The sequence below is a fragment of the Lolium perenne genome, chromosome 7, assembly GCF_019359855.2.
Source record: "Lolium perenne isolate Kyuss_39 chromosome 7, Kyuss_2.0, whole genome shotgun sequence".
NCBI classification, from domain to species: Eukaryota; Viridiplantae; Streptophyta; class Magnoliopsida; order Poales; family Poaceae; genus Lolium; species Lolium perenne.
This window is the reverse complement of record NC_067250.2, coordinates 27240302-27362519: the sequence shown is the minus strand read 5'-3', so window position 1 is coordinate 27362519 and position 122218 is coordinate 27240302. Positions and strand designations below refer to the sequence as shown.

At 44.1% G+C, this 122218-nt stretch overlaps 4 protein-coding genes and 2 long non-coding RNA genes across 7 annotated transcripts; 5 read left to right on the top strand and 1 right to left on the bottom strand.

Annotated features, from left to right (window-relative positions):
* Nucleotides 1–7116: 7116 nt before the first annotated feature.
* LOC127318008 (uncharacterized) lies at nt 7117–11438 on the top strand. The gene is made up of 3 exons (XM_051348617.2): nt 7117–7729; nt 8223–8392; nt 10646–11438. Exons 1-3 carry the CDS (start codon nt 7288–7290, stop codon nt 11162–11164), a joined length of 1131 nt encoding a protein of 376 aa, XP_051204577.1. The 5' UTR covers nt 7117–7287; the 3' UTR covers nt 11165–11438.
* A 5496-nt stretch (nt 11439–16934) lies between these two features.
* Nucleotides 16935–92015, top strand: LOC139833161 (uncharacterized). Of its 2 annotated transcripts, XR_011748359.1 has the most exons (4): nt 16935–17270; nt 18664–18744; nt 90923–91044; nt 91365–92015. XR_011748359.1 is itself a non-coding variant. In XM_071823344.1 (3 exons), exons 1-3 carry the CDS (start codon nt 17060–17062, stop codon nt 90943–90945), a joined length of 315 nt encoding a protein of 104 aa, XP_071679445.1. In that variant the 5' UTR covers nt 16935–17059; the 3' UTR covers nt 90946–92015. The 2 variants fall into 2 exon arrangements, 1 of the variants encoding a protein (XP_071679445.1); XM_071823344.1 differs by having other exon boundaries at nt 90923–92015.
* LOC139833062 (uncharacterized) lies at nt 51314–54578 on the top strand. The gene is made up of 6 exons (XM_071823213.1): nt 51314–51322; nt 51685–52060; nt 52150–52380; nt 52474–52557; nt 53040–53125; nt 54342–54578. Exons 1-6 carry the CDS (start codon nt 51314–51316, stop codon nt 54510–54512), a joined length of 957 nt encoding a protein of 318 aa, XP_071679314.1. The 3' UTR covers nt 54513–54578.
* LOC139833298 (uncharacterized) lies at nt 55692–56668 on the top strand. The gene is made up of 3 exons (XR_011748754.1): nt 55692–56073; nt 56163–56393; nt 56487–56668. It is a non-coding gene; the product is annotated as an uncharacterized lncRNA (long non-coding RNA).
* On the top strand, nt 56732–59021 carry LOC127316166 (uncharacterized). The gene is made up of 3 exons (XR_011748753.1): nt 56732–56831; nt 57314–57399; nt 58616–59021. It is a non-coding gene; the product is annotated as an uncharacterized lncRNA (long non-coding RNA).
* A 3015-nt stretch (nt 92016–95030) lies between the features above and the next one.
* Nucleotides 95031–96785, bottom strand: LOC127313560 (UDP-glucose flavonoid 3-O-glucosyltransferase 7). Its single transcript, XM_051344043.1, has one exon. It carries the CDS (start codon nt 96754–96756, stop codon nt 95293–95295), a length of 1464 nt encoding a protein of 487 aa, XP_051200003.1. The 5' UTR covers nt 96757–96785; the 3' UTR covers nt 95031–95292.
* Nucleotides 96786–122218: the final 25433 nt, after the last annotated feature.

Here is a 122218-nt window from a genome sequence, read left to right as displayed (position 1 = left end):
ATCTAGAAATTTCAAATTTTAGTAGTGGCGCACCTTGTTTCTGTCCAGTGGCGCACCTCAGACATTTAGGAGTGGCGCACCATGAAGCTAGTAGTGGCGCACTACCTGGTGCGCCACTGCTAAGCCAAATAGCAATGGCGCACCACTAGTGCGCCACTACTAAAAGTCAGCAGTGGCGTGATAGTAGGGCGCACCAGCAGTGCGCCACTGGTGGGGAATAGTGGTGCGCCACTGAATAGCCATTTTCTAGTAGTGGCATGTAAGTGATCTGCTCCTTCTCCTCCTCTTCTCCATGCATGTGCGCCTCCTAAGCTACTGTGCTTCTTCTTCCTCCTGTTCTACTGCTCTCTGGCGATCCTGTGATCACACAGAGCCTTGCCATAGCTGCCTAAGTTGCCTGTGCTTCCATTTTCTGCAAGCTATGGCCAATCTACCAATTTCTGGTACTGGCCAGTGCTGCCTTGCTTGCTGTACATGCCATGTGTTGATTATCTATTGCTCCTATCATGTTCTGATCTTGCTATGCTATGATGTGCTTGCTTACAAGCTTATATACCATGTTGTTTATGCTTATGGGCTTGCTATGCTTACTGGCAATCTACACTTGCTTGTCTAGGTGTACTGCTGTGCATTTGTGACACTTGTGAATTCCAGTGATGTGAGTGAGGTGCTTCTGTGCCTCCTGTGTAAGCCAATGATCCATTGGATCAACCATTTCTTGTTGGCTAGCTTATCTGTGTGGCTTGACTTGATTCAATTGATCCATTTGATTAATTAAATGTCAATGATTGGTTGCTGATTAATTCGGTGGCTAAGTGAATCATTTTCCTTGTTGATGCTGATGTTCAAGCATCACTATGCTACTGTATACATGTGCTGTTGCTTATTCTAGCTCACTGGACTTGATCCAGTGGCTCTGATGCAGTGACTGGTGCTGTGTTGCCTTACAGTGTGCTACTGTCAGTAAATAGCATGGACCTGTGATATATTCATGCTTGAATAAATTAATTCATGATGAACTGCTTATGCAGTGATGATTTAAATTACTTGCTTGCATATGAATTTGCTGTTCATAATGATTTAACAAGCAAATGAATATGAATCCAACTCTGGATGATGATGTTCTATATTTGGCTTTACTTTAAATGATGCTAAATGTGATGTGACCTCAGTAGCCTTGCTACTGATTGGTTGCTCACCTGTTTGGTTGGATCTTGTGGGCTACTCATCTTTGCTTGCATATTTGGGGATCATACTAACTATGAATGCCAATATGCATGCCTGTGATGAAATCTAGGGTTTACTGATGGTTATGTGCCTAGGATTTTCTGTGTAGTCTTTACTAGCTGCTAATTATTGTAATACATCTACTGGTGCGATCTGTGCATAAGATCTTGCTTCTGTGCACAAGATCTGTATCTGGATGGTTTCTATTTTGGTGGCTTTTAGACTAGCAGTGATCCTTGGTGAAAACCAAGTGATGATTCACCCTGTTGAGCATCTGCTCAATCCCATGACTGTGTCATGCATGATTTATGGATTAGATCCATTGGATCTTTTCCAGGAACTTGGTATACCTTGTTCCAGCTCCTAGAATGAGATTTTGTGTTGATGCAGACTTGTGGTTTGTTCACAGCCCTTCACCTCCAGTCCTGGTTGATCTTCTAGGTCACCATGATTTCTGTGGGTTAAGTGGTTGTTTGGGTTGGTTCTGTTCTTGAGCAAGAACTGGATGAACTCTGTGTTGCTCTAGCTTCACCCTTACCTGGTGAATTTCTTATCTGGTCGACTGCTATAGTTTCTAGGGTTTGTGCTGCTTTTATATGAGCCCTACTTCTTCCCTGACCTTGACACACAAGCATGGCTTGCTTTGTGACTAAGCTGATGCATGGCCTTGCTGTGGCTTGCCCAGCTCAAGCTCTCATATGCTGAAACTTGAGCCCTCTGTGGTGCTCAGTCTTGGTCTGCTTGATCCTATCTTGTGCTGTCCAGGCTTTGGACAAGCACAAGTGTGCAGTGACAGTGTACTCTGTCCAAACTGAATTTCTGTTATGTCTTTACTCTGTCCAAACTGAATTTCTAACACTTAACATTATGGCTAGCACTTGTGATTCTGTTTTGCAGGTTTTGAAGTTGAATATGACCAGAAGACATTCTTCAAGACATTTAGTCTAGGTTTTAGTTTAGGACAATCTTGTAATTTTCCTTTTTCATTTCTGTTTATTATTCATCAATTCTTGTATCAAGAATATTGTAAAGACAATGTATTCTGTGTTGATTATCAATAAAGCTCAAGTTTTTGTTTATGAGCTTTTGATTTATGTAATGTTTATATTATGAATTAAATATTGTATTTCATATTCAATTTGAAATTCAAATTCATTTGAATTCATATGTTGTATTTGAATTGTGAATTCAATTTGCTTAGTGCTTATTGTTTATTGTTCAATATATTAACACTTGTCAAATGAAATCATTTCCCCAAATCAATAAGGTACAAAAGAGATCATGTCGAAATTTCCCTAACTCACATTGCCTAACCCTAAGTGCAAAATGAGAGAGAACCTCGATCCCTCTTAGGTTTAGTTGCAATAAGGCGCGAAAATTTCCCCCGTTTTGCGATGAAATGCACATCCCATTTCTAAATCTACCCTTCGTTGTTCCTATGTTCTGGGTTATTACATTATTGCATTCCGTTTGAATTATTCCCCACTTCTTTTGGAGGGAACACTCGTTGCGGTCGCTGTCAAATCGCTCCTCCCCGTACCGGCGATGCTCATGGAAGTAGTCATGGATTCGGCGCCAGAATGCAACTCCCTTCTGCTCGGAACCTGTCAGTGGATCTTGCCCAATGGCCAACCATCCCTCGACGATCATTTGTCCTCCAGCTCGTAGTTGCTGGTTCTTTTGCTAACCCGACGACCTCGACCTTGTGCTTGCGGCTTGTATGAGCTTGTCAACGAACAACGGCTCCTCGTTGATGTTTATGGTGCCGACATGGCTAGTGTTGTCCTCCTCTATTGTAATGGGAGGTGGGGGAGCCTGCTCAGTCGACGGATGTTGCATGGTGGTCAACATCGTCGGCGGGTAAGACGGAGGGGCCTACATCGTGGCCGCTGCCTGCATAGATGGCGGCACGCACTCAGCCGACAAATCGTCGAACATGGTGCGAGCACCGGCCATCGCTCCTACGGGCAGCTGCCTGGGGGCCTTGGAGTGCGCCGCTGGCGCATGGTTGAGGTCAATGGACGAAGGCGACAACCTCGTTATGGACTCGCCCACTTCCAGTGACCCATCCTGTGGCGGGTACAAGAACTGCCCAGCCGATGCCATCATTTCGTACGCGCAGGGCGATACCCAAACAGAGCAGTTGACGGGGCTGTTGACCGGGGAGGCCGGGTCACGGACGAGGCGATGCTTCCCACTGAGGCTATGCCGACGCATGTTGTTAACACCACGCTCTTCTCACAGATCAATTACTCAACAAGTAGGTTTACAGCCATGGATTCTTCAGGTTCAAGCTATTACAGAGGAGAGATGAACTAGAGAGAAAGGAGAAAGCCAAAGCAGAGGAGGCCGAAGCCGTCCGTTCCAAGCCTGTCTGTATGCGTCCCTGTTCCCTGGTATATGTAGTGGCAGGTTTTGGTGTCTTCAGACAGGCCAAAGCCCAAGGTGTCAGCCCATAGCCCAGCCCAATAGAAGAGGTCGCTAACAATCCCCCCTTCCTTAAGATTCGGCTTGACCCCAAGCCGATGCCATGCAAAACCGCCAGGGTCCCATTGTAGTTGCCGTTCATGGTTACTGTTGTAGCCCTTGTTGACGGAAGCTTGAGCGAGGTTGAAGATACTAAGGAAGCAGCCGAGGTAGTCGAGGAAGGTGTCACAGTAGTAGTCAGCACGGACACTGTCGAAGTAGCAAGCATAGTCGAGGTAGTAGCTGCTGGCAATGTGGACTTGGACGATACCTTGATATGTAGTTTTGGAATTTCTCCCGTCCTTAACTTGGATTTGTTTGCATCTCCTGTGGTCGATCTTGATAAGTGTTCGTACGCCAGGATCCCATGAGAATGGTGGCAAAACTGCCCTTCTCGTCTCAAGATAACCTGCAGATCGCACTGCTTTTGAAAGGATTGACTGGCCAGACTTGCTGCTACTAGCATAATACTCCTGAAAGGCAAGTGATGTACAAGTACTAGGGCTGGTATATCCTTGTACTGCACCAGTTAGTTCCCCAAACCATTGTATAAAGAGAAAAGGGGTCCAACAGATTAGCAGCAAAATGGAACTCCACCCATTCCAGCAAGAAGGATTCTGTAGTTTAATACTGTTTGGCAAATTTCGGCTGCAGGTATCTACGCTCGTAATTTGCTTAGCATTTCTCAATGTTGAACAGAGCCAGCCCTTGCACAGAATATGTACCATGTAGCAAAATTATTCAGATTCAACTTAACGGTAATGCCAATGACGAGTAAAGGTTGAAACAGCCAACACATTGCTCCCAAACTCACTAGTGAAACCGATCAGAGTCAGATGTGACCATGGAGGCTTCGGTTGCAATTGTAGCCAACACGTCTGGGTCTTTCCAATATCAGACTTCACACGTTCCATGCACCATGGTGAATAAAGAGCGGTCTGCAGATTAGCAAAAGCTATTGATTCTTGCTCAGATATATCAACAGAAGAACTATTTTTGTGGCTCGTAATTGCTTCTAGTTCTGTAAATGCCAACTTGACAAGATTAAGCCGCACGGGTCCCATAAGTGCTCAAGGGAAAAACCTTCATTCAGATCATTGAGCATCATTGTCCAAAGATGATTTATTGGTTCAAGTTCTTCCTTGATCTGCTTGACTTCCACCGAAATTTCTTCAATTAGCCACCTGTTTTCTTCCTATATACCGCAACTGATCGTCTGCTCCCATACATCCATTGGCAGGTTCACATTCATACCCAGAGGAGTTGTCCAGTGCACAAATGCAACACGTATGCAATCTTAAAATTCCAGTGGAAGGTTGATAGCTCGAGAGGACATTGGAGTGGTAGGGAACATGTCCTCGGTGTCAAGGAACACCTTGTTAGCAGAGGTGTCATTGGCGTCGAGGGTGGCACCACATCCCGAGACGCCGGACTGATCCGGTGCCAAAAATAGCGAAGCCGTGTGCGGTCCGGAGGGACATGTCATTTGGCATCATCGACACCTTCGTTGTGGCGGATATGGCGCAGCACGCATTGAGCTCAACCCCATTTCGACTTGTTCGCCTCGAGAGGCCTCGGTACAGGGATGGTGACCACATAACTCATCGCAAAGATCGGTGAAGGACATTCGCCGCAAAGGATGCCGCCACGGTTTCGGTGCGGTGGATACACCAATGAGAAGGTGGTGCTAGGTACAAGAATCGCATTTGTCGGTGGTAGGAAATCGTCACCCGCCGGCATCTCGATGTGGGAGACGCCATCGTGTATCACACAAGCGATCGAGGCGGTGGTAGATGTGGCTCCTGTTGATGTCGCCATGGATGCCAACTCGTATGGTAAAGCAAACTTAACGTCAAGGTAGCAACACCCGTCAAAGAGGCACTTGCCCTGCAAGGATACACGAGCCTCATCCGCATCATCCCTTGATCTCAACTCCACAATGGCCTTCACATAGTGAGACCCGTTGCTCTTGGTGACCCTCGGATTCACAACCAGCTGTTGCACACCATATGGAGCAAGTATTGGCCGTAGCATATCCTCATTAACTGGGTAGAGTGCACGACATACCACTATGCTCAGAGTATGATCTGACGACCACTTGGGGCGATGCGGCACTCTGTCGAACAACTTGTAGGCGCTGTCGGAATTTGCCGTGGAGGTAGAACCGCCAGTACTGGAATTGGAGATGGCCGCTGTGGACATGGCACGTAAGATCTCCAGAGCGCGGGTCGCGGTTGAAGTAGCCGGCGCTCGCTCGTGGAAGTCACCAAAGACGGACGCCCTTTGCTCGGAACACGCGGGGACACGGCCGAGGTTGGTGATGCGGAGTCGCCGACGATGAGGTCGTCGAGACGCCGTGCCCCTGGGCTCAGGTCGTCCACGGGGGTGTCGCGCTTGAAGCTGGGGTCGGTGGTGGGGGCGGCGCTTCTCAAGACGCCCTGAGATGCGGTCGAGCGCGCCGTCGATGAAGCCGGCGACACCACTGCAGGGTCGCGCCAGGGGTTGATGAAGCCCGCGAGATCGGGAGCGAGTGCTTCGTCCTCAGCCCACTTCCGGACACAGTCGTGTGGGCTCGCCGATGCGAAGTTGCTCAACTCCGTCGTCATAGCTCGGGCCGAAGTAATGGCGGTGGTGGGGAGAAAAATTGAGGTGGAATTTGGGAAGATTTGTACTCAAAATCGTAGGCTCTGATACCAGATTGTTAACACCACGCTCTTCTCACAGATCAATTACTCAACAAGTAGGTTTACAGCCATGGATTCTTCAGGTTCAAGCTATTACAGAGGAGAGATGAACTAGAGAGAAAGGAGAAAGCCAAAGCAGAGGAGGCCGAAGCCGTCCGTTCCAAGCCTGTCTGTATGCGTCCCTGTTCCCTGGTATATGTAGTGGCAGGTTTTGGTGTCTTCAGACAGGCCAAAGCCCAAGGTGTCAGCCCATAGCCCAGCCCAATAGAAGAGGTCGCTAACACATGTCATGACCCGTTGCGCGAGCGTGATGTGGCCGTAAATAAGCATGGCATGCTCTTACATGGTCTTCACCTCCGTTTGGAGGAGTTGGAACTGGTCAACCGCCCTCTGCCGCTCCTTCGCGGCGGCGCCATCCCTCTTCCGTGGAGATGGCCTAAGGTCTAGTGGAGATGTAAACCCCAGATGCTCTAAACTCATTATAAGCATGGGAACAACTTTTACCTGATACCAGATAGTGAAACCAGCGTTCGCCGAGCAGCCGCGACCCCAGCCGTGTGCCCCCAAGCCGCGCCGGCGCATCGCAATTCGCAACACGACAGGAACCCACCGCTCATCGTTTCCGCGGAGGGAGACGTGGGCGACCCGGACCCGATAGAGAGAGAGCACGAGAAACGGGCGGAAACCTTGTGCCGTACCCGAATGGAATCCCGTCCCTCTCCCAAAGTCCCAATCATTGTCTTCCCCCCTTCCCCCACCCGACCCAAGCAAGCAACCCCGCAACTAAAAGCACCGAAATCCCCTCGCCGCCGCCACGCCCGTCGCCCTCACGCCGGCCCGCTCGCTCGGAACACCAGCACCAAACCCTAAGCCGAGCACCGGCTCACCCGCCGATCGCCGGCCGGCCGGGATGGCGGCGCGCGGCCTGCGCGGCGTCCGCGACGACCTCTCGGAGCTGGGCCGCCACCTGCTCGATATCGCCTGCTTCCTCCACCCGCTCCTCAACCCGGCCCACACCGACTCGCCGCCATCCACCCCCACCCGCGCGCGCCGCCGTGCCCGCTCCCCGTCCCCGCGCCCCGCAACCCCGCCCTCGCCGTCCCCCTCCATCCTCGCGGGCATCCTCGCCGACCTCGCCGAGATCGGCGGCTCCTTCCGCGTCGGCTTCTCCGGCCGGGCCCTCCCCGACCGCCAGCCGCCGCCAGCCCGCTCCCTCCCCGTCCCGGACTCCCCGCCCCACGCCGCTGCCGCTGCTGCTTCTGGCGTCGCCGATGGTGTCCTCGGAGCGGCCCGCGCGCTCGCCGCCAGGCCCGAGGCCTGGATTGACTTCCCCGTGCTCGCGCTCGACGAGAGTAATTCCCCCTCTCAACTCTAATCTGACGCGTTCCCACCACCAATTTTGCTGTCTGATCACCCATGATGATGGTGTCTGTCGTGGAGCGGTTTTTCTGCACATATGTGGAAGTTAGTTAAGAGGAGATAGTAGATATAAACGTTGCTGATTTAGAGCTGCGTACTAATGAATTTGGGAACTAACTTACAAATTAAAACTGTACCAGGAAGGTCAGAGTTTAATGTCCTACAGTTACGGTATCTAGCTAACTTGATGATTTTTATCCACACCTATTCCGTTTTGATGCGATTGCCGCTACTACCACCCCTCAGGATCACTTAAGACTGCCATGATCACCACCATGGCATAGCTTTTCAAACGTTGCCATGACTTGTTTTACTTAGCTCCCCATTGAATGAAACCTTCTGGTCGGGTGGTGTTGCTTTGCTGTGCTATGAAACTATTCTCCGCGTTTTAGATGCATCATGTTTGTGTCCTCTATTACTTTGCAGATGCTACAATCTCTGACATCGAGAGAGATCACATGGAAGTCATCGAGAAACTTGTCCCCGATTTAGCATCTCTCAGGGCTAGGCTCTGCCCTTCCTACATGGATCAAGATGTATTCTGGAAGATATACTTCAGGCTGCTTGAGTCAACCCTTAGCGAGCATAGTTCAGAGGTGCGTTAGGACATATGGTTTTTATGCATTCTTAATTAACTAACTTACTACTTTCCATGGTAACCCCATCTGGATGCAATGCTCAGTTCAAACAATTTCTGTTATCAACTAAGAACATGTTGCCCCTGCATGGCCTGCAAGCACACAGAGCTGGAAGCATGTTTAAACCAGTTATCTTTTTATTTCTTAGTTAACATATTTTTATTTCTATTTTTGCTATTGTTGTGCATTACATCTATCTGTATTCTATGCATTTTTAAGTTTACGTAAACAAGACTGGACAAATTGATGAAACTGAATGCTTCATTGCATCACAGTTGGAGAAAACACAGCAAAGTCCAGTTTATCTTTAGATAAACTCTACGACCTAGTAAGCAAATAAAAATAGGCCATGGAATACTGACTATAAAAGCTGCTCCATAAATAACTTGTATGGTGTAGGTGCTAGCAGGATGGGTAATGTGTACTGAGGTTGGGAATTGTATATCCACTTGATCAATGCAATAGTGATGCTTATTAATCAATATATGTACATTTTATTCTTTTTTATGATGCATGGGTCGTTCTAAAGCTAGCTATTTATTTATTTTACATAAGTAGGTGACTACTCCCTCCGTCCTAAAATACGTGACTCTGTTATTGTGCTGCTAGAGGGATGGCGCGACAAGGCCGGCCGGGGCCTTTTGCCCACGGCCGGGCAAGAGGGAAGGGATTTACTTCTTAATTCTTGCTTGATTAGATTGATACATCTCTCCATATATAGAGAGGTTTACTTGAGTCCCAAGCAAGGCTTACTTGACCCCTAAGCAAACCATAAGACTAACGGGTCCAGGCCCATGACGTACTCTAACACTACACCCCACCTGGACATGCAGCTCGAGCTGCAACCTAAACAAACCATGACTCGACGCAACACAACCCTAACACCTAAAAACGAGCCTTTTACATCTCGGCTTGTTTTATTACTCTCAACCTGAAATAGACTGGGACGCTTTATTGTTGACCCCTGAAAATAAAGTGGACACCATCCGCCCGTCGGACGTGCACCTCAGCCACATGGATCCCATGGAAACCAGCGGGACAAAAGGAGCCCGCGCGGCGGTCGGCGACGGAATGCAGTGGTGCTACGCGGTGCGCTCCTGTCGGTGACACCATGCCTTCTCCCCGCCTGATGACTGTCGATGGTGCAGACTTTGAGGTTGCTGCCCGCGGGAAAAACAGCATGTCCGCCGCTCGTGGGGGAAACCGCACGCCCAAGATCCCCGACGCAGCGGACGAGATCGAGGTCCGTTGCGCAACGAAGCGGCCCTCAAGTGTTATGGGGCTGCTAGGGTTTGGGAGGACCGACTCCTCAAGGAGTCGGCAGTAATGATCTATAAGATCAGTTTATTGCCTGGTTTCTCACGTACGTTTTACAGCAGTATAAATAAGCTAATGAAAAGGATAAATGGGCTAAGCCCCTAATTTAGGCCCACTAATGGGCTTCCTCCTGCTACAGGCCAAACCGGTCATAACAGACTCAACTTTTTCTAGATACGTAGGTATCTATAACCAAAATATATCTAAATACATCCGCATCTAGACAAAGTTGATTCACTTATTTATGGACAGAAGGAGCACAACAGTTCACCAAAATCATTTGCATAAATTGATAACAATTATAATAAATCAGAAAAAGAGAAAATAAACTTGTAGTAGTGCACCCCCAATTCTAGTTTTCACCATCTGGAACTTGTGTTCTCTGCTGGTAGGCCAAGATTCCTCTCTTAAATGGCTTGTTTTTAGCCAGCACATAATGTTGACTTCAGTAGCGTTGTGTCAGTTTCGTCTGCACTAGTATTACAGAAACTCCTGAATGAGTTATCACCTGGTGGGATTCTTCTCTCTACTGTTGCATTATTTATCAGTATAATCAAATTGTACTTTCAGGAAGATAACCAGAATGGGCAAGGTTCTGTGCAATGTCATACTAGTATTAAATTTAGAAGGAGAACTTTTTGTAGCAGTACATGCCCAATTCTAGTTTTCACCAGTAACTAGAACTTGTGTTTTCTGCCGGTAGGCCTACATAGCTCACTTGATTGACATCTTTTTGGGCAGCACATCATGTTTATGTTTTCAGTAGCAGCGTGCCGTCTGCACTAGTATTATAGGATCTCTTGAATGATTGAGTGTTATGTTATTATTTTATCCACTGATGGCATTCTTCTCTTTGTTGCATTACTTACCGGCCTTATCAAATTGTACTTTCAGGAAGACAACCAGAATGTTCAAAGTTCTGTGCATCACGTAAATGAGATAGAGTCTCCACCTCATGTCTGTGAGATAGAAAGCGAGAAAAGCATTCATGAGGGTTATCAATCTTCAGAAAGTCAGGCATTGACCAAAACACGATCTGAGCAAAGCATTGACCAATGGGTGTTTGCAAAGTCAAAATCAGAGACGAGCATGGATCAGTGGTCTGAAGTACCTTCAGATGTCGAGTCTTTTAGAGAAGGTAAAAAATACCTCAGTAGTGAGGCCGAGGACATGAGTGACGTTGACAACTCCAATGTTGTTGTCATGGACAAATACATGGATTCGCTCCTACCATTTCGGAGGAACCTCCCATACGCCAGTTCCTCTGTGCGAAGGGATTCGGTAAGAAGAAAGCCTGCTTCCTCCCCTGACTATACCCACCGACCTCCGCAACCCACCCCGCCTGCATCGCTGTCGAAGAAGGAATCTTGGGATCTCATTCAGGATTCAGAGTTCGACATACTTGACAGTTAGCAATGGAGATCGCTGTGATCTCAATGCCTTCAATTTTTTCTTCATTTCTCTATCCTTCACCTGGTTTGTAAATGGCGGCCTTCAGGTGGTGCCAGTGGTTGGGAAACATCTTGACAGTAATAATATAGTGTGCATAAATATCTCTCTATGCGTCTAGAGTATATATCCTCTCAGCCCCACATGCTGTAACATGATAAATCTGACATGGATCTGTCGAGAGTGAGGCTTTGGATATTGGCCTCCCTGATATAGACAATTTGTGTTGCATGCTGTATATGCGTGTGTTTATATGCGTGTGTTAGCGTATGGTCGGTTTTTGACAATTCTGCAATATTCAGTGCAGAATAGGTCGAAAGTTTGTGGCATTCCATTCCGTTTGTAAATATATATATTATATTGTATAGTATATGAAGGGAAAGTTACACCAGTTTTTGCGCAGATTAGCTGTAACTAATTGACGTGTGAAAATAGAGGAGTTTGAATGAGTTAAGACAATGGAATCAAATCCCTATACCTTATATTTCAGTTTTTTCTTAAAATGGTATCAAGTAACTGAGAGAGTAGATCACTTTCCGGACGAATAAGTCTTTTTACAGTATTTTGAATGAGACTAATATTATTTTTGAAAAATCAAACCATGTAAAGTTTGACCTAATTTTTACAAAAGATCATCAACACGTAAAATACAAAGATAATATCATCAGATACATTATGAAATAGACACATCGTGAAATATATTTTCATATGATATCTATAGAATATTATATTTGTTGATAGATATTTCTAAAATTTGAGTAAACTATACTTAGTTTGATTTTTTTAAAAACTACGACTGTTCATTGGAATCGGCGAGAGTGATTTAGAAACAGGTTCAAACCACACACTGATAAATAGTAAGCTGACATATATTCCCGACTCCTGAGGGCAAGCTAGGACTTCACATACTTGAAAGGCCAACTGCATAAGTACTGCCTCCATACCAAATTAATGGGCAATTATGCACTTCGAGAAAGTTTAACTACAAATTTAGTAAACAAAATATGAGATATATGCCACAAAAATTATATCATTGGATTCGTATTTAAAAAAAATTAATAATATAATTTTTGTGATATATATCTTATATTTTATTGATCAAATTAGTAGTCAAACGTATTTCTGGAAATGCATATTTACCCAATAATCCGGTATGGAGGGAGTAAGTTGTTTTATATCTCTGGACACTAATGCCCTGTCCCATAACTTCATTCTCACACATATCAACAGAACTTCCTCGTATGCTGGGAGAGGTATCACAGTTCATTCTCACACATATCAAAAGACGCCCCCGCATATTATTCCCAATTTGGTGAAAGCAGCCTGGGCTTTGACGTGCGAGGCATATGTGGGCTGAGGTATACACTTCACTTGTTTTTGTTTTCACTTATGCTTGTTGGGCCCTCTCATTTCACAGGCTCTTTTATATTTTCTTTTTCTGGGATGGATTCTCCCCTTTTCTTTATCTCTCCTAGCTACAGTAGCTGAGAGCTCCCTCGAGAGAGCCGGGCTGACCCGAGGCCGATCTCACCGGCGACGCCAGTCGAGATGGGCGGAGGGGAGGCGCCAGAGTAGATAGAGTAGATAGGTTTAGTGGCAGTTTGACGGTAGGGTGCTCGATGCCCGGTAGCGGGAGCGGAGGAAGGGATCTGGCCACCTGGATCCCAGCCGTTTTAGGGTCTCTCCTTCTTGCACTTCTCCGGTGGTCGGAGGGGAGAGTGGAGAAGAGGACTAACGCTCCCTTCAATAAAGGAGTGGCGGTGTTCCACCTGCTGCATTACGACCGCGGCGGGCGGCGACTTTTCCTGGCCGGCCTTGGAGGCGAGGGGGAAAGCGCGCGCACGCCGGTGAGCAACGTCATGGAGGAGCTCCTGGCCGGCAGTGGAGGAGTGCAGCTGCGTCGGTACGAACTCGTTTGCTTCCTGGTGGTCTTATCCTTGCTGCTTCTGGTGTAGAGGTAGCACACCGAAGTTGTTCCTCTTGGCCGGCCGTGGTGGCGAGGGTGAGGACAGCAACGGTGTTGCTGCTGCTCTGCACTGGATGCGGTGCCACAAGTGCTTTGGAGCTGCGCCTGCTTCATCAACGCCGCCATCGATGCGGCGTTCTTCCTGGGAAGCTCTTCAGCAGGGGACCCTTGCCGGCATCATCGCCCTGCCCCTGCATCCTATGGACGAAAGGCGGCCCTTCTCCAGGAGTCGTAGCTCCACAGGGAGGCTTTTATCCGGCTCGTCGTCGACAGTTCTTGCTGACCACGCCCCAAGTGGCTTGTTCCCCGGCGGCGTGGAAGGCAGTCGATGGCGGAGTCCATTCTCCGGCGGGGACCAGGGACTTGATCGCGTTTTCAGTTTATTTTCCAGGGTCCTAAATGAAACATCTAAGGGTTGATCTGTTATTTTGTGTTCTTTGGAGGCCCTTCCTGTAATTTGTTCTGTAACCGCTCTCGGTCCTTCGGGGCCTTTCCTGTTCAATTTTTTTTTATTTTTCTTGTCTTCATTCGGATATAGTGCCCATTTTACCATTTTTTCTTCTTCTAAACACAGGCCAACAAATGACATTATGGAACGAGGAATAATTATAGCTAGCTGAGAACTAAATTAATGTTCAACCAAGTTCTACACCATTCGATTGCATTGGGATCTATGCATATGGGTTGTAACTAAGTATTTTCAACTACAAATGGAGTTGCAATTGAGATTTTTTTTATTGCAAATGGAGATGCAACTAACAAAAATGCTCCAGACCGTTAGATTTGCGTCATAATTCATGCTATTTATGAGCAGTAACATGGGTTGTAACTGAGATATAATGACATCATCCGACTGACAACTAAGTCATACTATAAGAATTAGTCACACCGTAATTCTAAAATACGTAGAGTGCAAGATACACGTTTAATTTATGTCACTCTCTCATGGGGTCAATATCTCAAAAATAAATCAATCTTCGTTGCAGGAAGGTTGTAACTGAGATTTTTTTGGTGCACATGCCTCATAATTGTGATTGCTTAGCTACAAGTGATTTACAAGTTACAACTAAGGAGTGAGTTGCAGCTGAAATTTTTCTAGTTGCAAGTGAAATTGTAATTGATATTTTCTACAGTCATAACTTAGCTTTTTTTCAAGTTGCAACTCAGGTTGCAACCGATTTTAGTTGCAAGTGTGGTTAGAGCTGAGATACTTTAGTTGCAAGTGAAGTTGTGGCTCCGATTTTGTTATTTATAAATGGGGTTATAACTAAGTATTTTTTTTTCCTTTGCAAATGTAGTTGCAACTTAGCTGTTTTCCAGTTGCTAAAGGGATTGCAGTTGATATTTTTTTCCTAATTGTATGTTAGTTGCCGCTAATTTTCTTCCTTGTAACATGTGGGTTAAAACCGTGATAGTTTTATTTACGCATGGGTTGGATAGGTTAATTTACCAATTACGTATGGATATGGATTGCATGTGAGATTCGTCTCGTGACATGGGTTGCAGCTGATTTTTCATTAGAAGTGGGTTGCAACCGAGAATTTTGCACAGTTACTACTTACAGTTTTATGTAATAGAAAATAAAGAAAATTGTCCATAGAAATATACAACTGCTTAAGATCCACACAAATAAAAACGTTTTTTAATGGGATACACATTCCAAACTACAGGAAGGTCAGCTTAAGATCCACACAAATAAAAACATTTTTTTTTTGCCATAGTGGTTAATACCATATACTAGTAACTTTTGTATGATATTATTATCTATGTAATGCATGGTATCATGTATTAGTATCGTAGTCTTATTGTATTTATAAAATCTTAATGCAAAATTATGTACACGATCTATTTAATACTATTTTTTCGATATTCATCTATGTTACTCTAGTCATCTCCTTAGCTGGTAGTACATCATCGTTTTCTAGTGCTAGGGTGCATGCTACCGGCAAAAATACTACTGCCACTATGGTTAGGCTAGGCAAACTCGAGTCACTACAGGATAGAAAAAAAGGAAAAGGCCTAGAGCTAGGGCGTAACACGAGCCCAACAAAACAAAAAGGCAGCGCTAATAACAACAGCTCATCCTTGCGTGCAAGTCGGTTTTCAATTTCAGTTTCACATTTTTTTTTGTCTGCTAGTGAAATCATTGAAATTCAGTAAATTTCAGTTATTTCGGTAATTATTTTGGCAAAGGGGCTGAATTTTCCTTGTAAAATTCATTTGCATATTAAAATCTGAAGCATATTTTTTTAAAAAGGTGTAGTACTTGAGTTTGTGAAATATTTTGAGCGAAAGGTAATTCTTTAGACCAAAATCACTGAAATTTGATAAATTTTGATGAAATCTCACTGAAAATAATTTCAATGCACGCCACTCACCTAGTCCATGGTGTTTTCACATCCCTGGCCAAGCATAATACTCCCTCCGGCCAATAAAAATGATTTTGCTAAAAATCAGGCGTCTGATTTCTAATATGTATCGTTTCTAGTAACCGTCCAATTTGTCTTTGCTGTTATATTCCCTTGGTTAGCTTCTCTTGTATCTCTCTTTGCCTCTGGCAAGGCAGCCACACTTTGTTTTGGCCCAGGCGTTCCCCGTGGACTCCACTGTGATCCCTACTCGCCCATGAGCAACCTGGGATTTTGGCCTTTTCGTTTTTTCATTTCTTCTTTTTGGTCTGACATGCATGAAAATTGTTGACCTTTGCAAACTGAAGTGTAAAACGGAGACACGTTTTAAACTCATTTTTGCCTACAAATTGCATTTCGCCTGACGTAAAATGATTTTGCTATTTGTTACGTAACTGGTATTTAAGATAGAACTCGTTCAACTGGTAGATCATTTGATTGTGGCGAGATTTGTACTTTCACATTAATTGCAACCGAGGTTTCTCAGTTACAAAGTTGTAACTGAGATTTTTTTTTAGTTACACATGGATTGCAACTGAAATTTCTCGAGTTATGCATGGGTTGCAACTAAGGTTTCTCAGTTACACAAAGGTTCCGACTAAGATTTTTCAGTTAATCTCAATTACACGTGAGTTGCAGCTGAGATATTCTCAGTTGTAACTGAGATTTCACAATTACACGTGACTTGCAAATGAGATTTTCCTAGTTACATATGGGTTGCAACTGAGATTTTGCTAATTGCACATGGGTTGCAAAGTAGATTATATTGTTTTACATAGACTTCGCGTGATCTTTTATCTCTTACTTATGTTTTGGTATTTTTAAGATCCACAACAGCACCGTGTACCACGAGTTATAGTCTTAGGAAACCGAAACACGTTGAGTTATTGTTGATTGTCATTGTCTATGGCCGGGCCAGATGTATAGTTAGAAGCATTAGTTAGCCAACTCTAGAGAGCAGCCTGGGATCAAAGCAGGAAGACATGCAAACGGCCATCTCCAGCTTAGGAAACTCACTCAAACGGGAACACACGCACAAAATGGCCGGAACCCAGGACAAAACAACAAAGAAAAACACGTCGCTCGGTGGATTAGTTGTTACTGTCAAGGTGACTGAAGTTTAATTAAATATCAGTCGCCTGAGATCTAGTCTCGCCCCTATAAAAATTATCACTTTTGCTAATTTTCAGCTAGCTGAAATCTTATTTGGCCATAAGTCAGATCAGTGCCCGTTCGTTTTTAGATGGCGACGCGAATCTCCGCGCCTTTCATGTCTGCAGGTTTCTGGATCCCGCGTCTGTCTGGTTTTTTTTCTTTATTCCGGTTCCCGGATTTTTCAGTCGGCGAGGTTTGTTTTTTTTCCTTTTCGATTTTTCGGGACGGTGCCGCTTCGTCTCTTTCCTCTTCATTTTCCCCTTCACCATTCCGCTGCCAGTGCGAGGGGGAGGCACCGCATGGCGTCGAGGCGGACCCTCGTTCTGCCCCATGGCGGAGGATCTACCACCTGTGGAGGTCACGGGCCGGAGGAGGGGCGGTGGTTTTGGTGTGGATTCCGTACACTTCCACGAGTTCTCTTGTTCTGAGAGTGAGGGAGTAGGCGAGGAGTTGGAGAGGTGGACTCTTCCATGGCGTAGCTGCCTGTGGAGAGACCACCGTATCGAGGAGGCGGTAGGAGCTAGTGCCTCCGGCCGGCCGGGTACGTATCATTTTGATTCGTCTCCTACTTTTTATTTGGTATGTTAGATATCTAAATAGTAGATCTGCTCATTTTGGTGCGGTTCTGGTTCATTCTGGGCTTAGTTCGGTGATACTGCAATCCATGGTGACCAATTCTGTTTCGAGTAGACTAATTTTGGCATGGATGCTCCGTTTGTTCCCACAATTTTCTAGGGTTTTAGTAGATCGTAGCCTATTTCTTCTATTCTGCAGTTGCTCTAGTTCATTCACTGAATGGTGGCATAGTTTGATGGAGTAGTTTTCTTTAGGCTGAGATCTTTTGGCTACACGCAAATTCAGTAAGCCTAGGATTGTTTTGCTTGGCTGTCTCATTGTTCAGTTTGAATGGAATGGTGATATCTTCCAGTAGATGTTTTATTGTTCAGTTTGGTGCCTGGACAACTAATTTCGAGCACTGATTTGTTTCCTTACCAAGCTTGATGTTTGCCCTTAGTAGCCATTCTGGCATCTAGTCAATTGAGGCCATGAACTGAATCATATATCCATTTGACTTGCGTACAAGCAAAGGTTTTTTTTTTGTGAAGAATACTCGACATTTTATTACTCTACCACAGAATTACAATCATTATTTAGTCTTAATATTGGTCTTCATTTTTCAATCAGCACATTTCATTCTTTATCTTCCTCAGTTTCCCATTTCCTCAGTGTTTCTTCAGTTTCTCATTAGTCTTTATTGACCACGCCACCTGGTCGCACTCATTTTTTCATTCTTAATATATTTTCATTTTTCCAATAATTTTTTCCATAATTTATTCACTCAGTTATCTCAATATTTCTTCAGTCTTTTTTTCTTTCAATTTTCTTTGTTCAGTTAGTTATTTAGTCTCTCAGTATATTTTTCTCGTATTTGCCCAGTCACATTTTTCTCTCAGTATTTTATCTGTCCTTCTTTCTCTTATTTCCTCATTCTGCTCTATTTCTTCAGTCTCACTGTTTTGTAGCTCTTATTTGTTCAGTCTTATCATCTCTCTTTCCAGTAGCTCAGTCTTTTAGTTTATCTCAGTTTCAGTGTTATCTGCTCTCTTCTCTCAATATTATTATTCCCGGTTTCTAAGTTTAGCAAATATTTGTTCAGTCGTAGTTCTTCGGTTTATCTCATATTTGCAGTCTTATTTGCTTATTTCCTCAGTTATTCTTCTCTCAGTCTTATCTTCAGTGTTGAGTATTTGTCAGTTCTCAGTCTTCCTCTAAGTTCTCATTTTCTATATAATGACCTTAGTCTTCATCATTTCCAGTCTCTCGGTTTCTTAATGTCTCAACCTGTTATTCTCATTTGTCATTTCTTCTCAATGCATTTATAAGAGCTGGTCAGGTTTTGTGCATTTAAATTTGACACGCTCTATTTTCTACAGGATTTCTGCAGCCTCCATTCCAGAAGCTGATCGCTAGGGACCTGCCTAATAATGAATGGAGATTTCTCCACATATTCCGTGGTATGTACTGAAACTATGCGTAAAACATGCTGTAAGGGTACATTGCCCCTATGTGTGGTTTTGGTAATTAATGACAACCCCTATGGACTAATGTTTTCATTGAGTTTATATGAAGGAATATTCCATAGGTACTACTTGCTCTCCATGTGTTGGATTCAAGTATGGTTGCCATGAAGATAAAGGTATATCTTGTGTATTGGCATCAAGATCATCTATACAAGGTTGAGTTGGGCAAGTTCAAGATGAGCGTCTCAAGTGAATCACATACTTGAAGCTTGCCGTCCATTTGATGATAATGGACTTGTGAAGATGTGCATCAATGGAGCTTTCCCATCATAGTGTATGGGGGAGCATTTGTGAGTCTTCACGAAGCAACATTGGTCAAGAGAGGCATTCCGGCTTGAGTGAAGCTTGAAGAGTTATCATCAAGATCAAGCGGGATGCGCAAGGCAAAGGTATGGCCTTGCTAGGTTTTCCTTTTATCGGTCTCAAGGTGGATGTTGGGAGACCGGATTATAGGATAGATAGCCGCACTATTAAGAGGGGCTTTCGGTTGAGTAACTTGATCACATCGTCTTAGGGAGCTCAACCCCTTGCATACTTTGCATATCCTTATTGCTTCTTGGTGTTTCTCTATGTGAGGTTCTTGAGCTTGTTGCTAGCTTTACAACAAGCCCAAGTTCATCGAAAACGGAGTTCGCATGCATCTTCTATTGCGTTTTCGAGGTTGGGTGATTTTACCGGTTATTCATGATATTAGGTTCTACCCTTTTATATTCATGATAAAATCCCCTCCTACAATTTCTTGAGTTTGCACTTTCTATTGGATGGCATTTGTTATTATCTTTCCAACGGAATTTGTTTCATGTCAATCGGAGTTCGGGAGCAATAGTTATTAAAGAAAAGGTAAAAGAAGAAAAAGAAAAAGAAAAGAAAAAAAGGGGGAAGGCCCCGGTTGCCGCCCGGCCTGCCGGCCCGCACGCCGGCCCACCCGGTCGACCGGGCGGCCACCGGCCCACGCGCCAGCCTGGCCCAGCTCCCCTCGGCCAGACCGGACTTTAGCCGGGCCACCGCCTCCCCCGGCCCACGAGCCGGTTCTCCTACGGGCCGCCCGGCCGGCACCCCCGGCCCAGCTCGGATTTCGGACCGGACCGCGCGCCCACAGCCTTATCCGCCGCCCACGCGCGCTGCGTGCCTCGCCCAGCTGCTGGTCCGGCTGGGCCGGACCCCAGACCGGCCTGGCCAGCCACAGCTCCGGTCAACCGGCTGGGCCGCCGGCTGGGGCACGTTTTTGGGCCGTTTTTTGTGCGATTTTCACTCGGTTTTTCCCCCAACGGTTATTTTTCTTCTTGGACTATAAATAGGCCTTCTTCCACCTTTAGACCCTAGTTCTTCCCATTCTCTCACCTCCATTGTTGCTATTTGAAGAACTTGCTCTCCCCCTTGATTCCTCCAACCATTCTTGCTCATATTTGAGGATTTGAGAGAGGAGATCTAGATCTACACTTCCACCAAACCATTTCTTCTCTAAGTGAGGGAATCTCTTGGGATCTAGATCTTGGAGTCTTTGGTTGACTTTCCCCCTTGTTCTTCCTCTCCAATCTCATCCTAGCATTCGTTGCTTTGGTGGGATTTGAGTGTGAAGGACTTGAACACCTCCGGTGTTCTTGCTTTGCATCATTGCATAGTGTTGAGCTCTCCACCACGATTTGTTCGAGTGAGAGACCGTGAGCTTGTTACTCTTGGAGGGTGACCTCCTAGTTGGCTTGGTGATTGGTGCTCCGGTGATCTCTTCAAGAAGATTGTGAAGAGGCCCGGGCTTCTCCTTCGTGGAGCTTGTGAAGTGGTTGTGGAGCTTGCCATCTCCGAAGCGGAGGAAAAGCTAACCATAAGGAAAGGGCCACGATCCTTCATGGGTGTGGTTCGGAGAATAGGGTGAGCCTTCGTGGCGCGGGGAATCCTTCGTGGGACCTCCACTCCTCCAAATGTGACGTACCTTGTTGCAAAGCAAGGGAACACGGGAATACATCCTCGTCTCCGCGTGCCTCGGTTATTTCTATACCCGAGCTCTCTTTCCTTGTGATAGCCATCGTGCTTGAAGTACATATATCTTGCTATCACTTGTGCTACATATATCTTGTGCCTATCTAGCTTAGCTCTAGTTGCTATTGTTACACTTAGTTGAGCTTAGCATATTTAGGGTTTGTGCTTGTAAACTAAACGATAGTTTAATTCCGCATTCTTACAAGACAAATCCGCAAGAGTTTGTAATTGCCTATTCACCCCCCCCCCCTCTAGGCGACATCTCGATATTTCAATTGGTATCAGAGCAAGGTCTCTCCTTGTTTAAGGCTTCACCGCCTTGAGAGTAAAGATGTCGGCTAGTATAGTGCACAATGACACAATTGTGTTTAATGGCACAAATTATCTTTTGTGGAGAAATTGCTTGCTTTGTAAGCTTCGGACCTTGTGTCCACATATAGAGCAATTTCTAGATGTCGGTTTTTCTCCTCCGATGGATTCTCAAAATCTATCTTTAGAGGATGAGAAAAACTTACATCTTGAAGCTCAAGTATCTAATGAGCTTTTATTCTCTTTGAGACCCGATTTTCGTAGGTTCTTGATATATATAAAGCGAAAATCGTCTCATGAGATGTGGATCAAGCTTAAGGAAATGTTTGGTGGATCCACTTCTCAATTGGTCGGTGGTGACTCCGAGGAGCTCTCTTCCCCTTCACATCATGAAGAGCTCCAAGTTGCTTCCACCTCCGGTCGTGATGAGTTATCATCTTCTTTCACTTCACCAACGTGTAGCAAGACACGAGGTAATGATATGGTGAGTGGTGAGGAAAATTGCAATGTTGATATTGTGCTCAATAGTGATGATTCTTCATCTCTATCCCATTGTAATGCTTCCTCTTTGGACTTAAACACATCTAGCATTGAAAATGACCTACATGCTTGTGTTGATAGTCCTTGCATATCATGTGTAAATTGCTTACATAGATCTCATGAAGATATGCTTACCCTGTCTTGCTCCCATAATCAAAATGCTTATATTTCCTCTAGTTGTTTGTTGACTAACAATGTAGAGGAAACCGAACACTCTATGGATCAAGACATGTTTTCAAATGAGGATTCAAGAATATCTTCATCTTCATTCTCCGGTATGCACATGTGCCTTATGGCAAATGGGTCAAAGGTATCTCCTACTTTGACTCCTAACACTTCCTCTAATGATGAGAGTGATGATGATGATAATGATGAAGAATATAATACCTTGGTGCATAATATGGCAACGATATATGCTTCTCTTCATGGTAATAAAGAAGCTTGTGCTAATCTCGAACACTCTATGGATATCTTGAATAAATATAGGGAAACCATAGTGAAGTTGGAGTCCCATGTTGAAAATGAGGAAATGAGATTCACTCTCCTCAAGCATGAGCTAAAAGATGAGAAGCATACTAATTTTATGCTTACACAAAAAATTGAATCCTATATGCATGAAAATGAGAAAACTATTGTTGATGCTTGTGCTACTAACTCTAATTCTTGTGAAGCATCTACCTTAGAGGAGAATGTTGAGCTAAGGGCTCAACTTGAGTTGCTAACTAGCAATTATAGGGAATTGGAAGAAAGTCATAAAAAGCTCTCAAGCTCTCATGATGATCTTCTAATTTCCTATGATGGGCTAAAGTTAGCTCATGAGGCAAGTATCACTAAGGTAACATCTTGTGAGCCTCATATGGATGTCAGCACAATCTCTACTACAAATGTTATATTGCCATGTGCTAGTCCTTGTAATCCATCTAGTCAAACTAGTGATACACCTTGTGTTGGATTACTCACTTTGCCTTGTTGCTCTAACAATGAAGCTTCTACTTCCTCTAGTATTGTATTTCTACTAAGCATGTAGAGGAAATCAAAGAGCTCGAGGCCCAAGTCCTTTCTTTGAAGAAAGACTTGGAAAAGCGTCATGAAGGGAAATCCGCACTTGACAAGATGCTAAGTATGCAACAATCCCCCAATGACAAGAGTGGACTTGGATTCAACTCCAATAACAAGAACAAGTCCAAGAGCAAGAGCAACAAGAAGAAGGGCTAAGATAAAATCGATAATCCGGCCAAGTTAGTTTGCTTCAAGTGCAAGGTTGAAGGGCATCATGTTAGATCATACCCATTAAAGAAAAAGAAGAAGCACTTGAGTGAGAAACAACAAGGGAAACGGCCACAAGGTAAAGGTCAAGCTCATGCTCGACCTCAAGTTGAAGATAGGCCACTTCCCAAGAAGAATCAAGATATCGTTCCCCAAGAGAAGAAATCAATAAAGAAGAGAAAGGGGAACACTTGCTACTTATGCCGTGAGAAGGGGCACTTTGCTTCTTCTTGCTTAGGTGGTACCTTATCTAACCCTATAATTGTTGATGATGATTATTCTCTAGGGAAGGATAAGGATGGCAATGTGTTTGCCAAGTATGTTGGAACTCAAAGTGGTTTCAAGAAAAGAACCATTTGGGTTGCCAAGCCTATTGTGACTAACCTCTTAGGACCCAACTTGGTTGGGGACCAACAATCTCAAACTTGATCAATAGGTACAAGTGGAGGTCATTGGAGACTTGGCTACTTCATGAAGAATTAAGGGATCTTTATATATTATATTTTTACCAAGCCAAGTCGTATGGATTATCATCTATATCTTATATCCAATGTTCCTCTTTGCGGTAACTTATACTTCAACTCATCATATTTATTGTAAGTTACTTGCCCCTTTGCATGTTTGGTTTTGTACCAAATATGTGTATGTATGTGTTGTGTCTTACTTACCTATCTTGCGTATTCAAGTATGTTTGTTTGACTCATCATATACTTGTGTATTATTTTGAGCCTAATGCATCGTGATGATATCTTATTTGGCTCTCTTTGAAGTGATTAATGGAACATCCCATTTTGGGGGAGTGATATGCTTTGTGCATCTCTCTTTCTTTAAAATGTGTGTACATGGGTACCACCACTTAGTATTGATATTGCAAGATTATCTAGTCACTATGTGGTGTGTCATACTCATGAGAAATTCAAATTCTAAATAACCATTAATCATCTCTAGTTGAATTTTAGTTGCCTCTTATTTAGAAGATATGTTTTATCACATTATGGGGGAGTAATATGTTTTGTACATATCACAAGCCTAGAAAATGTGAACATATGAGGTTATGCCACTTAGAGTTGATGCTCTTAATTATCTTGTTCCTAGGTGGCATGTTTGCTCAAACAAGCTCCATTCCTAATAAAAATATTTTATTACTCATCTTGTGGGCTCTTGTTTGAATATGAAATTCTTGGTGCGGTTTTTCCTCAAATACATATCTCTATATCTTATTTGGGACACCGTTTGCTTCAAGTTATTCTAATCATTGCCGTGCGTGATTGTGTGACTAGTTGAAGTTATCAAGAATCTTCATCCGTGCATAGTGCTTAATTCTATATACTTATCCTATGCCTTTTATTGTGAAGTTGATCCTTACTATCTTTGTCAATTCACCACCGGAAATTATTTCCAATATACTCATTGTCTTTGACAATTGATAACCTTATATGTGGTTGAATTTATGGATCACCTTCACCTTGGATTGCTTCTTATTGCCTTATTTTATTTCCAACAAATCCTTGTAGCTCCCATATGTCTTCCTAGTCCCTTTGAAAAATCTTTTGATAAATCCTCTTGATTCATATCAAGTGTTTGTTTTGGAATACATACCTTTTCTTTACGGTACATTGTGCCATTGTGAAAAGTGAGGGTTTGGTTTATTTGTTCGAACCTTGCTCTTTTGGGGAGTTTTGCTATCTCATTCCTTCTTCTATGCTTTATATGTTGAATGAGATAAGATCTTTGAGCGTGTTTGCTTTATTTCATCCTTTATGCTCAATGGTCTCTTCTTAGTTCATTTGTTGAACTTTGTTGAACAAATCTTTTGTGATTTGCTTCTTAGATATAATTTGGACAACAAATTTGTTTTGTGAGACCTCTATGCCTTATTTAATTCCTTTGGTGTTTTGTCCAAAGTATATCTTTCTTGGATCTTTAAAAGTTTTGGTGCATGCTTATATGTAATTTGTTTATACTTGCAGCATGCTTGCTTTCTTTCGATCCATTATGTAGGATATACTCCATCAAATCCTAAATGGCTAAGATGTGCATGAAATTCAAACTTCATCTAAATATGCACATGTTTATATGGAGTGTGTCCTATATATTGTGGTTAGTCTAACCATGTTGGACCCAATAAGTTTGGGGACCAAGATGTACTTGAATAATGTTTTAGGTACATTGGAGATGCAATGGAGGCTTGTCTCATCTATAAGGAAGGTGTTATCACCATATGAGAATTGGAGTCAAGCTAGGATGATCAATGAACTCTTATCTACTACATCAAGTCATTGCTATCTCGGTAACAAGTATCTTATTCATGCACTCTCATATAGCATACAACCTCTTGTAGGTTGTATCTTGGCATGAAATTATTTATTTCGAAAATATTGCGGTTCTTGAAAAAAAAAACCCTTTTAAAGTAAAACTTCTTATTGAACATTTGAGTAATTTGAGAAGATGCATATGATAGGTTATATATATATATATCATATTTTATGATTCACCTATCCCAAATATGCCCTCTAGCAATTTATTGCATATCAATTCCTCAAAGAGCTCTTGTGTGCAATATTGATGAATTTGTGAAATAAATCCGTATTTGTGATACTTGTTGCCTTTCTCAAAACACTCCAACTAGCTCTATTTCCCTTATTGTTAGTTGTGTTGTTTTTGAGGTTTAACTTGGTTGAAGTTCATTCATATACCATAAGTGAAAATTGGAGCCATAGGCTATATATGCTTCTTAAGCAAACATCTTTTGGTATATTTTATGACTTCATCTTGGATATCTCGTCTTATCTATTTTGTTAACCTCTTGTGTGTGCATGTTTCTTTATGGATCACTTTGTCCACTTTAGAAACTCATATACATAAGAGCGTTAATCCATCACCTTGATATCCTTGTTCTTTGCCAACTATCTTCTTATCCTCTTGATTTTAGTGTTATTGGTAAAGAAGATTTATGAGTGCTTGGTTTATTTGTTTCTCTTCATGCACTCATATCTCGTAATTGTTGGACTCAAATTGTTCTTGATAAGCATATTCTCTTTATCTTTGTTGTGTTCTAAATGGTATATGGGGAGTAAGGATTCCATGTTTGTGCATATTGTATTCAAATGCAAACATTATAAATTGTGCACGAACCTTGGGGAGCTTTCTTATTTTTAGAGCACTATATCTTTCTTATCATGATATCTTTGTTTGTCCAATAGGATCTTTGATTGCTTGCTTTATTTGTTGAAGCTCACTTCACCATGTTATCTTTATGCAATCTTTGATCCTCAATATAGTTTGACTTCCTTCAAGTATTCATCATTGGATATGTGCACTTGATTCCACTCAAATTATGAGAAGTGCTCACTTTGGGGAGGAACTCACATTATATTGGCCTTCTAAATTTTTCACCCATTTTGACAATCGATGCCAATGGGGGAGAAGTTTAGAGGGTTTAAGGGAATGGTTTTATTCTTAAGTTTGGTTTGTGCTTAAGTGTTTTGCCTCTCATGCATTCCATATTTATATGTTTTGCATGGTTGTATATATATAGTGGAAACTATCCCAAAGGTTAATCTTGACAATGTATGCAATGAATTCATGTTCATCACACGTGCATACATTGTGGGGGAGTTTTCTCTATATATATTGGTTCTACTCACATCTATTGCATTTGTTGTAGTTGTGAGAGTAGAGCTGGTTTTGATATGGGATAGTAGCTTTGTGTTACTTGACCATATCAAATACAACCTCTTGTATACAACTTATTCTCGGATAAGTTGCGTACTTGTCACTAATATTCATTATATAAACCCTCTTATTGTGGTTGTCATCAATTACCAAAATGGGGGAGATTGTAAGGGTACATTGCCCCTATGTGTGGTTTTGGTAATTAATGACAACCCCTATGGACTAATGTTTTCATTGAGTTTGTATGAAGGAATATTCCATAGGTACTACTTGCTCTCCATGTGTTGGATTCAAGTATGGTTGCCATGAAGATAAAGGTATATCTTGTGTATTGGCATCAAGATCATCGATACAAGGTTGAGTTGGGCAAGTTCAAGATGAGCGTCTCAAGTGAATCACATACTTGAAGCTTACCGTCCATTTGATGATAATGGACTTGTGAAGATGTGCATCAATGGAGCTTTCCCATCATAGTGTATGGGGGAGCATTTGTGAGTCTTCACGAAGCAACATTGGTCAAGAGAGGCATTCCGGCTTGAGTGAAGCTTGAAGAGTTATCATCAAGATCAAGCGGGATGCGCAAGGCAAAGGTATGGCCTTGCTAGGTTTTCCTTTTACCGGTCTCAAGGTGGATGTTGGGAGACCGGATTATAGGATAGATAGCCGCACTATTAAGAGGGGCTTTCGGTTGAGTAACTTGATCACATCGTCTTAGGGAGCTCAACCCCTTGCATACTTTGCATATCCTTATTGCTTCTTGGTGTTTCTCTATGTGAGGTTCTTGAGCTTGTTGCTAGCTTTACAACAAGCCCAAGTTCATCGAAAACGGAGTTCGCATGCATCTTCTATTGCGTTTTCGAGGTTGGGTGATTTTACCGGTTATTCATGATATTAGGTTCTACCCTTTTATATTCATGATAAAATCCCCTCCTACAATTTCTTGAGTTTGCACTTTCTATTGGATGGCATTTGTTATTATCTTTCCAACGGAATTTGTTTCATGTCAATCGGAGTTCGGGAGCAATAGTTATTAAAGAAAAGGTAAAAGAAGAAAAAGAAAAAGAAAAGAAAAAAAGGGGAAGGCGGTTGCCGCCGGCTTGCCGGGCCCGCACGCTGGCCCACCGGTCGGCCGGGCGGCCACCGGCCCACGCGCCAGCCTGGCCCAGCTCCCCTCCGGTCAGACCGGACTTTAACCGGGCCGCCGCCTCCCCGGCCCACGGCCGGTTCTCCTCTCGGCCGCGCCGGCGCACCCCGACCCGGCGGATTCGGACCGGACCGCGCGCCCACAGCCTTATCCGCCGCCCACGCGCGGCTGCGTGCTCTCGCCAGTGCTGGTCCGGCTGGGCCGGACCCAGACCGGCACAGCCGGCCACGGCTTCCGGTCAACCGGTTGGCCGTGCAGGCACGTTTTTGGGCCGTTTTTTGTGCGATTTTCACTCGGTTTTTGCCCCAACGGTTATTTTTCTTCTTGGACTATAAATAGGCCTTCTTCCACCTTTAGACCCTAGTTCTTCCCATTCTCTCACCTCCATTGTTGCTATTTGAAGAACTTGCACTACAAGAAAAGTTCTGATAGACAACGTCTCAAAATCGTCCGCTAAGGGGTATTTTTCGTCGCCTATGGGCCTAACCCGACGATATGGGTTCTGTTGTGGAAACAGCGTCAGGCAAAGTCCTACGACGATTTTTTCGGTCCGTCGCGCTTGGGCGCCCTTCCGCCACGGAAAATCGGACCGTTGCCCAAGTGTTTCCGGGAGCCCGTTGACTGCTGACGTCATGCAAACTGACACGTGGCAGACGCCGTTAACTGGCAGTTAACGGCGTTAACCGGCTGAAACCCCGTGGTAGATGGTAGGCCCACACGAGGCCTGCCACGTCTTAAGCGGGCCGTCCCATTAAGTTTGCGGGCCGGGCCAGCTGACTTAGTTTGACCGGTCAACTATATAGCTGGGCTGGTCAATTAGTTACGTGGGCCGGGCCTAACCTCTAAGGTTGACTGGTCAAAACTTTAATGGGCCAGCCCACTAAGTATGTGGGCCGGGCCGAATGCACTCGTTTGACCGGTCAACAGGCAAAAGGGCCGGCCCACAAGACATGTGGGACCCACTTTCCTGGTAACGGGCCGGCCCATTTACAAAGTGGGGTCCACATTAAAGCAACTGGACCGGCCTAAGAAGTTATTGGGCCGGCCCAATTAGCATGTGGGTCCCACTTTCCTGCTATCGGGCCGGCCCATTTAGTACGTGGGGTCCACATTTGATCAAATGGGCTGGCCCAACAAGCCAGTGGGCCGGGCCAAAAGCACCGGTGGGTCCCACTTTCCTGTTAAAGGGCCAGCCCATTTAGTATGTGGGGTCCACCATATAGCAAGTGGGCCGGCCCAACAAGATCGTGGGCCGGGCCAAAAACACCGGTGGGTCCCACTTTCCAGTTAAAGGCTGGCCCATTTAGTATGTGGGGTCCACCATATAGCAAGTGGGCCGGCCCAACAAGATAGTGGGCCGGGCCAAAACACTGGTGGGTCCCACTTTCCTGTTAAAGGGCCGGTCCATTTAGTATGTGGGGTCCACCATATAGCAAGTGGGCCGGCCCAACACGCTAGTGGGCCGGGCCAAAAACACAGGTGGGTCCCACTTTCCAGTTAAAGGGCCGGCCCATTTAGTATGTGGGGTCCACCATGTAGCAAGTGGGCCGGCCCAACAAGATAGTGGGCCGGGCCAAAAACACAGGTGGGTCCCACTTTCGTCTTAAAGGGCCAGCCCATTTAGTATGTGGGGGCCACCACAAAAGCAATTGGGCTGGCCCAATTAGTTAGTGGGCCGGCCCAGTAGTGGGTGGGGTCCACCTTAAAGCAAGTGGGCCGGCCCAATAAAAGTGTGGGGTCCACAGTAAATCAAGTGGGCTGGCCCAATAAGTAAGTGGGCCGGCCGTTTAGTTAGCCGTTTATATGCCTGCGTAATAGGCGCTTTAGGATTTTGCGAGCTAGGCACATATGTGATTTCGCTTAATTGGGCCGTTTAAGGGATGGGAATTCGTGATTTAGATACTGAGAATATTTACGCAGCATTGATTTCTGTCGGATAGCCTCACTTACCACAAGCACCAAAGAAAAAATACGCGAAAGAACTATAAAAACTAACTAAATATTACATCAGCTACAAGGCATTGAAAAAATATTACAGAACCGAGAGAAATTGAATGGTAATTAAACCTAGCAATACAATGAAGGGATCCGGCAATCTTTTAAGTTGTCCATGCAGCACCTATATCCGAAACAAAGAAATTACAAGTTAAGACAGCAACAATGGAAAGGCAAAGACACTACAATATTGTTTGCCAAAGAATTTGGAACTCATCATTTCATCGTTATAACAAGATCATTGTAATGCGCACAATAAGCAAACAAAGAGTGCATGCCGCATACCAACAACCAATATAACGAGCATGTTAGAATGAAACAAAGAGACTTACTATTTGTCAAGTCCCATGCAAACCAACATGTTCAGGGAGTACAAAATTGGCATGAACAACATAGTAGCAGGCTATAAATTTTGTAACAACGACTGAGCAAGATGAAGTTATGATGGCTACATCTACAGAGCAGGGAATGTAAACCAAAAATAGAAGTTACGATGGCAAAAGCTAAAGAGGAGGGAATGTGAACCAACATGTGCCAAGTGCAATTACTTCATTTTGGCCGTGAACTAAATAATACTCCTGAACTTATAGTGAAGGGGATGCAAATCAAGATGTTTCGGGATATAAACTTGTAATGAGCAACACATAGAGGATAGTTAATGCTGGAGCTTAGGATGGACCAGATACAGAATATAGTGGGATCACCTGTGAACTTGTATAAGAGGGAATGCAAACCAATATGTTCAGCTTTCCATATGTGAGCGTCATGCCAAGTCAGAGAAACAAGTCAATAATGCAGCTTTTGAAGAACAAGATGGCACGCAAAATTATTATCTAGTAGTATGACAAGTTTATTTGTACTACAGGCTAGATAGTAGAGTGATAGCATGCCAAACTAAGTCCTTACTTTGTTAGCTTACAATGAACTAGATACAAAAAATGGCATCACCTGTAGTACAGGGAATGCAAGCCAACGTGTTCATGGAGTAAAAAATTGGCACAAACAACATAGTAGCAGGCCATAATTTTTGTAACAACGACTGAGCAAGATAAAGTTATGATGGCTAGATCTACAGAGCAGGGAATGTAAACCAAATATAGAAGTTACGATGCCAAAAGCTATAGAGCAGGGAATGCGAACCAACATGTGCAATTACTTAAAATTGGCCATGAACTAAGTAATAGCAGGATGTTACTATAATACCTATAATTTTTGTAACAACGACTGAGCAAGATAGAAGTTATGATGGCTATATCTATAGAGCAGGGAATGCAAACCAAAATGTTCAATCGCTTAAAGTTAGCAATGAAGTAGAAAATAGCAACGTGTTACGGTCATAGCTAGGAATGAACTAAAAGAGCTTCAGACAAACAAGCATCTGAACCCAGAACATGGCGCTAAAACAAGGGACTTACATTAGGAGAAGCACTCTGTGGGAGTCACAGCAGATCTTCCTGGGGTTGATAGATCCGGTGATGAAGTACGCTACATGTGCTACTTGGGGTTGGAGAGACGGCCATTACACTTCATGGTTACTCATCTCATCTGCAAAAACGTAACGGCGCATCGTTAGCACAAACAGGTTCCCCCAAGATTAAACAAGAACTTGCAGGCAAGCAATAGAAAAGCGACAGTAGAAGAGTTTAGATCATGCACGGCGCCGGTGAAGCAGATCCGGTTCATGCACAGCGGTGTCGGTGAGCAAGATACGATGCGGTGGACGACGGATCCGGAAGCGGCGCTCCGGTGGGGTGGACGATACCGCAGCTGAAGCGACTGCGGTAGACTGCTGGATGAGCATATGGTTTCGAGGTTAGGCGGGGATGATCCGGTCCGGTTGATGACGGCGTCGATGAAGCGGCTCCGGCAATCAGCCGGATGACGAGGATCGCGAGGGCTCGGGTAGGCCAGGGAAGTCCGGCGGGGATGTTCCGGTGCAGTGGTCGTGGAGGTGGGAGAGAGGGACTTGGGAAGTTCCGGTGGGTGGTCTGAAGGAAATGTATTTTTTTTGGGAGGGTTTCCTGGGCTAGGGAGGTGGTGATCCAAAAAATGACGGGCAGACCCCCCCACCAACCGACTTTGCTGCCATCTCCACAGGGGTAGAATAGGAATTTGGAAGCGTGTGAAATTTTTGTATTTTGTGGGCGGCAAGTTTTGCCGCTATGAGATTTTGAATTTGGCCACCGTCCAAGTATAATGATAAAAAATTGTGACACCGTACTAGTACCTCTGTTCAAGACCGAGTGCAAAATCAAATCATCATCACGTTGAATATAGGTCACTACCATGATCATGATCTATCTTCTGGACAGAGATCCGGCCCCCACGTTCACGTGGCACAACGTGACCTGAGGCTTCCCATCCACCATTCGTTTCAATCCAACGGCAAGGAAAGCAACAGCGTGACCCGATTAATTTCTGCTGAGCTGAAGAGCTGCTGTGTTCTCTCGAACCTGAAGAAATAGAGAAGGGAACATAAGATGATTTCGGTTCCGAGCGCATCTGTCCGGGCCAAAAATGTATCTGGTACAAACTCCAGCGGGACGACGCATAGTGACTGGGCCGTTCGCTGCGACGCAAACATGCCCAAATATGTGTCTCGGATCCGTCGCGCGGACGCTGCGTGGACGCGTAAAGTGTCCGCTCGCGTCTGGCGAACGTTTCGTCGGGCCCGCTTTGCAGTGACCCAGCGTCGATGCGTCTTCTCAGCGGCGCCGCTTCGGCAGTCTGCGGTCGCGTAAAATGGCGATGCCTCGGGTGGCACGCGTCGTCACCTACCTCTGCGAATGGCGATGCCACGCGTGCAGCGGCCGTCGCGTGCCTCCGACCTATATAAACAGGAGCGTACGCATATCATCTCCTCCCACACTAAACCCTAGCCGCTGCCGCTCAACCTCCTACTGGGTTTTGTATAGAACTAGAACGCATAATTTAATCTCAAGTTTGATGTGCCCTGTGAACGTGGGGGCACTGGATCTATGTCCCTATCTTCTTAATCCCAATCAAAAATGCGTTTGAAATATTTCAGGATTGGTGGGAGATTTTGCCGCCAGCGAGATTAAATTAAACCACGCGTTCGACAATTCAAACTTGAGACCAAGGCTATGATACCATTTAAGTTCGAACTGATTGAAAAAGGCTATGCAATTAATTTGTATAACATCCACAGGAACAACTACCAAGTTGATCCCAACTGCAGATAAATGCATCCACCAACAAAAGTAGGAACGGTGCCTTATTCTAAGGAAACATTTCACAAGACCAATGTACTCACTATGTAGTGTTCATCTCCAATTATCTATGGCATTTTCTAAGTCTTTGGGAGATTATAACGAACTTGATTGGCCTCGTGCAATAGGGCATCACATGCTTCTAATCTCGATCTCAACATGTTAACTTTTGTTCTTAGCATAGCTGTTGCAACTCGTTCTACTTGGAGTTGTTCCTCCAAAACTTGAGCAGAGAAAGACTTGGACTTGGGCTTCAAAACCCAGCATTTCGCAGGAAAGAGATATCTTTATCTTTCCCATGTTTTGCCATCTCGAATTTCATATTAGCATGACAAGTTTTGAGTTGTGTAAAAAGAAAAGTTATTACAAAGAAAAATGCAGATGGTAGATTTAATGTGTACGAACTACTTTTAATCATACAAGTTGGCATGCCTGACTATAATAAGGACCGTCTATCTTGCTAGCAGGCATAATTATTAAGGTATTATTAATGGGCTACCATGTTCATAGCCTTCGAAGAAACAGCCTTTATTGCATTACGAGCAGAAAACAGTTCACACGTGCGCTCAGATTCAAATTTTCAGCATGCAGCCGATTTATGGTTTAATTGAAGTACACATCATTATATTATTTCACACAAAATACAGCAGCCACATGGAACATATCTAATTTTAGTACAACAACAAAATTTGCAATTATTACAGACCAGGAAATTTTGAACGAAATTTTGAGCAGTAATTAATTACAGCATTGGCATCAGCAGATCCACTTGGTGAACAACGGAATCAAAGTTTATTTAGACACCTTCAATTCCCAGACACATCACAACTGGCTTACCATGACAAGTGCATAGGAGATTCTTTAGAACATTTTCTGTCAAAGTTTGCCTATTTTTCAATTCATGTATCTCTTGGCGTGTGTTGGCAATTATTTCATCAGCATCTTTGTTTTCCCGCCCAAATATATCAACTGCCTCTTGGAGTGCATCCCCCAAATCTCTTTGTGCCGGATTAAGTTGAGCAATAGATACCATGGGCCTATGCGAGCAATATGCACTCTCACTGCTGCTTTGTGAAACATCAATACTTGAGGCATTGGCCCTTGCTTCTGGCTTTGTAGCTTTATTTGAAGCCTGAAATTTAGATAAAACAAGTTACAACATCATATGATGCAATAAAAGACCTCCAATTTCAAGAGCATCATTGAGCTGATATAACATAGCAAGCAATCCAAAATAGAGCCTCGTACATCTATTTCTTACGGAACGGTTGGTGTCTTTGGACTCGAGTGGACCAATGAGAGCACGTGCATCGTCATCGTTGCTCTGTGAAATGACCGCAACACTTGATAAATGGGTTGTCCCTACTGACATTACAGCTTTGTTTGCAGGCTGAAACTAAGACAAAACAAGTTAAAATGCAATACAATACACGGCAAACAAACAGCACTGTTGACATAATTTTGAAAGAACCATGGGCAGATATAACAAAGAAACCAGTTAAGCCACATGCCTCTTAGAACAAACCAAACTACTCCCTCCGGTCTCTTTTAATTGACTCGGATTTAGTACAACTTTGTACTAAATTCGAGTCAATTAAAAAGGACCGGAGGGAGTAGATCATGGCGATGATGTATACAATGAACCAAGCAACTAGACATCATGTGCCCAATAACGAAGCCAGGTCACTGCACAGAAGAAATCTAGCAAATAGCCAAATACAGTCAAAACATGTGCATGTTGGATTGGATACAATTAGGAAAATAATGTATGATTGATTTAAGCATGCTCAGATAGTGCCTTCGACAACGTAGAAGGTCAATGCAACAATTAATTGTATGGCTTGTATGAAGTGCCATAACATTTAAATTAAGCATAACGAGGCATTGCTTAATCTGAGAACTGAGTGCTAGCTCAGTGGCAAGGCTTGCGAGTGCACAGCCAGCCCACCCGGGTTCGAGTACCAACGGGACCGAATTAAACAAGAATGAAGTGAGATGTCAGTACAAGTAGTGGCAATAGAAATGCAAAATCCATAATAGGGCCAATGACAACATTCACTTGCCAACAAAATCTAAGGATTTAGGGTCTGTTTGTTTGGGCTGCATCTTTTGAGAAGCAGCTGTAGCTGGTGGGCTGTGAAAAAGCAGCTGTGAGAAGCAGTTGTTGGAAGCAGAGATTTGATGTCTGGTTGAAGTGCTTTTTATGGCTGCTGCTGTTGGTTTAGGAGTGAAATGTCTGAAATGCCCTGAGTGCTGAAGATGTTGAATATATGCAGATTTGAAACAAATTTGCTATTTATAATAGTTTCATTACATAATTATCATGTTTAATAACCCCAAAATACTTCAATTTATCTTTCTTTTTTGCTAAAATAATTTTGAACACTTTTTGTATCGGAATATTTTGGAGTGTTGTTTAGAATTAAATATAGCTTTTGGCTTCTAAGTTAAAGTTTTTACGGCTTTAAAAAAAGTGTAAACAATATCACAAGACATCTCACTAACCGTTAATTGATCGATCACCTTAATTTTAGGAATTAATCAGTCGATTGTTAATCAGCGAGGTTGCTTTAAATGGGCAGGCTCTAAGCTCTAAAATATGCTACTGTATATTGAAAAGTAAGATTTGCAAAATAGCGCACAAAAGGATTTTTGCAGAAGTATTGCCTTGATTGCTTGAAGTAAACGATGACATCCAAAATAAAATATATATGAATAGGATTGTCAAATCCTTCTCATCTTCACCGTCATGTGAAACTGGTAGCTACCATATACAGTACAGGAGAGGAAAATAAAATTGCATCGCATGAACACCGTGCTCTGTACCAAACTACCAATTACTCTGTACATCAATACTTCAATACTGTGGATTGGACGGAACTGTGGAGGAAGAATTTCCTGCAGCAGCCGAGCGGGTAGTGAAGAGCCTCGCGCCGGAGTGAAGATGGACCAACCGATGGAAGAGCAGCTCCAGGGCGGTGCTGAATGAGAAATTGCGACCCCGCGATGCCTCGAGCACCTCCTGTCGCCGGCGGCCGTGCTCGATTCCACCTCCTAGGTCGCGCCTCCTGCTCGGCGTCCTCCTCCTAGGCCGCGCTTCTCGCTTGTCCGCCTACGCGCGAGAGGAGGCGGTCGACCTGGCCCTCGGCCTCGAGGCCGACCATGGGGCCACGCATGCTATCGCGGCGGAGGCGCGCCCTGCTGCGGGAGCTCCTACACCATGCTCTCCGGCGTTCCCGACGAGCTTGCAAGTGGGGACGGACTACCGGGACGGCGGCGGCGGATATCGGGCGACGATGCCGGCCGGAACGACGACGGCGGCCGGGCAGAAACCCTAACCCTATCCTTTCATTGAGCAGGGACGGGAAGAAGGGGAAAATGGGCACTGGGCTCTCGGGCGGGGAACGATTGGAAGGGGCGGGCCGAGTTGTACGTGAGGGCAGTTTTTCGTTGTTAGCAGCAAGTGTTAGGGGCATTTTGGTCCACCGCCGCTCGGGAGCAGAAGAAGCTCGGGAAGCAGGTCTCGCCCAACTTCCGGATTGCTAGTTCATTTAGGCACAGCGCTTCTTCAAAGCGCTTTTCTAATTGTTGGTGTTTGTTTGGGCTGCTACTTTTGGACCTCAAAAGCTCTAAAAGCGACGAAGCCCAAACAAACAGGGCCTTAGCTTTCATATACCCTCAAAATTTAAAATAGTGTAATCCCCCGAAAGGGTATCATGGTATCATTTAATCTCAGATATCTCACCCCTAATACCAAACATGTATCATTTAATCTCAGCCGTTCTTTTGTTTTACTCAAGAAAACATTTTTATTTTGGGAGTTTATAGAAGCACAAGCCATCGTCTACATTGGCACTGTGTTATGAAAAATATCATCTTCATCGTACATGGTTATGTGAAGATATTGATATATAATTCTGTGCTAGGAAAACAAATAGCAATTACTATGTTTCAAGAACCATCTTCAAGCTCGAAGATACGAAGTTCATTGGTCCACCAACCAAGGCTGATAAAATATTATATATTAATTTAGTACTAATATTTCGTATTTACTCATATTAAGGTCTAACTTTTTTCCCCATGACAACCCAGTTTTGATATAAAATCTAACGGTGGCCATGTGTGGGTCACATAAAAAGTATTGAGGTAGTAAATTTATACATAGATATTGGATAATGTATTTTAAATTTCAAAAAATATGGTAGAAATATATAAATTAGATAGTCTTGCCGTGCAATATGCATGCCGCAAAAGGTAAGATAGATCCTTAAAAATTCTCGACTCTAATCACAAAAATATACATAATCCTAATGGGGTGTCCATGAAAAAGTTTTGTCACTTTCGTATTAGGGTATACTTCTATTTCATACTGACTAAAAAACTTAGGTGTAATGAACTCACATATTACTCCTTCCATTACTTCTTTTAGGGTGTATTAGTTTTTCAAAAGCCAAACTTTAGGCTTTGTGACTAATTTTAGCAAAAAATAATAATTATCAACATCAAATAAAATATGGAAATATATTTTAAAATTATATATGTTGTGACGTGCAAAGCACGTGCTACTTACTAGTAGATTACTAGAAAATGAATGAAGCAATTGAACATGGAGCGTATTATATAAACAGCCAGATCATTTGAATATGGATATACCACATCATGTCAATGGGACTCTAAAAACAAAGCTAGACATTTAAACAAGTAATATAACTATTTTTTCACAATGTTTCAAGTAGAATAGGAAGCTAGGTTAGGAATAAAGCAATCATGTTTCAAGTAGAATAGGAAGCTAGGTTAGGAATAAAGCAATCATGTTTCAAGTAGAATAGGAAGCTAGGTTAGGAATAAAGCAATAAAAAAACACGAAGTGCATCATTTCAGCTAGGATCATTTCTATCAAACTTCATGCACTAGCCATGGAACAACAGGCAAACTCAATGAAGCAACAGGCAAAAAATTAACATAATAGAATTTTAGGACTTGTTTAACATAGCCAAATCATGTAACTTATACCCAGGCATGCCGGATGCCAGATGGGTCAAAGGCAGTGTGCAATGTTCCATATGGTCATTGTTTATATTTTATTAGATTCCATTAGGCAACTTAGGTAGTGCAACATACATAAAATGATGCAATTGAACTACGCACAGGAGGTAAATTAACATTCCAAAAAAACAGGGAACTTACGTGAGCTTTTTTTTGAGTCACACGGACCTCATCAGGTACTTGGGCAGAAGAACCTGGTGCCACACTGTTTCTCCTCTGCATGAAGGAGAGGCCAATTGTAAACAGAAACAGGATCCAAGATATAGAAGTTTGCATTAAGCAATATACAAAAAACAGCAGGTACTTACATGATTATAGGCGAGCTTTACTCTACGTTTCTGAGTGTAAGATGTGCCTGCTGCACGTGTAATAACAACAAACAGTTACGAGTCAAGGATTTGCTATAATTAAATTGACACCAAACAGTAGTAGAAACATTATGACGTGCATAAACATGTAATACAGGATCGCAGAAAGATATCAAACATGATGTAACTAGAGCAGTAGCCTACGGCCAAATAGTGAGAAATTGTAATCGTGTCAATGGTGGACTTGTATAGCCTACCCCAACTTGTTTGGGAATAAAGCTTTGTTGTTGGTGGTGGTGTTGTTGTTGTCAATCGTTTGACATGTAGAGCATTCAACGGCTCATGATTGGTGGCTCATATTTTGTAGAGTTTCAGCGAATGGGTGGGTTAGGTCACTCAGACCACGACACTCTGTATTTATATCATCTGAGTTAGGGTTACAATACCACTGGACATGGGCCTCTATGGGCCTCACACTGGATACAATATTACTACAGCGCTACTACTAAACTCACTCATGGTCCAACACACCCCCTCAAGATGATCATGGGTAAACAACCATGGCCATCTTGCAACAACATGACACATATGACAACTACGAGTAATGAACTTTCAGCATAACTCCTAGGATACATGACAGCATTGCACTTTCCATCATCTTGTCCTCTCGATTCATCTCTTCATCAGCAGCGAAGACATCCAGCTTCAACCATCTGGGATACGCACAACTCCTAACCATACACATCCTCAACAACCCCGGCTGCCTCACCACACAAGTTCCGCAGAACCATCCACACTCGCCTCAATGTCCTCAGCCTCTCTTCTCCACTCTGCCCGGCCACTGACCTCTTCCGTCTCTCCCACAAACCCCCAGCCAACTCCTGCCTCAACCATCCAGTCCTCAAGCACCCATGCCTATCCCCCGGTCAGGCCTCAACCAGTCTCACCTCAGGCACGCATGCCTTTCCCCTGGACATATCCACAACCATCACCATCACCACTAAACCGCAGCCTCATCAACTCCATCATGACTCAATCGCAGCCTCATCAACTCCATCACAACATATCCTCACAGCCTCACATCTCCATTTTCTCCTCACTTCCACTCGGATGGCGCCTCGTCTGCGCGCCCTGGCCAACCTAGCAGACCGCACCTGGCCACATCGACCGGCTCGCGCTGGTCAACGTCCAGCACCAACCTCCGGCTCCGCCCTGCGCTCAAAGGCTCGGCCCACTCCGCACGCCTCCAACATCTCCCCCTCGCACGGATCTAGATCTCTGCCACGGATTCACTTCCTCTTCTCTCCTTTCTAAACCAAAACGATCTTGACCCTCTTCTTTGTCCCCGCGAGCAGCCGCCGATCTCACACAACTCGCATCGCTGTGTGTGATAGCCGCAACCCACGCAGAGCACACGATGCGGCCTCCCGCCGCCTGGATTTGTACATCTCAACGGTGGTTTTTGTGGTCAAAGGAAGAACTTGTATGGTAATGCTTGTTTGGGGCGGCTAGCACTAGCAGGAAGGAAACCTAGGCTCTGATACCATGTAGAGTTTCAGCAAATGGGTGGGTTAGGTCACGGAAAAAAAATACTTATGCGTCGTGTTTAAATCTAAAGGATGAGGTGGTTACAAACGAAAGCACTTGTAAGTTAAAAATATACTAGCACGAATTCAGAAATACAGTCAGCTGCAATACTCCTAACAGAACAAAACGCGCAGGGATGTACGGTTACCTATTTACGGCGGCGTTTAGACGTGTTCCGCGTTCTTACGGGTGACGTGGAGGTCGGCGAGGGGACTGCTGTTGCGGTGGGTGCCGGGAAGCAGATCTTGGGGGTCGGAGAAGGACATGCTGGGCGGTCGATGAAGTGTTCAGCGCGCCGGCCGAAGTAGAAGGTCGGTGAAGCGAGATGATGTGCGGTGCACGGGGACGTCGGTGTCGGCGAAGCTGGTCGGGTGCGGTGGTCGATAGAGTCGGCGAACGAGATACGGTGCGGTGGACGCGGAGTAGGTGCAGATCAAGCGGATAGGGCAGCCTCGAGGTTTGAAGCCGTGGCAGCTTGACCGGCGAAGTGCGGCGGTGATTTTCCGGTGCGGCGGCCGTGAAGGAGTGAGGTCGGTAAGAGGAGCGGTTTCTCTGAGGGCTTGCGGGCGAAACTAGGGCGAAGCTGGGCGATAGAGGAGAAAAATGGAATTTCGCAGTCCTTCTTTTGAGGGAAAAAAATATTCGCAGATCTGAAACTTTGCGGCGCGAGATATTTGGGCGTTGGCGGGGAATTTTACCGCTCGATAAGATTAAATTTTGCCTGCAGTAGGTAATAATAATAATAAATAGTAGGCCCTACTAGTAGTACTGTAAGTCTGTTCAGTAATCCAAGGGGGTCGAGGTAGAGGAATCCATTATGTGAATCCACATTTCAAAGTGTCCAAAAATTCTAAACTGAAATTTTACATGTATATCTAGATATTTTATGTTGGTACATAAGTTTTTTTAAAAAAATATGTGGCTCCTGTAAAAAAGACAAATTTTGATGCTGTAACACGACTACGTACATTTTTTGCCTTTTTTGTACACACCACACAAAATGTTGTTTTTCCACGAAAACTTATGAACGAACATAGGATGTCACAATGTATACCAGAAAATTTATGTCAGATTTTTTTAACATTTATATAATTGTTTTTTTTATTATTTCCAATAATCGGTGCATATGCACGTGTGTGCCAAAACGCCACCTCCAGGGGCTAGGAGTTTCTAAACTTCTTATGGCACATCAAATAAAATGTTGTTCAATCAATAATAATAATGTGCTTATGATTGTTACTCCCTTCCACCATTAATAAAGTCCACATCGGTCTCGTGTCAAACTTTGACTCGAGATTTAGGTACCCACATGATAGTGCTAGTATCATAGCTAGTATCATACACATTGGTCCCACAAAACTGCTGATGTGGCAGCTAATTATGTAGGAGAGAGGAGATTAGTGTAACATAGGTAGATATTGTATCATAGCGCAAACAACGAGATACATGCTTAGGGTTAGGGGTAGATACATGATTTTTCTGGTTTGAATATGTCTAGACCTTATTTATCAACTTAATTGAATGCTTACTATATAACATAAGAAGACCTTGTTTTTTTATTTTGTTTTTTAATTTTTATACGGATTTGAATCTTGGTCAAATCCTAGGTTTCACCAAGATTTGAATAAGTTTAAAACATGAATATGAAAAAGTAAGCATGCATGTATGCTTCATAATTAATCACTTCAAAATGAAGCTCTTGGGAGGGTTTTTGAAATTTCCATGTTTGAAACCAAAAACCACATATCATCATGCTTGACTTCATGAGACAGAGTTTAGGTTAGGGGGTAGATACATGATTTCTCTGGTTTGAATATGTCTAGACCTTGTTTATCAACTTAATTGAATGCTTACAATATAACATAAGAAGACTATGTGCCTTGGTTTTTCATTTTTTGTTTTTTTTAAATTATGCCCATTTGAATCTTGGTCAAATCCTAGGTTTGACCATGATTTAAACAAGTTTAAAACATGAATATGAAAAAGTAAGCATGTATCCTTCGTAGTCACTCCAAAATGAAGCTCGATCTTGAGAGGGTTTTTGAAATTTCCATGTTTGAAACCAAAAAACCACATACTTATCTTCATGCTTGACTTCATAAGACAGAGTTAATTAGGGGTAGCTTGATACATGATTTTTCTGGTTTGAATATGTCTAGACCTTATTTATCAACTTAATTGAATGCTTACTATATGACATAAGAAGACCTTGGTTTTCATTTTTTATACCCATTTGAATCTTGGTCAAATCATAGGTTTGACCAAGATTTGAACAAGTTTAAAACATGAATATGAAAAAGTAAGCACGTACGTATGCTTCTTAGTCACTCCAAAATGAAGCTCTTGGGAGGGTTTTTGAAATTTCCATGCTTGAAACCAAAAACCACTTCTCTTCATGCATGCTTGACTTCATAAGACAGAGTTTAGGGTTAGGGGTAGATACATGATTTCTCTCGTTTGAATATGTCTAGACCTTGTTTATCAACTTAATTGAATGCTTACTATATGACATAAGAAGACTATGTGCCTTGATTTTTTTTAAATTTTGCCCATTTGAATCTTGGCCAAATCCTAGGTTTGACCATGATTTAAACAAGTTTAAAACATGAATATGAAAAATTAAGCATGTATCCTTCGTAGTCACTCCAAAATGGAAGCTCTTGAGAGGGTTTTTGAAATTTCCATGTTTGAAACCAAAAAAACCGCGTACTTCTCTTCATGCTTGACTTCATAAGACAGAGTTTGGGGTTAGGGGTAGCTTGATACATGAATTTTTTTGGTTTGAATATGTCTAGACCTTGTTTATCAAGTTAATTGAATGCTTACTAGATGACATAAGATGACTATGTGCATTGGTTTTTCATTTTATTGTTTTTTTTTGAATTTTTATGCCCATTTGAATCTTGGTCAAATCCTATGTTTGACCATGATTTAAACAAGTTTAAAACATGAATATGAAAAATTAAGCATGTATCCTTCGTAGTCACTCCAAAATGAAGCTCGATCTTGAGAGGGTTTTTGAAATTTCCATGTTTGAAACCAAAAAACCACGTACTTCTCTTCATGCTTGACTTCATAAGACAGAGTTTGGGGTTAGGGGTAGCTTGATACATAAATTTTCTGGTTTGAATATGTCTAGACATTGTTTATCAACTTAATTGAATGCTTACTAGATGACATAAGAGTTTTTGAAATTTCCATGCTTGAAAACCAAAAACCACTTCTCTTCATGCATGCTTGACTTCATAAGGTAAAGTTTAGGGTTAGGGGGTAGATACATGATTTTCCTGCTAGTTTGAATATGTCTAGACCTTGTTTATCAATTTAATTGAATGCTCACTATATGACATGAGCAGACCTTGGTTTTAATTTTTTTATACCCATTTGATTCTTCGTCAAATCCTAGGTTTGTTGACCAAGATTTGAACAAGTTTAAAACATTAATATGAAAAGGTAAGCATGTATGCTTCTTAATTAGTCACTCCAAAATGAAGCTCTTGGGAGGGTTTTTGAAATTTCCATGATTGAAACCAAAAACCACTTCTCTTCATGCTTGAATTCATAAGTCAGGGTTTAGGGATATATAGGGGGTAGATACATGATTTTTCTGGTTTGAATATGTCTAGAGCTTATTTTTCAACTTGAATGCTTACTATATGACATACGAAGACTATTTGCTAACGGAGGGAGTAAGCACTCTAGCTATGAAAAGTACCAAACGATGCATACCAAAATGATTTTTTAGAGGAATACTAGTTCGGATTATATAATTTTATATTAGCAGGCCAAAATCGAACCCCGTAGTTGGATTTTCAGAAATTGATCCGTAGTACTGGGCAAAACCCTAGTTTAGCTTATTTAATAATAGATTCGTAGGTCGATTTTTTACGTTATTATTATTATTACTAGGCAGCACATGTGTTTGCCCGTCCAGTGAAACTCTTTCATTTCATTTTTCTTTTCCGCAAGGTCGGGAGTCGGAGGAAGAGGGATCACACGGGAGGAGACGAAGGGAGAGCAGTCATGGGGCCCCACTTATTTATGGTGTCTATCCTTTTTCTGGTGATGTTGACTGTTGTGCAGGGTTGTCGGTGCGCAGGGGGTGCGAGCGAGCGAGAAAGGCCGAGAATGAGAGAGATGTTTTTTTAGAGGGACAACCGAACGATCTGAAGGACCAGTTTCCAATACGCATCGGAGCGCGATTCTGACGGGACACAAAATAAACAGGAAATTACGTCTAAATCCCTAAGATTTACATGGTAGACCCCATGCTGAAAGCAAGAAATGCGATCGGGTCCTTAATAGGCACCGTCCGGATTGATCCTCGTCGGAGCCGGGGACAAACCACTTGGCGCGACCAAATCGCCATGGCTACAGAGCCTGCACACCATGGCCTACGAGCTGAGCTAGAAACGACCTGCCAAAACCGGCAGCCAACGGAGGTGGATAATTGGAGAGAGAGAGAGAGAGAGAGTTGATGCCTCTCTCTTGACAAAGAAGATGGCTGGGAGTTTGCCTACCTAGCGTACGTGACTTGTGCTCACTGAAGTGTGGGACCTCACGCATGGGAACCACACGTAAGTGACAGACTTGTTGCTCTAATAACTCGGGTGATCATTATACTGTATTAGTACATAGTTTCCTATGGATCCTTCTTAGTCACTCCAAAATGAAGCTCTTTGGGAGGGTTTTTGAAATTTCCATGTTTGAAACCAAAAATAAGAAGACTATGTGCCTTGATTTTTCATTTTTTAAAATTTTGCCCATTTGAATCTTGGTCAAATCCTAGGTTTGACCATGATTTAAACAAGTTTAAAACATGAATATGAAAAATTAAGCATCTATCCTTCTTAGTCACTCCAATATGTAGCTCTTGGGAGGGTTTTTGAAATTTCCATGCTTGAAACCAAAAACCACTTCTCTTCATGCATGCTTGACTTCATAAGACAGAGTTTAATTAGGGTTAGGGGGTAGATACATGATTTTCCTGGTTTGAATATGTGTAGACCTTGTTTATCAAATTAATTGAATGCTTACTATATAACATATAAGAAGACCTTTTTTTTTGAACTTTTATACCCATTTGAATCTTGGTCAAATCCTTGGTTCCACCAAGATTTGAATAAGTTAAAAACATGAATATGAAAAAGTAAGCATGTATGCTTCTTAGTCACTTCAAAATGAAGCTCTTGGGAGGGTTTTTGAATTTCCATGTTCGAAACCAAAAACCACAAATCTTCATGCTTGACTTCATGAAACAGAGTTTAGGGTTAGGGGTAGATACATGCTTGATTTTTCTTGTTTGAATATGTCTAGACCTTGTTTATCAACTTAATTGAATGCCTACTATATAACATAAGAAGACCTTTTTTGTTTTTTTTTAATTTTTATACCCATTTGAATCTTGGTCAAATCCTAGGTTTCACCAAGATTTGAATAAGTTTAAAACATGAATATGAAAAAGTAAGCATGCATGTATGCTTCTTAATTAATCACTTCAAAATGAAGCTCTTGGGAGGGTTTTTGAAATTTCCATGTTTGAAACCAAAAACCACATATCTTCATGCATGCGCTTGACTTCATGAGACAGAGTTTAGTGTTAGGGGGTAGATACATGATTTCTCTCGTTTGAATATGTCTAGACCTTGTTTATCAACTTAACTGAATGCTTACTATATGACATAAGAAGACTATGTACCTTGATTTTTTTTTAAATTTTGCCCATTTGAATCTTGGCCAAATCCTAGGTTTGACCATGATTTAAACAAGTTTAAAACATGAATATGAAAAATTAAGCATGTATCATTCGTAGTCACTCCAAAATGAAGCTCTTGAGAGGGTTTTTGAAATTTCCATGTTTGAAACCAAAAAACCACGTATTTCTCTTCATGCTTGACTTCATAAGACAGAGTTTGGGGTTAGGGTTAGCTTGATACATGAATTTTCTGGTTTGAATATGTCTAGACATTGTTTATCAACTTAATTGAATGCTTTACTAGATGACATAAGATGACTATGTGCATTGGTTTTTCATTTTTTTTTTGAATTTTTATGCCCATTTGAATCTTGGTCAAATTCTAGGTTTGACCATGATTTAATCAAGTTTAAAACATGAATATGAAAAATTAAGCATCTATCCTTCTTAGTCACTCGAATATGTAGCTCTTGGGAGGGTTTTTGAAATTTCCATGCTTGAAAACCAAAAACCACTTTTCTTCATGCATGCTTGACTTCATAAGACATAGTTTTGGGTTAGGGGGTAGATACATGATTTTCCTACTAGTTTGAATATGTCTAGACCTTGTTTATCAATTTAATTGAATGCTTACTATATGACATGAGCAGACCTTGGTTTTAATTTTTTTATACCCATTTGAATCTTCGTCAAATCGTAGGTTTGTTGACCAAGATTTGAACAAGTTTAAAACATGAATATGAAAAAGTAAGCATGTATGCGTCTTAACTAGTCACTCCAAAATGAAGCTCTTGGGAGGGTTTTTGAAATTTCCATGTTTGAAACCAAAAACCACTTCTTCTCTTCATGCTTGACTTCATAAGTCAGGGTTTAGGGATATATAGGGGGTAGATACTTGATTTTTCTGGTTTGATATGTCTAGACCTTGTTTATCAACTTAATTGAATGCTTACTATATGACATAAGAAGACTACGTGACTTGTGCTCACTGAAGTGTGGGACCTCACGCATGGGAACCACACGTAAGTGACAGACTTGTTGCTCTAATAACTCGGGTGATCATTATACTGTATTAGTACATAGTTTCCTATGGATCCTTCTTAGTCACTCCAAAATGAAGCTCTTTGAGAGGGTTTTTGAAATTTCCATGTTTGAAACCCAAAACAACTTCTCTTCATGCTTGACTTCATAAGACAGAGTTTAGGGTTAGGGGTAGATACATGATTTTTCTGGTTTGAATACGTCTAGACCTTGTTTATCAACTTTAATGCTTACTATATGACATAAGAAGACTATGTGCTTTGGTTTTTCATTTTTCTGATTTTTTTATTTTTGATGCCCATTTGAATCTTGGTCAGATCCTAGGTTTTACCAAGATTTAAACAAGTTTAAAACATGAAAATGAAAAGGGAAGCATTTATCCTTCTTAGTCACTCTCAATGAAGTTTTTGGGAGGTTTTTGAAATTTCCATGTTTGAAACCCAAAACCACTTCTCTTCATGCTTGACTTCATAAGACATAGTTTAGGGTTAGGGGTACATACATGATTTGTATGTTTTGAATATGTCTAGACCTTGTTTATCAACTTGAATGCTTACTATATGACATAAGAAAACTACGTATGTGCTTTGGTTTTTCATTTTTCTGTTTTTTTTTGAATTTTCCGCCCATTTGAATCTCTGTCAAATCCTAGGTTTGACCAAGATTTAAACAAGTTTAACACGTGAAAACGAAAAGGTAAGCATGGATCCTTCTTAGTCACTCCAAAATGTACCAATTGATAGATGTGTTAACTTTGCTTCATGGAAAAAATAATGTCATGTAAATGAGTTAACTTGGATTTCCTACCTTTGAATCCATAGAAAACTTTGTTCTAATGCACTATAATAATCAACCGAGTTTTTACACCAACAGGTCTGTCACTTACGTGTGGTGCCCATGCGTGAGGTCCCACACTTCAGTGAGCACAAGTCACGTGCAATAGGTACGCAAACTCCCAGCCATTTTCTTTGTCAAGAGAAGACGCATCAGGATGCGTATTGGAAGTCTCTGGGTCCTTCAGGATCCTTCGGTTGTCCCTCTCACAAAAAAAAATCTCTCTCATTATCGGCCTCGCTCGTCTCGCTCGCTCGCTCGCTCGCTCGCACCTCCTGCTCACTGACAAACCCTGCACAACAGTCAACATCATCACCCGAAAAAGGGGAGACACCATAATGCTCTCCCTCCTTCTTCTCTCCTTCCGAGTGATCCCTCTTCCTCCGAGTTTCACTCGACGGGCAAACACATATGTGCTGCATAGTAGAGTAATAATAAAAAGGTACGTAGAAAAATCGACCTACGAATCTATAATTAAATAGGTTAAACTAGGGTTTTGCCTAGTACTACAGATCAAGGTTCAAAAAAATCCAACTACGGGGTTCGAACAACCCCATTTCTAATCAAAGAATTTGTTCGACGTCATCCAAATGGCCTCAAACTATAGCATGGGCGGATCCAGACTATAGCATGGGCGGACCAAGATAATTTAAACAAGTTTAAAACATGAAAATGAAAAGGGAAGCTTGTATCCTTCTTAGTCACTCTAAAATGAAGTTTGGGGAGGTTTTTGAAATTTCCATGCTTGAAACCAAAAACCACTTCTCTTCATGCTTGACTTCATAAGACAAAGTTTAGGGTTAGGGGTAGATACATGATTTTTCTGGTTTGAATATGTCTAGACCTTATTTATCAACTTAATTGAATGCTTACTATATAACATAAGAAGACCTTCTTTTTTTTATTTTGTTTTTTAATTTTTATATGGATTTGAATCTTGGTCAAATCCTAGGTTTCACCAAGATTTGAATAAGTTTAAAACATGAATATGAAAAAGTAAGCATGCATGTATGCTTCATAATTAATCACTTCAAAATGAAGCTCTTGGGAGGGTTTTTGAAATTTCCATGTTTGAAACCAAAAAACCACATATCATCATGCTTGACTTCATGAGACAGAGTTTAGGTTAGGGGGTAGATACATGATTTCTCTGGTTTGAATATGTCTAGACCTTGTTTATCAACTTAATTGAATGCTTACAATATAACATAAGAAGACTATGTGCCTTGGTTTTTCTTTTTTTGTTTTTTTTTTAAATTATGCCCATTTGAATCTTTGTCAAATCCTAGGTTTGACCATGATTTAAACAAGTTTAAAACATGAATATGAAAAAGTAAGCATGTATCCTTCGTAGTCACTCCAAAATGAAGCTCGATCTTGAGAGGGTTTTTGAAATTTCCATGTTTGAAACCAAAAAACCACATACTTATCTTCATGCTTGACTTCATAAGACAGAGTTAATTAGGGGTTAGGGGTAGCTTGATACATGATTTTTCTGGTTTGAATATGTCTAGACCTTATTTATCAACTTAATTGAATGCTTACTATATGACATAAGAAGACCTTGGTTTTCATTTTTTATACCCATTTGAATCTTGGTCAAATCATAGGTTTGACCAAGATTTGAACAAGTTTAAAACATGAATATGAAAAAGTAAGCACGTACGTATGCTTCTTAGTCACTCCAAAATGAAGCTCTTGGGAGGGTTTTTGAAATTTCCATGCTTGAAACCAAAAACCACTTCTCTTCATGCATGCTTGACTTCATAAGACAGAGTTTAGGGTTAGGGGTAGATACATAATTTCCTGGTTTGAATATGTGTAGACCTTGTTTATCAAAATAATTGAATGCTTACTATATAACATAAGAAGACCTTTTTTTTTTGAATTTTTATACCCATTTGAATCTTGGTCAAATCCTTGGTTCCACCAAGATTTGAATAAGTTAAAAACATGAATATGAAAAAGTAAGCATGTATGCTTCTTAGTCACTTCAAAATGAAGCTCTTGGGAGGGTTTTTGAATTTACATTTTATAAAACAAAAACCACATATATTCATGCTTGACTTCATGAAACAGAGTTTAGGGTTAGGGGTAGATACATGCATGATTTTTCTTGTTTGAATATGTCTAGACCTTGTTTATCAACTTAATTGAATGCCTACTATATAACATAAGAAGACCTTTTTTGTTTTTTTTGAATTTTTATACCCATTTGAATCTTGGTCAAATCCTAGGTTTCACCAAGATTTGAATAAGTTTAAAACATGACTATGAAAAAGTAACCATGCATGTATGCTTCTTAATTAATCACTTCGAAATGAAGCTCTTGGGAGGGTTTTTGAAATTTCCATGTTTGAAACCAAAAACCACATATCTTCATGCATGCGCTTGACTTCATGAGACAGAGTTTAGGGTTAGGGGGTAGATACATGATTTCTCTCGTTTGAATATGTCTAGACCTTGTTTATCAACTTAATTGAATGATGCTTACTATATGACATAAGAAGACTATGTGCCTTGATTTTTTTTAAATTTTGCCCATTTGAATCTTGTCCAAATCCTAGGTTTGACCATGATTTAAACAAGTTTAAAACATGAATATGAAAAATTAAGCATGTATCCTTCGTAGTCACTCCAAAATGGAAGCTCTTGAGAGCGTTTTGAAATTTCCATGATTGAAACCAAAAACCACTTCTCTTCATGCATGCTTGACTTCATAAGACAGAGTTTAGGGTTAGGGGTAGATACATGATTTTCCTGGTTTGAATATGTGTAGACCTTGTTTATCAAATTAATTGAATGCTTACTATATAACATAAGAAGACCTTGTTTTTTTTGAATTTTTATACCCATTTGAATCTTGGTCAAATCCTTGGTTCCACCAAGATTTGAATAAGTTAAAAACATGAATATGAAAAAGTAAGCATGTATGCTTCTTAGTCACTTCAAAATGAAGCTCTTGGGAGGGTTTTTGAATTTCCATGTTCGAAACCAAAAACCACATATCTTCATGCTTGACTTCATGAAACATAGTTTAGGGTTAGGGGTAGATACATGCATGATTTTTCTTCTTTGAATATGTCTAGACCTTGTTTATCAACTTAATTGAATGCCTACTATATAACATAAGAAGACCTTGTTTTTTATTTTATTTTTAAATTTTTATACGGATTTGAATCTTGGTCAAATCCTAGGTTTCACCAAGATTTGAATAAGTTTAAAACATGAATATGAAAAAGTAAGCATGCATGTATGCTTCTTAATTAATCACTTCGAAATGAAGCTCTTGGGAGGGTTTTTGAAATTTCCATGTTTGAAACCAAAAACCACATATCTTCATGCATGCGCTTGACTTCATGAGACAGAGTTTAGTGTTAGGGGGTAGATACATGACTTCTCTCGTTTGAATATGTCTAGACCTTGTTTATCAACTTAATTGAATGCTTACTATATGACATAAGAAGACTATGTGCCTTGATTTTTCATTTTTTTTAAAATTTTGCCCATTTGAATCTTGGCCAAATCCTAGGTTTGACCATGATTTAAACAAGTTTAAAACATGAATATGAAAAATTAAGTATGTATCCTTCATAGTCACTCCAAAATGAAGCTCTTGAGAGGGGTTTTGAAATTTCCATGTTTGAAACAAAAAAACCGCGTACTTCTCTTCATGCTTGACTTCATATATAAGACAGAGTTTGGGGATAGGGTGTAACGGCCCAGGGTAGCACCCTATTAGAATAGTTTGTTGTTTTTCCTTTGTGCATCATCATGCATCATGCATCATATCATCCACAAGTTTCTATCAAATAAAAACTATTTTTAATAAAAACTATTTGAGTTTTAACCTCCCATGTGGTTTGTATAATAAACCCTCCACCTTCTATTCTTTAACAAACTATAAAACCAAAACTATAAAATATATCAACTATTTAAAATGTTTGAAATTCCAAATTAAACTCTGCTGTTGGATTTTATTTGAAAAGGATTTCTGAACCAGTTTTAAAATTAAAGAGAAAACATTTTTTTATAAAGCAAAACCCCCTCTCCCCTAACCTGGGCCATCTCCCTCCGGCCTGCCTCTCCCCTCTCTTTCCGCGGCCCACCTCTTTTTCCCTCCTTCCTCTTCTGGCCCAAGTCCACGAGCCCGCGTACCCCTTCGGCCTCCCCCATCCCCTTCGTCCTCGCTGGAAAGCGAGAGAGCACGAGAGCCTCGTGCTGTAGACGTCACACCGCACCACCAACGCACCTCCACCACATGCTCCCCCTCCTCTTTATCTTCCTGTGCAAACCCTAGCTCGCCTCCTCTTCTCCCTCCCTCGCGCCGCCAAGTCTGCCCCTTCTCTTCCCTGCAAAACCACCGAGCGCCGCCGCGCAGAAAATTTGACCGTGCCGTCGCCTCCGTCCGCCCCAAGCCTCGCTGCCGGCGCCGTTATATGCGCCTCGTCATCGCGCATCTGCTGGTACAAGGAATCGCTCTGGGAGCCCTCCAATCGAGCACACGGTCGCCGATTCCCCGCGACGGCAGCCGCGCTCCGGCGAGAAATTCCGGCCACCCTCGTCCTCCTCCGACCAAACCGAGCCCACCTTCATCTTGCTGGTAACGTCGCGCATCCCCTGGACCTCTTCGTTTTCTTCCTTGCTTCCTGGTTCCAAGTCTCGGCGTTGACCGCCGTGTTTCTGCCGCAGGAGCTCAACGCCGACGATGCTCCGGTGACCCGCTGGACTCCTCTCCGTCACCATATGCTTCCCCACGTTCCGCCGCAACCCCGACGCCATCTCGCCCCTTCCGGTTTGCCCCAGAACGGTGCTCATCTGCAAGCCCGGCCATGGTTGTTTCTTCCCAGAGATTCCGCCTCGGCCTGGTTCAAAAGGCTGCACATCTCCTTCCAAACAACATCAGATGCTTTAGCCCAGCTGGTTCGTCCCTATGTCCAGTTCGTGGAGATTGAGAGTTCAAATCCCACTTCAGGCAATTTAAGCCCAATTTTTGTTCCCTCTATTTTCGGCCAGATCTTCTGGAGATGGGCCTGGCCCGAGATCCGCAGATTCAGTCCGTCGCCACCAGCAGGCCTGATCGGGCCCTGGACAGTGCAGGTCCGGCCCGGTTCTTCCCTTCTTGTTTTGTTTTTGCAGGAAATATGTTATTCTTGCGAAAATCATATCTTTTAATCTGTAACTCCAAATAAAATGTTTTATGTATGAAAATTGATCAGAAAAATAAGATGAACATGAATATGCCATCCATACATCTGTTTGCATCTTGCATCATGTCGCTCGTGGATAGTTCGTGTATGTTCACCTAACATATATGCGGAGTATTTCGGATACCGACTATGGTTTTCCCCGCTCCGTTTAATATTGAAGTAGCGCTCCCCTGCCATGTTATGCCATGCTAATCAACACTTAACTTTGACGCTAGAAAATGCAACTCCAACCTAATTTGCTTGTTCGGGGTTCCGACTCCGATTAATATGGATAAGTTGCATCGCACCATATCTGCCATGTCATGCATATCATCTTGATCATGCTGGTTCTTATTCCGTAGTTGTAAGACTTGCATCCGTTGTGTGTTCCAGCATTTGCTTCTTCTCGGATAGGATCACGAAGTGTTGATGTGAGATACGACGAGTTCTCCGACAAGTTCTTCTGCAGCTTTTCACAGGCGAGCCCACCCCTTCACCTATTTTACTTTTACATGCTCTTTTGATCTATTGCTATCCTTATGTTGCGATTCTGTTGTGTCACGTGTCCTATCCACCTGTTACCTATATGTCCGAGATACACCTCCTCGCCCTACCTATTGTTTGTTGTTTGCCAGCTTTGCGAGTCGTAGGCGTGTTTAGGTTCTGTTGTTTATCTCGATCTGTTATCAGGATATGTTGGGTTGTTGGGAGGTTATCACATGCTATATCAGTTGTTGGAGATACACATGCTTTACTTTATTGTTAACAACTAAAGTTGTAAGCAGAGGCATCTGTGAGCCCCTTTGCGAAAGCATCGGAACTTTGACTTGCTAATGTCCCCTAGGACCCGAGTTCTTGTTATCTGTTCCGAGATTGAGCGCTCTACCCGTATGTGGGGGAATGGGACCCCCATCACCCACTACCTTTCCTCGAGTTTGTTTATTGGGAGCCACAACCTTGGTTTTATTTGCCCATATGCACGATGCACGATTTACTTCTTGTTGCCTTCGGGTGTTTATTTCTGTACTGTACTCATAACGCGGATAGACTTATCCTGTGCCTGGTCGTTAGTGCCCGCCTGGACTATGTCGCAAACCTCTGGGTCCGTATCGGAGTACGGCCGAACTTCGTCACGGGTAGCTTAGTTGGGTGGCTCCCATTAAACTTTCTCTTGCATTGAGAACGGTCTTGATGTGAGACTCCACCTGTAGTAAGTGGGTTCGAGCATGCGTATGGTTACATTTGGGCAACCCCTGCAGGGTGTACATCTTATCGATAAGCCGTGTCTGCGGTTATGGACGACTTGGAATTGTATAGCTCGATCATAGAACAACTTACATCTTATTTCCTGTTGTTAATAATTTGCTAATAAAACTCTTTCAAAAGTGTGTGTGCCTTTGCAATACCTCTTGGCGAAGGGGGATCGCATCGGCTGTGTTATGTTTGCAGAGTATAGAACTGTTACCTTGTGCGCTCTCTTATCTTCTCTGAGTAGACGGATGTTGTAGCGTGTCTCTATTGGATAGTAGCTTTGCTGCCGCTAAACTCCACATATAGCCGGGTGAAGTTTATACCGCCCACTAGCGAGCATAGCTGGTCTTGTCTCGCAAGTACGTGCCAATGGTACTTACCCTCGTCTTCCTTTTTTTTGTCTCCTCCCCCTTTTGTCGGCAACCGATGGCCCGACTTTGACAGGTACGAGATGACGATGTTAGCAAGGTTACCCTTCCGGCTTGGCCTGGGCAGGGTTATGGACGCTACTGGTTATCTTCAGGACTCTTAGTCCAATTTGTATCTTGTCCGTACTCGGACGTATTTGGTCTTCTGTATGATATGGATCTTTGTATGTATCTATTTGTATCTTGACTCGTTGGAGTCGTTGTTGTAATATATGTATCTTGTGGGCTCTATTGTAATCCTGTTGTAATGTTACCGCTCGTGTTAATTCCTCTGGCATCACGTGTGTGATTCGTCGCGCACGTCGTGTCGGAGGGCGTCTCTGAATCGATATTATGCGGATTTCGGCGGGTTCGCTGGGATCCTCATGGTACCGGTTCCGGGGCGTCACAAGTTGGTATCAGAGCCCAGGTTAACGGTACCCCACTAGTCCAGCCTGTAGGTTAACCTTGCCAACGGACGTTGTTGTGTCTAGTGTCAAAACCTATTTTCGAAAATTCGTTGGATAGTTCTGACTAGCTCTGATTTTCTCCTTACCTATATTCTTTCTCCTCTTATCTATGCGAGTTTTGAGTCTTCTCTCTTATCTGAGCTTTCCTGAGTCTTAGGATTCTACGCGGGTTGGACGATCTTTGCCTTTATCCTAATAGGTCCGACCTTCGGAGGATCCCAACAGCAGCGCATCATCAACAACGGAACAACGACTTCTTGTTAGTGGTGTCGCCGATCAGCATGGAGCAAGAACACTTTTTAGTGGTGTCGAGGATATCGACACGTCGCCTGAAGACCCGATAGTTCCCCTCTCTCCCCGTACCATGGCGTGGAACCTCGGGGCGAGGTTCCTTGTTAGTGGTGTCGATTGTAACGGCCCAGGGTAGCACCCTATTAGAATAGTTTGTTGTTTTTCCTTTGTGCATCATCATGCATCATGCATCATATCATCCACAAGTTTCTATCAAATAAAAACTATTTTTAATAAAAACTATTTGAGCTTTAACCTCCCATGTGGTTTGTATAATAAACCCTCCACCTTCTATTCTTTAACAAACTATAAAACCAAAACTATAAAATATATCAACTATTTAAAATGTTTGAAATTCCAAATTAAACTCTGCTGTTGGGTTTTATTTGAAAAGGATTTCTGAACCAATTTTCAAATTAAAGAGAAAACGTTTTTTTATAAAGCAAAACCCCCTCTCCCCTAACCTGGGCCATCTCCCTCCGGCCTGCCTCTCCCCTCTCTTTCCGCGGCCCACCTCTTTTTCCCTCCTTCCTCTTCTGGCCCAAGTCCACGAGCCCGCGTACCCCTTCGACCTCCCCCATCCCCTTCGTCCTCGCTGGAAAGCGAGAGAGCACGAGAGCCTCGTGCTGTAGACGTCACACCGCACCACCAACGCACCTCCACCACATGCTCCCCCTCCTCTTTATCTTCCTGTGCAAACCCTAGCTCGCCTCCTCTTCTCCCTCCCTCGCGCCGCCAAGTCTCCCCCTTCTCTTCCCTGCAAAACCACCGAGCGCCGCCGCGCAGAAAATTTGACCGTGCCGTCGCCTCCGTCCGCCCCAAGCCTCGCTGCCGGCGCCGTTATATGCGCCTCGTCGTCGCGCATCTGCTGGTACAAGGAATCGCTCTGGGAGCCCTCCAATCGAGCACACGGTCGCCGATTCCCCGCGACGGCAGCCGCGCTCCGGCGAGAAATTCCGGCCACCCTCGTCCTCCTCCGACCAAACCGAGCCCACCTTCATCTTGCTGGTAACGTCGCGCATCCCCTGGACCTCTTCGTTTTCTTCCTTGCTTCCTGGTTCCAAGTCTCGGCGTTGACCGCCGTGTTTCTGCCGCAGGAGCTCAACGCCGACGATGCTCCGGTGACCCGCTGGACTCCTCTCCGTCACCATATGCTTCCCCACGTTCCGCCGCAACCCCGACGCCATCTCGCCCCTTCCGGTTCGCCCCAGAACGGTGCTCGTCTGCAAGCCCGGCCATGGTTGTTTCTTCCCAGAGATTCCGCCTCGGCCTGGTTCAAAAGGCTGCACATCTCCTTCCAAACAACATCAGATGCTTTAGCCCAGCTGGTTCGTCCCTATGTCCAGTTCGTGGAGATTGAGAGTTCAAATCCCACTTCAGGCAATTTAAGCCCAATTTTTGTTCCCTCTATTTTCGGCCAGATCTTCTGGAGATGGGCCTGGCCCGAGATCCGCAGATTCAGTCCGTCGCCACCAGCAGGCCTGATCGGGCCCTGGACAGTGCAGGTCCGGCCCGGTTCTTCCCTTCTTGTTTTGTTTTTGCAGGAAATATGTTATTCTTGCGAAAATCATATCTTTTAATCTGTAACTCCAAATAAAATGTTTTATGTATGAAAATTGATCAGAAAAATAAGATGAACATGAATATGCCATCCATACATTGTTCCCTCTATTTTCGGCCAGATCTTCTGGAGATGGGCCTGGCCCGAGATCCGCAGATTCAGTCCGTCGCCACCAGCAGGCCTGATCGGGCCCTGGACAGTGCAGGTCCGGCCCGGTTCTTCCCTTCTTGTTTTGTTTTTGCAGGAAATATGTTATTCTTGCGAAAATCATATCTTTTAATCTGTAACTCCAAATAAAATGTTTTATGTATGAAAATTGATCAGAAAAATAAGATGAACATGAATATGCCATCCATACATCTGTTTGCATCTTGCATCATGTCGCTCGTGGATAGTTCGTGTATGTTCACCTAACATATATGCGGAGTATTTCGGATACCGACTATGGTTTTCCCCGCTCCGTTTAATATTGAAGTAGCGCTCCCCTGCCATGTTATGCCATGCTAATCAACACTTAACTTTGACGCTAGAAAATGCAACTCCAACCTAATTTGCTTGTTCGGGGTTCCGACACCGATTAATATGGATAAGTTGCATCGCACCATATCTTCCATGTCATGCATATCATCTTGATCATGCTGGTTCTTATTCCGTAGTTGTAAGACTTGCATCCGTTGTGTGTTCCAGCATTTGCTTCTTCTCGGATAGGATCACGAAGTGTTGATGTGAGATACGACGAGTTCTCCGACAAGTTCTTCTGCAGCTTTTCACAGGCGAGCCCACCCCTTCACCTATTTTACTTTTACATGCTCTTTTGATCTATTGCTATCCTTATGTTGCGATTCTATTGTGTCACGTGTCCTATCCACCTGTTACCTATATATCCGAGATACACCTCCTCGCCCTACCTATTGTTTGTTGTTTGCCAGCTTTGCGAGTCGTAGGCATGTTTAGGTTCTGTTGTTTATCTCGATCTGTTATCGGGATATGTTGGGTTGTTGGGAGGTTATCACATGCTATATCAGTTGTTGGAGATACACATGCTTTACTTTATTGTTAACAACTAAAGTTGTAAGCAGAGGCATCTGTGAGCCCCTTTGCGAAAGCATCGGAACTTTGACTTGCTAATGTCCCCTAGGACCCGAGTTCTTGTTATCTGTTCCGAGATTGAGCGCTCTACCCGTACGTGGGGGAATGGGACCCCCATCACCCACTACCTTTCCTCGAGTTTGTTTATTGGGAGCCACAACCTTGGTTTTATTTGCCCATATGCACGATGCACGATTTACTTCTTGTTGCCTTCGGGTGTTTATTTCTGTACTGTACTCATAACGCGGATAGACTTATCCTGTGCCTGGTCGTTAGTGCCCGCCTGGACTATGTCGCAAACCTCTGGGTCTGTATCGGAGTACGGCCGAACTTCGTCACGGGTAGCTTAGTTGGGTGGCTCCCATTAAACTTTCTCTTGCATTGAGAACGGTCTTGATGTGAGACTCCACCTGTAGTAAGTGGGTTCGAGCATGCGTATGGTTACATTTGGGCAACCCCTGCAGGGTGTACATCTTATCGATAAGCCGTGTCCGCGGTTATGGACGACTTGGAATTGTATAGCTCGATCATAGAACAACTTAGATCTTATTTCCTGTTGTTAATAATTTGCTAATAAAACTCTTTCAAAAGTGTGTGTGCCTTTGCAATACCTCTTGGCGAAGGGGGATCGCATCGGCTGTGTTATGTTTGCAGAGTATAGAACTGTTACCTTGTGTGCTCTCTTATCTTCTCTGCGTAGACGGATGTTGTAGCGTGTCTCTATTGGATAGTAGCTTTGCTGCCGCTAAACTCCACATATAGCCGGGTGAAGTTTATACCGCCCACCAGCGAGCATAGCTGGTCTTGTCTCGCAAGTACGTGCCAATGGTACTTACCCCCGTCTTCCTTTTTTTTGTCTCCTCCCCCTTTTGTCGGCAACCGATGGCCCGACTTTGACAGGTACGAGATGACGACGTTAGCAAGGTTACCCTTCCGGCTTGGCCTGGGCAGGGTTATGGACGCCACTGGTTATCTTCAGGACTCTTAGTCCAATTTGTATCTTGTCCGTACTCGGACGTATTTGGTCTTCTGTATGATATGGATCTTTGTATGTATCTATTTGTATCTTGACTCGTTGGAGTCATTGTTGTTGTATCTTGTGGGCTCTATTGTAATCCTATTGTAATGTTACCGCTCGTGTTAGTTCCTCTGGCATCACGTGTGTGATTCGTCGCGCACGTCGTGTCGGAGGGCGTCTTTGAATCGATATTATGCGGATTTCGGCGGGTTCGCTGGGATCCTCATGGTACCGGTTCCGGGGCGTCACATAGGGGTAGCTTGATACATGAATTTTCTTGTTTGAATATGTCTCGACCTTGTTTATCAACTTAATTGAATGCTTACTAGATGACATAAGATGACTATGTGCATTGGTTTTTCATTTTTTTTCATTTTTATGCCCATTTGAATCTTGGTCAAATCCTAGGTTTGACCATGATTTAATCAAGTTTAAAACATGAATATGAAAAATTAAGCATCTATCCTTCTTAGTCACTCCAATATGTAGCTCTTGGGAGGGTTTTTGAAATTTCCATGCTTGAAAACAAAAAACCACGTACTTCTCTTCATGCTAGACTTCATAAGACAGAGTTTGGGGTTAGGGGTAGCTTGATACATAAATTTTCTGGTTTGAATATGTCTAGACTTTGTTTATCAAATTAATTGAATGCTTACTATATAACATAAGAAGACCTTGTTTTATTTGAATTTTTATACCCATTTGAATCTTGGTCAAATCCTTGGTTCCACCAAGATTTGAATAAGTTAAAAACATGAATATGAAAAAGTAAGCATGTATGCTTCTTAGTCACTTCAAAATGAAGCTATTGGGAGGGTTTTTGAATTTCCATGTTCGAAACTAAAAACCACATATCTTCATGCTTGACTTCATGAAACAGAGTTTAGGGTTAGGGGTAGATACATGCATGATTTTTCTTGTTTGGATATGTCTAGACCTTGTTTATCAACTTAATTGAATGCCTACTATATAACATAAGAAGACCTTTTTTGTTTTTTTTTAATTTTTATACCCATTTGAATCTTGGTCAAATCCTAGGTTTCACCAAGATTTGAATAAGTTTAAAACATGAATATGAAAAAGTAAGCATGCATGTATGCTTCTTAATTAATCACTTCGAAATGAAGCTCTTGAGAGGGTTTTTGAAATTTCCATGTTTGAAACCAAAAAAACCACGTACTTCTCTTCATGCTTGACTTCATAAGACAGAGTTTGGGGATAGGGGTAGCTTGATACATGAATTTTCTGGTTTGAATATGTCTAGACCTTGTTTATCAACTTAATTGAATGCTTACTAGATGACATAAGATGACTATGTGCATTGGTTTTTCATTTTATTGTTTTTTTTAAATTTTTATGCCCATTTGAATCTTGGTCAAATCCTAGGTTTGACCATGATTTAAACAAGTTTAAAACATGAATATGAAAAATTAAGCATGTATCCTTCGTAGTCACTCCAAAATGAAGCTCGATCTTGAGAGGGTTTTTGAAATTTCCATGTTTGAAACCAAAAAACCACGTACTTCTCTTCATGCTAGACTTCATAAGACAAAGTTTGGGGTTAGGGGTAGCTTGATACATAAACTTTCTGGTTTGAATATGTCTAGACATTATTTATCAACTTAATTGAATGCTTACTAGATGACATAAGAGTTTTTGAAATTTCCATGCTTGAAAACCAAAAACCACTTCTCTTCATGCATGCTTGACTTCATAAGATAGAGTTTGGGGTTAGGGGGTAGATACATGATTTTCCTGCTAGTTTGAATATGTCTAGACCTTGTTTATCAATTTAATTGAATGCTCACTATATGACATGAAGCAGACCTTGGTTTTAATTTTTTTATACCCATTTGATTCTTCGTCAAATCCTAGGTTTGTTGACCAAGATTTGAACAAGTTTAAAACATTAATATGAAAAGGTAAGCATGTATGCTTCTTAATTAGTCACTCCAAAATGAAGCTCTTGGGAGGGTTTTTGAAATTTCCATGATTGAAACCAAAAACCACTTCTCTTCATGCTTGAATTCATAAGTCAGGGTTTAGGGATATATAGGGGTAGATACATGATTTTTCTGGTTTGAATATGTCTAGAGCTTGTTTTTCAACTTGAATGCTTACTATATGACATACGAAGACTATTTGCTAACGGAGGGAGTAAGCACTCTAGCTATGAAAAGTACCAAACGATGCATACCAAAATGATTTTTTAGAGGAATACTAGTTCGGATTATATAATTTTATATTAGCAGGCCAAAATCGAACCCCATAGTTGGATTTTCAGAAATTGATCCGTAATCTTGGGCAAAACCCTAGTTTAGCTTATTTAATAATAGATTCGTAGGTCGAATTTTTTACGTTATTATTATTATTACTAGGCAGCACATGTGTTTGCCCGTCCAGTGAAACTCTTTCATTTCATTTTTCTTTTCCGCAAGGTCGGGAGTCGGAGGAAGAGGGATCACACGGGAGGAGACGAAGGGAGAGCAGTCATGGGGCCCCACTTATTTATGGTGTATATCCTTTTACGGTGATGTTGGTGTTGTGCGGGGTTGTCGGTGCGCGAGGGGGTGCGAGCGAGCGAGAAAGGCCGAGAATGAGAGAGATGTTTTTTAGAGGGACAACCGAACGATCTGAAGGACCCAGATTTCCAATACGCATCGGTGCTGTGAGTTCTGACGAGGACACAAAATAAACATGAAATTACGTCTAAATCCCTAAGATTTACATGGTAGACCCCATGCTGAAAGCAAGAAATGCGATCGGGTCCTTAATAGGCACCGTCCGGATTGATCCTCGTCGGAGCCGGGGACGAACCACTTGGCGCGACCAAATCGCCATGGCTACAGAGCCTGCACACCATGGCCTACGAGCTGAGCTAGAAACGACCTGCCAAAACCGGCAGCCAACGGAGGTGGATAATTGGAGAGAGAGAGAGAGAGAGTGTGTGTTGATGCCTCTCTCTTGACAAAGAAGATGGCTGGGAGTTTGCCTACCTAGCGTACGTGACTTGTGCTCACTGAAGTGTGGGACCTCACGCATGGGAACCACACGTAAGTGACAGACTTGTTGCTCTAATAACTCGGGTGATCATTATACTGTATTAGTACATAGTTTCCTATGGATCCTTCTTAGTCACTCCAAAATGAAGCTCTTTGGGAGGGTTTTTGAAACTTCCATGTTTGAAACCAAAAATAAGAAGACTATGTGCCTTGATTTTTCATTTTTTAAAATTTTGCCCATTTGAATCTTGGTCAAATCCTAGGTTTGACCATGATTTAAACAAGTTTAAAACATGAATATGAAAAATTAAGCATCTATCCTTCTTAGTCACTCCAATATGTAGCTCTTGGGAGGGTTTTTGAAATTTCCATGCTTGAAACCAAAAACCACTTCTCTTCATGCATGCTTGACTTCATAAGACAGAGTTTAATTAGGGTTAGGGGGTAGATACATGATTTTCCTGGTTTGAATATGTGTAGACCTTGTTTATCAAATTAATTGAATGCTTACTATATAACATATAAGAAGACCTTGGTTTTTTTGAACTTTTATACCCATTTGAATCTTGGTCAAATCCTTGGTTCCACCAAGATTTGAATAAGTTAAAAACATGAATATTAAAAATTAAGCATGTATGCTTCTTAGTCACTTCAAAATGAAGCTCTTGGGAGGGTTTTTGAATTTCCATGTTCGAAACCAAAAACCACATATCTTCATGCTTGACTTCATGAAACCGAGTTTAGGGTTAGGGGTAGATACATGCTTGATTTTTCTTGTTTGAATATGTCTAGACCTTGTTTATCAACTTAATTGAATGCCTACTATATAACATAAGAAGACCTTTTTTGTTTTATTTTTTTATTTTTATACCCATTTGAATCTTGGTCAAATCCTAGGTTTCAACAAGATTTGAATATAAGTTTAAAACATGAATATGAAAAAGTAAGCATGCATGTATGCTTCTTAATTAATCACTTCGAAATGAAGCTCTTGGGAGGGTTTTTGAAATTTCCATGTTTGAAACCAAAAACCACATATCTTCATGCATGCGCTTGACTTCATGAGACAGAGTTTAGTGTTAGGGGGTAGATACATGATTTCTCTCGTTTGAATATGTCTAGACGTTGTTTATCAACTTAATTGAATGCTTACTATATGACATAAGAAGACTATGTGCCTTGATTTTTTTTTAAATTTTGCCCATTTGAATCTTGGCCAAATCCTAGGTTTGACCATGATTTAAACAAGTTTAAAACATGAATATGAAAAATTAAGCATGTATCATTCGTAGTCACTCCAAAATGAAGCTCTTGACAGGGTTTTTGAAATTTCCATGTTTGAAACCAAAAAACCACGTACTTCTCTTCATGCTTGACTTCATAAGACAGAGTTTGGGGTTAGGGGTAGCTTGATACATGAATTTTCTGGTTTGAATATGTCTAGACATTGTTTATCAACTTAATTGAATGCTTACTAGATGACATAAGATGACTATGTGCATTGGTTTTTCATTTTTTTGAATTTTTATGCCCATTTGAATCTTGGTCAAATTCTAGGTTTGACCATGATTTAATCAAGTTTAAAACATGAATATGAAAAATTAAGCATCTATCCTTCTTAGTCACTCCAATATGTAGCTCTTGGGAGGGTTTTTGAAATTTCCATGCTTGAAAACCAAAAACCACTTTTCTTCATGCATGCTTGACTTCATAAGACATAGTTTAGGGTTAGGGGGTAGATACATGATTTTCCTACTAGTTTGAATATGTCTAGACCTTGTTTATCAATTTAATTGAATGCTTACTATATTACATGAGCAGACCTTGGTTTTAATTTTTTTATACCCATTTGAATCTTCGTCAAATCGTAGCTAGGTTTGTTGACCAAGATTTGAACAAATTTAAAACATGAATATGAAAAAGTAAGCATGTATGCGTCTTAACTAGTCACTCCAAAATGAAGCTCTTGGGAGGGTTTTTGAAATTTCCATGTTTGAAACCAAAAACCACTTCTTCTCTTCATGCTTGACTTCATAAGTCAGGGTTTAGGGATATATAGGGGGTAGATACATGATTTTTCTGGTTTGATATGTCTAGACCTTGTTTATCAACTTAATTGAATGCTTACTATATGACATAAGAAGACTACGTGACTTGTGCTCACTGAAGTGTGGGACCTCACGCATGGGAACCACACGTAAGTGGCAGACTTGTTGCTCTAATAACTCGGGTGATCATTATCTTGTATTAGTACATAGTTTCCTATGGATCCTTCTTAGTCACTCCAAAATGAAGCTCTTTGAGAGGGTTTTTGAAATTTCCATGTTTGAAACCCAAAACAACTTCTCTTCATGCTTGACTTCATAAGACAGAGTTTAGGGTTAGGGGTAGATACATGATTTGTCTGGTTTGAATACGTCTAGACCTTGTTTATCAACTTTAATGCTTACTATATGACATAAGAAGACTATGTGCTTTGGTTTTTCATTTTTCTGATTTTTTTATTTTTGATGCCCATTTGAATCTTGGTCAGATCCTAGGTTTTACCAAGATTTAAACAAGTTTAAAACATGAAAATGAAAAGGGAAGCATTTATCCTTCTTAGTCACTCTAAATGAAGTTTTTGGGAGGTTTTTGAAATTTCCATGTTTGAAACCCAAAACCACTTCTCTTCATGCTTGACTTCATAAGACATAGTTTAGGGTTAGGGGTACATACATGATTTGTATGTTTTGAATATGTATAGACCTTGTTTATCAACTTGAATGCTTACTATATGACATAAGAAAACTACGTATGTGCTTTGGTTTTTCATTTTTCTGTTTTTTTTTTGAATTTTCCGCCCATTTGAATCTCTGTCAAATCCTAGGTTTGACCAAGATTTAAACAAGTTTAACACGTGAAAACGAAAAGGTAAGCATGGATCCTTCTTAGTCACTCCAAAATGTACCAATTGATAGATGTGTTAACTTTGCTTCATGGAAAAAATAATGTCATGTAAATGAGTTAACTTGGATTTCTTACCCTTGAATCCATAGGAAACTTTGTTCTAATGCACTATAATAATCAACCGAGTTTTTACACCAACAGGTCTGTCACTTACGTGTGGTGCCCATGCGTGAGGTCCCACACTTCAGTGAGTACAAGTCACGTGCAATAGGTACGCAAACTCCCAGCCATTTTCTTTGTCAAGAGAAGACGCATCAGGATGCGTATTGGAAGTCTGTGGGTCCTTCTGGATCCTTCGGTTGTCCCTCTCACAAAAAAAACAAATCTCTCTCATTCTCGGCCTCGCTCGACTCGCTCGCTCGCTCGCTCGCACCTCACTGCTCAGCGACAAACCACTGCTGTGATCAACATCATCACCCGAAAAAGGGAGACACCATAATGCTCTCCCTCCTTCTTCTCTCCTTCCGAGTGATCCCTCTTCCTCCGAGTTTCACTCGACGGGCAAACACATATGTGCTCCATAGTAGAGTAATAATAAAAAGGTACGTAGAAAAATCGACCTACGAATCTATAATTAAATAGGTTAAACTAGGGTTTTGCCCAGTACTACAGATCAAGGTTCAAAAAATCCAACTACGGGGTTCGAACAACCCCATTTCTAATCAAAGAATTTTTCGACGTCATCCAAATGGCCTCAAACTATAGCATGGGCGGATCAGGACTATAGCCAAGGGGGGCAGCCGCCCCACTCAATTTTCTGAAACCTTGTACTTAGAAATATGTTAAGCTAAAGGCTGGTTTGCCCGCACTTAGAAATGATATTTGCATCACTTATCATATGTTTGCCCATTTGAATCTTGTCAAATCCTAGATTTGACCAAGATAATTTAAACAAGTTTAAAACATGAAAATGAAAAGGGAAGCTTGTATCCTTCTTAGTCACTCTAAAATGAAGTTTGGGGAGGTTTTTGAAATTTCCATGCTTGAAACCAAAAACCACTTCTCTTCATGCTTGACTTCATAAGACAAAGTTTAGGGTTAGGGGGTAGATACATGATTTTTCTGGTTTGAATATGTCTAGACCTTATTTATCAACTTAATTGAATGCCTACTATATATATATAACATAAGAAGACCTTTTTTTTTGATTTTTTATACCCATTTGAATCTTGGTCAAATCCTAGGTTTCACCAAGATTTGAATAAGTTTAAAACATGAATATGAAAAAGTAAGCATGCATGTATGCTTCTTAATTAATCACTTCGAAATGAAGCTCTTGGGAGGGTTTTTGAAATTTCCATGTTTGAAACCAAAAACCACGTACTTCTCTTCATGCTTGACTTCATAAGACAGAGTTTGGGGTTAGGGGTAGCTTGATACATGATTTTTCTCGTTTGAATATGTCTAGACCTTGTTTATCAACTTGAATGCTTACTATATGACATAAGAAAACTACGTATGTGCTTTGGGTTTTCATTTTTCTGTTTTTTTGGATTTTCCGCCCATTTGAATCTCTGTCAAATCCTAGGTTTGACCAAGATTTAAACAAGTTTAACACGTGAAAACGAAAAGGTAAGCATGGATCCTTCTTAGTCACTCCAAAATATACCAATTGATAGATGTGTTAACTTTGCTTCATGGAAAAAATAATGTCATGTAAATGAGTTAACTTGGATTTCCTACCCTTGAATCCATAGGAAACTTTGTTCTAATGCACTATAATAATCAACCGAGTTTTTACACCAACAGGTCTGTCACTTACGTGTGGTGCCCATGCATGAGGTCCCACACTTCAGTGAGCACAAATCACGTGCAATAGGTACGCAAACTCCCAGCCACTTTCTTTGTCAAGAGAAGACACATCAGGATGCGTATTGGAAGTCTCTGGGTCCTTCAGGATCCTTCGGTTGTCCCTCTCACAAAAAAAAAACAAATCTCTCTCATTCTCGGCCTCGCTCGACTCGCTCGCTCGCTCGCTCGCACCTCCTGCTCACTGACAAACCCTGCACAACAGTCAACATCATCACCCGAAAAAGGGGAGACACCATAATGCTCTCCCTCCTTCTTCTCTCCTTCTGAGTGATCCCTCTTCCTCCGAGTTTCACTCGACGGGCAAACACATATGTGCTGCATAGTAGAGTAATAATAAAAAGGTACGTAGAAAAATCGACCTACGAATCTATAATGAAATAGGTTAAACTAGGGTTTTGCCCAGTACTACAGATCAAGGTTCAAAAAAATCCAACTACGGGGTTCGAACAACCCCATTTCTAATCAAAGAATTTTTTCGACGTCATCCAAATGGCCTCAAACTATAGCATGGGCGGATCCAGACTATAGCATGGGCGGACCAAGATAATTTAAACAAGTTTAAAACATGAAAATGAAAAGGGAAGCTTGTATCCTTCTTAGTCACTCTAAAATGAAGTTTGGGGAGGTTTTTGAAATTTCCATGCTTGAAACCAAAAACCACTTCTCTTCATGCTTGACTTCATAAGACAAAGTTTAGGGTTAGGGGGTAGATACATGATTTTTCTGGTTTGAATATGTCTAGACCTTGTTATCAACTTAATTGAATGCTTACTATATATATGACATAAGAAGATCGACTATGTGCATTGGTTTTTCATTTTATTGTTTTTTTTAATTTTATGCCCATTTGAATCTTGGTCAAATCCTAAGTTTGACCATGATTTAAACAAGTTGAAAACATGAATATGAAAAATTAAGCATATGTCCTTCTTAGTCACTCCAAAATGAAGCTCTTGGGAGGGTTTTTGAAATTTCCATGTTTGAAACCAAAAACCACATATCTTCATGCTTGACTTCATGAGACAGAGTTTAGGGTTAGGGGGTAGATACATGATTTCTCTGGTTTGAATATGTCTAGACCTTGTTTATCAACTTAATTGAATGCTTACTATGTGACATAAGAAGACTATGTGCCTTGATTTTCCATTTTTTAAATTATGCCCATTTGAATCTTGGCCAAATCCTAGGTTTGACCATGATTTAAACAAGTTGAAAACATGAATATAAAAATTAAGAATATATTCTTCTTAGTCACTCCAAAATGAAGCTCTTGGGAGGGTTTTTGAAATTTCCATGTTTGAAACCAAAAACCACATATCTTCATGCTTGACTTCATGAGACAGAGTTTAGGGTTAGGGGGTAGATACATGATTTCTCTGGTTTGAATATATCTCTAGACCTTGTTTATCAACTTAATTGAATGCTTACTATGTGACATAAGAAGACTATGTGCCTTGATTTTCCATTTTTTGTTTTTTTTGAATTTTTATGCCCATTTGAATCTTGGTCAAATCCTATGTTTGACCATGATTTAAACAAGTTTAATAAAACATGAATATGAAAAATTAAGCATATATCCTTCTTAGTCACTCCAAAATGTAGATCTTGGTAGGGTTTTTGAAATTTCCATGTTTGAAACCAAAAACCATGACTTCTCTTCATGCATGCTTGACTTCATAAGACAGAGTTTAGGGCTAGGGGTAGCTAGATACATGATGTTTCTGGTTTGAATATGTCTAGACCTTGTTTATCAACTTAATTGAATGCTTACTATATGACATAAGAAGACTACGTGCCTTGGTTTTTCATTTATTTTCATTTATTTTGAATTTTTATGTCCATTTGAATCTTGGTCAAATCCTAGGTTTGACCATGATTTAAACTAGTTTAAAACATAAATATGAAAAATTAAGCATCTATCCTTCTTAGCCACTCCAAAATGAAGCTCTTGGGAGGGTTTTTGAAATTTCCATGATTGAAACCAAAAACCAATTTTCTTCATGCTTGACTTCATAAGTCAGGGTTTAGGGATATATAGGGGGTAGATACATGATTTTTCTGGTTGGAATATGTCTAGAACTTGTTTTTCAACTTGAGCTTGTCTAGAGCTTGTTTTTAATTTTTTTATACCCATTTGATTCTTCGTCAAATCCTAGGTTTGTTGACCTAGATTTGAACAAGTTTAAAACATGAATATGAAAAGGTAATCATGTATGCTTCTTAATTAGTCACTCCAAAATGAAGCTCTTGGGAGGGTTTTTGAAATTTCCATGATTGAAACCAAAAACCACTTCTCTTCATGCTTGACTTCATAAGTCAGGGTTTAGGGATATATAGGGGGTAGATACATCATGATTTTTCTGGTTTGAATATGTCTAGAGCTTGTTTATCAACTTAATTGAATGCTTACTATATGACATAAGAAGACTATGTGCCTTGATTTTTCATTTTTTTAAATTATGCCCATTTGAATCTTGGTCAAATCCTAGGTTTGACCAAGATTTAAACAAGATTAAAACATGAAAATGAAAAATTAAGCCTTGATCCTTCTTATTCACTCCAAAATGAAGCTTTTGGGAGGTTTTTTGAAATATCCAGGTTTGAAACCCAAAACCACTTCTCTTCATGCATAGTTTAGGGTTAGGGGTAGATACATGAATTTTTGGTTTATAGTAAGCATTCAAGTTGATAAACAAGGTATAGACATATTCAAACTAGAAAATCATGTATATACCCCTAAGGCTAAACTCTGTCATATATATATGAAGTCAAGCATACAAGAGGAATGGTTTTGGGTTTCAAACATGGAAAATTCAAAAACCCTCCCAAAAGCTTCATTTTTTGAGTGAATAAGAAGGATCCATGCTTACTTTTTCATTTTCATGTTACTGACTTGTTTAATTCTTGGTCAAACCTAGGATTTGACCAAGATTCAAATGGGCATAAAAATTCAATAAAGAATTCAAAAAATGAAAAACCAAAGCACATAAGCTTCTTAAGTTATAGTAAGCATTCATGTTGATCAACGGAGTCTAGACATATTTAAACATTAAAAATCATGTATATACCCCAAACCCTAAACTCTGTCTAATGAAGTCAAGCACGAAGAGAAGTGGTTTTCGGTTTAAATATTTTTTTTTGAATTGTTATGCCCATTTGAATCTTGGTCAAATCCTAGCAGGTTTGACCAATATTTAAACAAGTTTAAAACATGAAAATGAAAAGTAAGTTTGGATCCTTCTTATTATTCACTCCAAAATGAAGCTTTTGGGAGGTTTTTTTAATTTTCCATGTTCGAAACCCAAAATGATATTTCTCCGTGCTTTACTTCATAAGACAAAGTTTAGGGGTAGGGGGTAGATACATGATTTTTCTGGTTTGAATATGTCTAGACCTTGGTTATCAACTTGAATGCTTATTATGTGACATCAAAAGACTATGTGTTTGGTTTTTTTTGAATTTGTTATGCCCATTTGAATCTTGGTCAAATCCTAGGTTTGACCAAGATTTAAACCAGTTTAAAACATGAAAATGAAAAGTAAGCCTGGATTATTCTTAGTCACTCCAAAATGAAGCTTTTGGGAGGTTTTTTAAATTTCCATGTTTGAAACCCAAAACCACTTCTCTTAATGCTTGACTTCATAAGACAGAGTTTAGGGTTAGGGGCCAAGTATATACATGATTTTTCTTGTTTAAATATGTCTAGACTTTGTTTATCAACTTGAATGCTTACTATATGACATCAAAAGACTATGTGTTTGGTTTTGATTTTTTTGAATTTGTTATGTCCATTTGAATCTTGGTCAAATCCTAGGTTTGACCAAGATTTAAACCAGTTTAAAACATGAAAATGAAAATGTAAGCCTGGATTCTTCTTAGTCACTCCAAAATGAAGCTTTTGGGAGTTTTTTCAATTTCCAATGTTTGAAACCCAAAACCACTTTTCTTCATGCTTGACTTCATAAGACAGAGTTTAGGGTTAGGGGGTATATACATGATTTTTCTGGTTTGAATATGTCTAGACTCGTTGATCAACTGTAATGCTTACTATATGACATAAGAAGCTTATGTGCTTTGGTTTTTTTTTATTTCTTTTTTGAATTTTTATGCCCATTTGAATCCTGGTCAAATCCTTTGTTTGACCAAGATTTAAACAAGTTAAAACATGAAAATGAAAAAGTAAGCCTGGCTCCTTCTTAGTCATGAAAATGAGTTAACTTGGCTTTCCAACCCTTGAATCCATAGGAAACTTTGTACTAATGCAGTATAGTAATCACCCGAGTTTTTACACCAACAGGTCTGTCACTTACGTGTGGTGCCCATGCGTGAGGTCCCAAACTTCAGTGAGCACAAGTCACATGCGGTAGGCAGGCAAAATACCCGATCAATCGGGCGGTGGCTGTTAAGGACCCGATCGCATTTCTTGCTTTCATACTGGGGTCTACCATGTAAAAGTTTGTTCCTTTTGGATGCATCACTCGTATTTGCAAGTTTTTTGGGGGTCCCGCAAATTCAGGGTAGCATCATGCCCCCCTTCCCACGCCAACACAAACAGAGTTCAACACAACCTAATTAAGCAAGGTTCAACACAGACATAGTTCAACAACCCCTAATTAAGCTAATAGGTTCACCACAAACGCTGCTGAGCAGCAAACATAAACAGAGTTCAACAAAAGATGCTGCTTTTGAAGCAGTAGGAGAGACAAACATGCACAACAGTTACGGAGTATATTTACCATCTTCTTCCTGTCGCCTCCTCCCGGTCCCGCTTCTTCTGCTTCTTGCTGCCCATACCTTTAATCTTTGGTGGCTTGGGCTTGGGAGGAGGCACACGACCGGTCTCGATAGCTTGGTTCAATTTCTTCCTTAGGAATAGCCCATAGGCCATGTGGTTGGCTATGAAGCCGGATCGGTTAACAGTTTCCCCAACTTTGAGACAGCCGGACCCACCGGCTTCGGCATGCTGCAGGACGCTTCGAAAGTCAACCTTTATGCTCTTTGTGCAGAAGGGGCAGCTGTTCCTGGCACCAGTCCAGGGTTCACTCCAATACTTGTCGAACTTCCCCGCCTTAAGCTTGTTGAGAGTGGCCCTGGCCTTCCTATGACGCGACTCGACATCGCTGTCAACCTCATCAGTAGCAACCTGATACATGCCAAATAAACAGGTGAAGCAAATATGTAGCAGTTGCAACTAATAATGAATATGAATCTAAAAAGATTCTGACGCTAATTCAAAACCCTATAGCGCAAAAAAAAAGAGGGAGAGACCATAGAGCAAATCGATACAGGGCTATGTTGAATAAGGGAGAGAGGTGAATCGGATGTGAAGCAAATATGTAGCAGTTGCAACTAATAAGGACGAAGAATCTAAAAAGATTCTGACGCTAATTCAAAACGCTATAGCGCAAAAAAAAAGAGGGAGAGACCATAGCGCAAATCGATACAGGGCTATGTTGAATAAGGGAGAGAGGTGAATCGGAACATACTTCCTCCCCCTCGTCGACGATATTCTCGTCAAAGGTCGGCGGCGGCGGTTCAAAGATGAGTTCAACCTCGTCCTCGTCATCTAGGGGATGCTTCCCAAGAGAGTGGACCCATCTACCAACAGCATCAGATGCCGATGAGCGACCGATGGCCCGACCTTCGGCAATGGCCTCCGCTTCGTCTTTGGCATCCGCTGCGGCGATGATCGCCGCCGTTGCGGCCATGCGTGCTGCGGTCGCGGCTCTGGACGCCTCCTCTGCGGCTAAGGCCAGCCGCGCGGCTTTCGCTTTCGCTGCGTTGATGGCGTCGGTTGGGCTCTCCATCGGTGGAATGGGAAGGGGAAGTGAAGAGAGGGTTTTTTTCCTAGTCCGTGGAGAGAGGGAGAAGTGTGGACGTGAAATGGATAACTGACGATATTTCAAGATTTGGGAGACATAGCACGAACGGGCAGATGACAGCGCGTGGGTGCATTACCTCATACTGCCTCTGTCCTAGAAAGAGCGTACGTGTGGGTTTTCTAGGCATATTAAGGATTTTATTATTACCCACACACATTTATTTTGTACTTCTCTACAGTGTTGACCGTGCTACTACTATTTGTGTTAGTGCGCCAAAAACAAAATGTTATTTTCTAAGTGCCAAATTAATCTAGGGCGTTGGTTGTGAACCGGTGAACAAAAAAGAGATAGCCCAAAAGAGGAACACACCAAGGTACAAAAACTAGCATATATGCATGTTTCTATGTACATATATATGACCCTGGGTTTGTAGATAAAAAACATTCATATATGCGCTTACTATTAATATACATAAGTTTATGCTGATTCTCTTGGTTTAGGTATATATATGGTTAGGCATCACTACTAATTCAGAAAAAACAAAAATGTAACCCTTCAAGTGAAGTCATTTTAAGTGACCTAACAACTAAAATTCATATATAGGATTTGTATAGGAATTATGTAGGATTTAGATCACATGTGAATTTTCCCCACACTAGTTGTTTGATTCATAGGAACATATCCTATAGGAATCTTGCAGTGCAAATCCTATAAGAATAAAACATTAGGTCATACCTCATGGAAAATTTCCTTTGGCACAATCAAACACAACTCATCTTCCTATATGATTCAACTAGCCATTAAATCTCAATCCTATGTTTTTCATATTTCTATGGTTTTCCCATCCTATGAATCAAAGGAGCCTTAGGGCTTATATCTTTTTTAGAAAGGCAAACTATGTTAAGATTGGCCAAGTTTTACGAAAAACCTTTAACATGCAAAATACAAAGTTGAGTCATTTCGTTTGAATCGGAGGGAGTACATTTGACGTTATGGTACTATTTGACAGCTGCTTGGCACTGTATTTTTTTTCGAACCAAACTTCCCCCTTCATGAAGCTTTTATTTTAGCTTCAGTGACTTGATACATCCATATATCTAGACAAAATTGAGTCAATTCATTTGAATCAGAGGTACATTTGACTATATGGGTATTGTTTGACAACTGCTTGGCACTGTCTTCTTTTTTGAACCAAACTGCCCCCTTCACGAAGCTTTTATTTTGGGATAGAGCTTCACTGACTTGATACTTCCAAGTCTCACAGTGACTTGGTGCCACCATCCACCATCCATCTCAGATCCAATGTATGCGATCGACTTAGAATTTAAACTAAATAATTATTATAATTGCTCAGAAATATTTCAAGAACTTCCAGTTAATCGTGCATATTTCGATTTATATTTTGGTGAAGTTTCATTCGATTTGAATCAAAGGTTTGTGAGCAAATATATACTCCCTCCGGTTCATATTAATTGACTCTAATATGGATGTACTAGACACATTTTAGTTCTAGATACATCCATATTGAAGTCAATTAATATGAATCAGAGGGAGTATTTAGTTTAAACTAGTGCTCGTATACGTAAAAAGCTCTTTAATCACAAACTAATCGTCCGAGTGGGATGAAATATTCACAGATTTTAGAACAAGGCATCTACATTTTACTGGATTTTTTTCATAATTTTTGTTTTTAGGTTCGAAATACGAGATAGTTTGGAACGTTGGATCTCAAATGGTTGGTAGATGGTGGCACCAAGTCACAATGAGATTTGGAGACTTCAAGTCACTGCAGCTCTGTCCTTTTATTTTGACAAACTGCAGAGCCGCTGGTGCATCTATGGTTGCGTACGGCCGACGCCGTTTCTTAGCAAGGAAGTTCTTCCTATAAGTAGTACGGAGTAGTATCCATACTCCACTCCAAGGCATGTATAAAAAAAAGAACCCATCCCGTTCTCGTTTTCCCGATCACTCTTCTCTGAAGATGGAGGAGGCCCTCTTCTTGTGCCCCCTCTGCCTGCTGCCCTTCAAACCCCCCATATCCAAGGTCGCTCCCTTCCGATTTCATTCTTAGGTTCACCTGTGAGAAATGTCAATGATAACTGATGCCACGTACGTTGTTCCGTGCAGTGCAAGGGCGGTCATATGGGCTGTCGGCGCTGCGTCGGCGAGCTTGCGCCGAACCCGTGCAAGAAGTGCGAGCAGCCGGCGAGGTTGCCGCCGTCGAATCGATCTGGGGCAAGATTGCCGCCGTCGAATCGATCTGGGGCAATGGTCAAGTGCGTCGGCTGCCAGAGCTTGGTCGCCTCCACGGAGTCCTACAAGCACTATATCGCGTGCCCGCATGGTCCGTGCGGCTGCACAGAGGCCATCAATACCGGCTGCAGCTTCACCGGCCCGCCGCGGGAGCTCCTGGTACACCTCCAAGCATCCCACTCCATCCCAGTGTTTACGTTCCAGTATGGCATACCCGCCTGGTGCATAGTTCGTGTTCCGGTACAACCGCGGGGACACCTGTTCATCGGCAGTGGGGAAGAAGACGGTAGCGTGTTCGCCATCACCGTTGGCGCGCTCGGCCCGACCACCATTGTGTCCTGTGTGTGCATCAGGTCGGCCGCGTGCTTGTTTCCGATGTACAAGGCGCATTCTTGGTGATTGGTCCGCTGGCGCCGGCGACGGCTGGGACCAGTGACCTCTCGACGGACACCTTGATGGCGGTAATCGAGCCGACGAGCTCCCCGATGCCTAGCTCGATCATGTTGCAGCAGCTCACTTCTTTCCTGGCAGTGCCTCCCCGTTACGCGAAGCAGAATGGAGGGCAGCGTGTGTTGCCTATCTGCGTTTGCATCAACAAGAAGGTTATACAATAATCTTCGTTTAGTCATACTGCAATGTAGTTACTCGAAGATCGGAGGGAGTAGTTTAGTTCGAAGTAGGGTTCGTTCGGATGTATTTTGGACTTGTATAGTAGTACTACTACTCCAGAACTATTAGCTAGCTAGTTGGAGTGCTCGAATGCAGCTCGGAGTATTATAGTAGTTTGGCCGTACTACTAGTATCTGTCTGTGACTGCAAATTCAAACTAAAATGGCGTATTTCTTGCTAATGTTGTGCTGTTGGAGTCCTCATTTTTTTACGAACGTGTTAACTATGCTATTGTCTAAGGATTCGTTTAGATTTCTTTGGTTGAATTCATATTTCGTCTCTTCCTAATTTGGCAAAACTGCCTTTGTCATGGGCATTCTTACAAGGTCGCTGAAGTTTGAAGTTTCTTAATGTATATTGCGTAGGGTGTACCCCCTTAACATGGATCTGTTGCATTTTTGGGTTGTATTTTTTTTGGCAATTTTCAGGACCATAAAATAGCACGCCTTCAGTTGAAATTTGAATTAGTGGCCGATACTAGCATGGACTAGTAAAGTTTTTTTGTACTCCCTCGGTCCCACCAAAAGTGTCTCACCTTTGTTAAAATTTAGATGGATAGATGTATTTTTTTTTGGGTGTGCCTATGTCTCGGTTAGTGAGATTTTCTTAAGTCTCGATCACCTCGAGAAAAGTGCAACTGCAGTTCAAAGAAAAGTGCAACTCGGTCCAGTTGCACATTTCTGGTAGAAAAGTGCAATTGCACTTTTTTAACAGAAAAGTGCAACTCAAAGCACTTTTTTGTAAGTGACTTAGACTTAAGAAAATCTCAGTTGACTGAGACATAGCAAAACCGTTTTTTTTTACAAAGTTGAGACAACTTTGGTGGGACGGAGCCACGGAGTCGTAGTTGATGGCGAGAAGGTTGATGCCTTGCTAGGTTGGTGTACGTTGCAAAAAGAACAAGGTTGGTGTGTATTTGTTTTATTTGTTCACCATAATACTGACATGGCCATCGATTTGATTAGACAACACAAGCACAGGATGTTTCACTTATTTATTGTAGGAAGCACGATTAATGTTCTGTAATGATGGGGCTACTCCTATAGTCCGTCTGCTCCTACTCGGGTGTCGGGTCACAGTCACACTCTCCTCTTTTTTTGAACACATTCACACTCTCCTCGAAACTGCAGTAGGCAGTATATGCATAAGAGGAGGAGCGTCTCGGTTCACCTCCGTCGTCTATCCCCACTCCGCCCAGCTTCCATAGCACGCGCATGCATCTCCGCCATGGCGCTTTCGCATCCTATCCAGCAGTGCCCAGTTTGAGAGCCTCTGTTCTCCAACTCAAACCCCCACCTGCCGCCATTGATCGCCATCTCTCTCCCAAAGTTCGAATCAGTAGATCTCCCAAGAAAATACCAACCCCATTGTACCACCTGCCTCATTGCGATGGCGAAATCGAGCAGGGTCTGTGGATCTGGGCTGTTTCACAAGGTGTTTACGGAAGGCCCCCTTGAAGTGCTCATCAGCCAGTGCGACGCCATCACCGCCGCGTCCCTAGTCGGTTCCTCCAAAAGTATTCTTCAGTCAGCCAAATACAGTGCCACTCTGCCTGCTTCTCAGCCGTTTGGCCTTCCGTGTGTTCTCTGTTGTGACCCGGCGGATAAACCATGGGTGTTCAAGGAGGATTTTCCGGTGCACAGCAAGTGCAAACTACTGCCGCTGGACAGGTTCTCCTATGATGGCCTAATGCCACACGGTAAGGATGAGGAGCGGGCAGGCGCCAATGGAGATTAGATTGCCATGGTTGGCCCCGAAGGCAAGTGGAACCTCCTCAATGTCTACACTCATCGCAAGATTAAGCTTCCATCTTTGAGGAAGAAGTTGGAAACCACACGCAATCCACTTATATTCGAGTATCAGCGTTCTGCTATTCAAGCTGAGAAGATAGCTATTTGCCAAGTTCCTACAGCTGCTAGGGGTATAAAGATTTCTCCCTTGTCGCAATCTTCGACTTTCCAATTGCCTACCTCCATGGCGAATATCCTCGTACATGGATATTTCTTGAAAACCAGTTTCGATGCGGCGCCATATCTTTGCGATGCAATTATACATAACGGACTTGTGTTCGCCGTTACTGAGCTTGGAAATGTTTATGCATGGGATCCTAATCAATTTGGTAACATTTCCTCCCTATCTTTTTTATATACGTAACTTATATAGTATTTCACCTCTTATTTGTTGAACTGTCTTGGCATCTTTTGGCTTAAAGGAATTCCATAGGCGCACACCATAACCCTCTTGTGGTATGGACATATTTAGAATTTAACATCTATAGGAATTTTAGTATGGTCTAATGTGCATGTTGTTCCTTAGGAAAAAGGCCCCCTAGTAATTAAGTTTCTTTATTATTATTCCCTAGAAAATTTAAGGTAGAGTAGAAATAGAATCAATAAAGTTGCCATGCAATATTGATAAAGACTTTCATTTGTTTATATTCCCCCGGTTCTAGAGAATAAGGAGTACTATATTCAAACCATCTAAAATTTGGACCAATATTTTGGGGAACATGTTTTTAATCCATATGAAGTTTTACCAAGATGTTCGAAATATATTTCAAACCATCTTATGTTCGACCATTATTTTTTAAAGTACTAGTATTGGCATCCCAATATCAAATCAATATCACTAGTAGATAAATCATGAAATATATTTTTATGTGACGTGCTCTTTCCTTTTTCAAGGTCCTATAGTTCTCCCTGCTCCATTCATTCCGCGGACGGCTGGATTTGATGGCTATGATGATTTTGACTCTAATAGTCGTACGTGGTGGCTGGCAAGATCTCAAGATCGTTCTAGACTTCTCCTGGTCTATGCACGTGGCGTAATGGATTTTGACGCTGACGGTGCTCCAATGTATTATTATGATAGTACCCCTTCTGTCCACTGCGGTCGCGCTGTTCACAGCTATTCGGGGTATACCTGCATTGTATTCTCGAATGACACTAGTCGGTTACTTCCAGCCAACCCGTGGGAAAGGGTTACTAATCTTGGAGATTATTCTATGTTCCTTGGGTTGAACTATCCGATTTTCATGCCAGTGGGTGGTGCAACATTTCCCCCAGGATATTTGACAAGAAGAAACTGCATCTACACCACGCCTCAGACCATTGGCTCTCAGTTTGACACATCACATCAAGAAATTTTCCGCTTCAGTCTAAATGGCGAAGACCACCAAAGCATCTCTTTCTCAAGCAGCGGTCCAGGGGCCAACTGGCATACGGGGTTTTGGTTCATCCCAAGCTACACCAACGCGCTGGACTGAAACAAAGACAATCAGAGTTAGGGATATTTATGTAATAGTAGGATCATACTACTAGCTAGCTCAGTTGGTCTTGACTCCTATTTAACTATTTATAGCTAATGGACTTAGGTGATTAACTGATGCTATTTGCATGAACCGAGGTGCTTCTTTTAATTTGATTAAATACGGTCTATGCACATGCATGGTTGTTTGGCTGTTTCAGTGTCCCTAGAGGCATACATATATACTGTTATTTAGCAATCTTTATTAGAGTACAAAGGTCTTAACCTCATGGTTCACAGAAAGTATAAACGTAGATCAACCATCTAAACATAGAAGACATTCTAGTGTATGATTCTTACATATACACATCAACATCCTATCAGAAAATCTTAATGTGAATTGTATTGGCTGTACAAACCCGTGCATCATTCTCTAGCCGGTTGCACCCAAAAACCAAATCGTGGTACTTCATAGTTGACTGTATGTAGGACAATATACAGATCCAATGCGAAGCCATGGGTATCACCTGCATGTGAACCATATTTCACATGGTTGGAGGTACTCCATATGGCATTTAAAATCATTCCTTGTCCTTCATATGGCCCTAAAAATAGTACAGTTGGATTTGTGGGTTTTAATTTTTTATTAACACACTCAATTGATTGCCCAAACATTGATTAATAATATTATTAAGGGGTGTGATGTTGAAAGCCATAAGAACAATGTGCCAAACAATCTTTGCTAGCGGACGGTAAATGTATACCCATCGAAATAATCAGTGACGTGCATGTTTCTTTGGTCAGAATAACTGCTGCACCATCTTAAAAGTAAATGGCATGACCATTTATTTGATTTGATAGCGTGCAGCTAGATGGCATACATTACTATCTCTACTTCCTTGGGTCGCCCAAATCTGGAGTACTAAAAGCAAATCCTGGTGATTCATTTGACAAGACAACACAGATGCGTCCAAATTTCTCCGCCCATATTATTATAGTAATATACGAAATCTGGAGTGCGTTGCCTCGTTGCCTTCCAAGAGAAGCTGCATTCCTTGCCAAAAAAGAGAGAGAGGCTGTATTTATAACTACCTCACCGGCCGCCACTAGTACAAACCATCACCCCCTCTCCACCTCCACCTCCATCTCTTCCCTAGTAGCTCCACCTCCATATCGGCGACGGACCACAATCGCGCGGCTTCGACTTCCTCTTCGACGGCGGCGGTGACAGAGGCGTGAGGCACCTTCTCCGCGGCGCATCACTCATCCTCGTCCCGCGGCAACAATGGATGTATGTGAAATCACCATACCCTTGTGTATGGTAGAGATGATGATGTGCGGATAAAATTTTATTGGCGGTTGCTCATCCTTGTTTGAATATTTGGTGTAGATTCACATCTAGGGCAGGGTGTCAAGCGGGGTGGGTAGCGGGCTAGCTAGTTTCAGTGCGAGTGCTTTAAATCTGCTCTAATCTCAACCACTATTTGCTCTAATTTTCTGCTTTGCGGGACGATTCGCGGACGCCGCTTGCAACCCTAATCTAGGGTATTGATCCTAGTTTAGTAGACTACTAGGATTTACATGCCAATTTGTTTTTAGACTAGATCCGGATATTTGTCAATACTACTACGTACTTCTTCCGTTCGTATTTAATTGACTCTAGTTGAAAGCATCGACAGTTCATTTTCTTCTCTCCCTCGCGTCGACTAATTAAAACCGAACAGAGGGAGTATTAGGAATCCATGTGCATCCGTACTACCAGTAAGGTATTGCGTTGTTGCAGAGGCTCAGTGTAATCAATATCTTTCGATATTAATATACTCACTTTATCAGAAAATAAATTAGTAATCCATGTTCAAACTTGCTAGTTTGATCGACGTTTGATGATGATTTGTGAGGCCATGTATGGGCCTAGTTTCTTTTGCCTGGTGGTCAGTAGGCTGATGATTTATTTTTTTTTGCTTGGTCGATCTGTGGTCGTTCCATGGCCACTGCTGATTAAGCATTACTAGAACCAACAATTTTTTGCTTGTCTGGTGATTGGAAGTGTATGCGCTAGCACCATCGCACGATGATTAGTCTTAATGGAGATGCAGATGTCGATCAAGAGGGAGAAACATATCTTGATCATGCATTTCTCACGAGATTACTTGGTGATTGGAAGTAGAATCCACAATTTGTTGTGCAAACTTCTCAACATATGCATATATTCAATGAATTGGCTTTATGTGATCAATAGTACTTCTTATTGCGAGATGGATGGAGGAAAGAGCGAAAAAACCGATACTTAGTGAGATGACTTCTCATTCTGTGACTTCGATATCCCAGATAACAAGGTAAATATATAGAACGACGATTCGTAGGTGATAAAGCGAGAATCCACAATTTGCCGTGCAAACTTCTCAACATATGCATATATTTGATTAATTAGTTTTATGTGATCAATAGTATTACTTATTCCAGGATGGACGTAGGGGAAGGAACGAAAAAGCGGATGCTATGTGAAATGACTTCTAAATACGTGTGTTACGATATCCCGAGATGACAAGGTAAACATATGGACCGACGCTTGTTTTGCCGCTGCCCCTGTTAGATGGCTAGATGCTCTGGTCTAATTTCTGTTCATGTGCTTATTATTGCAGAAACATAGAGTTGAAGAAAACTCTATATTGTCTGATGACAAAGGTGAAATAGCATGCCAGTCTTTTAAACCTCCGACGCCACCTTGTTTACTGTATATGGAGACTGATGCAGCTGGACCTGGTACTGATGAGCCTATACAGCATCATCGTGCCACATGACGAAGGTTGTGGATTGGGTTTACCCCTGCTGTAGAAACTGGTGGTGCAGTGGAGCTGCTAGTGTAGAGCCTCTAGTGAACGGTGTCGTGCCACGGGAATTCTACGAAGCGGAGCAAAACGGTTTACCTATTGTCAAGACCGATTTAAGCTGGTGCTGATGCTGGAGTTGCTGCGATGATCCTGCACCCGAAGGAGGTTTTGTATTGGTAGAACCCGTCATGACTATGCCCACAGATCGACCGGTGGTGGACCTGGAGCTGGTAGGGTAGAGCCTCTAGCGAAAGGTGTCGTGCCACGAGAATCCTCTGAAGTGGATATTGGTGGTTTACCCTCTGTAGAGACTAGTGGTCTACATGGAGCTGGTATTGTAGAGATTTCAGCAAACGGTGCTGTCCCACCCGACTCCTATGAACTGGAGCATGTACCTCATGTGCCTTCTGTAGAACCTGGCCTTTTGTAAGTAGTGGTGATGATTCCGCTGAATCTGATCAAGAAGGATCTGCATCTCTAGGACAAGATGTCAGCTGTCATTCACCTGAACCTGAGCTGAAGTCAGCAACGGTAGCTTATATAGCACGGACTGTCCTTCAAGCTCTAAAGATCTAGTTGGGTGGTTCACAGGACCAGCTACTCCAAGCCATTGTCACTACAAAAGACCAGCCAGCATGCTTCGTCATCTCCTGCATACTGTTTGACAAGCTGAAGCACTGCAACGGGCGCATTGTTCAATCCCATCAGCATGGAGAGAGGAGCTATGTTTATATCAAGATGATTCATGCTGATTTGGTAAGGTTCCATGATAAGATGTATGGGTGGGGTGAGGCAAGAGCCACATTTTGCAGCATTCACACAGTCTTCGCTCTTGAGCCGGACCCCATGGATGCTTACCCGGTGGTGCAGCTGTCCTGACTTGATATATGTTTTATGATCGGTATGCTGCTGTCGTGAGCGTGATGTGGAGCTACCTTTCTTATGGTTTCTAGGCTTTTGGTTTCAATATGTATTATGGAGCTTACCTTAGGACTTTCACATGCGTTTGGCTGTTGACCTGTAATGTTTGTGGTTGGTTGTCTAATCTACTTGGCACAATCACATTGCAAAGGCAAATGTTCCTTTTCTCTTTAATTGTTATTATGACTTATGTGTTATAACCAGGCAAGAATATGCAATCTTGGTTCTCTGACCGATATATATGTACACACAACTTTTGTTCACATAATAACACTTACACGGGAAAAGAGTAGCTTTCTCTGTTGGACAAACACCAAACCACAAAAGGGTGACAACACTATATCCAAACTAGGTACGGCACACAGTGAGCATACATGACTTTTGGCGTAAAATCACGTTAACCAACACTAGCATCATCTTGTTCTTTGCAAGGTGCTATGCTTATCAGTCTAATCCCAATACACCACCTACTTCAGGTGGCACGATGATGTCAAGTGCGGGCTCACCGGTACCAACTCTCTTGCATCAGTCTCCATTGAATGTACGCCACCGCTGCCGGTAGACACCATTAGCAATGCAAGCTGAAGGTGTTCTTATCCTCATATCAGGATCACATAATACAGGTGTCAAGCTTCATGCACTAGCCAACACAATAAAAAGTCCGAACTAGGATAGCTAGGAAAAAAACATGAAGATCTTTTTTCGAATCCCACGCTGAACATCTTTTTTAACTAATTAGGTAAGCTCCTGCTGACAAACATATTACAGCAACTCCAGCAGTGGCTCTATATTTTGGCGCTGTGGGCTGAATGGCTGATGCTGCGCATGGAGCCGGCAATAGCTTCACCGGAAGCTGCAAACTGTGGCGGCCAAATGCAGGGCTGAAACAGCGTATTTTTAGAGGCGCTATAAATGCAGCGCCAAAAACAGAATATAATGAAAAATAGAGTGCAGTAAAACAGAAGATCAAACAAAGACTAGAAATAGACATAAAATAGGATAAAATTAGCTTGATAGATACTCCGTAGTTCATATTTTTACAAAGTAGTGCGATAAAACTAAACTAAAACTCGACATCTGACGAGTCCGGTGTCGTGCCCGACACCGGATCCGACGAGAAGAGGTCAATCCAACGGGGGTCGTCCTCGCCAATGGTGGTCGGCCCGGCGAGCTGCGCTTCGATGAAGGCCCGCTTCGTCGCCTTCTCCGACCTCCATCGTGCGCGGTCCTCCTTCTTCGCTGCCCGCCTCATTCCCTTCTCCGCCCTCCGTCTGCGGAAGTGCTCGTTCTCGGCGGCAACGTCCTCGGGGAAGCGGGCCACCCACTCGCGCGCCGCGCGCTCGTCCCGCTCGGCGATGCGCAAACGGCGCTCCGTCTCGCGGCGGCGGTCTTGTTCCTCTGTCTAACGATGTACGGCGGCGGCGCGAGATCCTCGGCCTGCTGGCGCGTCCACACGTCATGGAAATTCATCGACGATCGCGGGCGCCCGAGCCGCCACGCCACGGCGTCGTACGCGCGCGCGCCCTCGTGCGCGGTCTCGTAGGTGCCGAGGCCGATGCGCTCGCCGCCGTCACGTATCTCCGCGTAATACGTACCTTTGGGGCGCGCGCGGACGCCGCGGTACCCCATGCCCGAGACGCGGCAGTACCGCGAGCTCGACGCGAGACGAGGCATGGCGGCGGCGGCGGAAGCGGAGCCGCGGCGGCGATATTAGGCGCAGATGGGCAAATTTCAGCAACCCGTGTCCATCTTTTTTTTTGGCAGGATTATGCCATGTACCACCTTCCAATTAGAAAATAGTACTGTTCAGCCTTTCCCTGTTGGGCCCAATATTTCACTTTGGGTTGCCAACGGCCATCTACATGGTAATTGCTCTCGGCCTACTTGCTCATTTGTCGAAGCCCAATAACTACAAATGGGCCTTCTTGTTCATGCAATTTCGGCCCTTTTCTAATGAAACACAGATCCTATGAATGGCAAAAGAAAAAAACGCGGAGATTCTACATAAAAGTTGTTTTTATTTATTTTGAATTATTGGGTTCCAATTTTTGAAACTGCTCATGCCCAATATGAAAATCCTTGTTCGCTCCATACCCACATGGATAACGGTATTTTTAATAATTCATAAAGTGGATTTGAAATTTAAAACATATCCTAATAATTCCATGATTTAATCTATCAACTTGCAAGATCTTGGAGAGAAAAAGCATGTATTAGTCTGCAGAATCCTCACCGTTTCAAAGGCGGCAGTGGATCAAAAGAAAAAAGAAAGTAGCCAGAAATTAGGGGTAAAAAATAACTCCAAGAAATGAAACTTTTATTGTTCGTAGAGGATGACATGCGGGACCCATGAGCCAGCAGCTTACTCAACGTTTCAAAGGCGGCATGAGATCGGAAGAAAAAGGCAAGTGACCAAATATCAGGAGCCAAAAATAATCCAAGAAATGAAACTAATTGAACATAGAGGATGACATGCGGGTCCCATTTTGGCGACGGTTTCAGCGTTTCAAATGCGGTTTGAGATCAAAAGAAAAAGAAAGTAGCCAGAAATTAGGGGTAAAAAACTCCAAAAAAGAAAGTTGATTGTACATAGAGGATGACATGCGGGTCCCATGAGTCAGCAGCTTACTCAATGTTTCCAAGGCGGCAGGGGATCAAAAGAAAAAGGAAATAGCCAAAAATCAGAGGTGAAAAAAAAACCAAGAAAAGAAATTTTATAGTACATAGAGGATGACATGCGGGTCTCATGAGCCAGCAGGTTCCTCAACGTTTTCAAAGGCCGGTGGGGATCAAAAGAAAAAGGCAAATAGCCAGAAATTAGGGGTAAACAATAAATCCAACAAAGGAAAGGTTTATTGTTCATAGATGCTGACATGTGGGACCCATGAGCCAGCAGCGTCAAGGCAAGTGACCAAAAATCAGGGGTAAAAAAATCCAAGAAAAGAAACTTTATTGTACATAGAGGATGACATGTGGGTCCCATGAGCCAGCACCTTACTCAACGTTTCAGAGGCGGCTTGAGATCGAAAGAAAAAGGAAAGTGACCGAATATCAGGAGCTAAAAATAATCCAAGAAAGGAAACTTTTATTGTACATAGAGGTTGACATATGGGTCCCACTAATACAAGCTCTTTCGCTCGAAGATCTTGCAAGTTGATTGTACATAGAGGATGACATGCGGGCCCCATGTGTCAGCAGCTTACTCAATGTTTCCAAGGCGGCAGTGGATCAAAAGAAAAAGGAAATAGCCAAAATAAGAGGGTGAAAAATAAATCCAACAAAGGAGAGGTTTATTGTACTTCTGACATCTGGGACCCACGAGCCAGCCGCGTCCTCTACGTTTAGAAGGCGACTGGGGATCGAAAGAAAAAAGGCAAATAGCCAGAAATTAGGGGTACAAAATAACTCCAAGAAAGGAAGTGTTTATTGTTCATAGAGGCTGACATGTGGGACCCATGAGCCAGCAAAGTCTTCAACGTTTCAAAGGCGGCAGGGGATCAAAAGAAAAAGGAAGTAGCCAGAAATTAGGGGTAAAAAATAACTCCAAGAAAGGAAACTTTTATTGTTCATAGAGGATGACATGCGGGACCCATGCTCCAGCAGCTTCCTCAACGTTTCAAGGCGGCATGAGATCGAAAGAAAAAGGCAAGTGACCAAATATCAGGACCCGAAAATAATCGAAGAAAGAAATTTTATTGTACATAGAGGATGACATGCGGGACCCATTTAGCAGCAGCGGTCTCAACGTTTCCAAGGCGGCACGGGATCAAAAGAAAAAGGAAGTAGCCAGAAATTAGGGTTCAAAAATAACTCCAAGAAAGGAAACTTTTATTGTTCGTAGAGGATGACATGCGGGACCCATGAGCCAGCAGCTTACTCAACGTTTCAAAGGCGGCATGAGATCGAAAGAAAAAGGCAAGTGACAAAATATCAGGAGACAAAGATAATCCAAGAAAAGAAAACTTTATTGTACATAGAGGATGACATGCGGGTCCCATTTAGCAGCAGCGGTCTCAACGTTTCAAATGCGGCTTGAGATCAAAAGAAAAAGAAAGTAGCCAGAAATTAGGGGGTAAAAAAAACTCCAAGAAAGGAAAGTTTTATCGATGAGCCAGCAGAGTCCTCAACGTTTCAAAGGCGGCAGGGGATCAAAAGAAAAAGGAAATAGCCGAAAATCAGAGGGTGAAAAAAACCAAGAAAATGAACTTTTATAGTACATAGAGGATGACATGCGGGTCCCATGAGCCAGCAGGTTTTTCAACGTTTCAAACGTGGCATGAGATCGAAAGAAAAAGGCAAGTGACCAAATATCAGGATCCAAAAATAATTCAAGAAAAGAAACTTGATTGTTCATAGAGTATGACATGCGGGTCCCATTTAGCAGCAGCGGTATCACCGTTTGAGAGGCGGCAGGGGATCGAAAGAAAAAGGCAAGTGACCAAATATGAGGTGCCAAAAAAAATCGAAGAAAAGAAAGTTTTATTGTACATAGAGGATGACATGCGGGTCCCATGAGCCAGCAGGTTTTTCAACGTTTCAAACGTGGCATGAGATCGAAAGAAAAAGGCAAGTGACCAAATATCAGGAGCCAAAAATAATTCAAGAAAAGAAACTTGATTGTACATAGAGGATGGCATGCGGGTCCCATTTAGCGAAGCGGTATCACCGTTTGAGAGGCTGCACGGGATCGAAAGAAAAAGGCAAGTGACCAAATATCAGGAGCCAAAAATAATCTAAGAAAAGAAATTTTACTGTACATAGAGGATGACATGCGGGTCCCATTTTGCAGCAGCGGTCTCAACGTTTCCATGGCGGCACAGGACCAAAAGAAAAATGAAGTAGCCGAAATCGGGGGTGAAAAAATCCAAAAAAGAACGATTTCAATTGGGCTGCATGTGGACATACGGGCATTCGAACTATCTGCTGGGCCTTTTGACTCGTACAATTTCAGCCCACTCCAAAACAGGATAGTTCGGATTTTTCTAAAAAAACAGGAAAGTCCTATGCTTCGCAAAAACAAAAACAAGGAGATTCAGCATATAAATTTGTTTATGTAAAAATAAAGATTTAATTTATCCGTTGAAATAGCTCGGAGCGCAATACAACATTTATTGTCTGCAAAATAATCAAGATATCACATGTTTCTTGTACGGGAGGCTGACATCGGGGACCCATGAGCCAAGCGTCGTTTTAAAGGCGGCGGGGGATGGAAAGAAAAAATAAACCAAAAATCTGTTGGTAAAAAATCCAAGAAAAGAAACATTTTCGTTACGAGAGGATGACATGCGGGACCCATGAGGCAGCGGCATCCTCGGCGTTTATTGTTCATAGAGGCTAACATGTGGGACCCGTGAGCCAGCGGCGTCCTCAACGTTTTAAAGGCGGCGGGATATCGAAAGAAAAAATAAGCCAAAAATCATTTGGTAAACAATATCCAAGAAAAGAAACATTTACCGTTACGAGAGGATGACATGCGGGACCCATGAGGCGGCAGCATCCTCAACGATTCCAAGGCGGCGGGGATCAAAGAAAAAAAAAAAAGGAAATATCCAGAAATTAATTAGGGGTTCAAAAAAATCCATCAAAGGAAACTTTTATTGTTGATAGAGGATGACTTGTGGGACCGACACACATATGACGTCCTCATCGTTTCAAAGGGGCGGGGAGATCAAAAGAAAAAGGCAAATAGCCAGAAATTAGGGGTCAAAAATAACTCCAAGAAAGGAAACTTTTATTGTTCGTAGAGGATGGCATGCGGGACCCATGAGCCAGCAGCTTACTCAACGTTTCAAAGGCGGCATGAGATCGAAAGAAAAAGGCAAGTGACAAAATATCAGGAGCAAAAGATAATCCAAGAAAAGAAACTTTATTGTACATAGAGGATGACATGTGGGTCCCATTTTACGACGGTCTCAATGTTTGTAATGTGGCTTGAGATCAAAAGAAAAAGAAAGTAGCTAGTAATTAGGGGGTGAAAAAAAATCCAAGAAAAGAAAGTTGATGGACATAGAGGATGACATGCGGGTCCCTTGAGCCAACAGCTTACTCAACGTTTCAAAGGGGCAGGGGATCAAAAGAAAAAGGCAAGCCAAAAATCAGAGGGTGAAAAAAAATCCAACAAAGGAAACTTTTATAGCACATAGATGATGACATGCGGGTCCCATGAGCCAGCAGGTTCCTCAACATTTCAAACGTGGCATGAGATCGAAAGAAAAAGGCAAGTGCCCAAATATGAGGTGCCAAAAAAAACTCCAAGAAAAGAAAGTTGATTGCTCATAGAGGATGACATGCGGGTCCCATTTAGCTGCAGCGGTCTCACTGTTTGAGAGGCGGCAGGGGATCGAAAGAAAAAGGCAAGTGAACGAATATGAGGTGCCAAAAATAATCCAAGAAAAGAAAGTTTTATAGTACATAGAGGATGACATGCGGGTCCCATTTAGCAGCAGCGGTATCACCGTTTGAGAGGCGGCAGGGGATCAAAAGAAAAAAGAAATTGCCAAAAATCAGAGGGTGAAAAAAAACCAAGAAAATGAACTTTTATAGTACATAGAGGATGACATGCGGGTCCCATGAGCCTGCAGGTTCCTCAACGTTTCAAACGTGGCATGAGATCGAAAGAAAAAGGCAAGTGAAAAAATATCAGGAGCCAAAAATAATTCAAGAAAAGAAAGTTTTATAGTACATAGAGGATGACATGCGGGTCCCATTTAGCAGCAGCGGTATCACCGTTTGAGAGGCTGCACGGGATCGAAAGAAAAAGGCAAGTGACCAAATATCAGGAGCCAAAAATAATCTAAGAAAAGAAATTTTACTGTATATAGAGGATGACATGCGGGTCCCATTTTGCAGCAGCGGTCTCAACGTTTCCAAGGCGGCAGGGGATCGAAAGAAAAAGATAAGTGACCAAATATGAGGTGCCAAAAAGAATTCAAGAAAAGAAAGTTTTATAGTACATAGAGGATGACATGCGGGTCCCAGTTAGCAGCAGCGGTATCACCGTTTGAGAGGCGGCAGGGGATCGAAAGAAAAAGGCAAGTGACCAAATTTGAGGTGCCAAAAAAAACTCCAAGAAAAGAAAGTTGATTGCACATAGAGGATGACATGCGGGTCCCATTTAGCAGCAGCGGTCTCAACGTTTCCAAGGCGGCAAGGGATCAAAAGAAAAAGGAAGTAGCCAGAAATCAGGGGGTCAAAAAAATCCAAGAATAGAAAGAATTTTGGTTCATAGAGGATGACATGCGGGACCCATGATCCTGCATCGTAAACGGCTCGATCGGAGAACGTTGAACGAGATGGCGCGATCGAGAAAAAAAACAATGCCAGAGAGGCTGCCATCTGGGCCCTACATCCCTCGGCGGTGCGGATTTGCGTTGACTCGGCCGGCGAACCCGAGATTTCGAGATGCACCACGTCCCGAGCCACCATACGCGACGTTTTGGCCGCTTTCGTCGGGCTAGGTGGCCTCAAAAATGAGAAAAAAAAAGTTTTGACATGCACCACGGAGGGACCCAAAATCATCGGCCATGGTACACCAGCAACCACGGCGCGACTTCAACTTCGTCGGCCATGGCAACTTTTCTTGTAGTGTTGCTCTCCCCCTTGATTCCTCCAACCATTCTTGCTCATATTTGAGGATTTGAGAGAGGAGATCTGGATCTACACTTCCACCAAACCATTTCTTCTCTAAGTGAGGGAATCTCTTGGGATCTAGATCTTGGAGTGTTTGGTTGACTTTCCCCCTTGTTCTTCCTCTCCAATCTCATCCTAGCATTCGTTGCTTTGGTGGGATTTGAGTGTGAAGGACTTGAACACCTCCGGTGTTCTTGCTTTGCATCATTGCATAGTGTTGAGCTCTCCACCACGATTTGTTCGAGTGAGAGACCGTGAGCTTGTTACTCTTGGAGGGTGACCTCCTAGTTGGCTTGGTGATTGGTGCTCCGGTGATCTCTTCAAGAAGATTGTGAAGAGGCCCGGGCTTCTCCTTCGTGGAGCTTGTGAAGTGGTTGTGGAGCTTGCCATCTCCGGAGCGGAGGAAAAGCTAACCATAAGGAAAGGGCCACGATCCTTCATGGGTGTGGTTCGGAGAATAGGGTGAGCCTTCGTGGCGCGGGGAATCCTTCGTGGGACCTCCACTCCTCCAAACGTGACGTACCTTGTTGCAAAGCAAGGGAACACGGGAATACATCCTCGTCTCCGCGTGCCTCGGTTATTTCTATACCCGAGCTCTCTTTCCTTGTGATAGCCATCGTGCTGGAAGTACATATATCTTGCTATCACTTGTGCTACATATATCTTGTGCCTATCTAGCTTAGCTCTAGTTGCTATTGTTACACTTAGTTGAGCTTAGCATATTTAGGGTTTGTGCTTGTAAACTAAACGATAGTTTAATTCCGCATTCTTACAAGACAAATCCGCAAGAGTTTGTAATTGCCTATTCACCCCCCCCCCCCTCTAGGCGACATCTCGATCTTTCACATGCGTAGACGGTTATGTTTTATTATTGAACAAGTAAAAAAATAGTTGTTGTTAAGAATTCTAGACAATAAGTATGTATGCGAGTTTTCGACGAGAAGGTTCTAGCATTCTTTTTAGTCACTAGGATTGTTCATTTCAAGTGTGGTCTTACTTGGTTAGGAACTTTCTGTGTAAAATGTTGTAATGATAATATCCTTCACCTATTGTAGTTCCCATCTTGCAAAGCTGGTGAATGGTGATGCATTGAATTCTGGTGTGTGATATCTTTGAATCTTAGTTGGCCAATTCTATTAGACTTTGGCATCTCCTGGCTACAGGTTGGAGTGTCTTTGTAAGTGTTATTCATATAATTCCGGCTACTTCAACCAAATTGTATGCTTTTACGCTGGTTGTTGTTTTTATTACACCAAATACTTCCCCATATTTGCCAGAAATAATAATAACCAACTTCTCTTTGATTCGTCACTCAAATCGTCCTCAGACAATTATGTCGAATTCTGTGCTATGAAGCAATACACGCATATCTCATGATTTAGCCACAAACTGTCATTTCACTATTTTCTATGACACTCAGTATATTCATTACAAACCTGTTTTAACAAATATACCACCTTATTTTTACACCTAATTAACATTGGCATTTTTTATCAGGTCTAGTCCTTCTGAATTTATCATTTCACAGGCCAAATATTTCATATCTGTTTACCGCACGTGTGTCTGTTGAAGTGTGGTTTAGAATGCTTTTTTAGACAAGAGGATTCAAGTGTCAGATGGTAAGTAAATTTTTTGAAACCGAGTAATATGATGAATACTATGATCTGATAGTTATTTGGTCTTTCATATACATGGTTACTATCAACTATCACAACTTAAGTGATTTTTTTTCTGCGGGGAACCGTAAGTGATCTTGACTCAATGTGTTGCCCAACTTCACATTGGCGTTATGTGAAGGTAATGTGTCATGATTTCAGAATACTTGTTGGTCTCTTGTTTCATTAATATGTTACAACATGCTTCATGGTTCCCTTTGTAGAACTACACTTCAGATCTTGTACCACATGCTTCATGGTTCCCTTTGTGAGAACTACACTTTCAATAATAATTACCTTCCCGTTCAAACAAAATGCCTTAATTTTGGTTTGTATAATGCTTTTGGTTGGTTCGCATGAGTCCACTGCTGGTGAGGACAAACCGAGATTTTCACTGTGGGAAACAGAGTCGTTGACAACTTTTCCGATGTATCCAACTGCCTATCTTTTCAGACTGAAGCTTTTATGGGCTTTAAAGGGCTGTTGTCTATGCATGACACTAGGAAGTTTGCCGCGGCGGCACGCCGCGCCCTTTGCTAGTAGACTGTTTGTTATAATATTTTAGAAATAATATAATATATAGTATGTGTTATCTCAAGTAATACAAAAGTGTTGGTGTGGAAGCAATATTCAAAAAACGTTAAAGTGATACTATAGCATCATGGTTCAGTTTTTTTCGAGTGCCCATATGTGTAAGTGGAAAAAATAAAGCCGTTTCCTCGCAAAGAAAGCACAAGCGAGATATTTTTCCTTAATATAGATCTCAACTTTGAGAAGAAGAAGCAGAAGCAGAAGGGTCTAATTCCTCTATGAGGAAAAACACGAAGTATAAAAGTGTAAAGTCATTTGTTTGAATCATTGTAAAAATAATCTTAGCTATTAGAATCGGCATTTTCGATGGTTAAAAGGAAGGAATCATAAAAGAGGTAAGAGCTAATCGTTAATCGATGAAAAAGAGGGTAATATGAAAAACGGCGAATGGTGGAGTATTTTTGTTTGTGGAGTTGCTACAGAAGATGATAGTAGTATTTTCTCCGGCCGAAAGAGGCTACGGGTGAAGTAAGTATACCTTTCTAAAGATACCATATAAAAAGGCAATATTAGTCTTCGTAGGTGAACGAGACTTTTCCGATGGAAGGTAGAAGGGCACAACACTGTTTTCTCCATGTAAAAAAGATGGCCAATGTTGGATTTTCCCGAATTAGTGCCAAAAAATTATGCACCGGGAAAGAACTATTGACGGGTAATTATTGTCCAGAATTGATGATCCGTGTAAAATATACTACGCTTGAGCACCGTTGAAAAATTATAGTCGCGGAAATATACACCGTGAAAGATTTACCATTAGGAAGTTAATGGCCTGGTTCATCGTATACATCATCAAGGTACCATTGACGGTCAAGATTTCTATCGAGGAATTGCTTCCATGAAAAAATATAGGTGGTTACTACATCACGAAAAATAACTATAGAAATTGCTTCCGGGAAAAAAAAATAGGTGGTTACTACATGGCGAAAAATTACTACAAATTATTTAACGCGATAAATTAGAATCACCACAAAGAATTGTACTCCCGTGAAAAACTACTGGCAGATAATTAAATTACTATAGAATATTTCGCACCAGGAATTTGTGCGAAAAATCACTATTGAAAACTTTAAAAAAATTATGTCAAAAAGTAAATAAAAAAGTCATTATAAAAAGTGGCATCATTCATGTGCCACTTCATGCTCCGAAATGTTGTGGAGCGAGCAAGCGCATCCCACCTTTATATATAGTACTTACCGTGGTGTTCAAGATTTCTATCGACAATTTGCTTTGAAAAAAATATAGGCGCTTAACGTCTCGAGAAAAAATACTGCTAAATAATTATTGTAAATTTACCACTCAAGAATTATAGTTCGGTAATTTATTACTAACATATAGACGAATCACTGCAGAAATTTACTATAATTTTTTTAAAACATAACTGAGAAAAACTAAAAAAGAAAAGCCAAAAGAAAGAAAAAACGTGGCACTGTTCATGTGGCACTATTCACGCACATGAACAGTGCCCAAACGCTGTGGAGCGAGCAAAGGCCTCCGGCCTTTATATAGGTAATAGGAAGTTAATGGCCTGGTTCATCGTATACATCATCAAGGTACCATTGACGGTCAAGATTTCTATCGAGGAATTGCTTCCATGAAAAAATATAGGTGGTTACTACATCACGAAAAATAACTATAGAAATTGCTTCCGGGAAAAAAAATAGGTGGTTAGTACATGGCGAAAAATTACTACAAATTATTTAACGCGATAAATTAGAATCACGACAAAGAATTGTACTCCCGTGAAAAACTACTGGCAGATAATTAAATTACTATAGAATATTTCGCACCAGGAATTTGTGCGAAAAATCACTATTGAAAACTTTAAAAAAATTATGTCAAAAAGTAAATAAAAAAGTCATTATAAAAAGTGGCATCATTCATGTGCCACTTCATGCTCCGAAATATTGTGGAGCGAGCAAGCGCATCCCACCTTTATATATAGTACTTACCGTGGTGTTCAAGATTTCTATCGACAATTTGCTTTGAAAAAAATATAGGCGCTTAACGTCTCGAGAAAAAATACTGCTAAATAATTATTGTAAATTTACCACTCAAGAATTATAGTTCGGTAATTTATGTTCAATGGTAGGCTGGTCAATGCATGACAGGAGTGCCAGTATATATGCTTCTCTTATACAATTCAACCAACTATTTCTTAATCAAGTTATGTTCTATATCATTTGTGCAGGTTCCAAGAGTGATGATTTTGCTCGTTATTCATCTCATGTGGCTTGGAGATGGGGATAGAGGGCATCAATCGTTGAACTTCCAGGTTGTTGGAGTGTCACCATGGCAGCCACAAATAGATACTTGATTGCCGGGTCTTAAACCAGATACATAGCAGCAAATGGCAGCAACACTGGATAAATTAGAGCTCGGAATCCTGCGAAACAGTCACTGTTTCCCTTGCAATTCCAACAGACTCAGAATCCTGTTCTACACCAGATGCAATATCAAACTCAGCAGTCCTCTCTCAAGGGAAACTCTCATTTGCAACTGAGTGTTAGGTCATGCTACCAGAGGCTTTGCTTTTCGTTGCTCCAGAACTATGCCTCTTCAATGTTTCGCCCATATAGTACATTTCCCATTGTCTATTTATGTTTTTTTTCTTTTCGTTCTCTTTTGTACTATGTAAATACTCCCTCGGTTCCATGAAACATGAGATTTGTCTAAATTTAGATGTGTCTATGGAGTACTAAAAATTGCTCATTAAAACCTTGTCAAAATTCATGTAGATCAGATTTAATTTTGAATAAAGCCCACTAATGATTGGGACTAAATGAAGGAGCTGGTTCGGGTTTGAAAAGAAAAAAAACCGGAAAAACAACAACCAAACCAGAAAGAGGATCAGTGGGAACTTACGTGCTTAACTGATGCAACGGGAAAACCAAATGAAGGCCGAATGAGATTTCTGAGATGAGTCAGAATCAAAATCTGACTTAAGGCGAAATCAAAAATCAGCTAGCTGATAATTAGACACTCCCAAAATTATCTTAACTTTATCTAAATTTAAATATATTCAGCTACTAAATTTCAGATAAAGTTAAGACATGTTTCATGGAAAAAAAAAAGTACAAGGATAGAAGGAAAGAACGGGCTAGGTCAAACACTGTCACATGGATCCAGCGAGGAGGCCATGATCGGCAACCGAAATCATCGTCGATCCTTCCAGCAGCTAGCTAGCTCGTTCCTGTTGCAAGCTTAGCTGCCATGAGATCATCGACGAGGCGTCGCAGATCACCGTGCGAGGAGCCTCCTTCCGCCACGGCCGCTCGAGACTTGGCGGCGAGTTCCGTCACCCTGTCCCTCGCCTCGTCCCCTGCTCCTCCGGGGCACATGAACGCCGTCAGCGCCCGCGCCACGTGCTCGGCCGGGACTACCTCGTGTTCTTGGTACCTGGTACTCCGTCGTCCGGCGCCATGCGGCCACAGCCGTTCTCCGACCCTGAGGACCTCTGTGAGCAGCCTTTCGGTGATGAACTGCTCGAAAACCATCGGCCACGTCAGCACCGGCACGCCGGCCGTCACCGTCTCCAGCACCGAGTTCCACCCGCAATGCGTCACGAACGCGCCCACAGCCGGGTGCTCCAGAATCGCCGTCTGTGGAGCCCAGGTCGTGACGAGCAAGCCCCTGCCGTCGACACGTCCCATCCACCGCTCCGGCGGAGCCCACTTTTCCGCCGCCCTCACCACCCACAGGAAAGGCTTCCCCGAGGCCTCCAGCCCGAGAGCGAGCTCGTCCAGCTGGTCGTGCGAGACGTGGGCCAGGCTTCCGAAGCACAGGTACACCACCGAGCGGTCTGGCTTCGAGTCGAGCCAGCCGATGCACGGCGAGTGGACGCCGCCGGCGTGAACCTCGGCGGCCGGTGCTGGTGACGACGCCAGCGACAGCGGCCCAAGAAAGTAGGCGCGCTTCGCTTGGCCTTCGCTTACGTACATCTCGCAATACTGCTGCTCTAGGTGTGGCGCCGTGTTCATGGCGAGGCCGAAGCAGTCTGGAATCGACACAACAGTGAACTCGCTGCTCCTAGAGGAGCTCCTCAGAAAGTCCGGCAGCTCGATCCTGGGTACCAGTATATCCGGGGCTGGAAAACGAGGTACCGTGAGGACGTCTTTGCCCACGACGGCATCGTCGTCGTCCATGAGGCGTCGCATGGCGAGCGTGGAAAAGGCGCCGATGGCGCTGAACGCGACGCATGGCACGCGGAGCTCGTCCGCGATGGCGACGTTCCAGGCGAAGTGCACGTCGGTGACGACGGCGTCCGGGGCCTGCGCCCTAACGAGCGCCTCTTGGGCGGGGCGCATCAGGGTGTCGCTCATGGCAGCGACGTCGATGCGCCACGCGTCTGCCGCCGCGACCTTGCCGAGGTTCTCAATTCCCCTCGGGAGGCCATCCACGGCCGGGAACGGGTACGTCGCGATCCTGACACGCCCGTGCTGTCCACGACGCTCCAGCAAGGACTGGGCGACTGGGACGTTCGCCGGCGTGACGGCCACGGTTGCTTCCACGGCGCCGTCGGGCCTGGAGGCTGCGAGGCTGATGGCGAGGTGAGTGAAGGGTTCGATGTGGCTGCTGGCGAAGAAGGGGATGAGCAGGACGCGCAGCCTCTCCTCTTTGCCGCAGCTGGTAGTGGTAGAGGCCATTTTCTTTCTCGTACAGGTGCGTGTGATCGATCACGAGTTGATTCAGGACGCGCGCGTTACTCTAATGTAAGTAAACTTGATGTACTTGCGTGTTAAGGGTCTTGTTCTGATATACTACTACCACTAGTAGAAAACCTCACATCCATCTAAGCCATTGGTACCGGTTCCCTTACGAACCGGTACCAATGGGGCCATTTGTACCGGTTTGAGGGCTCAGGTGGGCGAGGGGCTTTCGTACCGGTTTGGGAGGGGCTTTCGTACCGGTTCGTGTTAGGAACCGGTACGAAAGGTCTTCGGCCAAAATTCAGACGCGTGGTGGGGCCCGGGCTGGACCTTTGGTACCGGTTCGTAACACGAACCGGTACCAAAAGTACTGCCATATCAAAATCGCCCAGCTCGTCCCGAGCCCCCTGCTGGCTCTCATTTTTCTCATCTTCCTCACACTCTAAATTTTTCTCCACCTCTCACACACTCCAATAATCTTTATTTTTCTCCACCATTTTAACAAGATTAACGGCATACATCTATCCAAGGGTTAGCAATATCATCCTTCCTTCCGGCGTTCCTAATTTAGCTCAGTTCTTTGGTAGTTTTAACTCGTACTATTTTTGTAGTGCAATCAAGGTGTTCGATGAAATGCCTAAGTTAGTGATTTTATTTTTTTATATGCAATTTGAGCTGAAATTATGGTATGTTTTGTAGGTTTTAATTAGTATCATCCCCGTCCTCACCGCCGTCGATCGCTAGCGTCGTCCCCTAGCCGGCACGGTACCACCTCGGTGAGCCCCTCTTCTTTTTTATAAAAATAACTTAGTTTTATGTGATGAACTTGAATATTAATTAAGTTGGTCACTCATATATCCATGATGTTGTGTACTTAATGATTTTTGATATACATATAAAATGCAGATGAGTCGACAATGGATGTACGGTGACCGGTGCCATCCCGAGTTCATTATCGGCATGCATTATTTTCTCAACGTGGCTGAGGCAAACAGGCGATCGAATGGTTTCATGTATTGTCCATGTAGTTCTGTAAGAATATGAAGGATTACTCTACCTCGAAGACCCTTCACGTCCACCTGCTGGAGAATGGTTTCATGCCCAGCTATAATTGTTGGACCAAGCACGGAGAAAGAGGAGTTATATTGGAAGACAACGAAGAAGAAGAGGATAGTGACAACTATCCCAGCTTATTCACTGAAGACGGTGGTAGTAGAATGGGGGAAGATGAAGCTGAAGAAGAGCTCATTTTCGATGAGCCGATTTTTGATGACCCGGATGACGATTTGGGTCGGGCCATTCTTGATGCGAAGATGAACTGCGGAAATGAAAAGGAGAGGTTGAAGTTGGAGAAAATGTTAGAGGATCACAACAAACTGTTGTACCCAAATTGCGAAAATGGTCAGAAAAAGCTGGGTACCACGCTGGAATTGCTGCAGTGGAAGGCAGAGAATGGTACTTCTGACAAGGGATTTGAAAAGTTGCTGAAAATAATAAAGAAGATGCTTCCAGGGGAGAACGTGTTGCCCTCTAGCACGTACGAAGCAAAGAAGGTTGTCTGCCCTCTAGGATTAGAGGTGCAAAAGATACATGCATGCATCAATGACTGCATCCTCTACCGCGGGGAGTACGAGAATTTGAATGCATGCCCGGTATGTAGTGCATTGAGGTATAAGATCAGGCGAGATGACCCCGGCGATGTTGAGGGTGAGTCCACCCCCAGGAAGAGGGTTCCTGCGAAGGTGATGTGGTATGCTCCTATAATACCACGGTTGAAACGTTTGTTCCAGAACAAAGAGCATGCCAAGTTGTTGCGATGGCACAAAGAGGACCGTAAGAAAGATGTGATGCTGAGACACCCCGCTGACGGGTCGCAGTGGAGAAAAATCGACAGAGAGTTCAAGTCATTTTCAGATGACGCAAGGAACTTAAGATTTGGTCTAAGTACAGATGGCTTTAATCCTTTCGGGGAGCAGAGCTCCAGTCATAGCACCTGGCCAGTGACTCTATTTTAATTCGAGTTCAATCGTAATAAAGTTTCCCGCGCGGACGGCGTCGTGGCAAGAGTAAAGAATAGAAATAGATAATATATAGAAAAGAATTAGAAAATATGTAGAAAAGAAATATAAAAAAGGATATAGAAAACAAATAGAAAAGAAAACAAACGGAAATAGAAAAAGAAATAGAAAAGAAATAGAGAAGAAAAGAAACAGAAAATAAAAAGAAAAGAAAAGAAACACAAAAGAAAAGAAAAAAAACATAAAAGAAAAGAAAGAAGAAACAGAAAACAAAATAAATAGAAAAGAAATATAAAAGAAAAGAAACACAAAAGAAAGGGGAACGAAAATGAAAAGAAAAGAAATAGAAAATGAAAAGAAATAGAAAATGAAAAGAAAAGAAATAGAAAATGAAAAGAAATAGAAAATGAAAAGAAAAGAAATAGAAAATGAAAAGAAATAGAAAATGAGAAGAAAAGAAAAGAAACACAAAATAAAAGGAAAAAGAAACAGAAAAGAAAGAAGAAAACAGTAAAAGAAAAAAAACGACAAAAGAAAAAGAAAACGGTAAAAGAAAAAGAAAACAAAAAAAAAACCTTTAGTCTTAGGTTGGTACCACCAACCGGTACGAAAGGTCTTTCATTACCGGTTGGTGGTACCAACCGGTACTAAAGGCCCATCGCCATGTTTTAGACTTAGCCGCGCGACGAGAGCCCCAAATCCTCTTCTTCCCCGCGCGACCACAGAGCCGACGCCGCCGACGACGCCGACGCACCCACGCCGCCGACGCACCCACGCCGCCGCCGACGGCCGCCGCCGCCGACGCAGCGCCGCCGCCGCCCGCAGTACCTCCCCGGCCCTCTCCTCCTTTTCCGCCGCCGCATCCACGCCTCCCGCTCGCGGCCGCCGACCCTTTCGTGGTCAGCCTCGCGCTCAAGGCTGCGCCGCGGCCGGCGGCGCCGGCCACGCCGCGTCGCTGCACGCCTTCGCCGTCGGGTCCTCGGCCGTCTCCTCCGTCTTCGTCGCCACCGCGCTAGCGAACGCGCTACGCCAAGGCCGGCCGCCTCGCGGCGGCGCTCGGGGTGTGTTCGACGAAATGCCAAGCAAGAACGTGGTCTCGTGGACCACGCTCGTGGGCGCGGCCCGGCGCGCGGGCGGGCCGACGCCACGACGCGCTCCGCCGCTTCGGCGAGACCGGCGGAGCCGAGGCAGGTCGCGCGATCCGCGGCTGTCGGACCGCGCCGCCGCACGCGGCGTGGCCGTAGGCGAACGCGTTCGGGTACGGGGAGATCTTTGTGGCGTCGCGGGCGCGGGACGACGGCGTGGCGGCCAGCAGGTCGGCGAGCACGTAGGCGAGACTCTCCGCGAAGGGTCCCCGGCGCCGTACACCGCGCCGTTGCACCGCACGGACAGCGGCGTCGTGTTGGGCGCGCCACGGCGGCCCGCGGGGAGGAGAGGACGAGTAGCGGCGCGACGGTGATGAGGACCTGGTCCTCTGTTGTGCGAGGACGCCATGGCTTCGTCGGATCTTGGGCTACGGGTGTGTGTGGTTGTTGGTGCTCGCGGTATGTGATTGCGAACAGCATCTATGCATGTGATAGGACGGTAAGGCCGGCCGGCCGGCCGGCGGATGGTCGTTTTCACGGGAGACTGCTCGTGTGTCCGTTTGCTTGCCTCTTGTATGATCGACCATGGGCGGACACACGGGGTGGGCCGGGTGGGCCGGGCGCTCCGCCGCTTCGGCGAGAGGTGGCTCCGGGCGGTGAGCATGGCGAGCATCATGAGCTTCTGCGGCGTGTCGGCGGCGATGAAGCGCGGGTTCATGGTGTAGGGGTCGTTGGTGGAGATGAAGTGGAAGGAGAGGAGCGGGACGGCGAAGAGCGCCACGAAGTGTGGTGAAGTGTGGGGGAGTGTTTTATTTAGGCGAGATGGCAGCTCTGGTTGGACCATCCCTTGTTCCGTTGCTGTAGTGCTAGGCGTGTATCCATACGGCGAGGGGTGTACGGTCGATATATAGACAGCCGCCGCGACATAGAGAGAAGAGCGAGAGGACGAGCGCCGAGTGTTAGGGTTAGGGTATGTAGCGGTGCCGAGTCCGTGGCGGTGCCGCCGCGACATAGAGAGAAGAGCGAGAGGAGGAGGGGGAACACCGTGTCCGTGGCCGTGGCGGTCCGTTAGGGTTTTTTTGCTTTCTTCATTTCAATTGTTATCCATCTAGCAATCTGTTATATGATCATTACATGATGAATGAAATACAATTGCTTTCTTAATTTTGCAGTGACATTGAGGTATGGAGGACGGCACCTTCGTCCGAGATGAGGAGGGGGAAGACGCGGTGCGGCGATGGATCTATGAGAGTGCCCGTGGTCGGAACCCGACGATGGAGATGACAACGAGTACCCGACTTTACGAATGATTTTGGCGAGGGACTTGAGTCTGAACAAGTTAGAAAAGACAATGAAGTGTCCATCACAAACTCCGGCGAGGTGTATATCTATGTATCAATTAGTCTGTGTTCATCCCTAGATGCATTCATTTATTTGTATTGCACTTATTAACGAATAATTTTTTCTTTTAGCCTTCTGATCATCGAGCAAGTCTGTTAGAACAAAACGAGGCCCGACGCGGGTGCTAAAGGGCGAGGGCAGGTTAGCCCTCACGGCATTCAAGGCTAATGGTGAACCGGTGGAGCCCAAGGAGTTTTGCCGCAAATTTACAAGTCAATCCGGAGTTATTGTTAGGGACCATGTACCGATCAGCATTCAAGAGTGGCATAAGCCGAAGAACCCGGAGAGTGGTGCTACTTATGTCAACGACAGCATGAAAAAATTTCTTTGGGAAACGCTACTGACAAAGTTCAGCCTACCGGAAGACATGACGGAAGGCCAGAAGGATAAAGTCAAGGAATGGACATGGAAGAAGATGGCCATACAATTCCAGAGCTTCAAGAAAAATTTATGGGACAAATATAAGAATGAAGATCCAGTATTCGATGATAATACCGAAAATCTAGTGAAGATAAAAGATCAACTGGGCCGCATTTAAGGAGTATAAGAAATCGTCTAAGTTTGTGTCCCGATCGAAGAAAAATACCGAAAATGCTGCAAAGAAGAAACTTCCGCATCATTTGGGGTCAGGTGGCTACAAGAGTGCCATTCCGAAGTGGACAGCGTTTGAGAATAAACTGATGGATCATGGAATCACTCCACAGACATGGGACTGGCCCGAACGGTCCAAGTTCTGGTTGTTCGCTCATGGGGCAGGGTTGGACCCAAAGACAGGGTTGATCGTTGCGAAGGGAAAATGGAAGGAAAAAATTGAGGCAATTGTACCGAAGCTTGTAGATGCAATTGTAAAGGTCGAGAAAGGGAGAGTACATTCCCGATCGAGAGAATGACGAGCTGACACTCGCTGCGGGAACCACGAACATGTTGGACGGGTACGAGCTCGCCCAGGTCTCACCATGAAGGAAGCGTGGCCGGACAGCGCTGACACTTATAGAAGCCGTTCGCGAAAGAAGAAGAAGGACGCCGACATTGTAACGGAGTTGTTATCTAGGGTGGAGGCTCTTGAGAGAAATCGAGAGGGCACTGATCAGCCGCTGTTTCTACGGGATCCACAAGCCGATGCTGCCCCATCTCAGCGAAGAAGCGGTGTCGGTTCCTCGCATCTTGACGGATGTGGAGGAAGCTACCCCGTGGATTATGTCACGGAGAAGACAGATTGCGAGCTACATATGTTAATCGGGACCGCGTACGGTAAGGTGGCGGTCGGCTATGTGTACCCAAGTGAAGATGGAGCAATGCACCATCATATGCCCATTCCACCTGGTTGTGTTCGTGTCGGGGTGGATGAAGTTGTTTCGGGGTTTGAAAAAGTGGAGCTTGATATTCCTAGAGGTGAAGATGAGAGGACACCGGGCGATGTCAAGCACGGTTTCGCCCTATGGCCGAAGAAGTACGTCGTCCTTTTGCAAAGGCCACCGACTCCTACACATGAGCAGCAAATGCCATCGACTCCTCCTGGTGGCAGTCCTGGTGAGCAGCCAAGTCCACACCTACGAGAGGGACCCCAGCGTGAGTCCACCATCTCGAGATCCTCCGCGTAAGACGGCGTCCGTTAAGCGGAACAGTACGCCGCCTAGGAAGAAAGCTAGAAAGGAGAAACAAGCTGCCGCCTCTGAGAAGTTACCTTGGGAAAAAACTCCGGAGGAAAACGCGGAGGCCGTTAAGGCCGAGGTGAAGAAATTTTTTGCACCGAAAGTGCCGAGATACCTTTCGAGAAGACACTAGATCGGGAGAAAGTTGTGCGTACCGTTGACAATCTATATGACCACTGTACCATCGCCGCCATCGACTATGCGCGTTCTATTGAAAGGTCGTATGACAAGATGATCGAGGCGACAAAACCCGTTAAATCGGGTATCGGGGAGATAAAAGGGATACACGGTGTCTACCAGCTCGGACAACAACCCGTTCAATCGGTCGCCCCTCTCAAGGTGTTTGACGGGAAGACCGTTCAAAGTTCTCGACAAGACGCAACTGATTACGCCTTAGGTGAACGAGCATATCGGTTTGTTCAAGGGAAAGATTTGGTCGAGAATCTCAGGAAGGTACCAACATGTATGCGTAACTTGCATTCGTGGTACCTTAAGGCCTCAAAGGAAGGGATCGAGACTATCATGGTGCGAGTTAGGGAAGAGCACTACTTCCGGGAGTCTTGTGTGAACGTTGACTTCGCCGAACTCTTTCGATTATACAATCTCCGGGCCCTCGACAAATCAATCATCGGTTGCTATTGTCTCGTAAGTGATTTATTTATTTAATTTGAGAAGTCGTTCATTGTCTGCAGATTATAATCTTTTGTGCGCTATATTATGCAGATCGAAGATGCTCGAATGCAAAAGGGACGATATCACAGACATTGGGTTCATTGACCCGAACACAATGCATGTCAAAACCATAGATGATCCCCTCTATAACAAGGATACACCGCAGACTTTGCTAAGGTTTTTGAAGCGACAACGTGACAAAAAGCTAATACTTTGGCCTTACAACTTCGAGTGAGGCTTCTTGTCTTATAACACATTATATTTTGCTCACCGTATGTCAAAATTTTAACTAATGACTACATATTGAAACGTGCGTAGGTTTCACTTTATTCTTCTCGTCATCAATTTGGAAATTGGAGAAGTTGAAGTCTTGGACTCACTAACCAAAGAAAAGGATCTATACGTGTCTTGTTTTTTAATGCTCGAGAAGGTAATTTGAATTCTTATCGGTTTGTTTCGTTAATTTCCTGCTTTGAACTAATTGATGACTCTTTTATGCATTTTCTTTTGTCGAGCAGCGTATGGCAAACTTTCATCAAGGAAGATACGTCCCGTGAATGGCCACCGAAGCTGCGATGGCGTGCGAAAGTAAGTAGTACTACCTAGGTCCACACACCTTTCAATTATCATACTTGACTATTGTTTGATTGAATTATATTCTTGTAAAGAAATGCCCGCAACAACCTCCGGGGACCGATCTCTGTGGATTCTTCGTTTGCGAGTTCATCCGCAGAATTGTCAACGAGAGAACGAATAATGAGAGAAATAAAGAGGTACAAAAACAATCTTCACAAATTTGTTTTGTTATCATAAGTTGTGCCGAGTTTCAGTAATAGTTGTTTCATGTATTCATTTGTATCTTATTCTTTTATAGTTGGCAAGAAAGCGGAACAAGCTCTCAATCGATGACCGCTTCATAGCAATAGGCGAGGAATTGGCGGGATTTTTCCTTCGGGACGTCATACCACCACTCGCAGAGCACCACAATGAATGAAGATGTACATGTTACATATATCGTTGACTCGAAGAGTACCACTATGCTACATGTAATAGACATATATAGAGTACGCCTCGGAGAGCACCACTATGCATGAAGATCGATCTTCATGCATAGTGCTACTTAATTTGCGATCTCATGCAATAACATGTGTGTTATATTATATGCACCAACTTGCTATGCATCATCTTGATCTTCATGTACTACCTAAACCCAAACGCGTTTCTGGTGCATCGACGCGATATGAATCAAACCGATATCCCTAAACCTCTCCAAAACCCTAAAAAGCCAATTCTGCACGCGGCGAAGATTTGGGAAAATTCCCTGCCGCGGGGGGAACCTTTGGTACCGGTTCGTATTACCAACCGGTACCAAAGATCCTCAGCCCTGAGCTCTCCTGGTGGCCCACGTGGAGGCCCGTTTTATACCGGTTCGTAAGCAACCGGTACGAAAGGGGGGGGGCTTTAGTGCCGAATAATTTGTACCGGTTGCAAAACCGGTACGAATGGCCCTCTGGAACCGGTATAGATGACCGTTTTTCTACTAGTGTACTAGTTACCTACTGGTCGATTAGCTAAAATATTCAAAATGCGTGGCGCGAGGTTTGACATTTGAAATCCAATCTAACCATTGTTAATTCAGCTCACGCGACACGAGTGATCTGTCCTGCAAATAATTGACCTATAAAATAACACAACAAAAAAAGAGGAGTCACTAGGTTCATATCACTACGGGAAAATCAGGCACTGCCGTGCAGCCAAACTTTGCCGTGAGCTGCTGCACGGCAAAGATTTCTTTGCCGTGCGTAGCAGGAAGAGCGCACGGCAACGAAAAAATGCACGGCAAAGTATTAGCGCAGCGCACGGCAAAGAAACATATCACGGCAAAGAAAGATATGGCGCACGGCAAAGAAGTGTCTCACGGCAAAGAATTGGAGAAGCGCACGGCAAAGATTTTGGGACGGCAAAGTCCCTGCAAGCCGCACGGCAAAGAAACAGCGCACGGCAAAGGCCTGGGCACTGCCGTGCGGCCAAACTTTGCCGTGCAGACAGACAAGTTGCACGGCAAAGGGTCCTTTGCCGTGCGCTTCTCCCTTTGCCGTGCGCCATTATACTTTTTGTTTTGTTTTTCTAACTATTTTATTTCATCTACTACTTATATTTATTTTGTTAATTAGTTTTTCTTTTTGATGACTATTTATTACACTATGTGAAATACAAAATTAGTCTCCATGCTCATCCCCCACATATATCAGGGTTCCGGTGCTCCGGCGGCCGTCCCCCTCCTTCCCCCCCAAAACAGCGGGACGGCGGGTCTACCCCCTAGATTTCTCCGCGCGACGTTCCACCAATATACCTTTTCATAGGTTTAGGTTTGTTTAGTCCATGGACATATGGAAAACCATGTGTGGTACCCTTTGGCACAGTCTAGCCCCCGATATACCCGCGGCGGGACACTTCACCGTACACGTCCAGGAATCTGTTAAGTGTTATCGCCCGAAGGTGAGGAATGTCAGACCGGGGATCCATGCCATGCACCATTTGGTGAATTACACCTAGCACCACACTTTGAAACATAGAATAGGTCCACATGCAAGGTTTGGTGGGGTTCCGGTGCTCCGGCGGTCGTTCTCCCCCTCCTCCCCCCAAAACAGCGGAACGTGTGCCCCGGCGGGTCTACCCCCCTAGATTTCTCCGCGCGAGGGTGCACCAATGTAACTTTTCATTCTTTTAGGTTTGTTTAGTACATATACACATGGAGAACCAAAGATTGGGACCCTTTGGCACATATACCAGCAGCTAGAGCCATTATCACACGATCGACGGTGTGCCTGATCTACTGGTTAGGGTTAGGTGTAGGGTTAGGGCTAGGGTTTAGGGGCTAGGGCTAGGGTTTAGGTTAAAGGGTAAGTATTTATGGTTAGGTATAGGTTTAGGGTTTAGGGTTAGGGTTAGGGTTTATGATGCATGGTTCTGCAGCTCCGGCGTCGTGGTTTAGGGTTTTAGAGGGGTTTAGTGCTCGAAGCCTCCCCAGTTTAGGGTCTAGGGTTTAGGGGAGCTACTTTTGCACCATTACACCTTGCACCACACTTTGACACATAGCATAGGCCAACATGCAAGATTTGGTGGGGTTCCGGTGCTCCGGTGGTCGTTCTCCTCCTCCCCCAAAGCAATGAACGTGTACCCCGGCGAGTCTACCCCCTAGATTTCTCCGCGAGGGTGCACCAATGTACTTTTTCATTCTTTTAGGTTTGTTTAGGACATATACACATGGAGAACCAAGTTTGGGACCCTTTGGCACATACACACGCAGCTCGAGCCATTATCACACGATCGACGGTGAGCGGATCTCTTGGTTAGGGTTAGGTGTAGGGTTAGGGCTAGGGTTTAGGGGTAGGGCTAGGTTTAAAGGTAATTATTTCTGGTTAGGTATAGGTTTAGGGTTTAGGGTTAGGGTTAGGGTTATGATGCATGGTTCTCGCAGCTCACGGCGTCGTGGTTTAGGGTTTTAGAGGGGTTTAGTGCTCGAAGCCTCCCCAGTTTAGGGTCTAGGGTTTAGGGGAGCTACTTTTGCACCATTACACCTTGCACCACACTTTGACACATAGCATAGGCCCACATGCAAGATTTGGTGGGGTTCCGGTGCTCCGGCGGTCGTTCTCCCCCTCCTCCCCAAAGCAGTAAACGGGTGCCCCGGGGTCTACCCCCTAGATTTCTCCGCGAGGGTGCACCAATGTAACGTTTCATTCCTTTAGGTTTGTTTAGTACATATACACATGGAGAACCAAGATTGGGACCCTTTGGCACATACACCCGCAGCTCGAGCCATTATCACACGATCGACGGTGAGCGGATCTCTTGGTTAGGGTTAGGTGTAGGGTTAGGGCTAGGGTTTAGGGGCTAGGGCTAGGGTTTAGGTTAAAGGGTAAGTATTTATGGTTAGGTATAGGTTTAGGGTTTAGGGTTAGGGTTAGGGTTTATGATGCATGGTTCTGCGACTCCGCGTCGTGGTTTAGGGATTTAGAGGGGTTTAGGGCTCGAAGCCTCCCCAGTTTAGGGTTTAGGGTTTAGGGGAGCTACTTTTGCACCATTACACCTTGCACCACACTTTGACACATAGAATAGGTCCACATGCAAGGTTTGGTGGGGTTTCGGTGCTCCGGCGGTCGTTATCCCCCTCCTCCCCCCAAAGCAATGAACGTGTGCCCGGCGGGTCTACCCCCTAGATTTCTCCGCGAGGGTGCACCAATGTAACTTTTCATTCTTTTAGGTTTGTTTAGTACATATACACATGGAGAACCAAAGATTGGGACCCTTTGGCACATAAACCCGCAGCTCGAGCCATTATCACACGATCGACGGTGTGCACGATCTCTTGGTTAGGGTTAGGTGTAGGGTTAGGGCTAGGGTTTAGGGGCTAGGGCTAGGGTTTAGGTTAAAGGGTAAGTATTTATGGTTAGGTATAGGTTTAGGGTTTAGGGTTAGGGTTAGGGTTTATGATGCATGGTTCTGCAGCTCCGGCGTCGTGGTTTAGGGTTTTAGAGGGGTTTAGTGCTCGAAGCCTCCCCAGTTTAGGGTCTAGGGTTTAGGGGAGCTACTTTTGCACCATTACACCTTGCACCACACTTTGACACATAGCATAGGTCCACATGCAAGGTTTGGTGGGGTTCCGGTGCTCCGGCGGTCGTTATCCCCCTCCTCCCCCCAAAACAGCGGAACGCGTGCCCCGGCGGGTCTACCCCCCTAGATTTCTCCGCGCGAGGGTGCACCTATGTAACTTTTCATTCCTTTAGGTTTGTTTAGGACATATACACATGGAGAACCAAGATTGGGACCCTTTGGCACATACACACGCAGCTCGAGCCATTATCACACGATCGACGGTGAGCCGGATCTACTGGTTAGGGTTAGGTGTAGGGTTAGGGCTAGGGTTTAGGGGGTAGGGCTAGGTTTAAAGGTAATTATTTCTGGTTAGGTATAGGTTTAGGGTTTAGGGTTAGGGTTAGGGTTATGATGCATGGTTCTGCAGCTCCGGCGTCGTGGTTTAGGGTTTTAGAGGGGTTTAGTGCTCGAAGCCTCCCCAGTTTAGGGTCTAGGGTTTAGGGGAGCTACTTTTGCACCATTACACCTTGCACCACACTTTGACACATAGCATAGGCCCACATGCAAGATTTGGTGGGGTTCCGGTGCTCCGGCGGTCGTTCTCCCCCTCCTCCCCCCCAAAACAGCGAAACGGGTGCCCCGGCGGGTCTACCCCCCTAGATTTCTCCGCGCGAGGGTGCACCAATGTAACGTTTCATTCCTTTAGGTTTGTTTAGTACATATACACATGGAGAACCAAGATTGGGACCCTTTGGCACATACACCCGCAGCTCGAGCCATTATCACACGATCGACGGTGAGCCGGATCTACTGGTTAGGGTTAGGTGTAGGGTTAGGGCTAGGGTTTAGGGGCTAGGGCTAGGGTTTAGGTTAAAGGGTAAGTATTTATGGTTAGGTATAGGTTTAGGGTTTAGGGTTAGGGTTAGGGTTTATGATGCATGGTTACAGACTCAGGCGTCGTGGTTTAGGGATTTAGAGGGGTTTAGGGCTCGAAGCCTCCCCAGTTTAGGGTTTAGGGTTTAGGGGAGCTACTTTTGCACCATTACACCTTGCACCACACTTTGACACATAGAATAGGTCCACATGCAAGGTTTGGTGGGGTTTCGGTGCTCCGGCGGTCGTTATCCCCCTCCTCCCCCCAAAACAGCGAACGTGTGCCCGGCGGGTCTACCCCCTAGATTTCTCCGCGCGAGGGTGCACCAATGTAACTTTTCATTCTTTTAGGTTTGTTTAGTACATATACACATGGAGAACCAAAGATTGGGACCCTTTGGCACATATACCCGCAGCTAGAGCCATTATCACACGATCGACGGTGTGCCTGATCTTGGTTAGGGTTAGGTGTAGGGTTAGGGCTAGGGTTTAGGGGCTAGGGCTAGGGTTTAGGTTAAAGGGTAAGTATTTATGGTTAGGTATAGGTTTAGGGTTTAGGGTTAGGGTTAGGGTTTATGATGCATGGTTCTGCAGCTCCGGCGTCGTGGTTTAGGGTTTTAGAGGGGTTTAGTGCTCGAAGCCTCCCAGTTTAGGGTCTAGGGTTTAGGGGAGCTACTTTTGCACCATTACACCTTGCACCACACTTTGACACATAGCATAGGACCACATGCAAGGTTTGGTGGGGTTCGGTGCTCCGGCGGTCGTTATCCCCCTCCTCCCCCAAAACGGGAACGCGTGCCCCGGCGGGTCTACCCCCCTAGATTTCTCCGCGCGAGGGTGCACCTATGTAACTTTTCATTCCTTTAGGTTTGTTTAGGACATATACACATGGAGAACCAAGATTGGGACCCTTTGGCACATACACACGCAGCTCGAGCCATTATCAAACGATCGACGGTGAGCGGATCTCTTGGTTAGGGTTAGGTGTAGGGTTAGGGCTAGGGTTTAGGGGTAGGGCTAGGTTTAAAGGTAATTATTTCTGGTTAGGTATAGGTTTAGGGTTTAGGGTTAGGGTTAGGGTTATGATGCATGGTTCTGCGGCTCAGGCGTCGTGGTTTAGGGTTTTAGAGGGGTTTAGTGCTCGAAGCCTCCCCAGTTTAGGGTCTAGGGTTTAGGGGAGCTACTTTTGCACCATTACACCTTGCACCACACTTTGACACATAGCATAGGCCCACATGCAAGATTTGGTGGGGTTCCGGTGCTCCGGCGGTCGTTCTCCCCCTCCTCCCCCCAAAGCAAAGCTTGGGTGCCCCGGCGGGTCTACCCCCCTAGATTTCTCCGCGCGAGGGTGCACCAATGTAACGTTTCATTCCTTTAGGTTTGTTTAGTACATATACACATGGAGAACCAAGATTGGGACCCTTTGGCACATACACCCGCAGCTCGAGCCATTATCACACGATCGACGGTGAGCGGATCTCTTGGTTAGGGTTAGGTGTAGGGTTAGGGCTAGGGTTTAGGGGCTAGGGCTAGGGTTTAGGTTAAAGGGTAAGTATTTATGGTTAGGTATAGGTTTAGGGTTTAGGGTTAGGGTTAGGGTTTATGATGCATGGTTCTGCGGCTCCGGCGTCGTGGTTTAGGGATTTAGAGGGGTTTAGGGCTCGAAGCCTCCCCAGTTTAGGGTTTAGGGTTTAGGGGAGCTACTTTTGCACCATTACACCTTGCATCACACTTTGACACATATCATAGGTCCACATGCAAGGTTTGGTGGGGTTCCGGTGCTCCGGCGGTCGTTATCCCCCTCCTCCCCCCAAAACAGCGGAACGTGTGCCCCGGCAGGTCTACCCCCCTAGATTTCTCCGCGCGAGGGTGCACCAATGTAACTTTTCATTCTTTTAGGTTTGTTTAGTACATATACACATGGAGAACCAAAGATTGGGACCCTTTGGCACATATACCCGCAGCTAGAGCCATTATCACACGATCGACGGTGTGCCTGATCTACTGGTTAGGGTTAGGTGTAGGGTTAGGGCTAGGGTTTAGGGGCTAGGGCTAGGGTTTAGGTTAAAGGGTAAGTATTTATGGTTAGGTATAGGTTTAGGGTTTAGGGTTAGGGTTAGGGTTTATGATGCATGCTTCTGCAGCTCCGGCGTCGTGGTTTAGGGATTTAGAGGGGTTTAGGGCTCGAAGCCTCCCCAGTTTAGGGTTTAGGGTTTAGGGGAGCTACTTTTGCACCATTACACCTAGCATCACACTTTGACACATATCATAGGTCCACATGCAAGGTTTGGTGGGGTTCCGGTGCTCCGGCGGTCGTTATCCCCCTCCTCCCCCCAAAACAGCGGAACGCGTGCCCCGGCGGGTCTACCCCCCTAGATTTCTCCGCGAGGGTGCACCTATGTAACTTTTCATTCTTTTAGGTTAGGGTTAGGGTGAGGGCTAGGGTTTAGGGGTAGGGCTAGTGTTTAGGGTTCAGGGTTAGGGTTCCGGTGCTCCGGCGGTGTGTGTGACCCCGACGGTTAGTGTTAGGATTTATGTGCTCGAATTTGCACCCCTATAGATTTAAGAAAACATGATAAGAACATTATGAAATATTACTCATGTTGGAAAAACAAGTTTAATTTAATTTGAAATAAAACTAAATTTTCATATATGAAAATTTAAATGGTAAAAACAACGTTGCCGTGCGCTAGCGCACGGCAAAGGCCAAAGACGCACGGCAAAGAAAGTATGCCGCACGGCAAAGGACTCTGCACGGCAAAGATCCTTTGCGCACGGCAAAGGGAGTTTCGCACGGCAAAGGCCTTTGCCGCACGGCAAAGCTGTCCTCGCACGGCAAAGGCGCGCGGATAAGGTGCGGGTCGGCCCGACCAAGTACTTTCGCTGTCCGGATCGAGTTCCCGCCATTGCCGTCGCCGAGCTCCCCCACTTCTCCCCCGCCGCCGCCTCCCGCACACGCCGCCGACACCATTGACGCCGCCGCCTCCCGCGACGCCGCCGCCCGCCGGACGCCGCCGCCTCCCGCAGACGCCGCCGCCGCCGCAGACGCCGCCCACCCTCCGCCGCGCCCTACCCCGACGCCGCCGCGCCCTACCCCGCCGCCGCCTCCCTCCTCTCTCGCCGCTGCGTCGCGGTCGGACGCGGTGCACCCGGCGGCTCCTCCCTCCGCCACCCGTCCCAGGTCAGGCCCCCCTCCCCCTCCTCCCCCTCCGCTGCTCGGCTCCCCTTTCTCCCCCGTCCTCGCGGCGGTAATGGTTCAGGGCGACGCGAAGCACGCGCAGCGGCGGCGCAGGTGCTGTAGGCACGAGGTAGACGCGAGGCGGTCGGCGGCCTCCTGCCAGCGGAAGCCGTCGTCGTTGAGCACGGACGCGAGGCGGTCGGCGGCCTCCTGCCAGCGGTTAGACGAGACGAGGAACTCGATGAAGTCCTCGGCGTGGGAGGGGTCGAACTGGAGGTAGCGGCGGAAGACGCGGAAGGAGGTCTCGACGGGGCAGGCGTGCAGGGACGCGAGGCGCAGGTAGAGCGGCCAGATGCGGTCGTGCTGCGTGACGGGCAGCGCGCGGAGCGCGCGGTCGAAGGCGTGGCGGCCGCGCGTGAGCAGGCGCTGGTCCAGCAGCGAGGCGAGGTAGAGCGCCCAGACGCGCGGCATCTTGTGCATGGTGGCGAGCGCGCGCTCGAAGGTGTTGTTGAGGGAGGCGTAGGCCGTGTGGGAGATCGGGTGGGGGCGCGCGTGGTCGAGCCGCTCCCGGAGGTAGGCGTGCCAGAGCTTGTAGCTGCCCGGCAGCGCCTTGGGCGCGCGCTCGTAGATGACGGCGCGCTTGGGGAAGGGGGAGGTGGCGCGGGAGACACAAGCTCCACATTCAGCAAATGTCGCATACAAAGTTAAGAGGCATGGGATCGCCGTAGCAACACGGCCGTGCCGCCGCCACCATGTAGCAACGCCGGCTGCCCTGTAGCAACACCGGTCAACAGAAGTACCAAAGTCCGGCCTCTCATCGAACAACGCCGGCTGCCCATCGGTGTAACCCGTCGCCTATTGTAGTAAGCCAGAAGATGGAGCATGTTAAGACAAATGCTCCGAGCCCTCGCTGTCCTCTTCTTAGATGTAACATTGCATTACCTCATTCACAAAGCAGCAAAAGTAACATTGGCTTTCTACTGCTCCATATACTCTATATACGCGCATACATGGTAATTATTAATAGCCCCTAATTGGTTTTTTTTTTTATGCGAGCGATGCTTCGAGGTGGACACGAGGGGCGGCGTCGCGGGGGTGTTTGACGGGGCGTTTCGGATCTTCTTCGACAATTCTCTCAGAGGGTCGTTGGTCTTCTTCGCCGGCTGTCGGTCACGCTTCGAGGGTGAGAATCCGTTCGCCTCTCTTGTACCTAGGTTTTTTCTTTATGTCTAGATCACCAAGTTTGTCGCGATACCTAGGCGTCTCTTCCCGACCGTAAGGGTTACGCGGATAAATATGCATTAGTGGTCTCGCATATTATGAACCGTAACTCTTACGGCATTTATCGGGACAGCCGGCGGATGCGTAGTTGGGTACGTTCTCCGTGCTCTACCCCGATCCGAGACAGGATTTCGGTAGCGCCTCCCCGTTGTTCTCCGGATGCACACCCCTCTCGGCTTTTTGCCGAGACGTGTATCGGGAGAGCAGCGGGGAGGTGCCGCCAAATTCTGTCTCGGATCGAGGGTAGAGCTGGGAGAACGTACTCAATCTACGGATCCGGCGGCTGCTAGGAGCCCACCTAGTAGAGTTTCAGGTTGATGCACGCGTAAAATAAATAAATATATGATGCATTTATTTCCTATTTGATATATAAATGCTATGTTCGTCTGTTTTGTTGCTGATTAGAGGATGGATAATCGTGGCTGGATGTACGATGGCAGAATCAGTCAGTGCAACTATACTGATGAATGGGGAGAAAAGACCGAGCAGTTTGTGGATAGGGCGTTTGCCATCCCTAGCAGACCTATAAGTGTTTGGTGCCCTTGTAGTAAGTGCGCTAACCGAAAGGCACGGGACAAGGAAACTATGAGTATGCACCTGATCAAGTTTGGGTTCACACCGTCCTACAGGATTTGGACTTACCATGGAGAAAAGGCAAAGAAACGTGCTAGGAAGGAGGTGCGGCAGATTCAACCTAGGGGGGAATATGACACTGGTTTTGATAGGTGCTTAGAAAACTTGGCTAATGGTAATGTGCACGAAAGCTCTCATGTAGAGGTGGAGACACCTCAGGATGCGGAGACAAGTGAGGACCCGGAGGAAAACACAAAGGAGTACTATGAGGCTCTGTTTGCTTCGCAGAAACCCCTACATGAAAATACGAGAGGTTACCCAACTAGATGCCATCGCTCGCCTTATGGCCTTGAAGTGCCATAGGAACTTGTGCGAGATGGGTTCGATGAACTTCTGGTCATCGTAGGCAGCCTTCTGCCGAAAGGGCACCTCTTGCCGCAAAACTTCTACTATTCGACCAAATTGCTCAGTGACCTTAAGATGTCATCTCAGCAGATACACGCTTGTCCAAAGGGATGCATGCTATTCAGAGAGGAGCACGCTGACACAAATTATTGCATCAAATGCAATTCCTCTAGGTACTTTGAGGTAGACCGCAATGGTGATGGTCAGAAGAGGCAGACCACGGTTGCCAAGAATATCCTCCGCTATCTTCCAGTTCTACCGAGGATCCAGCGGCTCTTCATGACCGAGGATACTGCCCACCAGATGAGGTGGGCCGTGGAAGGAAACAGATACACCGACAAGATGATACATCCGTCGGATGGTACTGCATGGAAGAACTTTGTCAAGAAATTTCCACTGAAAGCAGGTGACCCGAGGAGCGTAGCAGTTGCGATATCAACCGATGGGTTCAATCCATATGGTATGTCGGCTGCGGTATACGGTTGTTGGCCGGTGTTTGTTATTCCCATGAACCTCCCCACAGCGTCTGCATGAGATCGAGAGAACATGTTTGTGTCGATGATAATCCCAGGCCCAAATACCCGGGCAAGAACATGAATGTGTACCCGGAACCGCTGGTGGATGACTTGGTTCGTGGCTGGGAAGGTCGCGGGATCCGAACATATGACGCATCAAAGAAGGAGTACTTCGATATGTATGTGTGGTACCACACGTCCTGCATGACCTGCCGGCACGTGCTTTGTTCTGCGGGTGGTGTACACATGGGAAGTGGCCTTGCCCACCGGTGCGAACAGGCCGTGACTTTCTTACGGCTAAACAAGGGAGGCAAGTATTCATGCTTTGATGAAGCTCGACGGTTCCTTGAGCGGAGGCATGCATACGGGAGTGATGTAAAGAGTTTCAAGAAAGGCCGTGTTGTCCGTGGCCCGAAGCCAATTCCGAAGACCGGAACGGAAATCAAGGCCGAGTTAGATGCTCTTCAGCCTAGCCACGATGGGAATGGTTTCATAGGATATGGGGAGACACACCAATGGCCACCCAAGCCGTGCTTATGGAAGCTCCCTTACTTTGAGTTTCTCGAGCTCCCGCATAACATTGATGTAATGCACACCGAGAAGAATATCAGTGAAGCCATTTGGAGCACGATTGTGGACACTGAGAAGACGAAGGATAACATAAAGGCTCGAATTGATCAAGAAAGGTGGTGTGATAGGCCGGAGTTGAACATGCAGCCACCTAATGGTGCCAAAAACTTGGACTAAGCCACACGCTCCGTTACGCCTCACAAAGGCCCAAAAAGGGAGGTCTTCCAATGGATGAAGGACTCCTTGTTTTTCCCCGATGGGTTCGCAGCCAAGCTGGATGAGGGGCACAGAACATTGAAACGCTGCGAGTACAAGGACCGAAGAGTCATGACTACCACATATGGCTTGAGCGGATAATGCCGGTGATGATTCGAGGCTATGTCCACTGAGAAGACTTGGCGAGTGCTAGCGAGGTTGAGTTTTTCTTCCGCCAGATTTGTGCTAGGGAGTTAGACACTAAAGTGATTGAGAAGCTGGATGAAGAGGCACCCGTGTTGCTTTGCGATACGGAGAAGATCTTTCCTCCAGGGTTTTTAATCCGATGCAACACATGATCCTGCACCTCGCGGAGGAGTGCTTAAAGGGGGCCCGGGTGGGGCCGTTGGCAGTTTGGTCCCGAGAGAGAAACACAAAAGCTTCGTCAAATGACCGGCAATAAATGCAAGATCGAAGCATCCATAGCCGAGGCAGTCTGAACGTGGAGGTGGCAAACTTCACCACTAAGCACTATGATCCCAACATTCCCACAAAGCACAACCCGGTCCTCCGTTACAATGCCGCCAACAATGAAGAAGTACCCAAGCTTAGCATCTTCGTGGGGCTTGGTGGCAAGTCAAGTGGCTCGAAGCCGTACAGAACGGACCTACGAGCGGACCTTGATCCACTCGTATGTCTTAAACACCATGGTCGAAGTGAAGCCGTACATCGAGTAAGTGCGAACCATTTAATTATTCGCAAACGTTCACTCGTATGTTCGTGGCTAACTCTTCCTCTTTTCATCGGTATAGGAAATTCAAGGCTATACATTGGAAGAATACCCACAGGGAGCCTACCCCGGAAGAATCCAAGCAAATTTTCGATAAGGGAGGCGGTTTCGGTTTCGATAGCTGGTTTTGTAATTTGGTACTATTCTATCCAAATTAGCTAGCACTTCCTACATTTATCGGTCATTTCTCGTTCTAAACTTCTTGTGCTAAACTTGTAGGCAAGAAGCGACAAAGAGATGAAGTCGTAGCTAAGAAAAATTGCTAGGGGCTTTGACCATTCCGTAGAAGCGTTCAACTCCTATGACGTGAACGGGTATCGCTTCCGAGACCCATCAATACACAACAAGCCGGCCCAACGCGAAGACAATAAATAGTGGGGTGGTATGTCAAGGTGATGATGGGCTCCATTACTATGGAAGAGTCGAGGGTATATACGAGCTGAATTACGGGTTTCACAAAGGGCTAAATCCCGTCGTCTTCAAATGCCATTGGTTTGACCCACGTCGGGTGAGACGGGATCCTGAAATTGGGTTGGTCGAAGTTGAAAGGAACTCCGTTTATAAGGGAGAGGATGTGTACATCTTGGCAACCCAGGCCTTTCAAGTATTCTATCTCCCGTACGCGTGCGAAACCCGACAAAACGTCTACATGGATGGGATGTTGTGATGACGGTGCCTTCACGCAATAGGCCGCCCGCCAAACAAGGACGATTACCGCCGCGTAGACCCCTCAGCAAGGAGTGTCGAGTTTTATCAGGAAGAAGGGCTCCCCGGCCATTTCACAATCGGCTTGCCGACTATCGATGACATGGTCGTAGACGATGAACAAGAAGACGCGGGCATGGATGGAGACAATGCGAAGATGAAGCTGAGGATGTCTGTGCCCCGGAAGACCTGAGTTTGCTCGAGGCGTTCAAAGCAGGGATTGACCTCGATGCGAGATGGACCACCTCCAGGTTTCATTGATGATTATTGGTTCGCCGAGCCTGATGACGATGAGGAGACACGCGGTCCAATCACGGATGGCGACACAGAGCTGCTTGATCTATGTAGTAGTAATTGTGAGGCTAGCCTATTTGTAATAACTCCGTGTAATAGAGATTGTCTAGCTAGGTTATTTGTAAGAACTCCGTGCTATGTTTGAGAGAACTCTATGGTAGCTATTTGTTGCTTCCACTAATTAATTAATGTTCATCCTTTTGCATTATTTGTTGCTTTCATTAATGTTCATCTACTTATATTTCTGTTGCTTTCACTAATATTTATCTCTTTACAATATTGCGTACTAATAAACCACTCTCTTCATTTGTGTTTGCAGGTGATTGAAGCATGGCGCCAAAAACAGGGGTGGCGGTCTTAAAAAGAAGCTCAAGGACTTGGTAGGTGTAGGGACTTCGAGGCGGGGGCCGAGCTACTACCCCCTCCTAGCCCCCTCCTGTCGCTCCCACAGGGCGGCCGCGTAGGAAGAATGCGACGCGGGTACTCACTCCTAGTCCTAGCCCCCCTCCCGCAGCCGATGATGATGACGAGGAGGAGGACCAGGAGCACCACGGGGGTGGGGAGGACCAGGAGGAGGAGGTGGGTGGGGAGGACCAGGAGGAGGAGGGGGGTGGGGAGGACCGGGAGGAGGAGGGGACGAGGACGACCTCTCGGAGGATGAGGGGTTGGGGAACTTAGTGTTCGATCCTGATCCAAGCCTAGAGTGGTGTGAGCCGGAGGATTACCAGTACGTTCCAGCTTTGGAGAGGCTGAGGCCACGTGATAGGAAGCCATATCGGCGTGGGATAACACAGCTCCCCTCGCTGAAGAGCTGGCGCTACAGGCACGTTGTTCTTGTGCCCTATGGAAGGAGGTACATGTTATTTTTTGGCATTTCGTTATCGCAATTTTGTCATTATCAAAATTATTATCACATACATATTGATGTTGTCGTTTCATGGTGCAGCTCGTTCCAGTTTGAAGACCCGACGCAGAGACCGCCACGTGGGTACTCGAACATCCTTGGGGGCCTACTTAGATTTTATTTCCCTGGGATAGTCAATCTCCCCTGCGGTGGCTGCGACGTAGCTTGGAGGTGGGCGCACTACAGCCTCGCGGAAGATCCTCTTGGCCGCGGCACCGCGGCGGATTTGGTTGTTGCCAAATTCTGGGTACGTGACTTTTGACTTCTTACCATTCATACACTCTCCTTGGTTCACAATAATTGCACTAATGCCCCTTGTTTTACCTATGTTGCAGAAATTCTTCAAGAGGGCCGAGGGCAAGGAGAATGCGTGCGATGATGTCCTACACCAGCTTGCAAGGAAGAGGGTGACTGGCATGCACTACGAGGCACGTGTTCAATGCGTCCGCGACTGGCACGCCGACCGCTTCGTCCACATGAGTAAGGAGGACGCTCGCGACACGCTCATGCAGCCGTGGCAGTACTTGCAGGTATTTGCATTTATGTGTTATTGATTTCTTTATCGCCATGTAGTTTATTTTACCATAATGGGTTTATCTTGTGCATGTAGAACCCTCCTCAGTACGTCGGCAACGACGATAGGTGCTTTCGTGCGATGGTCATGTGGTGGACATGCCCCCAGTACCTCAAGAAGCACGAGGAGGGCAAGAAGAAGCGGGCAGAGATGCGAGGTGGATCGCATATCCAAGGCAGCATCCCCATCTCTCTTCACCTGCAGAAGGAGGTGAGCAAATTAATGGTTCCTTCATTCTTTGAATTCATGTTATATATTTGTTAACTCTCCAAGGGTGTGTCACTTCACTCAATTACATGTTCTCTTTTGCGGGAAGTCGGGACGGGAGCGAAGCCTAACGTCTTTGCCGTGCTAAAGAAGATGAAGCAAAGGAAGACGCCTGATCCTGAGACGGGGTCCGTGTGGGTTAACCCGCAATCCGAGACCCAGTGCACGTCGTATGTCTCCAAGTTCAAGCAGAAGTACGGCGAGGAGGCCAATCCAGAGGCCGAGGACTTTGACCCTGAGGTCGCGGTGCTTGCGGGAGAAGGCTTGAAGCATGGCCGCCTATGGTTTGGTGACGGGTGCGTCGACCCAGCGAGGGTTCCCTCTCTCCGCCAGATCCGTCGTGGTCGTAAGAGCGGCCAGCCTGAGGTAGAGCCCCGCCACGGGCTTCGGATCTAGCTGTCGAGCGGTTACGGGTATGTTCTTCCTCGGGTCTCTACATTTCCTTTACATGCTTTCCATTGAAATGTTAATGACATCGCGGCAACACAACGTAGGAGGAGATGGCAGCGAAGGAGCAGGCGGCCCAGGAGCACGCACGGAACATGGAGCGGACGATTCTGGAGTACCAGCAGCGACGGACACGGATGATGCAGCAGATGCAACAGCGGCAGATGATGCGGCGGCGACGAGCACAGATGAGCTGGCTGATGAGCCATACGGCTCTGTCTACTCCACCGGGGAGTCTTCCTCCTCCACCTTACTCCATGTGGATGCCGCCACCGCCCACTCAGACCCCGGGGACACCTATCACCGTCAACAACATGAACATCATCCGGAGCATGAACCGCGGTGAGTCCTCTTGTGCCCAACCCGCTACTTGTTCAAGTGTTCAATATGCAAATGCAAATGTTCATTCCATCAACATGCTTATAGATTATATGTCACAAGGCAATGACGATGAGGCCGGCGGAAGCGGAGGAGGACAAGGTTGATGGCATGGTCTTCGTGCGCTTTGTCGGATTGTATGCTTGTAATGGATTGTAATATTGAACATTGCACTATGGACTCTATGTAACTTGTGTGGATGGACTATGGACTCTATGTAACGGATTGTATGCATGAACTATGTGTGCTCGACGTATTTGTGGTGTTGTTGATGTGTTTGGTGATCATATATTGATATATATGCTATATTTGTGAAATGCAATATTTGAACTGCAGGGATAAATGAAAAACAGCAAAAAAATGAAAAAATCAGGCCCCTTTGCCGTGTGTGTGCACACGGCAAAGGACTTTTGGTCACTTTGCCGTGTGCACACGCACGGCAAAGGGGCCACGTGGCGCAAGCCTGTGCTCCTGGGAGCTCCTGGAGGCGTGCCTGTAGGGGGCTTTGCCGTGCGTGGTAGGGTAGCCCGCACGGCAAAGGCGCGCACGGCAGAGAAGCGAGGCGCACGGCAACGACCCTCGCACGGCAAAGTATAGCGGCGCACGGCAAAGAGTGGGAGCACGGCAAAGTATTGTGCCGCACGGCAAAGAGTGGGAGCACGGCAGCGTTTGCAGCGCACGGCAGAGAAGGCAGCGCACGGCAAAGGGCTTTGCCGTGCGGTAGTTGCATGCGCACGGCAAAGATGGCTTTGCCGTCGATGACTTTGCCGTGCAAGCTTTGCCGTGAGGGCACGCACGGCAAAGCCGTTGCCGTGCGTATAGGGCTCTTTGCCGTGCAAAGTGGAGCACGGCAACGTCCCTTTTTCCCGTAGTGTATGAACCTACTATATGCTAAATTGGATTACTCCAACCAGACCTACTATCCACGTCGACAAAGTAAGCAAGATCACTAGATAGGTCCATCCTGGAGCAAGGTCAACTACATCAACAACTCAAGATCGGTCATCTCATTAAAGGTAACTAATCCGGGGCTTTCGGATATAAGTGGTGTTAGATCTTATCCCGACGCCCTACGGTACATGGACATGCACCCCTTTAACCCTTTTAACCCACGAAGCTCATGACCACAACATGGAGGTCCGCGTCCACAGGATATGACCGACCTAACCTGTCGTGCTACTTCAAGATTTTACGAAGAATTTCTCAATCAGACGTATATCAAGGGGAGACCGTTGGATCAACGTGACATACAAGACTTCCAAGACCTAGCGTGCAACATTGATATACCTATCATCGATGCATTATATTGAAAACCATTCATCCTAAAGACCAAATTCAACATCTACGCTAAGTCATTGTCAAAGTCAACATACCCATGAATCTTAGATCCATATGCAAACCTCGTCTCGTGCATCTATAAACTCGCCGACTTCATCTTCTAACATCGTGTACAACCATATGGTTACACTGATAGTAAAGTATTATTGAAATTCATCATCATCTACATCATGTCTTTTATCCAAACCTATTGACCCGAGCCCCTTGTCGAACAAATAAACTCACTACTGATCCTTGGAGTGAAGTTGTGGTGAGATCATGAAAACAATCCTTCGTCAACCTCCTTTGCCGGTGGGGTCATTGCTAGAGCTCGATGCCTTAGCAGCACCGACGGCATTCCTGTTTGCCCTTCGCCTTTTTTTTTTTTTGCTTCGGCTTGGGGTCTTTGAGGCTGGCATTCTTGAGCTTATTCGTCACTCGACATAGCACGTATGCATGTGAAAGGTCGTCGGACATAGTCTCGAAGCCCTTTACGTGATGCACCTGGCATAATTCACGATGTCACGATGCGATGGAGACCTCCACCAACTACGGCTCCTCCACCGATCACTCCGCAGCAAGGGTGAAGGAGGGGGCACACCTTCACCGAGCAACAAGAGGAATGGGACCCCACATATGGAGGGTGCTTAAATAGGAAAAGTTGTGGACTGCGTTTGGGTTGATAAACAAGGTAAAAAAGCAGTGGCAGAAGAACCATCAACAAGGCATGGGTCCAACTCATTGGGACAACCGACCTTGAAACTGC

What these genes read in the sequence shown, in the direction of transcription:
- LOC127318008 (XM_051348617.2), top strand. Translation starts at nt 7,288, where the DNA reads ATGGCGGCGCGCGGCCTGCGCGGCGTCCGCGACGACCTCTCGGAGCTG. An exon ending in CGTGCTCGCGCTCGACGAGA is followed by an intron (nt 7,730 to 8,222) that starts GTAATTCCCCCT and finishes ATTACTTTGCAG; the next exon opens with ATGCTACAATCTCTGACATC. An exon ending in TTAGCGAGCATAGTTCAGAG is followed by an intron (nt 8,393 to 10,645) that starts GTGCGTTAGGAC and finishes TTGTACTTTCAG; the next exon opens with GAAGACAACCAGAATGTTCA.
- LOC139833161 (XM_071823344.1), top strand. Translation starts at nt 17,060, where the DNA reads ATGGCGGAGGATCTACCACCTGTGGAGGTCACGGGCCGGAGGAGGGGC. An exon ending in TAGTGCCTCCGGCCGGCCGG is followed by an intron (nt 17,271 to 18,663) that starts GTACGTATCATT and finishes TATTTTCTACAG; the next exon opens with GATTTCTGCAGCCTCCATTC. An exon ending in ATTTCTCCACATATTCCGTG is followed by an intron (nt 18,745 to 90,922) that starts GTATGTACTGAA and finishes CACCTATTGTAG; the next exon opens with TTCCCATCTTGCAAAGCTGG.
- LOC139833062 (XM_071823213.1), top strand. An exon ending in AGCCCACCTTCATCTTGCTG is followed by an intron (nt 52,061 to 52,149) that starts GTAACGTCGCGC and finishes TTTCTGCCGCAG; the next exon opens with GAGCTCAACGCCGACGATGC. An exon ending in TCGGGCCCTGGACAGTGCAG is followed by an intron (nt 52,558 to 53,039) that starts GTCCGGCCCGGT and finishes TGTGTGTTCCAG; the next exon opens with CATTTGCTTCTTCTCGGATA.
- LOC127313560 (XM_051344043.1), bottom strand. Translation starts at nt 96,756, where the DNA reads ATGGCCTCTACCACTACCAGCTGCGGCAAAGAGGAGAGGCTGCGCGTC.